Source organism: Biomphalaria glabrata, chromosome 3 (assembly GCF_947242115.1).
Source record: "Biomphalaria glabrata chromosome 3, xgBioGlab47.1, whole genome shotgun sequence".
Lineage (NCBI taxonomy): Eukaryota > Metazoa > Mollusca > Gastropoda > Planorbidae > Biomphalaria > Biomphalaria glabrata.
Window position 1 is genome coordinate 23,153,614 of NC_074713.1, and position 133,923 is coordinate 23,287,536.

At 35.7% G+C, this 133,923-nt stretch overlaps 6 protein-coding genes across 18 annotated transcripts; 2 read left to right on the forward strand and 4 right to left on the reverse strand.

The window, feature by feature from the left end:
- Nucleotides 1-1,532: 1,532 nt before the first annotated feature.
- LOC106062561 (complex I intermediate-associated protein 30, mitochondrial-like) lies at nucleotides 1,533-9,739 on the reverse strand. Of its 6 annotated transcripts, none has more exons than XM_056024075.1 (5): nucleotides 9,602-9,739; nucleotides 6,099-6,443; nucleotides 3,686-3,881; nucleotides 2,302-2,487; nucleotides 1,533-1,880 (listed from the first exon to the last, which is right to left on the reverse strand). In XM_056024075.1, the coding sequence occupies exons 2-5, from the start codon at nucleotides 6,386-6,388 to the stop codon at nucleotides 1,656-1,658; spliced, it is 897 nt and encodes a 298-aa protein (XP_055880050.1). In that variant the 5' UTR covers nucleotides 6,389-6,443; nucleotides 9,602-9,739; the 3' UTR covers nucleotides 1,533-1,655. The 6 variants fall into 6 exon arrangements, with proteins under 6 accessions (XP_055880050.1, XP_055880047.1, XP_055880048.1 ...); XM_056024072.1 differs by lacking the exon at nucleotides 9,602-9,739 and adding an exon at nucleotides 9,407-9,541; XM_056024073.1 differs by lacking the exon at nucleotides 9,602-9,739 and adding an exon at nucleotides 9,359-9,457.
- LOC106062558 (calcineurin B homologous protein 1-like) lies at nucleotides 9,725-24,894 on the forward strand. The gene is made up of 7 exons (XM_013220848.2): nucleotides 9,725-9,936; nucleotides 16,909-16,981; nucleotides 18,650-18,730; nucleotides 18,882-18,994; nucleotides 20,254-20,357; nucleotides 20,651-20,731; nucleotides 22,464-24,894. The coding sequence occupies exons 1-7, from the start codon at nucleotides 9,873-9,875 to the stop codon at nucleotides 22,515-22,517; spliced, it is 570 nt and encodes a 189-aa protein (XP_013076302.2). The 5' UTR covers nucleotides 9,725-9,872; the 3' UTR covers nucleotides 22,518-24,894.
- Nucleotides 24,895-25,559: 665 nt separating this feature from the next.
- On the reverse strand, nucleotides 25,560-42,009 carry LOC106062563 (protein transport protein Sec23A-like). 5 transcript variants are annotated; one of them, XM_056024067.1, is made up of 21 exons: nucleotides 41,892-42,009; nucleotides 40,907-41,134; nucleotides 39,973-40,030; nucleotides 39,754-39,840; nucleotides 39,328-39,408; nucleotides 38,979-39,137; nucleotides 38,399-38,499; nucleotides 35,467-35,611; nucleotides 35,160-35,318; nucleotides 34,821-34,936; nucleotides 34,523-34,646; nucleotides 34,014-34,184; nucleotides 33,379-33,485; nucleotides 32,309-32,462; nucleotides 31,437-31,588; nucleotides 30,882-30,969; nucleotides 30,535-30,621; nucleotides 30,258-30,413; nucleotides 29,745-29,813; nucleotides 29,341-29,376; nucleotides 25,560-26,712 (listed from the first exon to the last, which is right to left on the reverse strand). In XM_056024067.1, the coding sequence occupies exons 2-21, from the start codon at nucleotides 41,125-41,127 to the stop codon at nucleotides 26,620-26,622; spliced, it is 2,364 nt and encodes a 787-aa protein (XP_055880042.1). In that variant the 5' UTR covers nucleotides 41,128-41,134; nucleotides 41,892-42,009; the 3' UTR covers nucleotides 25,560-26,619. The 5 variants fall into 5 exon arrangements, with proteins under 5 accessions (XP_055880042.1, XP_055880043.1, XP_055880041.1 ...); XM_056024068.1 differs by having other exon boundaries at nucleotides 25,560-26,709; nucleotides 41,825-41,984; XM_056024066.1 differs by having other exon boundaries at nucleotides 41,825-41,984.
- An 8-nt stretch (nucleotides 42,010-42,017) lies between these two features.
- Nucleotides 42,018-83,841, forward strand: LOC106062560 (protein mab-21-like). Its single transcript, XM_056024071.1, has 2 exons — nucleotides 42,018-42,612; nucleotides 79,966-83,841. The coding sequence occupies exons 1-2, from the start codon at nucleotides 42,108-42,110 to the stop codon at nucleotides 80,610-80,612; spliced, it is 1,152 nt and encodes a 383-aa protein (XP_055880046.1). The 5' UTR covers nucleotides 42,018-42,107; the 3' UTR covers nucleotides 80,613-83,841.
- Nucleotides 83,842-85,871: 2,030 nt separating this feature from the next.
- LOC106075135 (proton-coupled folate transporter-like) lies at nucleotides 85,872-105,141 on the reverse strand. 2 transcript variants are annotated; one of them, XM_056024079.1, is made up of 10 exons: nucleotides 104,940-105,141; nucleotides 101,801-101,917; nucleotides 101,162-101,690; nucleotides 98,846-99,128; nucleotides 97,654-97,853; nucleotides 96,963-97,170; nucleotides 90,717-90,942; nucleotides 89,723-89,806; nucleotides 89,191-89,344; nucleotides 85,872-86,283 (listed from the first exon to the last, which is right to left on the reverse strand). In XM_056024079.1, exons 3-10 carry the CDS (start codon nucleotides 101,524-101,526, stop codon nucleotides 86,196-86,198), a joined length of 1,608 nt encoding a protein of 535 aa, XP_055880054.1. In that variant the 5' UTR covers nucleotides 101,527-101,690; nucleotides 101,801-101,917; nucleotides 104,940-105,141; the 3' UTR covers nucleotides 85,872-86,195. The 2 variants fall into 2 exon arrangements, with proteins under 2 accessions (XP_055880054.1, XP_055880055.1); XM_056024080.1 differs by lacking the exon at nucleotides 101,801-101,917.
- Nucleotides 105,142-111,170: 6,029 nt separating this feature from the next.
- Nucleotides 111,171-133,064, reverse strand: LOC106075136 (proton-coupled folate transporter-like). Of its 3 annotated transcripts, none has more exons than XM_056024478.1 (9): nucleotides 132,382-133,064; nucleotides 131,483-131,991; nucleotides 128,722-129,025; nucleotides 126,959-127,158; nucleotides 124,786-124,984; nucleotides 118,395-118,620; nucleotides 117,376-117,459; nucleotides 116,668-116,824; nucleotides 111,171-111,519 (listed from the first exon to the last, which is right to left on the reverse strand). In XM_056024478.1, the coding sequence occupies exons 2-9, from the start codon at nucleotides 131,956-131,958 to the stop codon at nucleotides 111,372-111,374; spliced, it is 1,794 nt and encodes a 597-aa protein (XP_055880453.1). In that variant the 5' UTR covers nucleotides 131,959-131,991; nucleotides 132,382-133,064; the 3' UTR covers nucleotides 111,171-111,371. The 3 variants fall into 3 exon arrangements, with proteins under 3 accessions (XP_055880453.1, XP_055880451.1, XP_055880450.1); XM_056024476.1 differs by having other exon boundaries at nucleotides 131,483-132,106; XM_056024475.1 differs by lacking the exon at nucleotides 132,382-133,064 and having other exon boundaries at nucleotides 131,483-132,348.
- Between the last annotated feature and the right edge of the window lie 859 nt (nucleotides 133,065-133,923).

The following is a 133,923-nucleotide window of genomic DNA, read 5'->3' on the forward strand; positions in this document are numbered from 1 at the left end:
AAAAAATTATATTTTTATAGTTACTTATAATCTTTCACATAGGCTTTCATTCATACCATTCATAAAATTTATATTTTTATAGTTACTTATAATCTTTCACCTAGGCTTTCATTCATACCATTCATAAAATTTATATTTTTATAGTTACTTATAATCTTTCACCTAGGCTTTCATTCATACCAGTGGGATGGGTAGCTGAGGGGCAAAAAACACTTGGCTACCTATCAAGGGGGCTAGAGTTTGAATCCTGACATGAGAACAGGTTTCTTTGCTGAGCACCTAATGGCAGCACGGAAGTCTTCTCACAGATATCCACTCTCACTCTGGTCCACAAAAGCAGGGCCGGTCTTAGGCCACTCCAACCTATGCGGCCGTAGTGGGCCCTGTGCGATGCTAATTCTAGGTGTAAATTATTATATTAAACCATTTTAACTAATTATTTAAGAGTTCCTGGAATTCTCCTGAAATTATAAAATATAAGAAAATGTCATGAAAATCTCCTGAAATTATTAAAATCTTCTGAAAACTGATGCAAATCTCCTTAAAACAGACAAAATTGTCATTTTGGGGTGTTATTCAATATGGAAAATGCCAATCCTACTCGCGATTAAAAAAATAAAACGGCATTGTCAGCTTCCATTTACTAAAAAGTTAATAATATAATAAGGCGAATTTTAACAAAACAAGAAGTTCTAATACTTAATGTACTTTAATAGTCACTGGCATACAAATATAGATCTAAATCTATCTCAACCTCCTAGAAAAAAAAGTGATGTTTTGCTAGTCAATAGTAAATCTAAAAGGCAGATCTGAATGTTTATCAGCTTTTTGTTGGAAAACTACTATCTAATGTAGATGGCTTATAAAGTTAATTTTTGACAGTGATTTTGTACTTAGTAAACTATAAATAAAATGCAAAGACGAATATATTTTCTAATACAAAGTCTTAATTGTCACTTATTATCCTTATCAATACCCAAAATTAGGCCCAGGGCAATCCGTTTCGCATAAGGCCCCGCAACCTCTAGGACCGGCCCTGCACAAAAGAGATTGGACCATGGCACTTAGAGCAGGTTGTAAGCTTGAAAGATGCACTGTAAATCTTGTCTTGCACCAAATGTGATTTACTTTTATTTTAGCAGGTTTTCTTTCAATGTTTATGGCAGACTTGGTAAGCTGGTCATGATCATAAAAAAAGGGTAATATTTTATGCAATTTTGCAAGCTTCTTCCTCATTGTATGAAGATGGGCAAAGAGTTGCACAGTTGTGTGGCATCAACTCTCTTCCTTTGGTAACTTATCAGAAGAGTCCAGTTAATGACAGGAGTAGGTTTTGGTGCAGTGGATGACTATGTACATACATTTGCTCAATGAAGCCTGATTACTTATGTCATCCACAATTGATACAGCTAATAACCAGCTAAGCTAGAAAATATATTGATAATTACATGAACTTACTGCATTCAAACACTCACATCATGTTTTAATTTTTTTGCATAAAAATATAAAACTAACATCAATTAAAACATTCATAAGTGTCAATCATTATTTTTTATTTTGTACAATAATTTAAATCAAATACTGTATATGTACACTGATAAGAACATTAATTTAAAAAATTGCTGTCATTAAAAAAAATAATTTTTTAAAAATTTTCAGCAGTTTCCTTGAAAATTTCTGTCTTCAAACAATTCATAAGCATGCTTTTCAGTAAGGTTAACATCATACATCAGGGCTATACTTTCAATTTCTAATGAGAAGGGACCCTCTGCAGAGTCCATAACAGTTATTCCTAAGCTGTTCACTAGAGAAAGACATGGGTATTCTTGAATGTCTTGGATTCTTCCATGGTGACTCAAATAAAACCTTGAAAATGGTAACTGAAAACATATCATTTGTAAGAGGAATCAAAGTCATATATGTAATATATTTTTGTGAGATAATTATTAGTGAAATTTATCATATATATATATATATATATATTATAGTCATTTATGTTAATGTTGTGACAATTTTTTTGTTTTCTAGCAACCCATTTCATGTTTGGATGTTTACAACTTTTTAAGCTCTGATGAAAATAAACTTTTCTAGAGCAATAGTTTACATTCTTTAAAACAGCTCATCTCATCTGTCCTTAGATTTTCATCACCAGGCTGTGACAGTTCACTTAACCAAATCCCCCTACTCTTTCCTGGCAACAGCTGTCCTTAGCAAAATATTAAGAGAAAGGCTGGTCAATTCTTTCATATTGGATGACCCTTTTCTTCAAGCTAAGTTAATGAAATTAAACAAATGACATACCTTTGAAATCTGCCAGTAAGGTCCACCTCTTGTATATAATGGAAAAGTCCATCGGTTTAGCCAATTGACATCATAATAAAAATTACAGCCCAACACAATGTTATAAGGTCTGCCATCTCCTCGTACTTTAAAGACAATACAGTTAAACAGGGACCAGTCCCAATTGGTTTCTCGAAAGAATGATTTCTGTAATAAACATTGTAACATTAAATCAAAAATGTATTGAGCTGGCATAATTTGATTCTTCAAAGAGGATATTGCCAGGAATGGTTGCATACTTTACTTAAAAAAATAAAGCAAAAAAAAAAATATTGCACAGACTTTATTTGTTTCAAGAGTATAAAATATTTATTACATATTTCTACTCTTTCAACTTAAGTTATTATTCAAAATGTTTTATGATATATTTAGTTTTCTACTTTTTTTTTTTGGTCAGTCTTATTTTCAGTGGTAATGGGCATATTAAAAAATGAATTGTCACATAATTTTTTTTCTTAAGTTATGATGGTAGACATTTGATACAAGAGGCAACTCAAAAAAAAAAAAAAAAAAAAAATATATATATATATATATATATATATACCTCATAAATTTACATAAAACAACTTCATAAATATTTAGGTTGAAGTATTGAAAAAGATAGATACACACAAGAACGTGGTCTAGTGCTCAAATACGTGGGCATGAAGCAAGATTTTAAAGCTTTTTTTTTGTAAATTTCAAGTGTAAGAGATTTTTGATGGATAAATAAATCCTGCCCAAGGCTTAGCCAGAAAGCTGGTATACTTGAATTAATATAGTTTAAAAAATGTTTTTTTTCAACGCTCGTTAATCATTTGTATTGTACATACCGGTAATGTACTGCTTTATCCAACTTTTATCAGAGTTAAAAATTAAATTATAATTCTTTATTAGAAGATAATGTCAACTAAATTAAACTTATTTACATTTAACAACCCTGATTGACTTTGTATTTGGAGAAAGCATTTATGCTGTTGGAAATGTATAAGAAAAAACAACAGTATTAAAATAACTGGGTAACAGCAAAGAACTTTCAAAGAGCATGATGTGAGAAGGTAAAGGCATGACTTCCAAATCTTTAACTTGATTCTTACTGAATGCTGAGATTTTTAATCAAAGAAGCTGCCATCAACCTGATTTAACCCAGTTTTAAGAGAACCGGTACCTGACATTATTATTTTTGGAAAGCTAGGACAATTGGTCATTGTTTTGACTGCATCATCCTGATGAAATATTGGCAAGAGAAACACATCATCTGCTCCATAAACTGCTTTGGTCTCAGATGGAAATTAAATATTGATGGTAGCTTATGAAAATATCACCAAACAAGATAAACCACAGAAATATTTTAAAGATGGTCTACCTTAGGAGTTTTTGTTGTGATATTAGCCCAGCCAGCATACTTGGTTAATCCATCTTTAGGAACTTCTTTGCAAATATTGCCATGAAACCAGCCAGTTTTGTTCTTTGAAAATGTGAACTCAGCTGTGCTTTTACCTCCCTTATTGTCACTGTCAGTGCTAACAATCCATTTGTCCACTTCTGACTGTTTATTAAATCTATATATTGAACAAAAGAAAATTCAATGGAAGCTCTCAATTATTTTAATGTTAAGTTTAAAGTAATGATATGGAGCATTCTTTTTATAACAAGAGAAGGTATCATATTATCTTGGCAGTACAAGTAAAATGTGGAATTTAATAGAATTTCCAGGCCAGTTAAAAACAGTATCTTATGCATGCTATCTGTTTTATTAGGTTGTGGTGATCTGGGATGTGTTAATTTTAAAGTAGAGTGAAGAAAAATAAAATGTATACACATCAACCAAATAAAATTTATGGCTAGTGAATGGGGCAAGAGCTCTCAAAATATTTTTTTTTATCAAAAAAGTCTCATGGGATAAAACAGATTTACAAATAATCATTGTCGAAGTGTAGCACTGTAGCCACCAAAAAAATGATGTTTATTCTCATGGATAATTATATCTTGATGAACAGTTTTTAAATCTGGACCTGGATTAGGAGACTTAAAAATAAAAAAAAACAACACTTTAGCAAAGAAACAAAATTTTAAGAAAAATGAAAATATTTATATATGTACCATTGAATGCAACTCTAAATTTAACAAAAAGCAAAGATAATAAGTTATAATCACATATAATAAAAAATGTGAAATTCTGAAATAGATATATAAATTAGAAACGATAACATTAATACTGTTTGACTGTATTAAGACCAGGCCATTTTAATTTAATATTGCTCCCATTCTGTCTGCTATTTCCATATTTTTTGTGTGGACTCTATATTTATTCCTATCATTAATAGTTTTCCCCTTTTAACCTGTATATCTTAGTGTTTAGTTAGACCATGTTTCACTTGTTTTAGTGTTAATTAGCCCCCTAATATTATATATCCTTATGTTTAGTTAGCCCCATTTTACTTTGTATATCCTTAGGGTTTAGCAAGCCTTACTAAATTTGTTATGTCTTGGAATTCTAGCTAGATGCCATTTAAGTTTTCACATCTTTCTGTTTTGTTGGCCCTCATTTCTATTATTGCAATTAGCTTGTTTCCATTTAATTTTATATCCTTGTGTTTGGTTACAGCCTTCTCTTTTAATATCCTATTATTGTGTTAGCTAGACAATAAGTAGTGTACCCCTTGCATTAAATGGTGGGGCAGATGATATAAAGGTAATCTGTTTCTGTGGCCCATGGTTAACAAGGGTGTCATGTGGCCAGTGACCAACCACCTTTGGTTTTCCCCAACTAATGTCAAGTACCCATTAGAGTAGGGTGGACTCAGGATAGGAACCCAAGACACCTCAGTTCAGAAACTAAGTGCTTTATCATTCATGTCATCATGCCCCTTTTATTAGCTATCCCCCATTTAATTTTGTATCTCAGTATGTTTGGTTAGTCATATCTAATTTATATTAGAGATGGGAAATGAACCCAACTTTTAAAGTTCGGGTTTGGTTCTGTTAAATTTGGATTGGGGTTCGGTTCGACGACGAGTATAGTTCTTGTTTGGTTCGGTCAGGTCAAAAGTTCGGGTTTGGTTACATGTCAGAAATTAGGTAATCAAAAAAATAGGTTTATGTAACAATGTTTAATTCAATTATTAATTAGATAAAACAGCCACATGAAACCTTATTCGACCGGTGGGCCATTTTAATTTCCAAATCTCGTACCCCCGACTCATTTTCTTGTCCCTTCTTGGTAAATATTCTCGTCCATCCTCTAATCTCTGGGCGTTTCTTAGCAATTTTTTTCTTGGAGGCTCAAACTAGGGATACCGCCATATTTTTATTTATGGTTTTGATTTCATAATGCTGTTTAAAGTTACATTCGAGGTGAATCAAAAGAAGACGACCCAAATTGATCCAGATGAATTTTCAAAAAATAAAAATAACTGTCAAATACTTCTCACTGAAACTGATTTTTTTTTCTAACTCAAAGAATATTGCAAAATCTTTGATTCAGTTCGGTCAAGGTAAGGACAGTTCCTTCGCTTTGTACTGATCAGTTTTAAAGTTTGGGTTCGGATCGGTTCAGTCTGTTCGGTTCGAGTTCAGTTTTGTTTCCCATCTCTAATTTATATATCCTCTTTTTCAATAAGCTAATTTAATGAGAAGTAATCATATATTGGCTAATGCATTTAACTCCATCTAACTTAAGTTGGAGAACAAAAAAAAAACTTTAACAAAGTAAAATACTGTCTACTTTTATGTATAGAATATAAATATATCCCATAGTTAATGCCTTGAAAACTTACCTGCAAAGAACTTCATAGTTTCCATGTTCACATTCTATCATAGGACTCCTGGTCCAAATATCTTTCTGTTCAGTTATAAATTTTTTTGTTTCCGGAATTATTGATTTAAAAGCTGCTGATGCTGCTTTCCTAAGTGGTGGTTTTTCTGGTTCTTCATCTCTTCCACTTTTGGTCTTCTGATAGACTATAACAGTGCTTCTTCTTGTCGAGCTTCGTTTGAAAATGGATATTTGGTTGAAATTTTCAGCAACATTTTTCAGTAAACTCCTTGGACTTGTAAGAGCAGACATTTCTAGTGACTCTGGGTTTATTTTGCAAGATCATAGAAACCAAGATCCATAGTGACTGACAATGATCACAATAAACATTATTATTATACAAATAACTAGAATCCTATAAAAAACTAGACTAAAATAGTAACTATAAAATTTTATAATGGCTTGTAGTGACAGTTATAATGTTTAAATAGTTTACAGTCTAATGCAATTTAGTTAATATAAATTTTTATTAACTTATTATAAAAAATGCCTAACTTCTAACTCTATTGATTCTTTTTTAAATACTGGTACTACATAAAAATGTATATTAATTTTTTTTATTGTAGTTGTTAAGATCAATACCCCCGCTTCCCAACAATGGCAAAGTTGAGAGAATTGTGATTTTATTTCATGATGAAAAGAAATATTTTGTTAGTTAAACATTTTCATTAAGGCTGAATAACAAGTTAGCAGGAATAATGACTGAGTGGTAAAGCACTTGGCTTCTCAACTGAGGGGCTCGGATTTGAATGTCAGTGAAGACTGGAAATTTGAGTCTGGATTTTTAAGACGCCCCTGAGTCCAACCAACTCTAAGGAGTCAATGACATTACTTGGGGAAAGTAAAGGCGGTTGGGTCATTGTGCTGTCCACATGACAACATCATTTTCCATTGGCCAGAGAAACAGATAAGCTTATAAATATCATCTGCCCCATAGATGGCAAGTTCTGAAATCTGTTGTATTTGTCATTGCTAGTTTATATGAAGTTAAATGTGAGTTTGTGGATGCCCTTGAGCATAAACAAGCCATAACAAGCTCATTTGTTTCATAAAAAAACACAAAAGAAAAGGGGTATCTGGGTGAATGTTACTGTAATCACTTTTTAAGATAAACAAAAAAATACTTTAAAAAACAACAACAAAGCTTATATTAAGCCTACTTAAATCAATTAGTTTGGATCAGTCATGTAATTAAATTTTTAATAGATCTAGATTAACAATAAAGAAGCATTTATAAAAATTTAAAGAAAAGGGGGAACGACCTGAATTCGAATTCATGGCTACAGGCTTCTCAAGCCAACTTGGTTACCACTCTGTAAGTGGAGAGTCTATGAACATGGAAGATTGTATAGTTATCTTTGTTTCTATAGTCTCATTCTATTTTTCATATTGTGTTCACTAAAGCTCAGATGATGATGTATAAAGGGACTAATTCAGCTTATACCACCACTTTAGTCAAGTACTATTTCTTTCCCTTGTTTGAGATACCAAACAAAATAATTAATTTTAACTAATTGTTTATTTATTTATTTTTATTCTTATGTTGTCAGGTAAAAGAAATAATTGTTCAAAATTTCAGGTTGATCCGAGATTGGGTGTGGAAGAAATAATGTGTACAAACTTTTGACCAGACAGACAGAGTGAGTTGATATAATTAAGCTTTGTAAATAAAATAAATTATTCACTTGTCAAGGGAAACATACCACCACATCTGTCAAGTATGATTTCTTTCATTTGCTCGATACCAAACAAAAAAAATAAGTTACCAATACCGGTTGTTAATTAACAATTTTTTAAAATTGCTTCTAGTTTTTTTCAGATACATGAAATATTTGTGCCAAATTTCAACTTGATCCAAGATTGAGTATGGGAGAAATAACATGTAGTACAAACTTTTTACCAGACAGTGTGAGTTGATTACAGCTTTGTAAAAAGAATCTGTATCAGTCTCCTATTATACACTGCACAGTAATCATAGAACCAGAGATACTCATTGATGGACAGAAACTAGCAAATAAACAATAAATAAGTTAACCTAGATGGTAAGGTAGACTACTATGTATTATATGATAGTGCCAACTTTGACAGGCTTACAGAACAAGTATGATCAAGGAGAGAACTCAGCATATCAATAGAGTCTACAGTGAAAATTATATTTTTAAAAATTGGGTGAAATTTTAAAAGACTTCTGGCGAATTTTAGGACCTCTACAAATCCGACAGTGGTATAGTCCTTTTTCCATCATTTTAATTTTTAAAATCCTGGACCTTATAATTATAGTCCTTTCATATCAAACAGCTCTTTCCACCTTTGCTAAGAAAAATATGCCAGATGAATTGGTTTGATCATGTATCAGACTTTGTTCTATAAACATAGGACAAATATGTCATAGTAGATCTATATATCTAGTAAAAGGGTCACAATTACAATGAAACAATGGACTGTACAGGTACTCCAGGTCTGATAATCAACACTCTTAAGGCAAGATAAGGCTAAGGCTAAGGCACTTAAGCCTTAAATGACTTTTCCATGAGAGCTGTGCATTGGAAAGTCCTTCTCAGGAGATTCTTAGAGATTCTACACAAAACTACAAAGATTAAGATACTCTCATCGAATGTGACATTGTGGAATCATCATGACTTGAAAAATCTAGCCCAAGATGGCTAAGATTGCTCATTATTAAATCTATATCATAAATATTAATCATAATATTAATAGTTTTAATTAATAAATTCATATGATATGATTAATGATATCATAATGTTATGATTATATGATGAATGACCATTTTTAATATCATGAATCATGTCCATGATGATGATGATGATGGTGCAGAACCATGGCATAGAGTAGATCTATAATTCTATATTCTACTATATAAAAGATCTATTCTAAGTCATGATAAGTGATAATGAAAATGAATGATAATAATCATAATCTCATGATAATCATGATAATGACAATAATGTCATTATCATATCATTATGATTAATCATTAATTTAATGAGATCGAGTGAGTCTCAGTGAGTTGAGTCTGAGTGGGTGATACTGATACTACTGATAGTGATGAGTTCAGATGAGTATTGCGTTGGTGTTTCAAGCTACGCAGAAAAGAGGATAGATCTAGATTATTCTAGAACTGCATCCGATAGCCGACAGCAAAGGAAAAAGATAAGTCCGAAAATTTAGACTGTAAATTTATTTTATTTTTTGAACCGGTACCTAAATCTAGATCTAAATATTAATATATCTAGATAATCTACACTCAACTGTCTGAACACAATTTTTCGACCTTGTTTCGTAGCTTATGTATACTTTCTTATTACAATAGTGCAATAGAGTGGTGCCCCTTGTTGCTTTCTTTTTTTCGTTTTGTTTCTTAAAATTACAAACGGCATTTAGAATCAAGCATCTGTTCTTTCATCTTGATTTTACAATCATTCAAAGCTTTAAAAAAATATAGACCTAGATCCGTGCCTAAGAATATATAGATCTAGACGTCTATAATAAGTTCAATTCATAATCTTTATTATCGTTTGCGTATATAAACGAAAACAGTCGCATCAAATGAAATTAACGTCGATTCACATTTTTAATTTTGTTGCTCACAAAGTTCAAGGATTTTCCGTAATCTCCGATGACCCTTAGTCCACTTCCTCTTTAGGCTTAGATCTATATTGGTTGTATCAAGGGACTCGGCTTTGGGCCAAATTGTTGAAGAAAAACAACTGAAAACATGGGAGCTAGATCATCAATGCTACAAGAAGATGAAATAACAGCCATACAGAAAGAAACAGGCTGTAAGAAATTTGTTAGCTCTTTAAAATCAACTTATAATTTATATTTTATGTTTACCATAGGCAGTGGCGTAGCTACCAATGGCAATGTGCGGGTGGTGCGGGCCACACAGGGCACCAAAATTCCCCCAGTGTGTATTAATTTCCTATTTCCCTGAGCGTTTCAGTAAAAACGACTAATTGTATGGACACGAAAAAACATAAACTACTGTATTTTAAACATGAACTAACGATTTATAAACTAGTCATGTCGCTATTTTGTTTCATCTCCTTGGCCTTGACTATTTCTTCAATACAATGTAAGCTATAGAACAGTTTAAATCTAATTTACTAGATTTATTTCGGACACACGGTACATGTTGTTACTACACTGATCAATGCTCTGTAATATAAAAAAGAAGAATAAGATAGGCCAACCTTTTTTTACTTTATTGTTTAGTCCATTAGTTTAATCTAGATATAGAGTCTAGAGGGTGAAAATCTGTTACATATTGCGCATGCTGTTATTGTGTATGAAATAACTGAACAATTAAAATCAACAAAGAAATATGAGACGGTTATCATTGAATCCAGAAAAAAATGATGAGACCGACATCCTGAATGATAAAAAAGAATACCGCAGGTTCTAGAGACTAAAGGACAGCACACAAGCGTGTCTTTAGTAAACTCCTCAAAAATTCATACTGAAGAAGCTGAACCATCAGACAGTGTAAACAATACAGAAAGCAGGACAATAAACTCTTGACTGAACAACATTGGAGATTGGCCTGATGTCATCAAAGATAATATTCGCATACACCTTGCCACTCAAGGATCTGAAACAGTTCAGTGTATGGACAGTCAATTCAGAGAGGTGTATAGACATCAAGAATCAGCAAAAGGAAAGGCTAGAAAGCTTCCAAAGGCTTGTTTTTTCTGGCAAATGTCAAACGGCGAGAAAGTTCTTATAAAGTGGATGTGTTATTCGCCAAAAAAAGAATCCTAATTTTGCTTCCCCTGCATACTCTTCTCAACAAGATCAAGTACCAAATCTTCAAGATGGATTCAATGATTGGTGGAGGTTATCCCCGAAAATAGAAAAACATGAGACCAGCAGAGTTCACATTCAGTCATAGCTTGCTTGGGGTGGAGCTTGAAGTTCGCCTGAGAGTAGGGAACAGTATTGACAACAAGGCCCAAGATTTGATTATACAAGAGACGAAAATCTGGAGAGACTACCTGAAGAGAATCTTGGACATCATTCGTTTTCTCTCAAAGCAAAATCTGGCACTTCGTGGGCATCGCGAGCGAGCAGAAGAAGTGTTGGAAGGGCGAAATCAAGGCAATTTCTTGGAGTTAGTAAAATTACTATCAAAGTACGATCCACTCTTGAGGGAGCATGTGCTTCGAACTAAGCTTTGTTCCAGACCGAATACATATATGTCTCCACAAATACAAAATGAATTTATTACAATATTGGAGAATCACGTTAAAAACAAATCATACAGCAAGTAAAACAAGCCAAATATTTCTTTATTATTTTTGACAGTACACCTGATATCTCAAAGCTGGATCAAACTTCCGAAATAAATTTTACGGTACGTTGTCATGGGTGCAAGTTCGTGAGTCTTTTATTGACTTCATCGACACAAAGGACAAGCATGCTGCTGAAATCGCTGAGATGATTCTAGAGAAACTGCGTTCGGGTGGCTTAGACATAATGGACTGCAGGGGTCAAGGCTATGATAATGAAAGGTCAAAACTACGGTGTCCAAAAACGTATTCTAGAAGTCAATCCCAAAGCACTATTCATTGCCTGCTCAAACCATTCTCTTAATTTAGCAGGTATTCGAGCTGCTGAAGCTGAAGTCAATTCGGTAACATTTTTTGATATCCTCATCAAAATAACCGGAACTAGCCTTAAACGTTTAGTTGAGACCCGCTGGAGCGCCAGAGGAGAAGCCGTCTCGATGATTAGGGATACATTTTCTAAAATTATAGAAACTCTGGAGACATTAACTAGCAGAGATGAAAATTCATCGGCTAGATCTGAAGCAGGTAGATTTTTAGTTGCTATTCAGTCTTTTAATTTTCTCACCTATCTTGGATTTTGGGCTCCTGTATTAACTGAAATTAATGATACGCAAGTCTACCTTCAAAAACAAGGATTGTCTATTTGAGACTGCTCACTCAAACTAAAAAGAATTAGAGACATTTTAAAGTAGTAATCGAGAGGCCATCGCTGAAGCCAGCATTACCTTTGCCAAAAGCGTGTGCTCAGAACTGAGAATCAGTACAGAACCTCAAAAACCTATTTGCCATAAGAAAAAGATGCCTGGTGAGAAAAGTGACGACTCTACTTACACACAAAGAAGAGCTACGAAGGGAAATTTATTCTACCTTGGACAGGATTGTTCAAGAAATAATCACTCGATTCGAGCAACTTCATGATGTAGCAGATAGATATGAATTTTTGTCGCTTTCCCAGCAATTAAATCCTCAGGTCGAAATCAATCTCGATAGTACTACTAGCGACATTGATAAAAACGAATTTCTGCTGGAGCAAAAGAGGCTTCAACGGTTTGTCACAGTTTCATCAGAAGCCTCCGCACTTCCAAAACAAGGACCTGTTGAGATCTTGAATTTTATAAAAAATATCAGCTAGATGATTCAGTCCCGAATATCGTCATCATTATTCGCATATTTTTTTACTATTGCGGTAAACGTCGCTACATGCGAGAGAAGTTTTTCCAAACTTAAACTGATGAAAAATTACTTGCGATCAACGATGACAAATTTACGACTCACTAATTTGGCCATTTTGTCCATTGAACAAGAGCTGGTGGAAAAATTGATTTCGATAAAATTATTGATACTTTTGCCAGCAAGAAAGCGCGTAAAACTCACTTGTAGTATGTTTAAGTCAAAATGATGTTTTGAATTAACAATATTTGATTAATGAATACATATTATTTTGAACAAAAAAGTAAAGTTTTGCATGTTATTATTTAGTTATCTTTTTTTTTGGGGGGGGGGGGGGCATCAAGATGAGGTACCGCACCAGGCATCATATACTCTAGCTACGCCACTGACTATAGGTGTAGCGGGAGGGAGGGCTCAGGGGGTTCACACCCCCCCCCCCCCAGGGGGATTTCATTTTTGCTTTAATTTTGTTTGTTTTAGATGATATTTTAATGTTAAACCCTCACTAGTCCCAGCACAACCTAGGCTAGGGGGGTGGTTTGATGTTAAAATATAATAAAATCCCCCCTCTTGTATAAAATTAAAATTAATCAAATTAATGCAATAATCATAATGACAGTCACCAAATTCCATGAGCGTAGCCATTAAGGGCCAAGGGGGATTTTGATTTTAAAACCCTCTCCAAAATATTTTTTTTAATGATAAAATCCCCTCTTCAATATAAGACTTTTAAAAGCATAAAAGTCACCAGATTCTATGAGCGTATTAGCCAAGAGAGGTTTTGAGTTTAAAACCCCCTCTTCAATGTTATTCTTAAGCATAGCTAAGTGAGTTTTGAGTTTGTTTAAAAAAAAACCTCCATAGAATTTTTAGTTTAAACCCCCTCCCCAAAAGATGGTTTTGATGATAAAACTTCTCTTTTCCATATATAAAATCTAAAGCAAACTACAGTAACCAAATTCCATGAATGTAGCCAGGAGGGGTTACAAAGTTCTACCAGTCGCTAGGCTCCATTATTACCTGATGCTGAAATAGTGCTTGGGGGTGTCTACAGTCTTTCCACTATGTCCAGGAAGAATCTATTCTAGGGCACAATAAACATCTTCTGAAAGAATGAAGGGTTGGAATGTAATAAAGATTAATTACGTGCAAAACACACACACTCATATAGATATATATGGAGGGAGAAAAATTCCCCCCCCCCCCCTTCCAATTCCTTGAGTGTCTCTTGTCTATATAATTCTTAATATACTTTTATAGATTTAGATATAGTTATAAAGACTCTAGATCTACATCTATCTAGACCTAGTAACAAAGTTTAAAGTCATAGAATCTAAGAAATGATAGATCTATCTTATTTAGATTTTAAGTTATTATCATAATCATTTCATATAAAAAATCATAATGTTAATCTTGAGACTTGAATCCTGCTTTCTTAGTCCTAGAAAAAACAATGTCATCTGTTTTCTGGATCTAGTTCTATCTATTCTAGTAATACCAGAATCTTGAGGTTCTTAACTCTCAAGCCATCGAGATCATCATTATCATAGCCATCCAGTTGGCACTAACTTTAAGTTTTATAGAAGATTAACTTCTAAATTGTCTAAATCATCAAGCAATCTTATTTATGGTCTGCCTTTTGGCTTGGTTTTTGCTAGCACACTATTTTCATCCCTTTATTTTGTGACATTTTTTTCAAAAGGACCTCCCTACCATAATTTTTAGGCTTAATTTTCTCATAAATGATGTCTCCTGATTACTATGTTCTTCATCCAGTTAAATCTTATATTTCTCCCTATAATTTTTACTATTTTCTGTTGTTTTTGTTAGTGTTTAGGTCTCACATGCAATCTTTTATTTTTTTAAATTGTATTGAACTTCTAGATATTTGAATGTTTATACTTTTAAAATAAAAGTGGTCATTAATTGTAGAGGTTGGTAGACAGGATCTTATCTTATCTTATTTAATACAGACGTTACTTCAAAAAAGAAGATGATTACGTCCTACGCATCATGCATATTAACCAATGACTTAAATTCTGCCAAGTCCTGGTTTTCCTGGCTAGCTCAGGCAACCCATTCCATGCTCTAATAGCACTAGGGAAGAAGGAGTATTTGTACAAATTTGTCCTAGCATATGGGACGAGGAATGTGCCTTTATCTTTGTGTCTTTCAGAGTATTTTATTAAATTTTGTTTTTGTATTTGAAGATTATGGTTCAGTGTTTTATGTATAATTGCTACTTTACTTTTGAGTCTTCTGTCCTGAAGGCTTTCTAAATTTAGTGATTTTACTAAAGGTGTTACTCTAGTCAAATGTGAATATTCGTTTGTTATGAATGTCACTGCTCTATTTTGTGTCTGTTCCAGTTTTTTAATGTTTTCTTGAGTTGAGGGGTCCCAAACGGAGGATGCATATTCTATTATTGGCCTAACCAATGTTACAATAACATTTTAGTTTTGTGTTCTTATTTGATTTATAGAAATTTCTTTTAATAAACCCTAATGCTTTGTTGGATTTTTTTATAGTTTCATCAATATGTGGATTCCATGACAGTTTTTCATTTATTATAACACCTAGGTATTTTGCGTTTTTAGTCTGTGTTACTGGTTTGCCATGAATAAGATAAGTGGAATTAATTTGTTTTAGTTTTTAGTTTTTTGTTACTCTTAACAACTGACATTTTTCTGGGTGGAAAGACATGCTCCAATTTGATTCCCATTTCTGTAATTCATCTAATTCTCTTTGTAAAATATCTGTGTCTTGTGTTGTTTTTATTGTTCTATATATTATGCAATCGTCTGCAAATAATCTGACTTTTGTTCCTGAACTAATGCAATTTGGTAAATCATTTATGTAAATTAAAAATAGTAGTGAACCCAAGACTGTTCCTTGAGGTACACCTGAGTTTACTGTTATCGGTGTTGATTTAGAGCCATTTATTATTACATTTTGTTCTCTCCCTATCAGAAAATCTTTAATCCACTGATGCAGTGGACCATTAATGCCGAAATATTTTAATTTTTTAAGCAAACTATGGTGGTGAACTTTGTCAAAAGCCTTGGAAAAGTCTAGTAAGATAGCATCTATTTGTTCCACTATTATCTAAACCTTTTGAAAAATCATCAATTAGTCCTATTAGTTGTGTTTCACATGATCTAAATTTCCTAAAGCCATGTTGGTATGGGGTGAGGACATTATGTTTGTCTAAGTGGTTTATGATGTTGCTACATATTATGTGTTCTAGGATTTTACATGTGATGCATGTAATCTATAAAGTAGTTAATTGTAATTGCTCCCTTTATGTTGTGTGTCAAATTGAAAAGGAACCCATGTGTGATCATCTTTCTGTCTTAAGCCTCATTTAATTGCAAATTCATGTGATTTTTTTCTCCCTGACTGATTTTTTTTTTTTAGAGGTCATCTATTTTAGTCATCAGTTTGTTGAGTATTTCAAATTCATACAGGTATTTCTTGTTGATATAGTTGACACAAATTTGGTGGATTAATATACCATATTAATAATATTTAATAGCCCCAAGTCCACCCAACTTTAAAGTGGTTGGCTGTTGAGCTAGGAACATGACACATTGTTAAACATCAGCCATAGAAAAAGATGACCTTCACATCATCTGCTCCATAGATTGCAATGTCTGAAAGGGGTATTTAGATGTGTAATGGAGCCATGAGTACTGTTTACCATTCGTTTTGAATTACTTCATCCCGAATTCTTGATATTAGATTACATATCTTTGAGCATGATAATCCTTTCCTCCATAAATAGTTAGCGTTGGTCCTTCCTGTTGCATTGTGGTCCCTCATGGTCCTAGTTATTTCTAAGTGTTTGTGGGTTTACTAAAGGATCTTGATCTCGATGGGGCAGTTCATATTCCTCATTGCCTTCTTCTTAAGTTGCATTTAGTGGTGCTTCAAAGTATTAAGCCCATCTTTCAAGTACCTGCTTACTTATTAACTTCCCTCTGTTATCAAACAGGCCCTCTACAATAAGTTAACTTAGTAGATTTCACCATGCTCAAGCCCATTATAGACACATGCTTGTCTTATCACTTTCAGTATCTACCTTCTCTTTTTTTTTTTCATTTCTGAATCTAAAAATGTAGGACATTGTCTACTGTTTTACTTGGACCTTGGGGAGCTCTTACAATGTTCCCAAATCCTTGTCTATTGTAAGGCATGGATGTACATGTTGTTTTTTTTTTTTGTATAAAAAAATTATAAATATTTAAATTTTAAGACTTTCACAAAGAGCTTAATAACATTTTTTTATTTCAGTTTCAAGTAATCAAATTGTACGCTTATACAGTCGGTTTACTAACCTGGATAAAAATAATCAAGGCTATTTAAGGTAAACGTTGAACCCTAAGTCATCATACTTTTCTTCAACTGCCATGTTGTTGAAAGACCATCACTTTACGAGAGTGCAAAACTACTTGCTTTATTAATTACTTACTTACAGCCTGTCACCTGTATTGGAGTATGGGGCCGCCAACACTAGATCTTCATAGTTCACTTTCGTGGGCCATCCTTCCCATCTCATTCCAGGTGTAACTAAACTTTACACGGTCCTCACATTCCATGTTCCTATAATGTTTCCTGGTCTCTAGAAGGATATTCGGCTTAACTGTTTTCTATTTGGGTTTAACGACCATGATTCTTCAGGTGGAAGAGCCTTCAGAGCTCTCAGGACAAAGTTTTCAGTTATTTTTGGTTAGCTTTCTGTAGCTATTTAATCTCCACTTCTAGCAGTGATTGATTATAACCAATTGAAGGTTATCTAGTTATGTGATATGCTTTTCAAATTAAAGTCACTAAGGTCCCAAATTTCAACCCTGTCAACTACTTTTCAGGCTGTACTGCAGGAGATATAAATGATAATCTTTTTTAAATGAACATCTCAAAGTTATTAAAAGAAAACAATTGATGATTTTCAGAACAGCAAGCAATTATGTGTGGACAATCTTAACTTCCTGCCCTGCAAAGAGCAATCTACAATCTTCCAACTAAGAACAGGACACAAACCTCTTTTAAATTACCATCTTAACTAAATAAATTCCACACATTTCCCCCTTTGTAGACACTGCGCCCACCCTTATGAAACACTAAACCATATCCTTTTTGAATGCCCATTCCTAATCCACCTTAGGCAGACCCTACTACCACTACAGCCCAACATAACCAACACCCTGTATGGCAGTGCTGAACAACTGAAGAAAACAGCACACTATTTTTCCTTGCCACAGTTTGCAAAAGAGCTCACAGCTCAGCAGCAAAAAGCTGACTATAAGAATGTATGAAATAAAAACATTATTTTATAAAACTCACCAACATGGCTTTATAAAATGTCAATAATGTGAGACTCCAGTGCAGGAGGATACATGATTTTTTAGAAAGAGGCTTAGTGTAGATTTCTCTGAAATGTTTCATAGATAAAAATAAAAGCAATATCTGTTCATGATCAGTCTCTGATGAACTAGAAAATAAAAAAAAACAACTAAGAGTAACAGTAATAAAATCTTTGTGGTGAAAGAAATGATATTCAAACAAATTGTAGTTGTATCCAAATTGAATAAGAACATGAAACAAAATTATTTCATTCTAGTTTAGGGGTGTGGTGGCTGAGTGGTAGAGCACTTGTTTTCTGACTGAGGGCTCTTAGGATTGAATCTCTTTGGTTTCTGAAGACTTGGATTTTGAATATGAGGATTTTTAGGATGCCCCTCAGTTCGCCCAACTCTATTGGGTGCCTGACATTTGGGAAAGTAAAGGTGGTTGGTCATCTTGCTAGCCACATGACAAACTCCATAACTGTCGACCGTCGAAACAGATGTCCTTTACATCATCTGCCCATTAGATTGCCAGGTCTGAAAGGTGTGCCAAACTACTTTCATTCTAGTTTGATTAATACGAGAAAATACACCCCTCTAATGAAGAAAACATTAAACTATTTAAACCATGTATATACTGATACTCATTGCAAAATATTTGTAAAAAAATTTTTTTCCATTTACTTTAGCCGAGCAGACTTTCTACGCATCCCTGAATTAGCAATAAATCCCTTAGGTGATAGAATTGTACATGCATTTTTTAAGGAAAGGTAAGATTTAAATCATAGCAAATTTTTATCTTTTATTATTAAACTTTTTTATTTTGTTTGTGTAACTTCTTTACCAATTATTTATTACTAGTGTTCCTCTAATTTTGTACATATTTACATTTTTAATGAAATAATTACATTTACTTTACAGTAATTCTGTCACTGTGAACTTTCGTGATTTTATGAGAGTTTTGGCCAGATTTAGACCAGTGAAGAAAAATAACACCAAAAATAAGCTAAATGACAGAGAAGAAAAGTTAAGATGTAAGTCTGCTATAAATTATATAACTTAGTAATGATGATTTTACTTGTTAATAATTTACTTGTTTTGATAGGTGTTTGTATTGTTTAAAGTATAAAAAGATATTTTAGTAAAAATCTACTGTCTGGTGATGACTTTAAAACGGATACTAGCAATAGAGTTAGTAATTATATATTAATTTATCTATTTTACTTTCAGACCTCATTAACCAAAATATTTATTAAATCTTTTTTTCCTTTCATTCTTTATTAAATAGACCTCCTATAGGGTTATCTTAAAGTTGTATTAAATTGAAACAGGTTACTTTGCATTATCTTATTAATGCATAGACTCATTCATGACTTATTTATGCATAGTTCAGTGTTGAATAATTGGTCTATATATATGGCTATAAGAAACTAGATGTATTAATCTAAACTATCTAATAAAGAATAACAAGGACTGAAAAAAATATTTTAAGATAAATCTTAGAGGTCGCTTGAGGACAATAGGAAAGACTTCTTGTAAGTCAACACAACTTAGTTTAAGATTGTTTTCTTGAGACAGTAAGTCAAGACTGAACTTAGTTTTAAGATTGTTTTCTTGAGATAGTAATTCAAGACTGAACTTAGATTAAGATTGTTTTCTTGAGATAGTAATTCAAGACTGAACTTAGATTAAGATTGTTTTCTTGAGATAGTAATTTAAGACTGAACTTAGATTAAGATTTTCTTGAGATAGTAATTCAAGACTGTACTTTGTTTAAAGATTGTTTTCTTGAGATAGTAATTCAAGACTGTACTTTGTTTAAAGATTGTTTTCTTGAGATAGTAAGTCAAGACTGAACTTAGTTTTAAGATTGTTTTCTTGAGATAGTAATTCAATACTGTACTTAGTTTAAAGATTGTTTTCTTGAGATAGTAAGTCAAGACTGGACTTAGTTTTAAGATTGTTTTCTTGATATAGTAATTCAATACTGAACTTAGATTAAGATTGTTTTCTTGAGATAGTAATTCAAGACTGTACTTTGTTTAAAGATTGTTTTCTTGAGATAGTAATTCAAGACTGAACTTAGATTAAGATTGTTTTCTTGAGATAGTAATTCAAGACTGATCTTAGTTTAAAGATTGTTTTCTTGAGACAGTAAGTTAAGACTGTACTTAGTTTAAAGATTGTTTTCTTGAGACAATAAGTCAATACTGTACTTAGTTTAAAGATTGTTTTCTTGAGACAGTATCTAGCAGTATAAAAACTGTTGTTGTTTTTTTCCTTTGCTTTTCAGTTGCATTTAAAATGTATGACCTTGATGGGGATGACATGATATCTCGAGACGAACTGTTAAATGTTCTTCATATGATGGTTGGTGCAAATATATCTGATGAACAGGTAAAATAGACTCATACTTAATATATTTCAATGTTGTTATCTTATCACTGTTAGATATATAATGCAAATTGTTCAATGTTTGTAATATAACACAATAGAAGTAATAACTTTTCTTTGTTCAATTTGCAAATTAATTCATTGACCTATGTAATAGAAAAGAAATATATAGGCTAGACCTAATGCTAGAAATGATTTATTTTTTCTCTACTCACCTCCACTGGAAGCACTGCAAATGCATTGAATACATAGATGTATAGTATTTTCATTTAATAGCCATATTTTAATATTTTCAGCTTGGTAGCATAGCCGACAGAACAATTTCGGAAGTTGATCTAGACAATGATCAGAATATTTCATTTGAAGAATTTGTCAAGGTAATCTTTCAATTTAAAAAAAAAATTTTTTTGTCTGTTATGTATGGTAAATCTGTCATGTTTAGATCTAAAAAACTAAAACTTTCTATTTGAAAATTAAATTTCCGCACCCCCCTTGCTTGGCATAGATTCAATGGCTAATTTTGGTCTTTTGAAAACCAACCCTTTTGTTTTTTAAATCAAGTATGCTTTTTTATTCTTTTTAAATGAGGTTGTCTTATAACTTTTATTTTTTTTTCTAAAAAATTAAATATGCATATTTTGTGGAAATACATATATAAATTATATAAAAAAAAAAAAAGATTAAAAAGACATTTTTTGTTGTACACTTAATCTAATATAGATATCATAATGTGGTGAATACAATTTTCTAGTCTTCATTATGCAGACCTGCCTACCGTTACGCAAAATGCGTATTCGTTACGCAAAATCTCCCAAAAATGACCGTCAGTACGCAAATACGCATATAACCCGCCGCGTTACGCATTTCGTATTCTTTTTTTCCCCCTCTCTTGACTAGCGCTTATGAGCGGTCACGGAGATCACGCTAAGCCGTCCTGTTGCACTGTTGGGGGGGGGGGGGGGGGGGACAGAAAAGGTGGGGGAACACATTGTGTCCATATCTATATGTTGATTGGTTCTTAAAAGCAATTAGATTTAGTCTAGAAATGAAGAACGCGAGAGTGAGGGAGTGGCGGGTTGGTACGTGACCTCCATGTCAAAGGCGCTGGTTGGTACCGTCAATTAGCTGATACACCAACGTGACTTTTTTTTTTTTGTAAGTTCATTAGTAGAAATTAATTATGAATCCCTGATTCCCGTATTCATTTGTATAGAAAAAAATATCGAAGTGCTATCCATTCAAAACACATTTAGTGACATTGTAGATCTGGACTCTATATCTAGAATCTAGATAACTTTTTATACACTAATACAGGAATAGATCTAGCTAGTCATTACGTTATGTCATGATTCTCTACATTACTCTACAATCTAGATCCAATTTAGTTGTAGATTTATAGATTTAGTATGATTTAGATTGACTAGATCTAGATCGATAACATCTACTACCATCTAGATCTAGACTAGATTCTTAGTAGTCTTAGTATAGAACAGATCAAGGATGAAGGTAGGCCTACGAAAGTTTGGAGTAGACCTACGTTTTCGGCAACACTCTTAAGCCCAGATCTAGAATAAATTATATTCATTATGTAGACATAGATCCAGATCTAGGCTAGATATCATCTCTATTGTCGTATTGATCTAGATTTAGATTGAAGATCTAATCATGACATCTAGATCTAATATTATATATATATATATGTATGACAAAATAGTGGATCATGTAGAATGTAGATCTAAGTGTTACCCATTCTGGTGCCAAAATACACATTTTGACCATCAGCCTTACGCATTGGGACTTTTTTGGTAGGCAGGTCTGATTATGTTTAAACAAAAATGCATTAGCCACTTCTGGTCTCTCAAAGTATATCCTTTTTTTTTTATTTCTCAATTGAGTTTACATATTGTGTTCACATTTTAAGAACAAATTTATAAAGGCATTTTTGAGTTAATCTTTCGTTAGCTAAATAGGATCTAGATTATTTATTATTGTAAATGTGATTTTGAAAGTTTGTTTGTAACACAAAATCTCTTTGTTTCTACATTCATTCATCATATTGTCTTTTGTTTAAATAACCATTTCTTATTCTGTGATTGTCTGTTCTTTCAGGCTATGGAGAGAGTTGATGTTGAACAGAAAATGAGCATTAGGTTTTTAAACTAATCTACAACCACAGAAGAGGACACAGAAAATAGTTATTATTGTATTATTAACTATTTCAAGACTAGTAGACAATACAATAAAACATCCATTGTTTTTTAAATTATTCAGTTAAAGTCAGGTCAGTGTGGTCAGAAGCCATTGCTACCAAACTACAGAAACACAATGGTGTAATTTTTATTTCTTTATCAAAACATTCCTTATTTAAAAAAAATATTTTTAAATGCACATAAAAAAGAGCACAAAATTATGAACTTTCAATCCAGCTCACATTTGTAATATTGTCACTTCACCTTTGACCTTCTTTTTTAAATTTTTGAGCCAATAAATTTGTTGGATATAATCTTTCTGGCACTAAAATAATTGCTAGTCATCTCTTCTGTAACCCCCTTTTGGAAATGGTATTTATATGCGACCAAGTTGCATTGTTGATAATTTATGAACACCCTCCAATCTAGATTGAGTAGTCAAAGCTTATGTTAAAAAGTTGAAAAGCCTGTAGAAACATTGTGTTCACTGGCCTCATGTAATGTTTGTTTCTCTTTCTAAAATTAAACTCTACAGCAAAGCTAATTACAATATTTGTAATAGTTTATAGTTCGGGCTGACAAAAACAGTATTTTTTTTCTGGTGTTTTTAAACAGGCTACTTTGACTGCAATAGTCTCTACAAACTTGGATACATTTATTAGGGTAAAAATGGAAAGGTGGATCAGTCCTGGATCTCATCATTCAGCATTTCAAAAGTTTATAACACATTTCCCTCCCTCCCTTTTTTTTTTTAATTTTCTGTTTGTATCACTTTGCCATCATGACACACAAACGTGTCTTCATACTTAGCTCTCGTAGGCTGTGATTGGTGTACATTTCAATCCGAAATAACTTTTATTTGTGTATGTGCGGAGTGTAACACGCAAAACCAATTGTAATGTGCATGCTTTAGGAAATATGACATTTTTTATTATTATTTGGATTTATGACGTTGCTATGAAAAATGTGTATCGGGTATACAGTGTGTTATATTGTGCTTGGAAGAATAGTACATTGAAGTAATTACTTTTCCAATGAGCATATTTGATTTATTTATTGTTTGGTTGAAAGATTTAAAGAAATTTTAAACTGGTGAACTATGCATTTTAGGTTTACACAGAACATATACAAGTATCTGTTGAATCTATTTTTAGTTAAGATAATTTTGTGTTTGGTTTTATAACCTAAAATTTACTTTGACTGATGACATCCTTAGAGTGGTCAGGATGTTGAATTTTCTACACTGTGCTACTGTAATGCTATAGATTTCAATTCTATGTCTTTATAGATGCAATATAATGACCTGTTACTAAACAACTTGATGGTTAAGGGTCAATCCTGATAATTTAATTATGTGAATTTTACAATAATTAACGGAAATCTAATAAATAAGTACCATGTGGTTTTGAACAAAGTTGTAACATCTTGCAAAATTGAATGCCAACATATTTTATTCTATTTGTATTGAGTCATTTGTACATTGATTAGTTAATTTGGGTAATTTTCATTTATGCTCCTTCTATTTTATCCTAATTACCTGTTAAGTGTTGAAACTCAAGACACCATGTCTTCTTTCACCTCACTGTTATCAACTGGTTGTTACACCCAAAGCATTCAGCTAGTTTGTAGATACATTTGAGAAGTCTGTAAAATACTTAGGTTGGTAATTTTTTCTTCTTACCAACTCATATATCCTTGAAGTGTAAGTATTAATAATCATGATGTTTTATTTTAAAGTTGGTATCAATGTTGTTTTTTACACTAGACAGTGACAGGTGTTGATAGATCTGCTTCATGTTTTCATTTCCTAGTTTAGGGACATTTACATAGGACAAGAATGTTTCACTCATTATGTTGTCCCCACTAAACTGCATCTGTAGACTAAAAATAACTCCTCTGAGCTACTGATGGGTTTCATCATTTGGATATTATATAGTTTGGGAAGAGCATTTAAAAATGTTACAAACATTTTTTCTGTATTTAAGCATGCTTATACTGCGATAAACCTGAATATCCATGTGTGCTGATTCAAACCAAATCTTTAATTTGACTGAAGAATCTTGTACTCTGTTTTAAACATGTTTTGGCTACTTGATACCACTCAGTATATTTCCTTATTCCAGACATAAGTTTTGAATATGTTCTTCATTTTGTTTTTTTGTCACAATGTAACTTTTTTTTTTAACTCTGTTATTTATAAAATAATTTTATTTTCAAAATTATATCAGCTGAAAATATATTTGATAGATAAAGGGTAAACTTTTTATATTTTCTTTTTGAGCAGATAAAATCACAAAATATTGTTAATGTTTTTAATGACAAAAATAAAGGAAAAAAAATGTATATATTGATCTACTCTTGATTTCATTTTGTTACTATTCTAGATAATTTAATTTAAAAAATTGAATACTAAAGGTAGGAATGGCAAAAAAGAGTTTACCCAGCTCTTCAATTAGTTGTGTCCCTTAGCCAGCTGGAGAATGAGATGTAGGTTTGAAAAGTATGGTCCAAGAGGGTTTAAAGAATGTAATAAAAAAAAAAAGGAAACAATTTTTCGGTTGTAAAAAAAACAGTTTTAGATCATTATGCATGGGACATTTGAGGTAATAGTACTGACATAGCAACTAGATCTGTAATACATGTGATTGTCCTATGTTCATCTTCTTCGTATTAAGTTAGACATCTTGTGGCAGACATTTGACATAACGATGTGCATCAGAAGAATTTCACCCATTCTGACAAAAAGAAACTTGCAAAGAATCATGCTAGTAGAGATGTTATTGACATTTCTTGTAAGAGTCAATATTGTTGCAGATAGCTCTCACGAAAATGTATACATTTTAATAATAGGTCCTTTTTTTGAAGATGAAAGTGAATTTATTTTTAAGTCATTTGACTTGGTTAACATTCATTTATGTATTGATAATAAAAAAAAATAGTCCCTTGAAAAAATAAATTTGCAGGCTTCACCCCCCATAAATTTATTTATCTGTTGAATAAATGAACAGAAAACATGTTTAGCAGGCATAATAATAACATACAATTTATTGAATAGTGTGTAAATTGTGTAGAATGTCATTCTAAATGTTTCATTTACAAAATGGCGCCAGACAGATGGCTCATGACTAGGTTCTAAAACTAATGTTACAGTGAGAGGGGAGATCACTCAGGTTTTCTTGCCTGGACATGTCAGTGTTATTACAAAATGTTTTTAATGTATGAATAAATTATTGATAACAAACCAGATGATGTTTACATAGCACTAAGGGCGAGAAACTTTTTTTGCATGCAAAGAAACTAATGAACGTCTACTATAAGTTTAATCTAGACTAGCTTAGCCCCCCCTCCTATACAATGATAAAGTTTGAAGTTCCATTGCAATCCAACCACTAAGATTGAAGGAGCGGGCTAAGAAAGGCTAGACAGTATGGTATACAAACTAGGATCCCTCTAACTCCCATCGCTGTCTCAAGAAAACATTTAAAGATGTCAGATGAAAGATTTTTATGATGCAAAATCATTCCTTCAAAATCAAATCCTGATTCAACTTAATATTATACTCAACAACAAAAAATATTTGACAAACTAAATCTCAGCCTAGAACATATACAAAATGAGAATTGTTAACAAAAGTCAAATGGATGTTAGTCAATAATTAATACAAAATGATCAATGCACAAGTTTGATCATCAATAAACCCAGCCATCCCGTCATGTATCACATTTCTTCTAAAAACATTCCATTAACAAACTTTAGTTTGATATCACACACAAAAAATAAATTTCCATCCAAATTTTACCCAACAGAAACAAAATAAATAAATAAAGATGTATACAAGGAAAAAAATAATTAAAAAGACTTTAATGGCCAGTTGGTTCATAAACTTTTTTTGTGTCCTTTTTTTTTTAAAATTTTAAAACCCATTTTAAAAATAATGTTTGAATTGAACAAAAAAACAACTTAAAGCCCTAATTTTATATCAGAGTTACTGCACGGGCTCTTAGTTCTATTTCATGCTTGACTGGTGCCAAAACTGGTGCAGGAAGGTTATGGGCAACTAGAGGGATCGACTCATTTCAGGAAGAACTGGATACAGCCAGTTTCTTAAGGTGGTCCATGAAAACTTGGAGGCTGACATCATCCGTCAAAACTGGAACAGAGCCTTCCTGCTTGACAAAAAAAAATAAAATAAAATTTTATGGCTGATTAAATTAAACAATTACATTTATTCACAAAAATATAAACCTTGGCTTGTATCATAACTATCATAATAAAAGTTGAGTTTTAATACACAGTAATAACTTTTAAATCAAAGTATTTTTCTTTTATAAAAAAAATGGAAAGTAAAAGTTTATGGGCATGTGACACAGAAGTCAACTTGCTTTATAAGTCTATTAGGTTATCATGTGACCATAAAAAATAACCCCATTCTTACTACTCCAACTCAGAGCCTTTAAATCTGCAGCAAATGTGCTCTATCGCTTAGACCACCATATAAAGTATATCAGTTAAGGACTACTTGTTATACTTTTAGCTTCTCAGATACAGTTGCGTCATCATAGGAATGTTTCCTGACCAGATATAACATAATTTTTTAGAATTACTGTTTTGTACTGTTTAAAAAAAAAACCAACACAACTATTATTTAAAATATATATAAATAAACTGTCCTAGATAAGACATATCTGCAAAATGAATAAAATAAAAACAGAACATAGAGAGTTACTAAGACCAAAGCACTGAAACATCTGCTAATTGTATGACTCTGTTGAAAATAGCTTGGAGGTCCTAAGATACAGAGAGAAACTACAGTCTACTTGTACAAAATTGTGTAAGAAAAAGTTGGATACTTTCTTGGTGTTAAAATTAACCTTTACCAGAATGTGTACATTGTTTATCTACTAAGTCTGCTAAGCTAAAGAGTCAATTCATTTGAAATAGGTTTCTAATAACAATAAAAGAAATAGATGTTCCTAAATCAATTAGCCACTTACAATGGCAGCACAAAATATTGAGAGTATACACTTAGTAATTATAAACATATCTTAAATGTCTACTTTTCATTAACTGAATCTGACTTGTTTAACCATCACCAACCATTCAACATTAATAAGAAGTATTATATTCAAACAAAGTATAGAATGCACTTTCCACCATCAACCTTATAAAATTTAATTTAATATGGGCACACTGCCAACTTCAAAATTTTATCCTAGGAAATGTTCGGATATTGCATAATGACTAATGTGGAGGGATATATAAATTTGTTATGATTTGTTACAAGAAGGATATAAAAAAAATTCAAATAAAATCACAGGTACAGTGGTCCCTTGGCTTTCGTGGAAAGGCTAAGCCATGGGTTTTCAAATAATATAATTTTGATATTTGATATTTTGGGTTTTTGGCACATCTGCACAATTAAGGCCATGCGTGCCCAAATATTAATGTTAAAAATACCAATCATCATAGGTTTTCTGGCAGACACCCTATGTATATATAAAGTATTGAGAAAAAATGAATAAATAAGTCTTGTGAAACTCAACTTTTCTTATGCTACTCTACAGGGGTGTGGGAGTGGGTGTGTAATGAATTTTGTTATTTTTTTTTACAAAGAAGGGAGGGGTTTAAAACATTGTGATTTTTGGTGTTATATGTAATATCCGAACGTTTCCTGATATATTTCTTCACCATCACACAAAAAAAATATGGGGCACAATAATTTATTTACTACATTTTGTCTAATACTTGTAATGTATTAGGAAGAGGCGGTACAATTTATGTTTGTAATTAAATTTTGTATGAAAGAAAACCCATTAATAAAATATTTGTCTCTTCTTTTAAGCCATTTAGATTTTATTTTAACATCATTTTTGAACTCAGTAAGATTTGTATCAGCCTGAATCTTAAAAACTTGAAACTTGCTTTTATACAAACAAAGATTTGGCATTTGTTTTGAAGTTTTAGTATCAAGTTATTTAATACAAATATGTTAAAGTTGACATCAATGAGTAGAGATCAATTTAAATAGTTATAAGAGTGATATAATCTCAATATAGAATCAACCAATAACTGAACCCCTAAATAGAGCATAATGCAGTAAGTTGTTTTGTTTGTTTTTAAAAAAAAAAAACCTCCACAAAGTTATTTTATATTATAAAAAAAAAAACATTTGTAAAAAACATATTACAGATTTTAATGTTTTTTATCTAAATAATTGTGTGACTCAAAGCTTTGATTCCAATTTGAAGTAAGGAAAAAAATAGAGTAAGGACAGATGATACCACAACCATATCATTACCATCAAAGTTAAACCAAGGAAACAAAGTGCAGTCTTATACCTTACATCAATCATTGACACAAACTTTAAAAAATGTTATAATTTTCTACAATGTAACTTTCGTTTAACAGTTTGACAGAGCTAGAGGTATGAGAGACTGACATTTGTTTGACAGAGCTAGAGGTATGAGAGACTGACATTTGTTTGACAGAGCTAGAGGCATGAGAGACTGACATTTGTTTGACAGAGCTAGAGGTATGAGAGACTGACATTTGTTTGACAGAGCTAGAGGTATGAGAGACTGACATTTGTTTGACAGAGCTAGAGGCATGAGAGACTGACATTTGTTTGACAGAGCTAGAGGTATGAGAGACTGACATTTGTTTGACAGAGCTAGAGGTATGAGAGACTGACATTTGTTTGACAGAGCTAGAGGTATGAGAGACTGCACTTTGACTTCCTCCACAGACAACATTAGGAGTTGAACAAAAACAAAAGGAATAGAAAGTTTGATAATTACTCCAGTCTCATGTCCAGGGCCACCACTCATGATTAGCTGGTGCACATTGGTGGCAGAAAGTAGAGAAATAATTATTTATTTTTTTCTTTATTAAGTTCATAAATTAAAAAGAAAAATGTATTACAGTTTTTCTTCAAAACTGAACTCAAACTTACATTTTTTTAAATTTATAGTTTTCTTTTTATTTTTGTATTGTTAGGTTAAGCATTTATTTAATAAACACGAGACAGCATTATTTTACTTTTAATGTTTCTCTACATTCATAACTTTTCATTTCTTAATCTTTATATCAAAATGCTAAATAAACAAAATATAAGCTTGTAGAAAGAAACTCTCATTTCTAAGACAACCAGACAAAACTGTGCTGGACTATGTAATGATACTACACTTAAACTTATTCTCACCTGTCCACCGAAGCCATACATGTTGTTATGTGTTTGTGATGGATTCACTTTAGATAGAAGGAATCTAGCCTGAGGACAATTCACACAAAGAAATACTTAAAATATAAGAACATAAACAGATCTTACAAAAGAAAGAGAAAAATAAACACTTATAGTTGTTTTTTTTAAAACTGTCCAATGATTGTTTAATACAAGATATTTATGAGTAATAAAGTAATAAATAAAGATGTATGATATCAAGTTATGGTAAAAACAGAAAATTGGCAATCAAAACCTTCTCAATTAGCTACACTAACATAGTCCCAAAAATAACAGCAATACTTAAGTGCATTTGACTAACATTTACTATTATAGACAACCTCCTTATCAGAAAGGCTTTACAAAGTCTCTCACAAATTTCCTCCCTACTCATCAGTTCCATATTTTATAAAATAAAACAAATGAACTACTTATTAACTCAAAATCTTACAAAGACTTGGGACTAATAAAAGATCACTTTTTGTTTCAGCTCACCTGTGAAGCCCCAGCCTCTGTGACTATATATCTGGGCATTGGGAACCTAGTCTGTAATATCTCCTGGGCATCATCTAAAGGAGCCTGCAGCAGCTGTTTCAGGTTCTCATACTCTGGCATCTCATGGTACCCTTGAGATTTCCACTGAGCTATAGTCTAGAATGAGATATCAAAAGAAAACAATTGCTAAAACAAAAATGATTTGGTGTTTAGAATTTAAAATTGAGTTTTCTCAACTCCTCCGAACATATTAATGCATCCCAAGACAACAACTGACCTCTCCATGATAAATTAAAATATGGAAAAATGTATCCATAAGTAAAATTTTATCTGCTTGAAGACTGCTGCTGTCCAGTAAGACTGGCTAGAGGAAATAAAAAAACAAACAAATTCAATATTAATTTTTTACTTTATTCTCAACAGTACATCAATAATATCAACATTACATTACAATGTCTCAACAGAAGATGACTATTTTTAGTCAAAACAAATGAAATAAAACTTGGTGAAATGTTACTCAAACACTAAAAACTTGTATCATTTATTGAAAATTTCACTATCTCAGCGTAATATTTTTTTAAGTTACTTTCACATCAATTTTTATCACTAAATGACTATACTTACTTCTGGTGGTCCATGAAACGAATAAGAATAAAGTATTGGCTGTATCATGATTAATGATTGTGTCAGATCTTCAACATTCAACATATGCCTGGAGAGATAAAACAAGGGAGTCATTATATGACAATCATTTCTTTTTTTCCTAATTATTTAATCCATTTTTTGTTTGTTAAGTTAATAGTGACAATGTATTTGTACATTATATATGGAACCCACAGGACAAATAAAGATTTTAAAGTCTATAGAGATCATGAAGAAGACACTTTGAATCAAGAAAATGAGTGATAGTTAGAAATATTCCATCAGGCTTCAAGTCTAATTGCAAGGAAGAGATAGGTAATAGGAGGTAAGCATTTCTGTTGCCAAATAATGGAAATAATCAGGCAATTGATCATAACAATGAAACATTTCATTCACACAACATAGTAGCAGGAATCACACAAACTGACAAATAATGGCTCATTGCACATGATAAACAACGCAAAAGATTTTTTAAAAAAGTAAATACTTAATGAGATGAAATTAAATAAAGGATTGATATCAGTTCTGAGGCCTCACCTATAATATGATGTTTCATCAGGGCTGTTATTAAACACTTGCAAAAACTGTGATCTTCTAAGATGAAACATAAATTGCGGGTACAATGAAAAGTTCTCAGTGAACCTGAAAGAGTTCGGGTCATCTTTATTGTAGTCTCCAAACTTCTGGCACTGAAATGGGAAACAATGATTACATTCACAAAATAATTTAACAAATTTAAGTCAATTGGAACATTTGTTTTTTTTGAACCCCCTCCCCTTATTTGTTTGTTCTCTTAAGTTTCAGCAGCCAAATTAAAAGTAACAAGGTTACAAAGATGGTTTGTGTAGAAACACAAACTCAGAATTGGCCCCTGAAGTGGTCTGGCTCAGCCATGTCAAAAGGCAGGCTTCAATATTTTCAACAAGAATATCAGAAGCTATGAAGCTATGAAGTACAAACTATCAACCACTACAACCCTATCTCTGTCCATACAAAAAGAAGAGTGCTTGTCAAAAATGTTGTTGATTTTGTATAGTTAGACAGACTAACAACATGATACCACAGGCTACAGAGATATATTAATGTAATTATTGTTATCACAATGTAAACAGTTAGCTTTCAGAAAATAAAATGTAGCGACCGCATCAGAACTTTAAGATCTAAAATATCACGATATCGGATATTCAATATCTTTTCTAATTTTTGAGATATAAAGGAGAGTTAAAAGAAAGAACTGCTGATTGGGAAAGGTGGAGGAATTTGATTACCCCAATGTTACAGCACCCTTACGACGAAAGTCAAGGACAGATGAGATGAAAGGGGACAGACAGACAGATTACACAAAAATAATAGGGACTTTTCCCCTTTTGGGGCCCTTAAAAATTTTACTTCAATTCTAAAACTAGTACCAATCGAATGAGCATTCTATCAAGCCATCTAAGGACATCTGGACCATCATCTGTTTCTGCTCTATACACAGCTATCCTTGCCATCATCACTGCAGCAGCTTCCTGGTCAAACCCAGCAGAAATGTGTTGAATGTTTGCACTGGCATCAGCCCAGCTGGAGGAAGAAATATTTACATTCAAATGAACAAAGATATTTCAAATGAGTTCATAAAGTCATTAAGTATGAAACATTGGAAGCACATAATTATATAAGATCAATTTTTGTTCTCTAATCTTCAAATCTGCACCACACTTTTGAGCTAAAACTCTTCCAGTAACTGATCAAATAAACTCTTGAAGCTCATAAACCAAACTGTAAAACCAAATTCTATGTTTAAGTAAATATATAGTGTAGGTACTTTGCTGTATTCTTATTCTGTGTGATTGACGTCTGATTAAGAATACACCTAATATACATTCAACAAGGTCTTCCATTAAACATAAGAACATATGTGGTAGGCACTCAACGTAAAGGCAGGCAACACAACACAGTGTAACAGGAAATAAAGACAGGTGTTTATTCACTAGGACAAACACATAGCATCCTTCAGCTTCCTCAGAGTCTTTCTACTAATTTACCAGTCCTTTAGACAGCAACCCGAATGTGGTCCAACGACAGCCTTCCCCGCTTCGCTCCAGGTCCCTTCTACAACCTTCAGGCAGCACCAAAAGCTGGCTTCTTAGTTTCCAAACATTCAGACTCTTCACAATCCCTGATGCACTGTTCTTCTCTCCATTCTAGTCTCCTCCTGTTTACGTTCACTAGTGCGCACCTCAAGCACTGGTGCAAGGAAGGGTTACAACAATATCCTGTCTTTTTGTCTAGTATTCATGTTGATAACCCCTTCTACATGTCACAGCAAGGAAACGTGATGTGCAGCATTATATTGGTGTTTATGTATCATCATTCTAATTATTATTAAACTTAACAAAATTAAATTTTGAAACAAGTAACACTTTGAAAGAATAACAAGCAAAAAAAAAATATTGTAAAATGCAATGTTGAAACACACAAAGCAAACTGAACCCACCTCCTAGCAACTGTTGATACACGAACTCTTCTCTCTCCACTTGAGTGCTGATATTGTGTAATAAACTGAATGTAACCCCGACCTCCCTGAGGTATGGGTGCATTGTGCTGTATAAAGGAACAGACATTAATTAGAAATGTGAGACTTACACATATTTGATATATATATAATTACATTGACTTACACATTTTTGATATATATAATTATATTGATTAGAAATGTGAGACTTACACATATTTGATATATATAATTACATTGAATAGAAATGTGAGACTTACACATATTTGATATATATATAATTACATTGAATAGAAATGTGAGACTTACACATTTGATACATAATTACATTGATTAGAAATGTGAGACTTACACATATTTGATATATATAATTACATTGAATAGAAATGTGAGACTTACACATATTTGATATATATAATTACATTGAATAGAAATGTGAGACTTACACATATTTGATATATATATAATTACATTGAATAGAAATGTGAGACTTACACATTTGATACATAATTACATTGATTAGAAATGTAAGACTTACACATATTTGATATATAATTACTATCTATAGACTGGTGGTGCTAGGATGTAGAACAACAACTGCTAAAGAGATTACCAACCTGATTGACAACTTCAAAGCAAACAGCTAAAGATGTGTTAGGATAGAGCCCACAAAGCTTCCATTGACAAGTTCCTCCAAGACCTATCTCTGTATCAGAAACTGATGGACCTTTTACTGCTAGAGACACACAAGGGCCTATAGCTCCTGAAACTTTTAATTCTCTGGAAGTCTGAAATAAAAGACACAATATATATAAACAAATAATTAAATATTTGCGATGATGGCTAGACAAAAAATAGAGGATTCAAGCAATCTGATAATGTAAAATGTAAATAGTATATTAAGTTTCCCCACAAAAGCAAGAAGTTGAGGGGGGGGGGGTGTAAGTTTCTATTTGCAATTATCACGGGTGTTGTGTCCAGCACAAGAGCAACTGCCTTTACTTTCTCCTGCTTAAGCCAAGTATTTATTTAGAGCTGTGACCTCAGGTACTAATGAATAATGTTAAGTAAAATAACAAATCCTTAAATACTTAAACCTATTTTACAGTGCTATTAATAATCTTACTTTGATCTCTAATGTAGCACCAAATGCCATCTTGAACTCTGACTTCTGGTCCTTGGCAAACACTCTCTGGAATGTCTGCTTGAACAAGGAAGTGTTAAAAGAGTCTCCCATCACCATGTGGCCACTGGTAAACAGACAAACAGCCAACAAAATAAATAATCTACTCCATTATTACATTTCTTGACCAAAAAATAAAATACTAACAGCCAAATTTTTTTTTTTCACTTTAATTATTAAATAAATAAAAAATACCAAGAAACAAAAAAAAAGCACCAATGTTATTCCCTTGTGTACTAACCCAGTATATGTCGGACAGAACTTCATTTCATGAAGACCCGTTTGATCAAGGGCGCAGGCATAAATGTCTATAACATGACCATTGGCTGCAGCTCTGTTAGCTAGTGATTCATAATGCTGAAAAGACACAACATTCAATTTTATTTTACATATAAATTATTTATAAGGCATTTATAATAAAGCAATTCAATATATTTTCATAACAGACCAAACATGGTTATAAAATATAAAAATATTATTTTGTAAAGTTCTTTTTTAAAACTGGATGGACATTGTAAAAAGAAAAAGTAACAAATGGATGTCAGAAACTATAAATAGAGATTACAACAGAGAGATCTACCTTCATTGCCTTCTTCATGTATTTACAATTATCTTTTTCAATATCATGATGGGATCTGATTGGGTGCTTGAGCTCATCGTCTACGACCATGCCAGGACCCTGGGTACATGGTCCTCCCATAAACAGCATAATACGAGCACCAGTATTTGGAAAAGTACACTAGAAAAAAAAGAAAACAAAGCACTCTCATTTTCAAGTGAACAATTATATTTATAAATAATTTTATTTTTCACAGGTACACTTTACAATTGACCTAAATAAATTTAAAGGGAATAATAAATAACAATAAAAACATTCCAATGCTTACCTCTAGCAATCCAACAGCAATGGAGAGGGCAGCCCCAACAGAACGTAATGGCCTTTTGCCCTGGGCAACTGGCCAAGGGTCACGCTGGAGCTCACCAAGTAGATCTGTCAGGCTCATGTCACACTTATGGACAGGCTGCAAGAATCTGATGGACAAACAAATAATAAAAAAACTTGACCATCACTTAATGCTGATGTATAATATATAGCTTGATTGCTATAGAAAAAAAACGTGTTTGCATCACATCACAAAATGTAAGCACCAAGCATTAAACAACATTGTCAAGTAAAATTTGTTTTATTGCCAATTACAAATAGTTTAAAGTCTAGTCTACTTTTAATATATTAGTTACACATTAAAAACAAGGTTACAAAAGACAGTTTGTGTGGAAACACAAAATCAAAATCGGCCCCCGATGTGGTCCACCCAGGCGGGGACACGACAATTCGTTCACTGACATTTTGTTCACGACTTTTCATTCACGCGACATATCGCTCACGGACTATTTGCTCACAGACAGTTGGTTCACGACAAATCGTTCACTAACAATTCATTCACAGACAAATCGTTCACTGGATATTTCAAAAAAAAAATTGCTAGATCGGGCCTAATCCGAAATTCTTTATTAATTTTTGTTTGTTTGTTGTTGATATTTTATTAATGAGGACAGTATGTGATAAAAACTATACTTAAAAGAAAAAAGAGATCTTACAAGCAAACATTTAAATGGGCCCTCACTTTACTATAGGTAACATTTTTACTTTCAACATGTAGGACTTCTTTTACACTCATGTCTGTCATGTAGTCTTGTTCGACCTACCCATATTTGCTTATCTTCTTAATAGCGGTCCAGATGTTTAATTAACATACCCATTTTATTGATATCTTATTAACAAAAACAAATATACGCACAGACACACTAGTATTTTTCCCACAATCCTGTCAGTGTTTTTACGAGAGATAATTTAGATTTTTAACAATGGTACTAGATTGGGTACAATATATGGTTTCACTGTTCAACTCTGAACGTCACATACTAGATACAGATCTAAGGTTAATACTTATCAATTAAGAAATCTAAGAAAAAAAAAACTAATTACATATACAACACTAGGAAATATTTTGGTTCCCTATAAAAAAAATTATAAATTTATCGCAATAAAACAAAACAAAATTGTTTCAATAAATTTGTTATTGAAGTCCAAGCAATCAAATTAGTCTACCAATGGGTGGTCACATATAGAAACAAGTTAACTAAAATAAAAATAGAATAGAACACCTTTTAAACTTGATGGAAAGTACTATACTAGTGTCTAGTAGATATTTTCAATGTTAACAGATTGAATATGTGTATAGGCAATGTCCAATAAAGTTTTATTACTTCCAGAGGATCCATTCTGTCTAGCACTCAACTAAGTGTTAACTAGAGTATCCAAATGAATGGGTAGATTCCCGGTAGATGGAAAAGAAAGAGAGGGGTGTAAAGGTATATTAAAGGTGAAAGTAAAAATGTTACCCATAGTAAAGTGAGTCGAGGGCCCGTTTATATTTTTCAGCTAGCTTGTAAGATCTCTTTTTTTTTCTTTTAAGTATAATTTTTATCACATAGCCTACTGTCCTCATTAACAAAATATTAACAACAACAACAACAACGAAATTAAAGAAACTCGGATCAGACCTGATCTCTAGAATTTTTTTGTTTTTGGAAATAATAGCTACAGAAGTTTTAATGTAAATAAATTAAACATGCGACGAGAATATATAATATTAACAATATGTTACTATCCAGTGAACGATTTTTCGCGTGAAGATTTGTCATGAACCAACTGTCGGTTGTCTGTGAGCGATATGTCGCATGAATGAATAGTCGCGTGAACGAATAGTCGTGAGCGATTTGTCGTGGAACCAACCCAGGCAGGCTTCAATATTTTCAGAAAGAACATCCAAATGAAATTATATCAAAGACAAATGAGAGATAAGAATGGAGAAAGAAAGTTAACAGATCTTGTGTAGTGCCCCAACGGTCCAGCAGATCAAAGGATAGGTGAAAGTGAATGTAATGTTAGATGTGAACCTGGCCTAACTAGTTCCCCGTATAGACCTTGTGGTCTATAGGGCAGATGATGTAAAGTTCATCTGTTTTTGTGGCCTACGGTTAACGAAGGTGTCATGTAGCCAGCACAACGACCAACCGCCTTTACTTTTCCCCAAATAATGTCAGGTACCCATTGGAGCTGAGTGGACTCAGAGGCGCCGAAAGATTCCAAAGTTGAAAATACCAGTCTTAACCAGGATTCGAACCCGCAATAAAAAAAAATTAGGAAAATGATGTTTACAAGATTACTATTCGTTTTAAATTAGGTCTAACTTATAATGCATACTAATTAGCCTTTTCTCTTTAAAAAAACTGCTTGCATAACTGATTTTAAAAATTAGATTTTTCGCTTTCAGAAAAAAAAAAGTAGCCGTTGCATCAGAACTTTGAATGGTCTAAAATATTGTGATGTCGGATTTTCAATATCTTTTCTAGTTTACGAGATCTAAACGGGACGGACGGACAGACATTTCACACAAAACTAATAGCGTCTTTTCCCCTTTCTGGGGCCGCTAAAAAAGGGGGACTATTTTAAGAAAGATATGCCCGAACAATCTTCATGCACAAGAAATGCTTCAACCTTAAGATAATTATTTGCACTCCTTAACAAGCTTTGGTAGAAGTCCTTGACAAAATTGTACACTTCTAAGCAGTTCCATATCATATAAACACATATTGTTTAAAACTTATAGATTAAAAAAAAACGTATTTAGTGGCTTCACCAAAAGGAAACAATCAAAGAGAACTTTTGTACAATGCAACTTATTAAGTCATATACACAGACCAGGAGCTCCTAGCACTTGAGTCTTAACTACTAATAATCATGACAAGAGCTACCTGTTTGATGGAAGCTGCGGATGCTGCTGGTTCCCCGGTGCTCCACCTCTCTGCTGCTGCTGGGGTTGAGCCTGGGCACCACGGCCAATACCAAGCATCTCCTAGAGTTGAAATAAGAACAAGTAAAAAGAGATATTAAATCTAACAATGGTAGACTATTTTCATGCATAAAGTTCTTTTTTAATCGAAATACATCAAAAGTGTCAAATGAGATAATAATCTCTAATTATAGTTTGTGGGAAACAACCCAGCAAACACTAATAGGTCAAGAAATCAAAAGATGCAAAATGGGGCTGGATTGGACATTTAATGCAAAAAGAACAGTGGATAATTTTGTTAAGGCCTACAGGGGACGAGAGAGGCTGGGAGACCAAAGCAAATATGGAGATCAATAAAGCAAGAAGCAAAGAATAAGATGGACATGGAACCAACTGGAGGAATAACAAGGAATAAAAGAATTTAATGAGGAAGAACAGTTGCAGCCTTATGCTCCACAGAGTCAAAGGGATTACTCAAGCCTAAAATTAAAATAGCTTAAAAAAAAAAAAAAAAAAAAAAAAAAGAGATATGAAAAATGCACCTGAATTTGTTTAGCTGTCAGCTCCTTAGTGCCCCTGAAGACATATGATTTGGAAACTCCTTCACTTCCAAGCTCGTGAACTTGTACCATTTTGCCATAAGTGATGAGACCAATCAGGGCATTCGGGGGCAGTAAACTTAGAGACATTTGAAGTGATTCCTGTCCATTAGCATATGAACAGGTTAAACAATTAAACAAAAGTTTCAAATATATTTTGTCTTGTCAAGTTTGTAATAGTGTGTTGTTTTTTTTGTTAGATAAAATTGAAATGTGCATATTCTAAATCATAAAAATGTAGAAAAAGAATTGGTTAGTAGAACAAGTTTAAGAAAAAATTGGAGTTGCTCACCTTCAGTCCTTGCAAATCTTCATCTTCTGGAAAGCAAGTATCAACAACCAGTAGAAATATTGGAGGGTGGCAAGTAGCTCTCTGAGAGACAAGAACAATACATAAATATATGAAAATAGTCCAGCTCATATCAGACACAATGGATCACACCTGAGAGTTCTCTCTCCCTAAATCCTTAGATAAAGGGATCATGGGTTGCGAAAAGACAACATTCTCTATCTCAAATTTGGAAAGAAGTCTGAAGTTGGTAGTCCTAAGACTTAACAATTTTATTTTAAATATAAAGTACTTTAAACTAAAATAAATTATTTTCAGTGCATTTACAAAAGTATATATATATAATATTTCACATTAACAATCTCAAAGTCTTTAAATTCAACTGTTACCGAAATATTCTATATTTATATGCTAAAGTTGTTTACTTACAGTAATGGTATATTCTAAAGTTGAAAACTGTGGTATGATTTCAGCTGGTTGATGCTGCTCTGAAATAGCTGTGTACTGGGGTGGAAACTAGAATGATAGAAAAAATAATAATTTCTTCATCTTTTTATCAACAGGAATTACAAATTATAATATCATTATTAAAAAAAAAACACCAACTATTATAATATAAACTATTATTGGAGGTGAAAATGATCTTACAGGGTTTCTTTGGTAGCAGAAGTTACAGGTCCACATCTTAGCTCTGTAATCAATTTGACTGGATCAACAACAAAAAGAAAAGGCATCAACAAAATTTTTTCAAGAATTGTTTTTGAGCATAAATTATCAGTAAAAATAACAAAGTGAGTAAGTAAATATAAACTATGCTGATAGCCAATAGAATGAGCCAAGGTCTAACAATATGACAAACAGATAAAGTAAAGATGAAATAACCTTTAAACTTTGTGTTATATCCTTGTTTTAAGAAATAAAAACTTTATCAGAATGTGTTCTCATATTCCACAATAATGATACTTCTAGTGAGTTCTGGACCTCACACGTCAAACAAATGAAGCACAAAAATAACCAACAGGTAAAATTTGTTTAAAATAATAAAGTTGACAATTTCAATATAATTTGTTATCATTATTACACAATTGACTTGTTGTTATTAATGTTTAGGTTAATAAATATTTTTACGTTGCATATTTGCCATTTTACGTTTGGCTCGCTTTTCTTCCAGAGCTGAGGCCAATGATTTTTTGCTGACCATAGATTTATAAGCTGTTAGCTATTCTACACATAAACAATTTAATGTAAATTCCTTTTCATATAATTTCATGTGAAGCTAGAAATCCGCTCTGCTTACTTGCTAATTTATCTGTGAGCTTTTATCCCAACCCCTCCCCCACCTGCCAAACTAACAGTGGAAATTTCAAAACTTTAAGGGAAAAAAAGCATAACAACAGCTTTGAGAAATTAGAATTTTATATTATGAGAGTTAGTATTTATAACTTAAATTAAAAAGTCAGCTTACACCTTACATTCAACACAATAGAGACTAAAATGTACATGTGTGACCCAAGGATCACATCATATCAAATAAATCCATGCAAGACAGCTGATTAATTTTAATCTCTTTTCACTAACTTACCAAAATGGATTTAGAATAGCGCGACAAGTTGTTCGAGTACAGAGAACTGGGTCATATTGGATGGGCGGTAGATCAGCTCTTTCTTTCAGGGGTGTAAAAATAGCCCCAAGGGGCACAACCATCCTAGTTGCCTCCAGACGGCTTGAAGGCCAAACATTCCAACTGAAGCGAATGCCATCTCTGTCTTCATTCTGCTGAATGAATTCTTGATATGTAGCCATAGTGTTGCTAAAAGAGAAACACAATAAAAACCCATTAATGCTATAATAAGTCATAAGTAATCCAAATATTTAGGGATTTATATATACTATTATATAGAATATAGACAAAGTCACAAATGCTTGTATTTATAATTATACTTACTTATATTTGGCTTTTAGAGACATACTAATAATAATACTTTCTAAAATTGTAGTCTACCAGCTATAAGATCTAGATCCAGTAGGTTTAAATCATATTATATGTCAATATGTCTAAAATAGTAGATGCATACAACTACAATAACAAGTACAGCCCAACAGACTCCTGATAATAATAATTATGGCATTTATGCTCTCTCTACTCTTATGTCTTCTACGTATTATTATTATATTATTAAACTATATATAATATATAATAATATATATATAGTATATATATACTATAATTATAATAGTATATTAAGTATAAGTATAACTATAATTAATAATACACTAGATTTGACTAGATCTACTACCTAGGTCTTTGGAATCTAAATCTTATTTAACGTTTAAGTCTAAGCTATTAAGTTGATTAATACAATTAAGTTTATTAAGTCATTTATTTTAATTTTTAAGACATCACTATGATCACAATTGAATTAGTCTATCACACTCATGACTAAATAAAACACAATAGACTAGATTTAGATTAAAAAATAAAATGAAGGCGTATGTTTACCTTACACTACGTAATCCTGGCTTTTATATTTCTAGACTCTATAGTAATTTAAGGTTTCTATAATTACCCAAATCGTTAAAAATTTATGAAGCAACTTCTTCCAGCTATACTAATAACACATAGGCGGAAGTTAGGCTTGACACGTCATTTTGCAAGGGGACTTTACTCTGAGAATTTTATGAAATTCGATGAACAGATAACTCTAGCTTTGTTTATGGTCTCGTTGATACCGACGCCGAGGCCTTGACGAGGAGATAAACAACTCCTCCGACCGGACGGGTAAATGGTAGATTATCGATGCGTCGAGGACAACATGGAAGAGCTGAACTTGGCTTTGCACAGGTTCCACCAAAACATAGTGGAACCTTCCGTACATCTATGCAGGGACACTATCGCTTTCTGTATGACTCAGGTCATTTTGCCACTCATGGAGAAAGTGGGCGAGCTGGACGCCCGATTCAAATGCGCATTCCCTATGCCCAACGAGGCCTACTTCGAGGGCATGAAGACAACGAGCGTTGACGAGTTTGAATTGACTGTGATCCTAACGAACCTCCTGCCCATGAAAGTATTCGAGGATGTGGGATACCAGAACAGCAACTTCCAGTGCTATGGGCACGTGATAGCCCACCCGGCGCCCCACCACTTGGGAGATGTGGTGCTGGAGTCGGGCACCTCCCAGGGATTAGTCTCTGCTCACAGAATCAGGGAGATGTTTGCTCAGCTAGTCATTCAGGCAGCCTCCGTCCTACCAGTTCTGGGGATTAAGATTGATGTCGTCTACAGAGGTAATGGAAATCTTTACTTTTATCATAAAAACAAACCTTTAACTTAAGAAACAAAAAGAAAAATCATAAATCTAGTTAACATAGCCTATGTAGTGGGTTAACATCTAGATCTATGCATCATTGCTCTTATGTGGTTGTTTAATGTCATTTTTAGGACTGAAACTCAACAAGTTCACTGCAGGCAGTTCCATATCTAGACTTGAAAAGGGCTTAATATAAAAGCTATTTGAGATCTATGGGACTCTTTATATATATAAGTCCTAATATTATAAATGTCAATGCAAAATATTTCTTCTAGAGCTTGTATAAGCACATCGGACCAGCATTTAGGCCCTAATGTAGTTATTATTTTTATATGTACGTATGTTATTCAACATTGTGCTGTCTGTCTCTGTTCTCTGACAGAACCGGCTTTAGGCATAGGCTAACTAGGCAGCTGTCTAGAGCCTCTGATTGGTGGGGGCCTCAGGACTCAAAACAATTTTTGTAGACAAGAAATAGTGAAACTTGTCCTCAATGTTGTACTTTCCTCAACTAAAGTCAGGTATCCATTAGAGTTGGGTGGACTCAGGGGCGCACTAAAAATCCCGGAATTCAAAATCAGACTTCACCGAGATTTGAACCCAGGACCCCAGGTTCAATAAGCACTTAGCCACTGCACCCCCATTATTGGAGTAGACTAGGTTTTTAATAGCTCGGTCCCCATGCAGAATGGTATGGGATGGCAGTGGGCTAGGTTTGAACTTGGGACTATCGTGATGACATCCAGTTCATGTTTCATGTATGAAATGTTATGGTTATTTTGGAGAAACATGCTATTTTAGTGGCCCGGAGCCATCCCCAGTGATCAGCTGTAAGAGTCTATGCTTGACGACTGTTACAGGATAACTATCATAACCAACAAGCATGAAATCGATAAGCTTTGTTTTGAAATGTTTGGTGAATGTTTTTTCTTGATTAGTTCATCCTGAAATCGAAATTCATCCTTGAATTTAGAAAGAAAGACATTGCAAGCATTGGTAAAGTGTCTTTTGTGTTGTAACTGTTATGTTTTGTTTTTCATTAAGTGTTTTTAGCTTTGTATGTCTATTGACATGTCAATCGGTGCTGGCTAAAAGTTTCATTCACAACTCACAAACTAACTTTGTGGTCAGTGATATTATCTGTTTCTTTTTATATACTGGTACATTGTCTAATTTAAAAAAAAATCAGTTTAAATACTTGGACATAATTAACAATTCCATCCATCTTTCAAATTTAAACACATTTTTTTTTTGGTGTGTGATTTTAAAGTAATATTTTAAATAGAAGTGGATGGAAATGTTGATATAGAAAATTAAATTTGATGTTCATCTTTCAGTGTAATAACTTGATGTTTCAACAGAATGGGATTAGTAACTCTATATAGAAGGTCAGGACTGGACAAAGAAATACAATTTAATATATATATTTATGATAGAAGAATATTCATTAAGTGTTCAGATTCTTCTATTGAAACATAATATAAGTTCACAATTCATATTCAGTTACATTAATTTTTATATAACCATTAATAGATCAAAAACAATTTAATATATATTTATGATAAAAGAATATTCATTAAGTGATCAGATTCTTCTATTGAAACATAATATAAGTTCACAATTCATATTCAGTTACATTAATTTTTATATAACCATTAATAGATCAACCTACTACCCTTACTGATACAATGATGACTACCCTTACTCTCTACCTATTTTTTGTTTTGTTTTGACAATTGTATTCAAATATTCAATAGCTGCTATAAAACAATTATTATGGTAGGCCTATATAATTATTGATTTTCTCTAATAATGTATTATAGTAATTTATAACATATACAATACAGACAGTTACAGAATGTTATGTTTTAGTTGCTCTGGTCACATAACAAGTTCATATAACCTCACATACATAATATGTGGAGAGAGAAAGATAATTTATTTCTTTTTTAACACAAACATTTGTGTACCTTTTCTCAAAGATAAGATGCTTCTGTTTAATTTTATATGTATACATTTTTTTTTCTGAAATACATTTGTGTGTGCGTAATATAAAGTGATAAGAGTCATTGCATAGTGACCCTTGTAATAAATGATGTGATAAGGGTCAGAATAAAGACTTAAGGGTCATGTCTAAGAAAGATTGGGCTATTAAAAAATCTGGTTTAAAAAAAAAAGGACTGGTAGTGAAAGAGTTAAAGTTGTTTGAGAGAGAACAGTTAAATAAGATTAGGAAAGGTCTAGAAACAGTTATTAATCTCTTGGATTTATGGTTAAATTTATACATCTTAATTTATAAGTTTACAATAATTTTTTTTAATGAAGGTCATTTTATTTCTATAATATTTATCTATAGTAGACATTCAATAGTGTGAGGACACCTGAATCTATAATATTTATCTATAGTAGACATTCAATAGTGTGAGGACACCTGACTCTATAATATTTATCTATAGTAGACATTCAATAGTGTGACTGTGAGGACACCTAGACTTACATACATAAAAATACTTTAATTGGTTTGTTTTATTTAACGTTACGGGTGTTCCGTCAGATTTGAAGATTAGCCAAAACTTCCGTTGGTCATCGGGGACGGCAGCGGGACTATCGAGACGGCAGTCTAGGACGCATACCACACTAGCAGTTTTTTTTTTTTTGTCTACTCTTATGTATGTTCCTGGCTATTTCCAGTGGTCACTACCAGTTTACCAAACAAGTTACAGGTAGCCTACGTAGCTTGAAACTCTACTTGTGACCCAAACCTCCCCCCACCCTTCTTCATTTGTTCCAGATGTTAGGCCTACATAAAGCCACCAAACAAACATCTTTATTTCAATGTTTTAAACGTGATATCGTCTACATGACTCAGCCAATGACTCGCACGGAAATGATTTCAATTGAGAGAAGTTCCCCATTAAGTTATTTTTAGCTTTAGATAACTTCAGCTTCACCTATCTCTTAGTCTGTTGAACCATTGGGGGCGCACACATGATCTGTCGACCACCTTTCTCCTTTTTGAAAACTAAACGCATGTAATTTATTCTACGACCACTAACAAATGTGGGCAACTCAAACTCTTGAATAATCAATTTAGCAAATAATCTCCCCTTTTTTTCCGTCTTGCTTCTGGTGAGTAGGCATGGCATAATCTCCTAGACAGTGGGAAATGGAGAGGGACATCCTAGAGATGTTCAGAGGCGTATTGTTCCCTGGAGGAACATGCAATAAAGTATGTACAGCTGTCGATGTTGGGCCCTGGCCTCTTATTTAGGTCATTGTTCTGCTCTATTTCTGGATCTTTCTATACCAACGCATGACAACAAAATAGTAGCGTATTTAGATAGTCACACGTTCAATTTAGTTGTGTGTATACAGTGTGTGTGTTTGTGAGATTATATGCATTAAGCTTCTGGACAGCTCAATAGTATATATATATATATATATATATATATATATATATATATATATATATATAATATACACTCACAGGTATATTTAACATGTGCGTGTTGTTTATGTCTGCCTATATATCCCCTGCTGACTGTGTTGGGAATTTCATAAAGGATGTGCAGGGGAAAGAAACGGCGGAAGACCTTAACTTGTTTGGTACATTTTTTTGTAAACAAGCGTCTTAACTAATATAAATACCTTTTTTTTTTTTTTAAAGTATCGTGACCTACTTAAGAGCAGGATATTTACGATGGAGGTGGGTGGAGCAGAAAGAGAAAAAAAAAAAATCTGGGCCTGCGGATTGATAAGCTGTAGTGAGCCTGGCTGACCTGATCTCGTGCCTACCAGCACGCAAGTTGAAAAAACAAAATATTAGACACACACAATAAAAGCTGTTCCAAAATAATACTAAGATCAGATGAAGAGGGAGGCCAAGGGGGGATAACTCTACGTGAAGCGTATGTGATAAAAAAAACTCCTGTGTCCAAGCTTACATAAACCTAGGGAGTGGGCGGGACAATAAAGAAATAACGGAAGGAGTTTCTTGCAATCATTTTGTTTTATTAATATTGAAACGTTATTGTACCTAAAAATAGCAAGTCTAAATTGTGCAAGTCGTGTGGTATAATTATCTCCCCTACAGTAGTTTTTTTTTCTTAAAAAGCGAATAACTAACACCACTTAGTGCGACCTTAAGAAGTAAGTGGTTATGGTGGTGTTGTGTGTTCGTGTGTTCTAGATAGGTGTCCATGAGTGCTGATCAAAGAACAAGATATCATAGATACACGTGGAAGCTATGAATTCTGTCATTCGTTCAAATCTTCTGCGTGTTTCCCTAGAAGCCTTTGTAACTAAATCTACTCATTATTTTTTATTACTTAATTGTATCATGCCTTTTAACTATTGGATCATAGTTTTTAAATATATATACTAGTCGACCCACTGCGTAGCATACGCCGATATTCTGCAGGGCCGGCCTTAGGCCACTGCAACCTATGCGACCGCAGTGGGCCCCGCACTTTCATAGGCCCCGCGCTAATCCTAGATGTAAATTATTAAATTAAACCATTTTATAACTTATAACATTTTCCGCGGCCTCCTGATTTACCAGGAGCTCCTGGAAATCTCATGAAATTGCAAAATATAAGAAAAAGTCCTGGAAAAATCATAAAAATGTCCTGAAATTGTCCACTCTTGCGTGTAATTCAATATGGAAAACGCCAATCCTACGGCGATAAAAACACGAAAAAAAAAACCACGACATTCTACTGTAGCTGTTAATGTGGAATCTTGCAGAAATAAAAGAGTGATCTTTCCATGACTTGTTGGTGGTGTCAGGAATGGATGAGCCATGAAGAGAATTATATAAAAACAAAGATTATCAAAAGGAAAAGCTCCGGACTTAAACTATATCTCTCAAAATAATGTAAACTTTATATCCCTAATTTGATTTCAAACAAAATCATTAATTACCAACAATTAATTGAATAATTGGTTAATTTTTAAATTGATTCCTGTTTTGTCCGGTACAATAAAACATTTTTAACTTGATTCGAGAATGGATGTAGGAGAACTAATGTGTACAATTAACTTGATTCGAGAATGGATGTAGGAGAACTAATGTGTACAATTAACTTGATTCGAGAATGGATGTAGGAGAACTAATGTGTGCAATTAACTTGATTCGAGAATGGATGTAGGAGAACTAATGTGTACAATTAACTTGATTCGAGAATGGATGTAGGAGAACTAATGTGTACAATTAACTTGATTCGAGAATGGATGTAGGAGAACTAATGTGTACAATTAACTTGATTCGAGAATGGATGTAGGAGAACTAATGTGTACAATTAACTTGATTCGAGAATGGATGTAGGAGAACTAATGTGTACAATTAACTTGATTCGAGAATGGATGTAGGAGAACTAATGTGTACAATTAACTTGATTGGAGAATGGATGTAGGAGAACTAATGTGTACAATGAACTTGATTCGAGAATGGATGTAGGAGAACTAATGTGTACAATTAACTTGATTGGAGAATGGATGTAGGAGAACTAATGTGTACAATGAACTTGATTCGAGAATGGATGTAGGAGAACTAATGTGTACAATGAACTTGATTCGAGAATGGATGTAGGAGAACTAATGTGTACAATTCACTTGATTGGAGAATGGATGTAGGAGAACTAATGTGTACAATTCACTTGATTGGAGAATGGATGTAGGAGAACTAATGTGTCCAATGAACTTGATTCGAGAATGGATGTAGGAGAACTAATGTGTCCAATGAACTAAGGGGACTACATCCTACATATTAAGCCATAGCTGAGCAGCTGACGGTGTCCAAATCATGTGTTTGGTACCCGGTGTGAACCAAATATTTTTAAATTATTTAAAAAAAAATATATTATAATATTTTAAGTTTTATAATGGAAGTATTGTCTTAAAAATGTATTTTAAATTTTTTTCTTCTTGCTCTGTTACGTTGGAGGTCCCCTGGCACACAGTTCATGTTCTTAAATCCGGGCCTCTTAGAATCTACCTCTTTAAATTTAGACTCTTTTCTTAGCAAAAAACAATATATCTATTCAACCAAAATTAAATGATACTAATCCAGTCTCAAAATGAAAATATAATTCTTTGCATATTCCTAAGATACAGAGTGTTTATAGATATAGATACTTTTTTGTTCTAGTATTATAGTTACAGACGACTTTTGGTTCTGATGTTATTTTTACACAGCTAGATCTATGTCTGGCTATTGTCGTGCGGTATGCGCACTGGACTGTCAATCGGTCCCCCGTCGTCCTGCAGGAGGTTCGGACTAGCTAGTAGATTATTTGAAACTTTGAATGATCATCGTAAACATGTAAAACATTGACAACCAACAAACATTTGTACAAAACATGTCATATCGTTTGTGGTGTTTCTGTCTTCGAGAGTGATGCAAGGGAGTTAAGTCGTTACACTTCAATGTATGTTTGAAGCGACAGACTGTGTCGTCTGCTAGCCTTACTTCTGCCGAGAAGTGGAATTTTTTTTTTATTTCAGTAGGGCTCAATCTTTTTCGTCTCTAGGGCTCAGATACATTTCTGACATGCATGTGGACGAACCGAATAACGGCAAAAGACAAATTGTCGAGTCCTCTGGAACTGGGCCTGTTTGGCTTCATAATGCACTGTGGACGTACATTTCCAGGGGGCGGACAGCACGGGTCAGATATGCCCCTACCACAGGCGTGGTTTGAGTATCACTGTTTATCTCAACCTAGATCTAATTGTAAGCATGAAAAAAAAAAATCAATGTCTTCAGAAGGATTGAGAAAGGCTGAAAGAATATAAAACGTAGCCAGACATAATGTGTTGGCGTGTTTGTTATCGGGTAATCAAAACAAAAAAAATGTGCTGAGTAAACATTATTTCCTTACGAAACAAACTTGCCTTTTGGTTATTAATTTGTTCATGCCGTTATCACTGGGGGTGAGGTATTCGGTAAGGAAGGAGGGCAAATTTATAGAATAATAATAATTACATGTAATGCCACAAACCTCCCCCCCCCCACAACACACACACACACACACACACTTTTCCCACGGATCACATTTATGCACAGATCTACGGATAATATGAGCAATGTAACTGAGGATGAATGATGATGAATGATGATTTGATGTGATTAAGCTCTTACTTCTGTTAGTGAGCTTATATCAACTCATTCTGTCTCTCTGTCTGTCTAGTAAAAGTGTGTACACGTTATTTCTTCCACACCCATTCTCGGATCAAGTTGAAACTTCGCACAACTATTCATTGGCATAGACAAGGCATGAATCAATAAAAAAAATAGTAACCAATTAGTCAATTAATTACTGGCCATTAATATTTTTTTTTAGCAACAGTGAAACTAATCTTTCAGTATTCACAGATATGACTAAATTTGTTGGGTTTAGTCTCCTTATTTATTATATCTAACTAAACATAAATTAATTTTTAAAAAAATTAACTATTTTGTTTTAGATCGAATAAGGGAAATAACATCATTGATATAGTTTTAAGGGAAGGGCGAAGTTCTTCCCCTTTAGATGAGCCTTTTTTCCTTTTTCTTTTTTTAAAAGGATTTTTTTTTTTTTTTACATTTTGCTTGTTAATTATAGCATCCCTGCTGCCTGTACCAGCGTACGTTTTCACGATGGAATTAGATGATTTACATGTCTCAGTATCTCTAATGTTCATATGTACAGATGACAACTTGTCTAATTCCTGTATATATTTATCTATTTAGTTGAAGAACTAATGGACACCCTCTTTAAGAAATAAAACAATTTCATTTTCCAGGTAGAAATCATGAAACTATTGAACGCAAAAGATTGAACACACACTATTAACATACAGTATAAGTGTATTTCAATCATAGATTCACGAAAGTATTTAATATGTAGCTTGAAACTTATTAACTGAAGGACCGCGGTCTAAATTTGCCTCCCCTTTTTTGCAGGCTTTGAAATCGAAACATCTCGAACATGAAATGAAGTAAGAAAAACTTTTTATTTCTAATTAGCTCCCTTTCATTCTCCAATCTTCTGTTTGAAAACCTGAATGTTAGCGAAGCCAATGTAAACTTTCTGTTTACACTTCTCTCGGGACTTGACGCGTATATCACGTGACAATCTGTTCTCCACCAAAATACTCCCTTTTTTTTTTCTATATATCGGTCGTTGCTCCCAAACCCTAAGCCTAAGGACACGAAATGAAAGCTTTTATTAAACGTATTTCTATTAGTATTTCTGAGCGTTATCATAGGCGGCTACTTTGTAAACCACAGATAATATTAAAAGGTCTTCCCCAGGTTTGTTGAGTATATATCTATTTTACACATTTATAGATACAATGGTTTATTTAGAATGCATTTGACACACCAGTTACATCCGTTCATTTGTCCCTAGGCTATATATTGTTTATTTAGGTCGGGACACCCCTTCCTTTTTATTATAATAATATAACTTTTTTTTTTCTTCAGTCTTAAAATCAATCTCAAAATCTCTTACTGACTTGAATTGAAATAGGCACCCTACTAAATACATTTTAGGCATGGGCGTAGCGGTTGGAGGGGTCATAGGGTGTCAACATTTCCATTGTCAAGAAGTTCCACGTAGAACTAAAGTTTTAAGTTTCCAGGAAATACATCGGCTACATTTTGTTGTGCAAGAAAGTGCAGGACGTCTTTTGATTAAATGTTAGGAAATGGTGGACCTTCCCTGTCTGTTGAGATAATGATTTACTGAGGGGAAAAAACACGCACATGCGCACATACACATACACACGCTCGTGCTTTGTGGTCACGTGCACACAGCTGACATCAGCGGGAGAATAACTTTACGCTTTCTATTTTAGTTTTCAGGAAAACAAGAACCATTTCTGTTGTTCGACTACTTTGTTCATCTCAAATAAAAGTACACACTATTGGTAAAGTTTTTTAAAAAAAATGTCTAGCGATGATGATCGTTTATTACGTTCTATTCGAGCAGAAATGTTGAAATGATCCAAGCAACTATGTAGTTCAGAGTTAAAATCATCAGTTGAGGTCTGGATCAGGGTTAACAGACGCCCAGCAAAAGAAGAATATCTTCTCCCTTTTTTTAGTTCATTCCTCAGTGGCGTAGCTAGGGTGTGGGGAGGAGGGGTGAGAATCGAAAATCCCCCCGGACCCCTACTTGAGGGGGAGCCCAGATGAGTGTTTTTTTACATTAAATATTATGCAGGGGCCCCCAAGAGGTCAAGCCTCAAATGATGGACAATTCCTAGCTACGCCCCTGCCATTCCTCCGTACGGCTAGCGTTGACCTAAAGTGGTCAAATGTCCGGCTTTCACTCTTTTGTTTACTGCAATCGCAGCAGTTGCATTTTGTCCATTCATCAAATTGACTTCTTCACATCTTCTGGCTAAGGTTCCCACAAACTTTCTAATAAATAGCGGAAAGATAACAAGTTTTTTTGACAACCTCGTTATGATCAGGTCTTGGGTATTTCTCTAGTCAAGGCAGTTGGACAATACAAAGTTATTCAGAGCTCGTCTAGCTTTGTAACTTTTGGCATTCCGCCAGAATATTAAGAAAACTTTGTTGTTGTTGTTGTTTAATATCTCTGCCAAGCTCTTAAAAACTAAGATCTCCATGGGCTCAGCGAGAAGCAGAATGTAAGGCCTACAATGTGATGAAAACGTGGATGGAACTGCAGGTGTATCAGTTCTTCTGAGAAACATGATACTTACTAGAGCATTTGGGGATTTACTGCTTGTTTATTAGCGTGGTCGAGAGGCTAGGTACGCCTGAACTTGGCTTGGCTACCTATGAAGGAGGCTCGAGGTTCGACACCCGACTCGAGCAGAGTTGTGTTTACTAAAGGCAGCACGGAAAACCTTCTCCCAGATATCCCCCTCCCACTGGTCCACAAATGAGGTTGGACCATAGCGCTCTGAGCATGCTGTAAGCATGAAAGTAGCGTTGTTTGTAAAGTTTTTTTTTATTGTCCCCCTTTGTAAGGTTTTGTCCTCCCTTTTTGCCCTTCTCGTGATAAATGTGTTGAACAATGGTGTCTGTAAGGTGTCTGTATTTGTTTTGTTTTTTTAAATGTATGTATCAGAACACAGTTGACTGATCTCCTTTAAACTTGGCATTCTAGTATATTAGGATAAGTAGACCCCACACACACACACTACCCATTACTCTTAATTTAAAAAATTACCTCAGGTGTATTGCTTTTTTTTTTTTTTAACCTTTTCAAATAAACGCTGCCAACGCCGGGTATTTTTGCTAGTAATTATATAGACTAATTTTTATGTTTAACGAAGCACGTATTTGTGTGTGTGTGTTTGTTTGTTTCACCAAATATGTAGACCCGAGTCCATGATGTCACTATCCGCTTCATCCCTCTGTAGACAAATAGAGCAATCGTGTCCTTTTGTGAGACGTCACATGTTTACGTTCCACGCGGGGAACAGGGGGGATCTAGATACATCAATACTTCCATTAGCAAAGTGTCCTTGAAGCAAGAGACATAACACAAACTAGGTCAGCGTGACAATAACATTAGCCGCTCATCTTCCCATTCCCTTCGTGTGAATTGAACCACCCATGTAATCATTGTGCCCATTTGGGGGATGTCTGCATTCATGGATACTCTGAGCAGAAGTGTATAGCGTTAAGGAGAGGGGAGATAATGAAGTACTAATGATGTATTAATGATGATACAGTTTAAGGTGAAAAGGAGTCTGTATGATATTATATGTCTTGCGTCATTGTTGTTGTTTATGGAACGTTGGCAGGACGTGACGTCATAAAAGGAGAGACGTAAAAAAAACAACAACAACATCAAGTTGTCTTTTTTATTGAATTGGAGATGTTTATAAAATAGAAGCTAATCCATAAATAGCAAGCTTTTCGGTGTATCCGATGTACAGACTACGGAAGTAATTATAAACTTTTAAAAACATAACAAAAAAAATTGTGTTCCCTTTTTTAGTACTGTGGAACTAAATAATAGGAAAACATTTTTTTAAACACTAAAAAAAAAAGACAGTACCTCTGTTATACAACTTACACATTGTTTAGCTTTTACTAACTAATGAATGTTAGATTAAAAAAAAAATATTGTGTACCCCGCCCACTCCCTCCCCCGAGACAAAATCCTGGTTAAGCGAATGTATAAATCTACTAGACTTTCTAATATGATAATGATGGATAGGCGTTTAGATCTTGACCTAGAAGAAGATATTTAAAATGTTCCTGAATATCAATGTATTAAACACTGGAATACTAGAGCGTGTACATGCGGCGTTCAAGAGGTCTAGCTAGCAAACATTTCTTTTTATACTTTAAAAAAACTATGAAGGTCAAACTCAAGTTTTACCAGTGTGGCCAACGAGCTATTCAGTCTTTTTCCAATGATATATTATTATAAATGAACTCTCTAATTCCTATAGAAATCACTAGAGCCCTTTTCGAGAATCGTGTCCAGGTTCCACCCAGAAGGTTTTAGATTCCACGAAGGTACGAGTTGAATAGAAGTATTGTAAAAATATAAAATCAATTGTGTAAACAAAGAGTAGATAACTGTACCTAACTATTAGTGTGACAATCTCCAAAACTGTTCATTCATCGAATTGTATTTCTCCGTAGACACTAAACAGTCTGCGTTTTCTGTTCCATCTTTTGGTCTGCAGTGATTGAGTTATGTAGTTCATATTTGATCTTTAGTCGAATTTGTATTAAGATTGAAACTAGTTTACTACTCACTCATAGAGGTTAACAATTTGTAGAGTATTTTCTACTTGGCTTCGAAGACCATGCTGTGACCTATATATTTTGCCTCATTTAACGCAAATGAAGTCGTTGTCTGCTGGGCTTTAGATTTCGTCGTATGTGCATACTTGGCCTTTTTTTTTTGTCTCAGATTGCCACGGTCTTTGTAAGCTTTCTTATGGAAGCCAGTTTCTGACAGGTGCCAGTAATACACAGTAATACTCGTGTAGATTTATTATTTATATAGATCTAGTTTTATTAGTGCCTGATAGAGAGAGGGAGAAAGAGAGAGAGAGGCAGACAGACAGAGAATGCATTCTGCTTACAACTGATAGTAGATAGCATTTTTGTGCTTCATCCTATTACTGTGTTAGTTCTATAAATAGCCTGTTATTGTTACATGTTTTTTTTTTGTTTGGTATCGCTCGAGTCTCCCTCTCTTCCCATCTAGGCTCCACTCCCTTCAAGTACACCATGGGCACACTCCCCCACCCCTCTCCACCTATCACTTTATAAGTAAACCTCGTTTGAGATGGTATCCTGCAACCTCTCTCTCTCTCTCTCTCTCTCTCTCTCTGTCTCTCTGTCATTCTCTCCATAGATCAAGCAGACGACCAATAGAACATGCCGAACTGTCAAATCTTTTCTCCCCTCTTCCTTTGATCTACCCGCCTCTCTGTCTCTCACTTCAGCTTCCTGACCTCGCGTGTGCACTGAGCTTTGCAGAAAATCCTTGAACAGTTCGCCCAGACACACTCACCAGTTGACTGAAAGTTTCAAGGGGCGCTCACAATGTTCACGTGAGACAAAGAGGTGTCTTGCTGAAAATGGGAATAAAATGTTCACGTGACACAAAGAGGTGTCTTGCCGAAAGGAGAATGTAATGTTCACGTGAGGCAAAGAGGTGTCTTGCCGAAAGGAGAATGCAATGTTCACGTGAGACAAAGAGGTGTATTGCTGAAAAGAGAATGCAATGTTCACGTGAGGCAAAGAGGTGTCTTGCCGAAAGGAGAATAAAATGTTCACGTGAGACAAAGAGGTGTCTTGTTGAAAGGAGAATGCAATGTTCACGTGAGACAAAGAGGTGTATTGCTGAAAGGAGAATAAAATGTTCACGTGAGACAAAGAGGTGTCTTGCCGAAAGGAGAATAAAATGTTCACGTGAGACAAAGAGGTGTCTTGTTGAAAGGAGAATAAAATGTTCACGTGAGACAAAGAGGTGTCTTGCTGAAAGGAGAATGCAATGTTCACGTGAGACAAAGAGGTGTCTTGCTGAATTTATATGTGATTCACAAATTGACATAATTTTGTAAATGTATTATTTTTTATTATTTATGGTAACTGATATAGGAAGCTTCTTGCTATGGGGTCAACTCTAAGTAGATAGATTTTCTTTTTTTTATTTTATCCCGTGTACAGAATATTGGAAGTATCCCGATAATCCAAACTTCGGTAATCCGAAAGTTTTCTTAATCTGAAACTGAAATAAGAATATAGGAATATAGAAAAAAGAAAGAACAGTATATAAATGTACAAGGTACTAAAAATAACAATACATTTCCAAGATGCACATTGTAATAAACATAACAGAACAATAGTATATGTGAATCTAAACTATCTCGTTATAAACTAAATACCGTCGGCCAACTTGAATACTGTTTTAATAAATTATAAATGCTTGGAATGTAGTGAAATGTTTAGACTATTTGGTGAAGTGCAATACATTGTATGGCTGCTCCAGTACGATACTGGCATTTTAAAACCGGACGCTGTAATCTAGAACACAACTTTGGCACTCTTGACACGTACTTCCTACACAGAAGAGGTTAGAAGTGGTTACTGGTTAGTGGTTAGAAGTGGTTAGTGGTTAGAAGTGGTTACTGGTTAGAAGTGGTTAGATATATATATATATATATATATATATATATATATTGTTATAAACTTGGTGGTGGCACAGAGATGGGTAGTGGTGTGTGTGTAGTCAGCCGACGCAAATCGCCCCAGGCCAGCGCTAGACGAGCGGTCAACCGTGACGAGTTATGACTGTCAGCCGAGTCGAGTGTCAACAGGACAGTTCGGGAAGGATCACCGTCGTGAACGGAGCTCAGGAGCGTCACGAGAGTTGTAGTCATCTGACCACCTAGAAACGTCGAGCGGCGTTCTGTCCGGTTCGAGAAGGCCAGTAGGGACCCTATATAAGAGCGGAGGTGTCGCAGTCAAGACGGTCCACGGCAGGGGTTCAGAGCCCGGTTCACTACAGTCCGGTTGACTACAGCACAGTTCAGCGGTGTGGTTCTGTACGGAGCATTACGACGGTTCAGTGCGGAGTACTATCAAGTACAGTTGAGGCGAACGGCGTCTTGATCTTGGTCTGTGATCGAGTCCGACACAACGAGCCTAGTGTGTGAAGTCAGTCCTGAACTGTTGAACCCAGTGCAAGCCTGGAACGAGACGGAGAGGCCAGTGCAAGAGTTGATACGGCGGAACGGTGTTATCGGAGAGATATTTGTACAGTGTACGTGTTGCCAATTGTACAGTATTGGCTGTTATTTATTCAACTATTAAAGTGTTACGTTACTTTGGAGCCCTGAGTTGTCAAGTTCTTTAAGTTGGTGGTGTATGGTGCAGTTTGCAGAGAGCCTGGATAGTGAGATTCGTAACAATATATATATATATATATATATATATCAGGTGCACGTTTATGTAATGACAAGTTGTATTTCATAATTATGTTTATGACAAAGCTTCTATCAGCTCTGTCTGTCTAGTAACAAAGTTTGAACACGTTCTTTTTTCCCCACACCCATTCTCGGATCAAGTTGAAACTTTGCATTATTATTAATTGGCGATGACAATACATGAATCAGTAAAAACATATACCCAATTAGTCAATTAATTCCTGGTAATTACTGGTAGAATGACTTTTACATTATTGAGAAATATAGTTGTCTAGTGTGCAGTTCTTTCCCTTAGATAAGCTTTGTTGTTTTTTCAAGTATTTTTACATTTTGCGTGTTTCTAATTAGTTGGCAACAATGATCTTTCAATTGAGCGTCCTTCACATTGTTTAGTTTCTCAATTTATTTTAAAATCTCTACCAATTTTCTTCTATTTTTACAAAGCTTCTATCAACTCTGTCTGTCTGTCTGTCTGTCTGTCTGGTACAAAGCTTCTATCAACTCTGTCTGTCCGTCTGTCTGGTACAAAGCTTCTATCAACTCTGTCTGTCTGGCTGGTACAAAGCTTCTATCAACTCTGTCTGTCTGGCTGGTACAAAGCTTCTATCAACTCTGTCTGTCTGGTACAAAGCAGCTTCTATCAACTCACTCTGTCTGTCTGTCTGTCTGGTACAAAGCTTCTATCAACTCACTCTGTCTGTCTGTTACAAAGCTTCTATCAACTCACTCTGTCTGTCTGGTACAAAGCTTCTATCAACTCACTCTGTCTGTCTGGTACAAAGCTTCTATCAACTCACTCTGTCTGTCTGGTACCAAGCTTCTATCAACTCACTCTGTCTGTCTGTCTGTCTGTCTGTTACAAAGCTTCTATCAACTCACTCTGTCTGTCTGGTACAAAGCTTCTATCAACTCACTCTCTCTGTCTGTCTGTCTGGTACCAAGCTTCTATCAACTCACTCTGTCTGTCTGTCTGTTACAAAGCTTCTATCAACTCACTCTGTCTGTCTGTCTGTTACAAAGCTTCTATCAACTCACTCTGTCTGTCTGTTACAAAGCTTCTATCAACTCACTCTGTCTGTCTGGTACAAAGCTTCTATCAACTCACTCTGTCTGTCTGTTACAAAGCTTCTATCAACTCACTCTGTCTGTCTGGTACAAAGCTTCTATCAACTCACTCTGTCTGTCTGTCTGTCTGGTACAAAGCTTCTATCAACTCACTCTGTCTGTCTGTCTGTCGGGTACCAAGCTTCTATCAACTCTATCTGTTTGTCTGTCTGTCTGGTACAAAGCTTCTATCAACTCACTCTGTCTGTCTGTCTGTCTGTCTGGTACAAAGCTTCTATCAACTCACTCTGTCTGTCTGTCTGTCTGGTACAAAGCTTCTATCAACTCACTCTGTCTGTCTGTCTGTCTGTCGGGTACCAAGCTTCTATCAACTCTATCTGTTTGTCTGTCTGTCTGGTACAAAGCTTCTATCAACTCACTCTGTCTGTCTGTCTGTCTGGTACAAAGCTTCTATCAACTCACTCTGTCTGTCTGTCTGTCTGGTACAAAGCTTATATCAACTCACTCTGTCTGTCTGTCTGTCTGGTACAAAGCTTCTATCAACTCACTCTGTCTGTCTGTCTGGTACAAAGCTTATATCAACTCACTCTGTCTGTCTGTCTGTCTGGTACAAAGCTTCTATCAACTTACTCTGTTTTGTCTGTCTGTCTGGTACAAAGCTTCTATCAACTCACTCTGTCTGTCTGTCTGGTACAAAGCTTCTATCAACTCACTCTGTCTGTCTGGTACAAAGCTTCTATCAACTTACTCTGTCTGTCTGTATGTCTGGTACAAAGCTTCTATCAACTCACTCTGTCTGTCTGTCTGCCTGGTACAAAGCTTCTATCAACTCACTCTGTCTGTCTGGTAAAAAGTGTGTACACGTTATTTCTCCCACACCCATTATCAGATCCTATAGAAACTTCTCACAATTATTCATTGGCTTAGACAAAACATGAATCAATATTACAAAAGTAACCAATTAGACAAGTAATTACTGGTAATTAATTATTTTGTTTAATAGAATTTAAAAGTAATTCTTAAGTATTCACATATATTGCTAAATTTGTCGGGTTTAGTCCCCTTAAATAATTGTTATAGCTATTTCTCCCTTAAACTCATAAACCACTTAGACAAACATAATGTCCTCACACCATACCAACATGGCTTTAGGAAATATAGATCATGTGAAACACAACTAATAGGACTAATTGATGATTTTTCAAAAGGTTTAGATAATAGTGAACAAATAGATGCTATCTTACTAGATTTTTCTAAGGCTTTTGACAAAGTTCACCACCATAGTTTGCTTAAAATATTTAAATATTTCGGCATTAATGGTCCACTGCATCAGTGGATTAAAGATTTTCTGATAGGGAGAGAACAAACTGTAATAATAAATGGCTCTAAATCAACACCGATAACAGTAAACTCAGGTGTACCTCAAGGAACAGTCTTGGGTCCACTACTATTTTTAATTTACATAAATGATTTACCAAATTGCATTACTTCAGGAACAAAAGTAAGATTATTTGCAGATGATTGCATAATATATAGAACAATAAAAACAACACAAGACACAGACATTTTACAAAGAGAATTAGATGAATTACAGAAATGGGAATCAAATTGGAGCATGTCTTTCCACCCAGAAAAATGTCAGTTGTTAAGAGTAACAAAAAACTAAAAACTAAAACAAATTAATTCCACTTATCTTATTCATGGCAAACCAGTAACACAGACTAAAAACGCAAAATACCTAGATGTTATAATAAATGAAAAACTGTCATGGAATCCACATATTGATGAAACTACAAAAAAATCAAACAAAGCATTAGGATTTATTAAAAGAAATTTCTATAAATCAAATAAGAACATAAAACTAAAATGTTATTTAATCTTGGTTAGGCCAATAATAGAATATGCATCCTCCGTTTGGGACCCCTCAACTCAAGAAAACATTAAGAAACTGGAACATACACAAAATAGAGCAGTGAGATTCATAACAAACGAATATTCACATTTGACTAGAGTAACACCTTTAGTAAAATCACTAAATTTAGAAAGCCTTCAGGACAGAAGGCTCAAAAGTAAAGTAGCAATGATACATAAAACACTGAACCATAATCTTCAAATACAAAAACAAAATTTAATAAAATACTCTGAAAGACACAAAGATAAAGGCACATTCCTCGTCCCATATGCTAGGACAAATTTGTGCAAATACTCCTTCTTCCCTAGTGCTATTAGAGCATGGAATGGGTTGCCTGAGCTAGCCAGGAAAACCAGTGACTTGGCAGAATTTAAGTCATTGGTTAATATGCATGACTAAATGCATGACGCGTAGGACGTAATCATCTTCTTTTTTGAAGTAACGTCTGTATTATATAAGATAAGATTACGTATTCTCCGATCAAGTTGATACTTTTTTATTATACCTAACTTAACACGAATCAGTAAACAAACAAATACTCAATTAGTCAATTATTTTGTTTGATATCGAATAAGAGAAATAGCTTGCACATTATTGATAGATGTAGTTGTAAGGGCGGAGTTCTTCCCCTTTAGATAAGCTTTGTTTTTTTTTAAACGGAATTATTTTTATATTTTTCTTTTCCTTACGTTTCTCTTTAAGCTTAGTTATGTCACCACATTTCTCCATATCGAATTCCCTTTGTTTACTGTTACTGAATTTTGTTTCTTATAGAATGTTAACCGGATCTTTACAAATAAAATGTGAACAAATAGGAGATTATTGTGCTTAAAGTATATCGTAGAAATCTCCAATACTTAAAATATTCAAATAACCAGAACCTCATTTATTTAATAAAGAGTTGTCGGCGATATTTGAAACGTTGAAGAATCAACAAGAATACTCTCGTTAGAGTTAAATATTTATATAATCGTAATTGAAAGCATAAAATAAATAAGAAAAAAGTAAAGTAAAGTTTGCCCTTGCGATCCATGGGGCAGATAATGTTAAGGTCATCTGTTGCTGTGGCCAACGCTTAATAAGCAGGGTGTCACGTGGCCAGCACAACGACCAACTGCCTTTACTTTCCCCAACTTAAGTCAGGTACTCATAAGAATTGGGTGGACTCAGGGGCGCCCTAAAAATCCCAAAATTCAAATTCCCAGTCTTTACCGAGATTCGAACCCTGGACCCCGGATTCGGAAGCCGAGCGCTTAACCAGTCAGCCACCGCGCGCCACAAGATAAATAAACACACACATTATTTTTAGCTAGAATGTACAATATAATTCAATTTTGATAATAAATACACAGAATTAGGTTAACAAATCAAGCTTCAAACTTTAGGACGTCCCTTATGTATACACCTTTTTTTCTAAGTCAGAACTAGAAAGTCGCCGAGAACGCCAGAAACGGAGGTCAAATTAAATGTTGTTTTTTTAATACCTCCCATGATACATTTAAACTTCTTTGTAGACACTCGAAGCATCCAGAAAAAAAAAATATTTTGTTTACGTTCTGTGGTAACCTTGACACGTTTTTGACGTGATAGTCACATACCGGTTGAGACTTGGTATTTAAAACGTACGCATGTTTTAGAAAGCCTTCAGACATAAGGTTATATTTCAACATAACTAAACTAAGTTCCTCAAAAGTAGTAGGCAACTTACAGTTGTAAGAGTTATGGTCACTTGGTCATAAAGCAGTTATACTTACGGTCACTTGGTCATAAAGCAGTTATATTTACTTGGTCGCAAGGCATTTATAAGCAAAGTAAACAATATATAGCCTGGGAATAAATCAACGGGCGTAGCCGATGGGTTACGCTAATATAATACGTATATAATAAGAAAGATAGAGATTAGTACATCTTTTTTTTATCAAATGCGTAATATTTATGGTTGCATTCATTTCAATGATTATTCATTACATATTCCTTACCAAGTCCAAGACAATGAATTGATAATTTTTCTTAAGCTAGTAGAAAGATCTTTAATACGTCAAGGAACCGGAAGTCTACCGTAGGATGCACTCAATAAATAAATAAACAACTTCTTGTACATTATTCCTGGTTTTAAACTAAAAAAAAATCGCCTATACATTAGCCAACGTCTTCGCCCGTTGATTTATTCCCAGGCTATATATAGTTTAGTTTGGGTACCCCGTCAAAATCGCGCCGACAAAATAGCGCCGACAAAATAGCGCGAACAAAATAGCGCCGACAAAATAGCGCCGACAAAATAGCGCCGACAAAATAGCGCGAACAAAATAGCGTAGAATAAAATATATTTTAGTCATTTTGAAAGAAATACTTAAGATATGGTAAAATATTTAAAGTTAACATAATTTTGCAGGAAACACTTTAGATATCTTAAAACACAAATAAGCAAAAATCATAATAAAGTAAAATGAATAAGTTCGAAATATAGCATTTATTTACGTTATAAAAGTGTACTTAGAAAACATGCAAAGATACTTGTCAAATTTACACACACGCACACACAAACTTTCACAAAGTTAAATTGTAGAAAATGTCACGTCCATCACTGGCTTGTTTCCGTTCCTTGGCAATATAGCTTCAAGTCGTCTGTTAAGTTGGAGATATTTGTCTTGCTTGCAGCTTTACTTAGTTCTCCAGCATTGTACCTCAGAATCTTGTTCTCAGTATTCTCCTGTTCTCTCAGGAAGTGAGAGATTAACTTGTACACATTAGGGTGATGACCGTCAATAGACAGTTGAAATGCATGGTGCCATCCCTCCACTCAATTGTTTGTTCGTGGTAGACCGTCCTGCACACGATCTCTAACATTCCATAATGCTATCGGAAATCTTGGAGTCACTCTGCGGTTTCGTCTCTGGCGATCAATATAGTTGTCCTCCCAAAAGTCATATGAATTCCTTACGCCCTGTTTTGATCAAAGAAAGATGCCGCAGATTTCTGATTATAGTATAACACACTCTCCTATCCTATTTTGTCGGGTCACCACATTTCAAAATCCTATTTTTAGCACGTTATACTTTTTAATCAAAGGTGAAAAAGGGGAATGATATAAAATTTAAAGTACTCTCGTTCTCTGCAAAAATGGCATAATTTCAGATCTATTAATATTGAAAAGATAGAGATCAACAAAAATGATGCCCAGGACATTAAATTACTAATAATCTGTTACTTTTATACACATCATATATAAATCCGCGCTATTTTGTCGGCGCTATTTTGTCGGCGCTATTTTGTCGGGAAATTTCGCGCTATTTTGTCTTGCGCTATTTTGTCGGCGCTATTTTGACCGCGCTATTTTGTCCGCGCTATTTGGACGGGTCACCTTAGTTTGTCATAATCCTCTCCTTTTTTTATATACTTAAAACATTATAAAGGACCCCTCCTCCCCACCCCTTTTTTTTTACTTATAACAATATAATGCTATAAAGTTCAACCCTCACCCATACATTCCATTGGCCAGCTAAATCTAGCATCTATTACCTTGAATTGAATAGTTTGGGTCTGGGCCCTTTTCTCTTTGTATATCCAGCAAATGCTCACAAAATACTTTTACCATACACCTACCCTTATTCTTTTTTTTTCACTTTCTATAAAACTGCCCGCATTTCAACAACCCCCTTTTCAGCCAGAGTATTCTAGTCTACGTTACGTGTAATTGGACCTCGCCCTCCCAAACCCAATCACGTCTGGCCAGTTAACTCGATATCAATGTTCTCCCCTCTCCCTTTTTCTCGCACCCCTCCCCCCACCCCTCAAAACACTTGAATGTTAGTATCTGTTGCATCTAATTGGCCCTGCCCGCTTTATAAAGCTACATCGCCCAAACACATTTTATTAGTCAGTGAATTCGATCACCAATATCACTTATACCACAACCCTCACTCTACGCCTTAGAAAAAAACCCACAAAAAACCTACAATATATATATGTTTGTGTGTGTGTGTGTGTGTGTGTGTGTGTGTGTACAAATGAATATTCTTCTATTTTCCAGCTTTTTATCGAAATATTTGAATAGCTCTCTAATGCGTTCAGACACCATATATGTTTTATATATCGATCCTTGAGATTAGAAATTACGTTTCAACATTTATATAGATCAAAATAATTAAAATTAAATTGTGCAAAAAAAAAAAAACAAAAAAAAACAAAACGCTATCATAAAAATTAATTTAAAAAATAAAAGTTTTTACTCATTAGGGAATTAAACCCCTGACCCTCAGATCTCGAGTATTGTTCTGCCGATTGAGCTATCCGAGTGTTATTTATATTAGAGGAAATTGTGCACAAAAAGTGTTGGGTCAAAATTGCAAATAAAGAATCGTATACGGTAAATTTAACCGCTGCGTTTTCGCAAGGGATGACAGCAAGGGATTTCAGCAGGGAATGACTGCGGTCAGGGTTCGAACTCGGCACAGTCCGGACGACAGTCTGAAGCGCATACCAGACGACCAGGCCAGGCATGTGCTTACAAGCTATTTCAACGTTATTACATTGTGCAGACGACGATCATCTTGTTACCAATTCCAACAAGAATCGATTTTCAGAATTGTAAGCTCGTAATCGATTTCCGTGCTACATGTGAAAGTTGCAAGTATAGACTTGTGTAGGCCTACATCTAGACAAGGCCGGATTTACGACAACACAAGACTGTGAAGCCGCACAGGGCCTTACCCTATAAGGGGTTTCCACATTTCAAATTGGTTATAACAAAATGTTCATATTAAAAATAAGAAAATAAGGAAAATTATATTAATTTACAAGTGGGCCGTCTTTTTTTTTCTTAAATTTACAAAGCAGCCAGATGTTCAAAAAAAAATAAAGGCCAAGAATCTGAAATGAAAAACGTTAATAGCAAAGACAAGCAAGAAAAATATTTTTTAAAAAATACTTTAAAAAAAAAGACAATTACTTTCTATACACATCGTTTATAGAACGATTATGTTGCTCTTAATAACTAATGAATGTTAGATTATACTATAGCACAGATTGGAAAATTACGGCCCGCGGGCCACATGCGGCCCGCCGAGGTGTTTTATGCGGCCCGCCGACACCTACAGAAATCAGGTGTGCCCACAGTATATAGATATAAAAGTGGAAATATTAAAAAAAAATATCTATATAAATTATTGAAACTGTCTCATTATAAAACGTTTTAAATAAACGAAGATTATGCTTATTGGCTATACATCAATACACTCAATTCAAGACACATTGTCTGAGTGTTGGGTAGGCTTGGAAGAAGATGGCAAGTGTAACAACTGATGGAGCTCGATCTATGACTGCGAACCATAAACTTGAAACAGCAAAGTTTGCATAAAGTTGTATATAATTTAATCATTAATGTATATAAACTTGTAAAGTAGTGAAACTTTCTAGAGCTAGGGAAGTTAACCACGGGTAGTTCTGATTTATGAATAAATAATCCAATATATCCGCTAGCTTAGCATGGGCAAGGCAAAGGAGAAGAATATAAAATCTCAAGGATGAAACAGTTATGTTACTTGAAAAACATTGACTGTGACCTTGTTACCAATATTTCTAATGAAGAGTGGAAGACAAAATTTCATTCTCTACATCATCACTATTGCAATTAATTGTTTACATATGAAATGCAAATGCCTGTAAAATCTTTTCAAACAAGGCTTTCCCGTGCTACAGGCAAGAAAACAAAAATAGCTTTTGTCATTTTCCTTTGCTGAAAGGTGAAACTATTTTTAGTGAAATGATTAAAAGTACAACACTTGTTAAGAGAATTCGATTCAGCTCCAGAGGACATAACTCAAAGCAAATAGATGCTCCAGTCAGCACTACCATGGGAGATTTATAGGTGCCAGAAGCTGTATTTCCACACTTTAAAAAACTTTGCTGCTGTTCACACTATTTGGGTGCACATACATCAGTTCTTCTTTTTCGTTCTCATTTTACATGTTGAAGGGTTCAGATCAGTAATCCTATATTGGAGATGAGCCGCGTAGTGGTTTCCAGATCAGGCAGTTCTCCAAATAGTCCTTTGATAGTCTTGTTCGGGTCTCCTGATTTAGTATGCACCATTAAAGGACATGGTCAGCATTCTCTGTAATTTGACAGCAGTCACACACAGGGGTAACAACTAGTAAGATAGTTTCACAGTTCCGGAACATTATGCACGAGTGTAAGAAGTCAAATACTGCACATTAAGTACAACTGTATATTTGTGGGGATGTTGGGATATAAAAAGACAATAGCAATTTTAAAAAAATCGTAATACAGTGTATATATGAATTAAAAGACATTCTACACAGCAAGCTTATCTTTCTAAGATATATATATATATATATATATATATATATATATATATATATATGCGGCCCGCCATTCCCAAACTTTTATTAATGCGGCCCTCGATACAAAAATGTTGCCCACCCCTGTGTAACTAGAGGAACCAAAACTTTACCCCGCCCCATTTCTACCCTCCGTCGAGAAAAAATCCTGGTAAAGCAAATGTGTAAGTCTACTAGACTTTATAATATTCCAATGATAGGCCTTTAAATGTAGACACATTTAGAAAACAGTATTCAAATTAAAACCTTGTATAAATAGTGCCTAGATGTGGAAGTACCCGAGGACGTATTGATACATATGTTCTAGTCCTGATGCCCAATTTAATTTTTTTTTTTTTACTTTGAAAAATTATAACGGTCAAACTAGAGTTTTTCCCAGTGTGGCCAATGAGCTACTAATGATTTTCCCAACGATATGGCTATATACATCAACTGTCAAATCTCCAAGAAAATCGTTAGAGCCGTTTTTGAGAACAGTGTCCACCCCACTCATTCCGAATGTGCAACTTCATTGAGGGTATTATTGAAAAAGAAGTGAATGGAGATTAAGATTTAAAAGAAAAACAATGTGTACAAATAATGATTGCTATCATAAAATCACGTTGATATGTAGACGTCATTTGAGAAAAGTCTGGCAACATGAGCTTCTGACAGCATTAATTTCTTTGACTATCGGGATTTCTCCTGTTCTAAAAATAGCCATGTTTGTTGTTGTTTTGCTCTTATCTTTATTTTTAGCTCTTGCACAGCTGTGAACATGAGGTTACCTCCCTTTCTTTCTCCTGAATATTTCGTGTGTTCGCGTGTTTCGAAAAATTGAGGGGAAAAAGTGAAAAGGGGGGGGGGGGGGTGGCGGATACAAGAATTGGGCTAGAGGGAGAGCATGGGCATCGATTATTTTGTTGTTTTAAGAGCAGCCCAAGGTCAAGGGTGTTGAAGAAAAAAAAAAGAAAAAAAAGGCGGGTGGGGGGGGGGTAGTAATCACGAGGATGAGTGCTGGTCGAATACTCTCAGGAGAGTGAGCGTGGATAGAAACATTTTTTTGAACCTGGAATCTCGGGGAAACAAATTCTAAGAACTTTCTGTCGAAATCGATTTGAATCTTCCGTACAACAATTGGAAAAAAAGGGGGGTGGGAAGGGTTTGAGAGGAGCATTGCAAACATCTGAAACTTAGAATTCAATAGAAACCATAGTATGACAGAGGCTGCACATTAATGAGGCAATATTGGCTGGCGTGTGTCTCACCGGGCCAGCATGTCTAGCTCACGAGCTTGTTGGGATATGCCTGGACTTGAGTCTTGAAATAAGGGGAAAAGGTGGGTGTGTGTGTGGGGGGGGGGATTGGTAAAGCACTTGGCTTCCGAATCGAGAAGTCTCGAGTTTGAATCCCGTTGAAGAATGTGATTTTGAATTTGGCCCCCCGAGTCCACCCAACTCTAATGGGTACCTGACGTACGTTGTGGAAGTAAAGGCGGTTGTTCGTTGTGCTGACCACGTGACATCATCGTTAACCGTTGGCCATAGAAACTGAAGAGCTTGACATCACCTGCCCTCACAAGGTCGGAAAAGGTTTTAACTTTTTCATCTGAAAACTAGAGAAATGAAACGGACGTCTACCAATCACCTTAAGATGATGCCATTTTTAGCGGCCTGGGAAAAGACGCTATTAGTTTTGTGTGAAATGTCTGTCCGTCCGTCCCGTTTAGATCTTGTAAACTAGAAAAGATATTGAAAATCCGACATCACATCATCTACCCAGAAGGTCTATAAGGGGAACTAGTTAGGCCAGGTTCACATCTAACTTTACATTCACTTTCATCTATCCTTTGATCTGCTGGACCGTTGGGGCACTACACTGATCTGTTAACCTCCCTTCTCCATTCTTATCTCTCATTTGTCTTTGATATAATTTCATTTGGATGTTCTTTCTGAAAATATTGAAGCCTGCCTGGGTGGACCACTTCGGGGTCCGATTTTGAGTTTGTGTTTCCACACAAACTATCTTTTGTAACCTTGTTTTGTTTCAATTTGTTACAATCTAGAAATCTAGAACTTGACTACATTTTAAAGACACTTAAGAAATGGGCGCATTAAAAAAAATAAAATTAAAATGTCCAAAGCTCCCAGGTTGTAGAGGTGGCCTTAGTATGTTCTGATGGTTACCTGGTGCTGTTGGTGGACTTAACAGGTTCTGATGGTTACCTGGTGCTGTTGGTGGACTTAACAGGTTCTGATGGTTACCTGGTGCTGTTGGTGGACCTAACAGGTTCTGATGGTTACCTGGTGCTGTTGGTGGACCTAACAGGTTCTGATGGTTACCTGGTGCTGTTGGTGGACATAACAGGTTCTGATGGTTACCTGGTGCTGTTGGTGGACCTAACAGGTTCTGATGGTTACCTGGTGCTGTTGGTGGACATAACAGGTTCTGATGGTTACCTGGTGCTGTTGGTGGACATAACAGGTTCTGATGGTTACCTGGTGCTGTTGGTGGACATAACAGTTTCTGATGGTTACCTGGTGCTGTTGGTGGACATAACAGGTTCTGATGGTTACCTGGTGCTGTTGGTGGACATAACAGGTTCTGATGGTTACCTGGTGCTGTTGGTGGACATAACAGGTTCTGATGGTTACCTGGTGCTGTTGGTGGACATAACAGGTTCTGATGGTTACCTGGTGCTGTTGGTGGACATAACAGGTTCTGATGGTTACCTGGTGCTGTTGGTGGACATAACAGGTTCTGATGATTACCTGGTGCTGTTGGTGGACTTAACAGGTTCTGATGGTTACCTGGTGCTGTTGGTGGACATAACAGGTTCTGATGGTTACCTGGTGCTGTTGGTGGACTTAACAGGTTCTGATGGTTACCTGGTGCTGTTGGTTGACCTAACAGGTTCTGATGGTTACCTGGTGCTGTTGGTTGACTTAACAGGTTCTGATGGTTACCTGGTGCTGTTGGTTGACCTAACAGGTTCTGATGGTTACCTGGTGCTGTTGGTGGACATAACAGGTTCTGATGGTTACCTGGTGCTGTTGGTGGACATAACAGGTTCTGATGGTTACCTGGTGCTGTTGGTGGACATAACAGGTTCTGATGGTTACCTGGTGCTGTTGGTGGACATAACAGGTTCTGATGGTTACCTGGTGCTGTTGGTGGACATAACAGGTTCTGATGGTTACCTGGTGCTGTTGGTGGACATAACAGGTTCTGATGGTTACCTGGTGCTGTTGGTGGACATAACAGGTTCTGATGGTTACCTGGTGCTGTTGGTGGACATAACAGGTTCTGATGGTTACCTGGTGCTGTTGGTGGACATAACAGGTTCTGATGGTTACCTGGTGCTGTTGGTGGACATAACAGGTTCTGATGGTTACCTGGTGCTGTTGGTGGACATAACAGGTTCTGATGATTACCTGGTGCTGTTGGTGGACTTAACAGGTTCTGATGGTTACCTGGTGCTGTTGGTGGACATAACAGGTTCTGATGGTTACCTGGTGCTGTTGGTGGACTTAACAGGTTCTGATGGTTACCTGGTGCTGTTGGTTGACCTAACAGGTTCTGATGGTTACCTGGTGCTGTTGGTTGACTTAACAGGTTCTGATGGTTACCTGGTGCTGTTGGTTGACCTAACAGGTTCTGATGGTTACCTGGTGCTGTTGGTTGACTTAACAGGTTCTGATGGTTACCTGGTGCTGTTGGTGGACTTAACAGGTTCTGATGGTTACCTGGTGCTGTTGGTGGACCTAACAGGTTCTGATGATTACCTGGTGCTGTTGGTGGACCTAACAGGTTCTGATGATTACCTGGTGCTGTTGGTGGACCTAACAGGTTCTGATGATTACCTGGTGCTGTTGGTGGACCTAACAGGTTCTGATGATTACCTGGTGCTGTTGGTGGACTTAACAGGTTCTGATGGTTACCTGGTGCTGTTGGTAGACCTAACAGGTTCTGATGGTTACCTGGTGCTGTTGGTGGACTTAACAGGTTCTGATGGTTACCTGGTGCTGTTGGTGGACCTAACAGGTTCTGATGATTACCTGGTGCTGTTGGTGGACTTAACAGGTTCTGATGATTACCTGGTGCTGTTGGTGGACTTAACAGGTTCTGATGATTACCTGGTGCTGTTGGTGGACCTAACAGGTTCTGATGATTACCTGGTGCTGTTGGTGGACTTGCCAGATGCCGACTCCCTACTTCATCGAAGATTCTTACCATGTGGTAGTGGTGATCCGATAAATACATTGTGAAAGGGAAGTATTTAGCAACTTTTGATGGTTATTTGATTTTAGTGGTGGACAAAACGGTCTAATGGCTACCAGATGCTAGTGGTGGACTTCTCATCTTCGATAAGGTACAGTTGTGTCTGCAGCTGAGGCTTCAATTTCTGAAAACTTTGCAAATGTCCAACTTACTGCCTGATTCCGACTCTGATACCTGATACAACTTTCCCTCTGCCAGATACCTTCTACTGGATACATGCTGCTTGCTATATGACTGCCTGATAGCTGCAATAGAAGGCATTTACAGTCAACATCATCATATAGAGATGTGGCATCAGGCTGTCAGAACATGAAACGAGTGTCTATTATTTTGCTTATGTTATGTCTAGTTTATATTCTTTTCATTGACTTTCGCAGCTTTTCTAACCTGTTATTTATCTCCTGCACTTTGTAACTTGTGTTACTTAATCTTTGATTTAAATTGAGTTCCGGCTGCCCAGCTTTCGTTCTCCGTTTTTCTAAACCCGCATCAAGCCTGTTCCTTTCCGAGATTTCGCCTTTCTCTTCATGTATTTATTTACTTACTTACCAGGGGTGATGCCGACTTGGACACTTACATACACACACAACACACACACACACGTATACACACACGTATACACACACGTATACACACACGTATACACACACAAACGCAGACACGCGCTATGTAAGAAAATTGGATTGCGAAAAAAAAGGGGCACACAAAAATACAACAATAATTTGACGTGCCGTGCAAATTGGATCCAGGGGCGTATCCATGTTTTTATTTCCTAGGTAGATGGCGTATAAACTATTTTGTTTAGTTCTACCCTTTTTTATGTGCCTCCATTTCTCTCTTTGCAGTCCCCTGGATCACCCAATTAGTTATGTCCCTTGTGTGGTCAGACGTAGAAGAGAACAGCGGAAGATTATAAATGAGCAATTTATGCAAATTGATTGAAGGTCACAGGGAAAATGTCAAAGACAAACTTCTTATTAAATCTAATGTCTTTTGAAACATTAGCAGTTGCATGTTTCCGCCAGGTTGTCTTAAATGTCAAATCTTATCTTATATGATACAGACGTTACATAAAAAAAGATGATTACGTCATACGCGTCATGCATTTAGTCATGCATATTAGCCAATGACCTAAATTCTGCCAAGTCACTGGCTTTCCTGGCTAGCTCGGGCAACCAATTCCATGCTCTAATAGCGCTAGGGAAGAAAGAGCATTTGCACAAATTTGTCCTAGCATATGGGACGAGGAATGTGCCTTTATCTTCGTGTCTGAGTATTTTATTAAATTTTGTATTTGAAGATTATGGTTCAGTGTTTTATGTATAATTGCTACTTTACTTTTAAGTCTTCTATCTTGAAGGCTTTCTAAATTTAGTGATTTTACTACAGGTGTTACTCTAGTCAAATGTGAATATTTGTTTGTTATGAATCTCACTGCTCTATTTTGTGTCTGTTCCAGTTTCTTAATGTTTTCTTGAGTTGAGGGGTCCCGAATAGAGGACGCATATTCTATTATTGGTCTAACTAAGGTTAAATAACATTTTAGTTTTATGTTCTTACTTGATTTATAGAAATTTCTTTTAATAAACCCAAATGCTTTGTTGGATTTTTTGATAGTTTCATCAATATGTGGATTCCTTGACAGTTTTTCATTTATTATAACACCTAGGTATTTTGCGTTTTTATTCTGCGTTACTGGTTTACCATGAATAAGATAAGTGGAATTAATTTGTTTTAGTTTTTTTGTTACTCTTAACAACTGACATTTTTCTGGGTGGAAAGACATGCTCCAATTAGATTCCCATTTCTGTAATTCATTTAATTCTCTTTGTAAAACTAATTCTCTTCTCATTGTTTTTACTCTTTATGGAAAAGTTTTATTAGGAAATCTTGGATCTAACTAATTTTATTTTCAATCTTGAACTTATCACTGTTATTTTCATGTCTTATTTGTCTATTTTTGTTTTATATTCGCCACGAAGTGAAAAAAATGGAGTTTGTGGGTAACAAAAACTCGACTGCGGCCCCTTTGGGTCGATCGTTCTTATATATTAGATTACAAAAGAATACCTATCCTTTTCGACACTTTACTGCGAAGGCAAAGTTTATTTTTAACTTTCTTTAAGCTTTTATGAGCTATTTTAGCTGTTTATTACGCTTTCAGTGTGGCATGGAAACAAGGAAAACATTAACAAATAATGTGTTGTTTTTTAAAAAACAAATCTTATATAAAGCGCAGTTGTATGAATTAGTTTGGATCCGTCATGTAATTAAATTTGTAATATATCTAGACTATTCTAACTAACAATAATAAATATGTGCGATTAGAAATATTTTTACCAATCGTTTTTGTTCTGCTTTCTTAATACGCTATGATCTTATCACTTGTCTGGAACAATTGGAAAGGGGTGGAGGAGAAAGAATGGGATATTTGGGTTATCGCTTTTTCAATGCATTTATAAAAATAGAATATAAAAAAGTGAATGACCTCAGTCACCTGAATTCGAAATCGAGAGCTAAAGCCTCCCCAAGCCAATACAGTAAGCAATCTGCCAGCGAATCGCTTATGAAAATAGAAGGTTTCATAGTTATTTATTGTTAGCTTCAAACCTTAAAGCGGCGACCTACAAAGTATAATGGGATTTAATTCAACATATACCACCACACCAGTCAAGTATAATTTATTTCCTTTGTTCGCGATAACAAAGAAAATAATTAAATTGTCAATATTTAATTAACAAATTGGTTAAATTTATTGATTCTTCTTTTGTCAGGTAAAAGAAATTTTTGTGCAAAATTTTAGCTTCATCCAAGTTTGGGTGTGGGAGAAATAACGTGTACAAAATATTGAACAAAAAAACTTTTGTTGTTATTGGCAACGTTAACACGTTTAATCACTTGACACAACTTACAAACGCTTCATGTGCCTCCAATAGCTCTCCCATTTCAGCATCGGCATTTCTTTGCCACATCCTGATTTAACCGTACTCTTTTTATTATGATAAAAATGTTCTGCACTCCCCTCTAGAATTCATTTCTGCTGCTCTTAATACAGGAAATTTATTGACACATGGGCTCCGCCCCGCACCGTGTTGGGGGAGCTTACAACCTCCCCTAATCCCCCTAGCTGATTGGAGGGGGGACGCGGACGTAATACTTTTTGGTGGGGAGAAGGGGGATTCCCAAATAAAAGGATGAAAAAGTTGATCTATATTTAAGAAGAGGATTGAAAGACAACCAAAAAGACAAAAAACTTGGAGGAGACCAAAAAGAAAACAAAAAAACATCCACACATCTAGAACAGAGACATTGTGTTGTTTATTGAATTGATTTGAAAGAGCTATACAAAAAATCAAATGAGAAATGGAAAACTGAAACAATAGTTTGCCGAAATTTATCAAGACAATAACTTACAAATAACCGTCCGTCTTTCTCTCTCTTTTTCTCCACTTATCTGTTAACTTCATTCATTTTTCTCTTTTGACAGTATTTTGTTTTACTGTCCTTTGTTTTTCACCCATTCTCCATCTCTCTCTCTTCTCTCCCACCGCCCCCAAGTGCTCTCATTCATTTATCCCCCCGGCTCTCTTTATCATCTCTCTGACCCCCTTCCCACCCCTTCACTCCGTCTACATCTTTGTCCCTACTCCTGTCTCTTATCTCACTCTCTCTCCCCTCTCTTTCCCTCCTCTCTCTCCTCGCTCTCTCTCTCTCTCTCTCATATATAATTCAAAGTTTCTCTCACTTTCACCTCATTTCATGTTGAGATGGAAAACAGATCGAAGTTTTACACACACACACACACACACGCAGACTAAACGCCCACACACTCAACAAACACAAACTCACACAGCTGAGCCACAAAGCAACAACTTGATGATGTCACGAAATTTAAATTATTTTCTTGTCTCGCTCGACCAAGAAATAAAGACCAAAATATAAATAAAATAATTGAAAACAAAATTATTTCAAAATACGAAGAAGACAAACAAACAATGTCGGCCTTGACCTTTGTGTACTGACTAATCAAAAGGATTCAGTCACCTAAAGCTAAAGGACATCAACTTCCAGCGAGCTCAAACATCCAAACGTTCTTTAGCGGCTCCTGGAAGAGGAAAAATCACTGTTTGATTTGTAAAGTTTGTCTGTCCGTCTGTCCGTCCGTCCCTCTGTCTAATATGTTTAGATCTCAAAAACATTCAAAAACAAAAATATGCCGGTATTAAAAATCTAATTTCAACTTTTGTAGCTTCCTAAATTTAGGTGCAGCCGATACTTTTTGTATTCTGAAAGCTAATTCTTTTTTTTTGTTTTGTTTTAAATTAAATATGAATAAAGTTGTCGTAATAGTGGTGGCAAAACCAAACATAATTTTAGTAGAAACATTTATTTATAAGGTTGTTGTTTTTTTATTCCACAAAATGAATCATTTTTAAGGATGATAAACAATTATACATTTATTACGTAATTATGAGTTTTGTGGTATATTAGCTACTAATAGATTACCGCCAACCAGGGGCGGACTGGGTGTTAAAATCGACCCGAGCATTTCTATACAATCCGGCCCACAAACTGTATATCATATGATGTACATCCATTTCTAGGTCTAGCTGTCCTCAACAATCCCTCTCTTAATTTTGATAATGTAGGCTACCGATAACTGAAAGCATGCATACAATGACCTCTGTATCTTTGTAAGAAATAGCGTGAGCGCTAAAAGGATGAAGCTTACTAGTAGCACTGTTTACGGATGTAGACTATTACATTATTTCGGAAAATGTGTTAGATTAAATTAGCATTACACTGTAGAGTCTGTAAAATATTTTTTTTTAAACACGACGCTCAGAGGGCCCCTTTTACAAGAGCATATTATAAAAACTTTAACAATTTAATACGTTCTATAGTGGCATTCATGTGGCCCTTTAGGTGGCCCTATAGGCCCATTTGGGTACAGGTCCACCGGGCATTAGCCCGAATGCCCAAATATAGATCTAAATCTATGTCGATCTCTTAAAAAAATCAAAAGCGATATTTTGCTAGTCGATAGTAAATCTAAAAGGCAGATCTGAATGTTTATCGGCTTTTTGTTGGACAAATATTTTATTTGGAAAACTATTTTATATTGTAGATGACAAGTAAAGTTACTCTGACCGTGATTTTATACTTAGTAAAGTATAACTCAAATATAAAGACGTAGGCCTATTTATTTTCAAACAAAAAATCTTAATTTTAACTTATTTTCGTATCCCTATTCAGACTAGGCCCCGCGCAATCTGTAGGACTGGCCCTGCCCATATAGCCAGTCCGCCCCTGGGCCCTGCCCATATAGCCAGTCCGCCCCTGCCGCCAACGTTTATTTTTGTAAAAGAAAATATAAATAAATTAAGAATGCACATTATTACACATTCTAATTGTTTATTTATAGACAGTTCTTAACACAGGTGTCACTAGGCAGTGGTTAATGTCATTTAATAGTGGTACAGTCTGACATTGGTTGGGGAAAATAAAGGCGGTTGGTCGTTGTGCTGGCCACGTGACACCCTCTTTAACCGTCTGTAATAAAAACATCACTTTTGAGTATCCCTAACCCTAATCCTATCAACAATTGCGGAAGGCCCACAACTGATACTAATTCCTCCTTTGACTGAGTGTATGACTAACATTCTCATTGATACTAACAGAAAATGTTGTTGTAAACTCCAAGCCCTGGTCTTTGTGTGGCACAAACATCTCATCAACAAAATTAAAAAAAAATAGACGAAGTAGAATCGAATCCAAAGAAACACATTAATAGTTAGGTTAAACTAAGGTTAAACTAGGTTAAACTCCAACTTCTTTGTTATAGAGTACTGACGACTTGACCTTAATAGTGCTAATATGCTAGAAATACCTAAATAGTGCTGATATGCTAGAAATACCTAAATAGTGCTGATATGCTAAAATGACCAAAATAGTGCTGATATGCTAAAATGACATAAATAGTGCTAATATGCTAAAATGACCTAAATAGTGCTGATATGCTAAAATGACTACATAGTGCTGATATACTAAAATATAGTGCTGATATGCTAAAATGTACTAAATTGTGCTGATATGCTAAAATGACCTAAATTGTGCTGATATGCTAAAAGGACCTAAATAGTGCTGATATGCTAAAAGGACCTAAATTGTGCTGATATGCTAAAATGACCTATATAGTGCTGATATGCTAAAAGGACCTAAATTGTGCTGATATGCTAAAAGGACCTAAATAGTGCTGATATGCTAAAATGACTTAAATAGTGCTGATATGCTAAAATGACTTAAATAGTACTGATATGCTAAAATGACCTATATAGTGCTGATATGCTAAAATGACCTATATAGTGCTGATATGCTAGTAAGATCTAATTAATAGTACTGATATTCTAGATAGAAGCCTAGCTATATTGGTGGCTCCCTGGTCGTGTGGTATCCGCTTTGAACGGTCGTCATGATGGTCCCAAGCAGAACCCTGCTGACCGCTAGCATCCCTTCTCGTCCAGTTAGAGGTTTGTTCTCGGACGTGATAATCTGTATCGAAGGAGGATCGTCCGAAACCTCAAAAACAGACCAAGAAAAAAGAATGTTGATACTGGTATCCTCAATAGCGCTGATTCACTAGAAATGATAACTGCAAACTAGAGCGGCTTAAATGTGTTATTCTGTTGGCTACTCATATGTAAGGTTGACACCGTTAGGCAGATAAGTACAGCCTATGTCTCTCTAATGTACTTGCATGCCCTTCATTAACCTTCACCTGCTAGGCGGATTAGACTTTGTGTTAAAAACACGGTGAAGACTTGCGTGAATAATTAATCGTTTCTTTGTCCTTGTCTTTATTCACACATTTTTTTTAATTCACTGCTTTTTTTTTTTTTTTTTTGTATGTATGACTCAGAGACTTTATCTAGACTGGAAACAGGACCGAATTTCGTATCAGATCGTTATGTATGTGCAGTGGCTGCGCAAGCCCTAATTTTTTGTGGGCGAAGTGTATTTTGCGATCCCCCTTATGTTGAAAACGGTAATCGACATTAAAGTTTTAACATAACTTAGATCTATGTTATGGATATTGTTATATAGTTTATGTTTGAAAAAAAACACATCAACACTTGACTTCTTGTAACTACTTTATAACGCCCCCACCCCCTGTTTCAGGACATTGTTGTGTATGTTAAATCAAGATTTGTTAGTCCAGAGTTGAACATCATTTACGTTTTCTTGAGTACTTAAGGACGTATGGTTTAACGTGTGTCGGAGGGCTGGCTGATCTTAGCATTGCCACTGTCATTATATCACCACTGTCATTATATCACCACTGTCATTATATCACCACTGTCATTATATCACCACTGTCATTATATCATCACTGTCATTATATCACCACTGTCATAAAATCATCAATGTCATTATATCACCACTGTCATTAAATCATCAATGTCATTATATCATCACTGTCATTAAATCATCAATGTCATTATATCACCACTGTCATTATATCACCACTGTCATTATATCACCACTGTCTTTATATCACCACTGTCATTATATCACCACTGTCATTATATCACCACTGTCATTATATCATCAATGTCATTATATCACCACTGTCATTAAATCATCAATGTCATTATATCATCACTGTCATTAAATCATCAATGTCATTATATCACCACTGTCATTATATCATCACTAACATTATATCACCACTGTAATTAAATCCCCACTGTGGTTCCAACACAAGTGATGTTTCAATGGAGAGGGGGCCCTAGATATTGTTTATTTTGTCCATTCACTTGAAAACCTCTTCCACTCCTTACGTTTTTCTTTAAGTTTCCTTACAATGACCCACATTTCTCCTCATCTCTTTCTCTTCTATCTCTACGTTATTGTATTTTATTTCACAAAGTACGTAAACAGGATCTTACAAATCAAAATATAAAGAAAAAGAAAATTACTGCGTTTCTCATTTAGAATGCAAATCTCTAAAGATGTACAAAAGATTCCAAGTTGAAACTACTAAGGTTCTCTTGTTTTACTTCATTATTTGTGAGGAATTGGGTTTAGTTGAAATCTAATATTAATACCAGCAATCTTAACAGAAACAAGCGCTTATCAAGGATTGATTTAGATGATATTTTGTTGAGTTTTATCTTCACAAGAAGCTGTCAAACATTATAGAGACTTAGAATCTAGTAAATGGGAAATATCATGATTGGATTAATGGTTTCAATGTACAAAAAATCGATAAGTCAAATTATTTTTTTTTTATATTTGATTGATCAACATTTATTTTCATCCCTAATCATTAAAATTAAAAAAAAGGAAAGGCTCTTAAAGCTGGACTACCAAATAGCTTGTAGTTCTAAATGATGTCTCCAATGAACTCCGAGTCAGTTCAAACATTTTAACGAAATCAAAGTCCATTTCTTATCAAAGGCCATTTCTTATCAAAGTCCATTTCTTATCAAAGTCCATTTCTTAGCAATTCTTTTCCTAGAAATCTGACAGTATATGTTCAGTATATGTATCTTTTCTATTCAATAAAGAGTTGAATCAATAGATAGACGTAAATGGACATTTTGCGCATCGTCTTGTGTAGAAATGAACTAGACTGGGTTAGAAGAACTGGACTGGGTTAGAAGAACTGGACTGGGTTAGAAGAACTGGACTGGGTTAGAAGAACTTGACTGTGCAAGATCACTGGAAGGACTTCTTGTAGAAATGAGCTTGACTGGGTTAGAAGAACTTGACTGTGCAAGATCACTGGAAGGACTTCTTGTAGAAATGAGCTTGACTGGGTTAGAAGAACTTGACTGTGCAAGATCACTGGAAGGACTTCTTGTAGAAATGAGCTTGACTGGGTTAGAAGAACTGGACTGTGCAAGATCACCGGAAGGACTTCTTGTAGAAATGAGCTTGACTGGGTTAGAAGAACTGGACTGGGTTAGAAGAACTGGACTGTGCAAGATCACTGGAAGGACTTCTTGTAGAAATGAGCTTGACTGGGTTAGAAGAACTGGACTGTGCAAGATCACTGGAAGGGCTTCTTGCTACGTTGAAACAATACAAGAAACAAATAGAATAAGAAACTATAGAGCACCATCAGCTTCATAATGGAGGAATGAATTTAAAAAAAATAATTTTTTCATTGTTACTTGTATAGTTAACTCACGTTAAGTCATTGATAGGCAGTTTTAGACATTTTAGAAATGGAGTGCCAATTATTAGTCTTATGTAAATCAGTTTTGTTGGATTCTAATTTTTTTAAATTGTATTTTTGTTTTCAGAACCCTACACAGTTGTAAAAATTTTGAGAAGTCCGGATCTTTTCTTTTTCGAACTAGTCCCAGCATTTCTCTTTGAGCAGCAGTGGCCCAGCAGCGCAGCCTCATGGCCCGAGGCCACAAACGAATGGTTGACGGACCTGGACGCCAGCTTCGTAAAAGAAATGGGCTTCTACGCACTTGCCGCCCCTTGCCCAGCCAACCCCGCGGACCCATCCCTCTTTAGAATATCCTTCAGCAGAGCCGAGAAGTACCTGCTTCGAAAAGTCCCTCAGCCTAATCCCGATCTCCCGCCCGTGTCCAGGAAGGACAGCGAAAAGATACTTCGCATCATCCGGGAGGCTGACAAGGACGATTTCGGGCTGGTCAGCTCGTACCACATAAAGACTGTTCTGCTGCACCAGTGCATGAGGTGGCCGGACCCGATGGAGTGGCTGCCTGAAAAACTGACGGAGAGATTTCTGGAGCTCTTTCGTGACCTCATCCTGTCGCTGGACAGGAAGGAACTTCCACACTTCTTCATACGCAACTGCAACCTTTTGAGGCTCTACCCTCCAGAGCAGCTCAACACCGCCGCAGCCAAACTGAAAGCAATTTACGAAGAGATCATTTTAGCCCCATCTAAAAGTATTCGTTTGAGCGTAGACTAAACAAAAGCCGCATCTTCTGAATGAGACACGTACTATTTAAAAAAAAGACACGTGTCCATTAGGGCCAAGCATCGCCTGATCTGGTTGTGCTGTAATATTTAATCAATATGTGATCTATGCTGTGCCATATATAACAGCTCTTCCGACACCATTGGTCCTGATCAGTGATTTTGTAACTTATGTATGGTTTTAAAGAAACAGATTTCAAAGAAAAATCTCAATATTGAATGTAATTTGAACTTTGAACTATATCTAGATTAAATATCTATAATGCTTTTCTTTTGAAGAACTCTAAATTCTAGTGTCGAAAGTAGAGTAGCCTACAGGTAAATCTATATACTAGTGACCACGTTAATTTGTCTATTTATTTTTTGGACATGTCTCCAGCTTAGTAAAAAAAAAATAAGGAAGGGATTTTTTATAATATAGAATTCTTGAAAATTTGATACAAATTGAAATTTGACAGATTCGCGAATCTCGCGTAAAATTGTCGACGTGTTAGGACACGAAACAGATCCCCGTTATTAACCAAAAGTGTCACATTGGCGACACACACATTGCATAGGACTCTTGACTTGAAGATCTATTTCATCAATAATAATATTTCCATAGGGCAAATGATTCTTTAAAAGCAATTTAAAAACAAAACAAAAACAAAACGATACATTTCTCTTTCCTACCTTTATGTAAAGCGTCTGTTGACCCTTTATAGCACTTATACATATTTACTGGGTTTTTTTTTAGGTATGTTTCATTAGAATAACACACTTTTGTTGAGGCTAGTAAGTAAAGTTCACCTTTAATACCTTTTGATCTATAGGGCATAAAGGTCATTTGTTTTTGTGGCCTTTACTTTTCCCAAACTAATGCATGGTACCCACTAAAGCTGGGTGGACTCAGAAATGCTCCTAAAAGACCCCATAATTAAAAATCCCAGTCTTCACCAGGATTCGAACCAAGGACCCCCGGTTCGGAAGCCATGCGCTTTACCACTCTGCCCTCGTGTTTGTCCTGGCTACTTAACTTGATTCATTCGTCTCAAATGTGTGCGTGAATTGAAAAACAAAATATGTAAGTACCAAGAATTTCCACTTGCCTATATTTGCAAAGTAAAGTTCAATCAACTTGTCCATCTCTTTCCACTTGCCTATATTGGCAAAGTAAAGTTCAATCAACTTGTCCATCTCATGTGAGCGTTGAAATAGAAATGAATCTACATATTGAAAAAAACAAACATGATACCTCATCATCTTAATCTGAACATGTCTTTCCATTTCTCATGAACATTGATGATCGATTCAACCTGTGAACCATTGTTATATCATTTATCTACATTACACATCACTACCTAAGTGTAGTTTGGTGGAAATGCACACATGTAATCTCCCTATCAATATTGAGGATAGTGCAGATATGTGCTATCCATATATACAAGGTATATGTCAATGAAGGATTGTACCGTTTTAAGACTCAGAAAAAATGCTATTGTTTCTGCTATTTTCAATTACTTCCCTTGGATTTTAAAACTCATTCTTTCTATAGGATTTTTTTTTAAATTTGTAACTTGATCTTTGCTCCGCATCAGGAACTAAATAAACATTCAGGAGGGAAATAAAAACAAACTTTGTGTTTCTGTAGCTTGACGTGAAAGTCAGATCTCAGCCAAACCCGAACAGATCTTTCAAACATGAGGTACTTAAAGATGGCAATTCAACCTAGTTTATGTCATCTCCTAAAGATTATTTACACTTTGTGACATTGTCGTTAAGGACGACATATTGGGAACATTGGAAGTTCCAGAGAGATATTTTATTTGTTTACTTGGCTGTGCACTTTGTTGAATTTGTTTTCTTTGTTTTACGCTGTCTACTTTTTAAATGACGTTGACATAAAAACATCTTTGAGTCTGCTGCATAGACATGTGAAATTATTTGATCTTTTGGAGTACACAAAATATTTTTAAATTAAAGAGATTTTAAGGTGCCATTGAGAATTGGAAAAAGGGGGGGGGGGGCGGGGGTAGGAAAAAGCAAGAGAGAGAGAGAGAGAGAAGTTTTTATCTTAAGATATGGGATAATAATGTTTAGATATTAATATAAATGTATAAAATATCCTACCTTCTGTTATTATCATTTTTCTTTAGATTTAATAAAATCTTGTTTTTTTTGCAATCTGTATTATAATCTAGTAAGTTTTCATTGCCTGTGCCATATATTTGTTTTTAAACAATCCAGTTTGTAGATATCTAGTGGAATGGTACTACACTTCCTAAAATATGATTGGTATCAGTTTCTGTCTTGGTTTACATACTCTCGCCTACACCATGTTTGTTTGTCAAATAGAATCACAATTCAAGGGACACAATCAATGTTTCCCAATAATAAAAATCTGTGAATGTTATTGTTTCCCCTTCAATATTTAGATATTTCATGAGCAATTTAGTCTTTAAGGTTAACTAAAAATTAAACTTTGAATTACAGAATTAACTAAAAATGAAAGACATGTATTTTTCTACTTTCATGATAATTGAGAAATCTCATTTTATGCCGCTCCTACACTATCGCCAGGAGTGCAATGATCAATTGTACCATCAAAACATACTAGTGTTTGTACATAGTATAAAGTTCTGGCGGGAATATTTGAATTCAATGCATAGTTGAAGGCGAAGTTCTTCTTGTTACTACTGACTTCTGCTTTGAAATATGACCCTTGTTGGGTGCTGCGCTCCCCTTCTGATTGATTGGTCAACTCTTTTTCATAACTCATTTATACCATTATCATGAAACCAGCTGTCCATTGTTTTAGAAATACAAACTTCTACTTGCATTGGTAATTTCTAATTTGTTTTTGTTGACTGTTATGACAAAATTCAATAAATTAATCTCTGTCCTTATCATCATGAATTATTTGTGAAGACTAGTTGTTTTTTTATTGAAATGAATTAAAACCAAAAACATATTTTTGTGATTTTTTAAAATTTTCTGTTGATGATGTTATTTACATTAAAAAAAAAAGACAGACTTTGAATAGGTAGACATTGACAAACGCAGCCATTTATGTAGACATTTCGTGTCGAGCAGAGTTAGCAATGTTGTCAAGGTTTACTTTGTTCGTTTGTTTCATGTAGTCTGGTTAGTATGTAAGTACCGGTAGGTCACGTCTGCTACTAATGGTTCACAAATCGGACTAGACAATGTCATTGGTATTTAAAAATACATTGTTTACTAAGCACGTTTTGTTGGCTTATTTCTCAATCTATTTTTTATAATGTCTACTTTTTTAAATTTGCTTTTTTTTTTCGATATTTTCTTCTTAAAGTCTGATTTATTCAATGGTCGGGATGTGTGACCGAGTGACCCTAAACCAATTGGATACGTGTACCTTTCAAGTTCGAATCCCGACACGAGCTTTGTTGTATCTGCTGAGCGCGTAAAGACAGCACTGGAAACTCTCACAGATACGCCTCCCCCCCCCCCCCCCCCCCAAAAGAGATTGGGTCATAGTGCACTAAGCAGGGCCGGTTCTACAGATTGCGAAACGGATTGCGCGGGGCCCAGTCTGGGTAGGGATAAGGATAATAAGTGAAAATTAAGATTTTGTATTTGACAAAAAATCGTCTCTGCATTTTATTCATACTTTTAGTAAGTACAAAATCACTTTCAAATTACCAACCAACTACAGTAGGTAGTAGTTTTCTAACAAAAAAAAAACCCATAAACATTCAGATCTGCCTTTTAGATTTACTATCGAAAGCAAAATATCGCTTTTTTTTTTTTAAGAGGTCGCGATAGATTTAGATCTATATTTGTATGCCAGTGACTATTTAAGTATTAGAAGTTCTTGTTTTGGTTAAAATTCGCTTAATTTATTATTATATACTAGTCGACCGGCGGCGTAGCATACGCCGCTATTTTGCAGGGCCGGCCTTAGGCGCCTGCAGCCTATGTAACCGCAGTGGACCCCGCACTTTCATAGGGCTCGCTCTAATTCAAGGTGTAGAAATTATTAAATTAAACCATTTTATAACTTAAAAGAGATATCCCGCGACCTCCTGTCGATTTACCAGGAGCACTTTCATAGGACCCGCACTTTCATAGGACCCGCGCTTTCATAAGACCCGCACTTTCATAGGGCCCGCGCTAATTCAAGGTGCATAAAATTAATTAATTAAACCATTTTATAACTTAAAACAGATTTCCCGTCATTCAATATGGAAAACGACAATCTTACGGTGGCATTATGCATCAGCCGTAATTGTGTAATCTGGTGAAAGAAGCTTTCTCGCGCCTCAAACTAATGAAGAATTACTTGAGGTCAACAATTCTCAAAGATAGATTGAAACATTTGGTAATTCTTGCTATTGAGCGTGATCTATGTAGGAAACAGAATTCTTATGATATACTGTATGACTTTGCTACACGCAAGGCTAGTAAAGTAATTCTGTACGTAGTAAAGAATGAATAAAATGCATAGACGAATTTATTTTCTAAATCAAACTCTTAAATTTCACTTATTATCCTCTTCCCTACCCAAACTTGGCCCCGCGAAATCCGTTTTGCATAGGGCCCCAAAATGGTTAAGTCCGGCCCTGCTATTTACACACACACACACACACACACACACACACACATATATATATATATATATATATATATATATAGCAGATTACTTAGATTAGTTCCTAGTCCAAACCTCCCGCTGGACAAAGGGGGTTGGGAGCGGGCAAGGATTGATAAATTTAAACGACAGTCAAGCGCGCAGCCAGTCATCCGTAGTGTGAATATTACTTTTGTGTTTTCTCGTGGACTATCCGTGGAGTGATTCGCCGTTTTTATTGAATGAAAGCTAACAATGCTGTTTCTTTTTAATCGCGAGTAGGATTGGCGTTTTCCATATTGAATGACACCCCGAAATGACAATTTTGTCTGTTTGTAAGGAGATTTGCATGAGTTTCAGAAGATTTTAATAATTGCAGGACATTTCCATTACTTTTTCGTATATTTTGCAATTTCAGGAGAATTCCAGGACTCCTTTAATAATAAGTAAAAATTGTACAGTTTAATAATTTACACTTAGAATTCGCGCGAGGCCTAGGAAAGTGCGGGGCCCACTGTGGCCGCATAGGTTGGAGTGGCCTAAGACCGGTCCTGGCACTAAGCATGTCATATACCACGAAAGATGCGGTATACAAAGTTATTTAAAAAAATAATAATTTGAATCGCTATATTTGGAAATTTCAAGACTAATGTGCCAGTCAAATATTTGGAATTTTGTATTCACATGTCTTTATTTTATCACAACTATTTGCTTACATAATTGAAACATTCTCATTTGTACATACATACAAATACACAAACATTGTCTTGCAAGGAAAATAGGTTACATCCCGGAGACTGTGGTGGTTGTCATAACATCCGTTCCATGTGCCGAGAGAACGTCGTCATACGTGAACATCGTCTGCTCTTGGAAGTTGAGCGCAACACGGGAATGACACAGAATCACAGAATTTGAAAATCAACCATTGTCTGATTTAAAAAAAAGGGGAGTTAACTTTTTAGTGTGTTGTTCAGACGGTAAAGTTTTTTAAGAGTTGATACTTCCGTACTTTTCAACCAGCAGCTCCTTTGATTGCACCTCTCGCGTGTAGCGAACCCAGAGAGATTGATAAATGCTGAAATAACAAGTTTGAAATGAATGAAGATTCCAGACATGTCAAAGTAAAGGAAATACAAACAGAACTTCCGGGTCAAGTTCATCGGAAATAAGAAGAACAAAGGGGGAGGGGGCATCTGGTATCTAATCTAAAGGTTCTCTCTGTTTTACTCTAGCGGTTTTAATGTAACTCCTCTAATATAACTCTTTTAATCTAACATCTTACTCTTCTATTCTAACTCTTCTAATCTAACATCTTACTCATCCATTCTAACTCTTCCAATCTAACATCTTACTCTTCTATTCTAACTCTTCTAATCTAACATCTTACTCTTCTAATCTAACTCTTCCAATCTAACATCTTACTCTTCTAATCTAACTCTTCTAATCTAACATCTTACTCTTCTATTCTAACTCTTCTAATCTAACATCTTACTCTTCTATTCTAACTCTTCCAATCTAACATCTTACTCTTCTAATCTAACTCTTCTAATCTAACTAACTCTTCTAATCTAACTAACTCTTCTAATCTAACTAACTCTTCTAATCTAACTCTTCTAATCTAACTCTTCTAATCTAACTAACTCTTCTAATCTAACTAACTCTTCTAATCTAACTAACTCTTCTAATCTAACTAACTCTTCTAATCTAACTCTTCTAATCTAACTCTTCTAATCTAACTAACTCTTCTAATCTAACTAACTCTTCTAATCTAACTAACTCTTCTAATCTAACTCTTCTAATCTAACTCTTCTAATCTAACTAACTCTTCTAATCTAACTCTTCTAATCTAACTCTTCTAATCTAACTAACTCTTCTAATCTAACTCTTCTAATCTAACTAACTCTTCTAATCTAACTCTTCTAATCTAACTAACTCTTCTAATCTAACTCTTCTAATCTAACTAACTCTTCTAATCTAACTCTTCTAATCTAACTCTTCTAATCTAACTAACTCTTCTAATCTAACTCTTCTAATCTAACTATTCTAATCTAACTCTACTAATCTAACTAACTCTTCTAATCTAATTCTTCTAATCTAACTCTTCTAATCTAACTAACTCTTCTAATCTAACTCTTCTAATCTAACTAACTCTTCTAATCTAACTCTTCTAATCTAACGATTCGTTATTTTTTTTCAAGTAGGTAGTAGGCCTAAACATGTTTTTTTGCATGGAACCTTTTGTATCTCGAAACGAGAGCAGGTTAGAAGCACGTGACTAGAAAGTCATTGGCCAAGTCTGCTCCATTGTATCGAACCCAACACTTCATGTCGACAAAAGAGACAATTATTTACACCACCTCCCTACAAACCACAGTCACTAGGAATGCCAGCTCCATGTGCACTAGTCAACCCACAGGGCTCCGGTCCACCACTTACCACAACAGAACTAACTAGGAATGCCAGCTCCATGTGCGCTAGTCAACCCACAGGGCTCCGGTCCACTACTTACCACCACAGAACTAACTAGGAATGGCAGCTCCATGTGCACTAGTCAACCAGGGCTCCGGTCCACTACTTACCACCACAGAACTAACTAGGAATGCCAGCTCCATGTGCGCTAGTCAACCAGGACTCCGGTCCACTACTTACCACAACAGAACTAACTAGGAATGTCAGTTCCATGTGCGCTAGTCAACCAGGGCTCCGGTCCAGTACTTACCACAACAGAACTAACTAGGAATGTCAGCTCCATGTGCGCTAGTCAACCAGGGCTCCGGTCCACTACTTACCACAACAGAACTAACTAGGAATGTCAGCTCCATGTGCGCTAGTCAACCAGGGCTCCGGTCCAGTACTTACCACCACAGAACTAACTAGGAATGCCAGCTCCATGTGCACTGGTCAACCAGGGCTCCGGTCCAGTACTTACCACAACAGAACTAACTAGGAATGCCAGCTCCATGTGCACTGGTCAACCAGGGCTCCGGTCCAGTACTTACCACAACAGAACTAACTAGGAATGCCAGCTCCATGTGCACTGGTCAACCAGGGCTCCGGTCCAGTACTTACCACAACAGAACTAACTAGGAATGCCAGCTCCATGTGCACTGGTCAACCAGGGCTCCGGTCCAGTACTTACCACAACAGAACTAACTAGGAATGCCAGCTCCATGTGCACTGGTCAACCAGGACTCCGGTCCAGTACTTACCACAACAGAACTAACTAGGAATGCCAGCTCCATGTGCACTGGTCAACCAGGGCTCCGGTCCAGTACTTACCACAACAGAACTAACTAGGAATGCCAGCTCCATGTGCACTGGTCAACCAGGGCTCCGGTCCAGTACTTACCACAACAGAACTAACTAGGAATGCCAGCTCCATGTGCGCTGGTCAACCCACAGGGCTCCGGTCCAGTACTTACCACAACAGAACTAACTAGGAATGCCAGCTCCATGTGCACTGGTCAACCAGGGCTCCGGTCCACTACTTACCACAACAGAACTAACTAGGAATGCCAGCTCAATGTGCACTGGTCAACCAGGGCTCCGGTCCACTACTTACCACAACAGAACTAACTAGGAATGCCAGCTCAATGTGCACTGGTCAACCAGGGCTCCGGTCCACTACTTAACACATCAGAACTAACTAGGAATGCCAGCTCAATGTGCACTGGTCAACCAGGGCTCCAGTCCAGTACTTACCACAACAGAACTAACTAGGAATGCCAGCTCCATGTGCACTGGTCAACCAGGGCTCCGGTCCACTACTTACCACAACAGAACTAACTAGGAATGCCAGCTCCATGTGCACTGGTCAACCAGGGCTCCGGTCCAGTACTTACCACAACAGAACTAACTAGGAATGCCAGCTCAATGTGCACTGGTCAACCAGGGCTCCGGTCCACTACTTACCACAACAGAACTAACTAGGAATGCCAGCTCCATGTGCACTGGTCAACCAGGACTCCGGTCCAGTACTTACCACAACAGAACTAAGGCGACTATCAGCAGCGCATCCATCAGGAAGAACGAGAAACCGCTGTACCATCCGACAGTGGCGCTATACAGTAACAGGGCAGGTGTCCCGCACAGGAAGCTCAGGGACTCAAACATGGCCACGGTGGCGAATAATGAACCTGAAAGATAAAAGGCAGAAAATGTATTGTTACACACACATTTATTTACACAAACAGCCATAAACTGGATACACAACACATACACATATACTCATAGATGGTATATACACATATTCTTATAGATGACTCGCACACACACACACACACTCATAGATAGGACACACAACACACATACTCGTAGATGGGGACACACAAAGCAGGCACTCTCATAGACAGGACACAACACACACACACACACTCATAGATGGGACGCACATGCACACACTCGTAGACATAGACCCACTCACTCTCCTATAGACTGCTACGTTTTCTTATCTACGTATCTAAGATGCTAATTAGTCATTGAGAATAGCTCGAGCAACTCAGACCGGATGTTACCTTGTGACTCTCCGTCCAGCAGACGTGACGTCTCCCCTCGTATCAAACCAAAGGCAACATTATTTGCAATGGACAATCCAATAACTAGACATCAGATTGGAAAAGAACAACAAATTAAAGTAAGTACAATGTGCACAAATAGTTTTAAAAATTCAAAGCTTATATGAAGTGTAATTGTATCAATTAGTTAATTAATATCATACAGGTAATTAATGTGTACTAGCTAGAATAATCATAATAAATTTGCGCGGTTGGAAATATTTTTACCAATTGTTTAGCGCAATTTCATGCTTTTAGCTTTCTCCTATCATTTGTATGCACAAGTTTTTTTTTTTTTTTTTTTTTTGGGGGGGGGGGGAGGAGTGGGTATCTGGGAAAATGTTTTCGTGGCTTCTCAAAACAATTTGTAAAAAGTTGCTCGACTTGAATTCCAATTCCAGGGCTCAAACCTCCTTGATGGATGGCAGACACTCTAGCCACTGAGCTATTCCTATTAGTGCTTATGAAAATACAGTGGTGTCCTAATATTCCCAACTTCGGTAATAAGAAAGTTCGCTTAATCCGAAACCGAAATTATGTATAAATATTTTTTAAAAGACCATACCTTTATTAATAAGGAATCAAGATGTAATCCATATTGGATTTACGTAAAAATATAAGGAACGCTTATAAACCTCAATAAATGGAAACAAGTTAAAATCTACTCCGTTATCGCATAATTACGGAAATACAGCCAACTACGCCATGTTGGCTCTAGACCTAGATTTAGTCTCTAAACGTACGTGTATTTACTTTTTACTTTGAAAAAAATTATATATAATACTTATTAATACTTAGTAATACTTAGTAATAATTATTATAAGACTTGTCTTCAAGTCCGAAGTCCAGTATTTCACGTGGCTACGCAGCCCCAGCTGCGATTTACATCTAATAATTCTCGTAACATATAAGACCTGTAATAGTCACGTGTAGATATCTAGAAAGACTGCCTTACTCAGGTAGATCTCCAAGCTTGTGTCAGCAAGGGCGTACATTGTCGTCCCCGCCATGCACGAGACAAGTCCGACGATGGCCAGTCCCATGCCTGGCAGACATGTGTAAAACAGAGGCACAGCCAGCATGGTGAACAGGTTATAGGCGATGTCTTGAGCAGACAGGAACCAGCCGATTGTGACGGCATCCCAGCAGAAGGGAAAGTTCATGAGATACAGGTTTCTTATCTATTGGAGGCACATCACGTATTGAAAACAAAAGAAAAAGAATTGGTTAAAACAAAATTAAAACTTGTATAATGGGTCTAGGCCAGGGGTGGGCAACTTTTTTTGTATCAAGGGCCGCAATAAAAAAAGTTTGTGAATGGCGGGCCGCATATATGTATATATCTTATAAAGATACGCTAGCTAACTGTGTAGAATGTCTTTTAATTCCTATTTACACTGTATTATAGACACGTTTCTTTCTTTCTTTTTTTCACACTCCGCGTTGAGAAATTACAAGAGTTAGCAATGTTTGAAACCAATTTTACGATTTTTAAAAATTGCTGTTGTCTTTTTATATCACAATATCCCCACAAATATACATTTGTACTTAATGTGCAGTATTTTATGTTTACACTCGTGCAAAATGTTCAAACTGTGAAACTATATTACTAGTTGTCCCCTGTGACTGCTGTCAAATTACAGTCAGTCAACATTGACCTGTGATTATACTTGTTTAGTTTCCACAAAAAAATGTTTGCTCACTGAATGAGACAATAATATAAGTTTCGGAAGTTAAATGTCGGGATGGTCGAAACCTGCCCTTAAGGAGCATCACCAGAGAATGTTGACCATGTCCTTCAATGGTGCATACTAAATCAAGAGACCCGAACAAGATTCTCCCAAGACTATTCGGAGAACTGCCTGATCCGGAAACCACTGCGCGATTCATCCCAGATATAAGATTACTGATCGGAACCCTCCAACATGTAAAATGAGAACGAAGCGGAAGAAGAAGAACAGATGTATGTGTACCCAAATAGTGTGAACAGCAGCAAGGTTTTTTTAAGTGTTGAAATACAGCTTCTGGCACCCGTGGGACTCCGGTGGTAGTACTGACTCTAGCTTCTCTTTGCTTGGAGTTATGTCCTCTGAAGCTGAATCAGCATTTGCGATAAATCATGGTATTGAAAACTGGTTCTTGACGTCTTAAAATTTGCTTTTATAAATTGCACAATAAAAGAATCTTAATAAGTGTTGTACTTTTAATCATTTAACCGTTCAGCAAAGAAAAATGACAAAAACTATTTTCTTTTGCTTGCCTGTAGAAATGGGAAAGCCTTGTTTGAAAATATTTAACATGCATTTGTATTTCATATGTAAACAACCCATTGCAATAGCAGTTATAAAAGACATGAAATCTGTCTTTCACTCTTCATTAGAAATATTGGTATCAAAGTCAGGGTCCTTCAAGTAACATAACAATTTCTTCCTTAAGATTTTATATCTCATTTGCCTTGCCCATGCTAAGATAGCGGATACATTGAATTATTTTGTTCATTTTACCCGTGGTTATCACACCTAGCTCTAATAGATTTAATTTTTATGTACTTTTGGCTATTGTAATGACGAAATTTTATGCAGCTTTGTGCAAACTTTCCTGTTTTGAGTTTATGGTTGGGATATTTTTTATTTAAAAAAAAAATGTTTTTCTCAGTCAAAGATCGAGCTCCATCAGTTGTTACACTTGCCATCTTCTTCCAAACCACCCAACACTCAGAGATTAGCGTAATCTTCGTTTATTTAAAATTTTTATAATGAGACAGTTTCAATAATTTCTAAACGTGTTATTTTTCATATTTGCATTTTTATATGTATATACTGTGGGTACACCTGATTTCTATAGATGTCGGCGCGCCGAATAAAACACTTCGGTGGGCCGAATGTGGCCCGCGGGTCGTAATTTTCCCACACCTGATCTAGGCCTACTGAGTAAGACGAAAAACAAGGGATAATTTTTTTTTTAAAGACAATACCTCCTATATACCACTTATAGAACGATTATTTGGCTCTTAATAACTCATGAATGTAAAATTTTGTTCATGCATAAGCAGAGTTAGTATCTTGCAGTTACGGAATTGAAATCGTCCCGGTCATTACCATATATAGTAGCCCACAACCCCTCCCGCAATATGTTTATTTGCAGTGCATTATTTGACGGTACGCAACGGCACCTTTTTCAATGTGGGGAAAAAATGATTACTTGTATTTTAACGTTTATTATTAATTTATTAGTAGTTAAAAGTTAGGCAATCCATCACTGAGTACCGGCACCTATTTTTTTTTTACAAAACAAAAGCACTGTGTATATATATATATATATATATATATATATATATATATATATATCACTGGCGGATACAGGGGGTGGGCGGTAGGGGCCAGACAAAAGGGGGGGGGCGGACGAATTTTAGTAAAGAAATCACACAATTTGTATACGAATTTGTCAGTTATGTTAATAATATAAACTAATTATTTATATTTCAACCTATTTTTAGATTATTTCGCCGATTTGGTGGGATGGAGAGGTGGCGATGGCATTAATCGCTTCCCCCCCCCCCCCACCATAAACTTTCGAGTGGGAGGCGGTCCAATTTATTTGTAGAAATCACAACTTGCTAACAGAATCAATTAAATATCTATAAAATTAAAACCTATTATTTATATTTTAACCAATCTTTATATTATGTCGTCTCCCTGTGAGCCGAATGGGGGGGGGGGGGGGGGCAAATACATCTACTGCCCTTCCCACCTAAACCCTTTGAGTGGGGGGGGGCGGTCCTACTTTTATTTAGAAATCATTGTTTGTGAACAAAATTAGTTGAATTATTATATAATTTGTATATTATGTCTCTACACTTCTGGTATCTTAGCCGATTTGGTGTAGTGGAAAGGGAGGGGGGGTGATTGCTTCTACTGTCCTCCCCACTCTAGCCCTCCTCCGAGTGGGAGGTGGGTGGTCCTATTTTTATGGAGAAATCAGAATCTGAACAAAATTAGTTGAATATAATATGCGGTATATATTGATGTCTATTGATGTATATTATGTCACACAGACTCAGATCTCAAAGTTTATCATTAGTAAATATAAAATGAAAAAGGGTTGTACCAGGTGGGAGGGGTGATACATGCAATTGCCTTCCGACCATCAGACAAACCAATATTTTTTTCTTTTTGTATTTTAGTTAAGAATTTTTACAAAATTAAAAAAAACAGAATTTACTAATATAATTAATATATGATATAAATTAAATTCTTATATAGAGTCGCCCCACGTCCTTTAATATCAAATGCAATCATTAGCAGACATTATAAAAAGGAGCGAGGATTAACGTTTTCACTCTACCGCCCTCTCCCCTTTCCAGACGAAAACTATGTTTTAAAACAGAATAGTCAAATATGGCGATAGAGTTTATGAAATTGCACACGAATTTATCATAATTAGGCCTATTTTAGAAAGACTTTGTTTTGGAAAATTTAAAATTCATACTAAATTTTTCATTATAAGAGTAACAATTGAGATGAGTTCTAAACCCAAATATTATTTTCCTAGTCACCTTTTTCCAACCTTTAATCATACTGATATTTTTCTTTTGTATAAAAACTTTTGAGACTATAACCTACAATATATACTTGAATCCTAGAAATGCAAAAAAATTAGAGTACAATCTAATTGGGCCACTTTTCCTCCCACTTCCGTAATTTTTTATTTAGAGCTTTGAATTATAGTTCTGTAACAAAACAAAGTTACAAACATGCCTATTGAACAAAATGTATCACTTACAAATGAGCTTTTTTCTTAAAAATATTATTTTTCGAATTTTTTTTTCGGCGTCGATCCTTGAAGTCTTATCTTAATCTAAATCTGTGGGGTATCTTATCTTTTCATTCTTTTCAAGGAACAAATCGTTTGTTTTTGCAATGTAGTGAGGGCCTGTAAATTCATTATAGAATATTTTTCAAGTAAAACATTTTTCAAAAGTTTCTTTTTTAAAAGGATGAATAATGAGCTGTAGTTGTCAGGAGAAAGCGTTTCTGCTGTGAAGAATGCAAGAAAATGCTTTTGCCACGGACTTCACTGGGTGAGCTTACTGCGCTCCCCCAGACCCCCTACCTGTCAAGAGAAAAGCCTCAACATAGCCGTTTTTTTTTTTATCCAAATTTTGAGAAACACTGCTTTTTTTTAAAAAAAGTATAATATATATGGGCTATATACATGCTGAACGCGCGTTACGCTTAGGGTTAGGGTTTACTGGTCGTTAGGGTTAGGATTTACTGGTCGTTAGGGTTAGGATTTACTGGTCGTTAGGGTTAGGGTTTACTGGTCGTTAGGGTTAGGATTTACTGGTCGTTAGGGTTAGGGTTTACTGGTCGTTAGGGTTAGGATTTACTGGTCGTTAGGGTTAGGATTTACTGGTCGTTAGGGTTAGGATTTACTGGTCGTTAGGGTTAGGGTTTACTGGTCGTTAGGGTTAGGATTTACTGGTCGTTAGGGTTAGGGTTTACTGGTCGTTAGGGTTAGGGTTAGGGTTAGGGTTAGGGTTAGGGTTTACTGGTCGTTAGGGTTAGGGTTTACTGGTCGTTAGGGTTAGGATTTACTGGTCGTAAGGGTTAGGGTTAGGGTTAGGGTTAGGGTTAGGGTTTACTGGTCGTTAGGGTTAGGGTTTACTGGTCGTTAGGGTTAGGGTTTACTGGTCGTAAGGGTTAGGGTTAGGGTTAGGGCTAGGGTTTACTGGTCGTTAGGGTTAGGATTTACTGGTCGTTAGGGTTAGGATTTACTGGTCGTAAGGGTTAGGGTTTACTGGTCGTAAGGGTTAGGGTTAGGGTTTACTGGTCGTTAGGGTTAGGATTTACTGGTCGTTAGGGTTAGGATTTACTGGTCGTTAGGGTTAGGGTTTACTGGTCGTTAGGGTTAGGATTTACTGGTCGTTAGGGTTAGGATTTACTGGTCGTTAGGGTTAGGGTTTACTGGTCGTTAGGGTTAGGATTTACTGGTCGTTAGGGTTAGGATTTACTGGTCGTTAGGGTTAGGGTTTACTGGTCGTTAGGGTTAGGATTTACTGGTCGTTAGGGTTAGGGTTTACTGGTCGTTAGGGTTAGGATTTACTGGTCGTTAGGGTTAGGATTTACTGGTCGTTAGGGTTAGGGTTTACTGGTCGTTAGGGTTAGGATTTACTGGTCGTTAGGGTTAGGATTTACTGGTCGTTAGGGTTAGGGTTTGGAAAAAAATCGCCCCCCCCCACTCCACTCCAAAGTTCTGGATCCGCCAGTGATGTCTATAAGAGTGTGTTTGTATGTAATTAACCTTCATTACATACTTTACATACTGACCTTTCACTCTTTCGGACATTTTTTTCTACCCTAGCAAAGGCTCTTCCTTTAGTTAGTGGACAGACATTAACACACCGACCTTGACAGCTAAGGAATCTGGGGGAGCGCTGTTTCCGGTATTTAAGCTTTAAAAAAATGCATGTTCTGAGGTATCTACATTGCATTATCCTGCTACTCTTTCGGTAAAAAAAAAAGTTCAAGAACCAAATCTGCTATTCACTGCACTTAATTAATGGCTTCCAGTGACTGGTAGAAAGTGGTAACTATAGTCTTATTTTGTATTGGAGGGGGGGGGGCTACGCTCATGAAACTTGTGACTGTAGTTTACCTTTTTTTTTTAATCACAAAATCTCCAGAAGGAGGGAATTTTAAGCTTAACCCTCCCCCTTTGGTTGCACTGGGGCAGTAAGTAAAGTTTCCCTTTCAGACCATGAGGTCTGGGGCAAGTGATGATTTGACCCCCCCCCCTACCCCCCGCGGCTACACCCATGTGTCATATTTTCAATTTCTTTTTTTTTTTAATTATAGCCAGAGCATGGTGAAAACTCACAGCCAAACTCTTTAACACTTAGCCAACTCCCCTCCGAAACAGAGTGTATTGATATAAGCTATGAAAAATTTACCAGTTAGTTAATCATTTAGTACTAAATAATTTATTGTGTTTTACAGAAAGGGAGCTAAACCATGTAATTTTCAGATAAATGGCAGTAATTAGTGGTTATTTTCCCTCATATAAGCTTTGGTTTTCAAAGTATTCATTTTCTTTTTTTCTATTGATTGCTATTTCATAAATTAAATATTGTAAACAAAAGTATACTGTATTAGCTAAGTGAAATAAATATGTATCATAACTATTAGTCTAATAGGCCTACCTTTGACTGTCCAAAAAGTGAACAAAGTAAAATAAGGAAGGCGACCAGAGCTAAAATGACCATCTTCTTGACCATAGGATGTTGAGTTTTACCAAATGGAAGAGTTAGTCTCTTATAGCAAGCTCCCAATGACCAGTCAGCCGTTTCTTTTCGGACATGGCTGACTTGTTTGGATTTCCTTTCTGGCAACAGAAGTATCAGGCACACGCTAAAAGTAAAGTAGGCACACATTAGAAGAAACTTTAGCTCTCGCTAAAAGTTAATTAGATACACGCTATTAATAAATTAGGCACTTGCTAAAATTTATTAGGCACACGCTAACACTGTATTAGGCACACGCTAAAAATAAGGGCTTCTACCATATATGGCTGAAGTAAATAGGCATACGTTACAACTGAATTAAAAACTAAAAATAGAGCACGCTCTTAAAAAAGCATACTTGGAATAAAGATATGAAAAAAAAAAAGGAAACTCGATTCTAAATGAATTTAAACTTAAAATGTAGGCCTACGTAAGTTTTCATTATGGTCTAAACTTCTAAACCTTGTGGTATTCAGTATTTTATATATATATATATATATATATATATATATATATATATATATATATATATATATATATATATATATATATATTATATATATTAAAACCGTTGGGTCTGACATCCACCTATTTTTTCTGTCTCACTGACCTAAGTAACATGCACCCAGCAGCCATCAGAGTGGGTACTATAAACCCTGTGCTTTCGATGAGCTGGCCAGTGCCGTAGTACAAGATTCCAGAGATGAAACCTTTGAGACCTTCCATAAATGTCATGACAAATGTTCGCTTCCTTCCCCTGGACGTAATGTCAGACATGTACAGAAATATACCAAGCAGTATTCCAGACGTCTGCAATAGTCAACACATTTATTAACATCAAGAAATTATTCAAATTTTCTTTCCAAATGCTAAAACATCACTTTCTACACTTCCAAGCGAAACGATTGAAAACTACAACAGCATAAAAGAACAGTTTATTACAATCCCTCTATTCACCTTGCGAATTCTTCGTAGGACGAGGAAACAAAAACCTGCCTGTACACCGTTCTCGAAAACGGCTCTAACTATTTTTTTGCTAGAAATTTTGCTAGTCTATGTATATCTTTGGTAAAAGAATTATAAGCTGATTGGCCGCACAGGGAAAACTCTGGTTTGACCGTTATACTTTTTTAAAGTATAATAATCTAATAATTAAATTCGCTCTGGAGGTCTAGATAATCTTTATCTTTAACCTACGTCAGCGGGTATTCCCGCATGTCCTCACTAAAGACAATGAAGAGTGAAATCTAGAAATGAACATTCAGTAATGTTTTGCGCACCATCTTCCAAGTCTGGATCTAGAGGTCAATCATTTGAATTGGATATGCTCTGAGTTATACATTTTGCTTAGTAGGATTTTTGTCGGGGCAAGAAGATTGGGGCGGGTAAAAATGTTCAAACTTTACTTATCACTCTTACAAAAGTTGGTCAGCTGTATAAAGGAGGAATTGTTTAAAAGCCCACCTTTGTGAGAATTTCAGTGTCCTTAGAATAATTTAAGATTTATGTTCATATCAAGAAGCAGTACAGTGAAAGCCCTCCTCTTTTTGTCTAATTGGAATACATGACAAGTTCTTAGGAAAATAAGGTTCCTCTCTCTATATATACTAGAATGAAAAGATTCCAAGAAAGTGAATAATAGATTACAAGAAGGTACGGAATAATGAACACAAATAAAAGTACAAATGATTAGATGACAAGACAGTACAGTGATAAGATTATAAGAAGGTACACAATGATACGATTACAAGTAGGAACACAATGATAAGATCATAAGGAGGTATTCTCTCAAGAGTACCTACACCTCCACCCAAGCCTTCCACTGTGTAGCCCAGGTACAGCCATTGAACGTCTAGATTCCAGTACACCACGGCAGCAATGTCCAGAGATTTAATCGCTGTGGCCAGTGTTGGAATCAGCAGAAGCGTCTTCCTTCTGATCAGGGCGGAATAAGCCCCAAGCAGGAGGCAGGGCACCACCGACAGGGCGTAGTCGCTGATGGAGATGTACAAGCTGAACTGTGACGTCATGTCCTGGATCTGGAGAGTGCTGTCCGACTGGTTGGTCTCGTTCACACACGGTTTCCTTGACAAAGACAGATGGACAAAGTTTGTTGTAAGAAAAACTTTCAAAATTGAAGTAAAACAAAAAAAACGGATGTGGTAGAGCGCTTGGCTAGATGACTCTCGGCTTCTTTAGTTGTAAGACGCCTCTCAACCAACTCTCTCGGGTTCTTTAGTTGTAAGACGCCTCTCAACCAACTCTCTCGGCTTCTTTAGTTGTAAGACGCCTCTCAACCAACTCTCTCGGCTTCTTTAGTTGTAAGACGCCTCTCAACCAACTCTCTCGGCTTCTTTAGTTGTAAGACGCCTCTCAACCAACTCTCTCGGCTTCTTTAGTTGTAAGACGCCTATGAGCTCAACCAACTCTCTCGTCTTCTTTAGTTGTAAGACGCCTCTCAACCAACTCTCTCGGCTTCTTTAGTTGTAAGACGCCTCTCAACCAACTCTCTTGGGTACCTGACAGACGCTGGAGAGGTAAAGGCGGTTGGTCGTTTTTCTGGACTTGTGACACCCTCGTTAACCGTTGGTAATAGAAAACAGGAGATTTACATCATCTGCCCCCCCCCCCCAGATCGCAGGTCTGAAACGGATTCTTGACTTTTACTTAAGTAAAAAAAAAACAAAAAAAAAAACGAGTCAAACTTAATATCGTGTTTTGTTCCCAACCCAGGTCCAAGGTCAGGCAAACTTAATATCTTGTTTTGTTCAAGGCCCAGGTCCAAGGTCAGTCCAACTTAATGTCTTGTTTTGTTCCCGGCCCAGGTCCAAGGTCAGGTTTGAACCTCACGAAAATAAAGAAGTTTTGGCTTTTAAAGATGGGGGAGGGCATAGAAGTTCAGAGAGGTATTGGGATCGAAACACCGGAACATATACAGAAGGTAAAATTGGGTGATTAATATTATAATATTACTCGTCACAATACTAATCATTTAACTAAGTTATTTCCATACCTTCATAATCAAATATCAAGTAGGCGTAATCCTATTTCCCGAAAAACATGTCTTGGAGACATTTTGGCGCCCCTAAGTAAATGACGCCCGGTACCTCGCTACTCTATTGCACTTGATCCCTTTGCTAGCAAGGTGTTCGAACTAGATCTACTTGTGAACGAGACGATTGAGTCAGACCAAGAACTTGAAATGCTGATTGATCAGTTGGAACATTGATATACGACGACAATCGTCTCAATTATCTAGTAACCAACTCGCTCAATAACTAACTAGCTAAATAATTAACTAGCTAAATAACTAATTGGCTAAATAACTAACTAGCTAAATAACTAATTGGCTAAATAACTAACTAGCTAAATAACTAATTTGCTAAATAACTAACTAGCTAAATAACTAATTTGCTAAATAACTAACTAGCTAAATAACTAATTTGCTAAATAACTAACTCGATAAATAACTAATTGGCTAAATAACTAACTAGCTAAATAACTAATTGGCTAAATAACTAACTAGCTAAATAACTAATTGGCTAAATAACTAACTAGCTAAATAACTAATTGGCTAAATAACTAACTAGCTAAATAACTAATTGGCTAAATAACTAACTAGCTAAATAACTAATTTGCTAAATAACTAACTCGCTAAATAACTAATTTGCTAAATAACTAACTCGATAAATAACTAATTTGCTAAATAAGTAATTGGACAAATAACCAAATCACTAAATAACTAACTCGCTAAAAAAATAATTTGCTAAATAACTAACTCGCTAAATAACTAATTTGCTAAATAACTAGGCCTAATTATCTAAATAACAAACTCGCTAAATAACTAATACGCTAATTAACTAATTCGCTAAATAACTACTTAGCTAAAAAAAACAAAACAACAACGAACTAACTAGCTAAATAACGACCAAATTATCAAAATAATTAAATACTTAGCTAAAGAACTAATTAGTTTTAAGAAACTAACAAACAAGTTAACTAATTAACTTTATAATATACTTAATAACTAATTAATAATCAACTATGTAATAACCTAAGTAATTAGCTAAATAACTACATATGAAAAACTCATTAAAAATAAATTGAATTTCACATACTTGGCTGTGTTCTCAGAATAATTTCCCAAAATATCGTTGGCAAATCTCTGGTACAAATATTGGTCTATAAGACTGGTGTAGATCCTAGAGGCGCCGCTGTTTAGAGTCAACACGATGTTTAACAACAGAAATGGATACTTCTCCAGGGTGTCCCCGTGGACTGTCTCCCCCTCCGATCTGTTGGGGACATCACCCGACCTGTTCTCGTGCGAGTTGTTACCCACAAGGTGTTTACGCTCATGTTCACCCACACTGCCACCTCTGCTTAATGAAGATTGCGCGTGAGCGTCTCTTGTATAATGAGATTCGATTGGTTGACCATTTTCTGAATCTTCCATCGGATTGGTTGATATGATTTCATTCATAAATTTCTTAGTCCCAAAAAAATAAATATCACAAGAGAGCTTGCCAACTTCTTGTTACATTGGCATACACAAAGGTGTGAAGATACATCGCGTGAATCAGTTTCATTGGATGCATTTCTTCTTTCTTCTGACAGTTTATTGACAGTTCTTCTGACAGTTTAAAACTGAAAAAAAAACAACAACATAGATAAGTAAACAAAATTAATCCTTTACTTGAGCTACTTCAGATTTAGAAACTCCCTAAATTTAATAGTTGATGCAATAGTTTTCTTACTGAGTTTCCTAGAGTCAGACTTGTGAAATCAAGAGTCATTCGCCCTGAGCGCTATTAGTTTCTTAATGCTTCACTTTGTATTAAGTCACCAAATCAAATTCGTTTTGACACCTTCACCTAGAATGAAAAGGAAGTTTATTCTAAATTTTTGGACTCTGAGAAAAAAACACAAATAAACTCCCTCTCGCACTCTCTCTCTCTCACACACACACATGCAAGCGCACACTCACACACGCGCACACGCCACGCACCATGGGCGTAGCCAGGGGGGGGGTTTGGGGTTCAACCCCCCCCCCCCCCGAAATGAAATCCCCCCCTCAGGGGGGGGGGAACGGAATTAAGTGACTGATTTTTTATTCATTTTGTTTATTTTAGGTGAGATTTTAATACTAAATCATCACTTACCACAGCACAGCCGAGGGGGGTTTGAGTTTAAAACCCCCTACCAGGGGGTTTTGAGATTTTAAAAAAAAACCATCAGGTGGTTTTGAGATACAAATCCCTCTACCAGGGGGTTTTGAGTTTAAAACCCCCTACCAGGGGCTTTGAGTTTAAAACCCCCTACAGGGGGTTTTGACTTTTAAACCCCCTACCAGAGGTTTTGCAGTTAAATCCCCCTCTTCTATAAAACAAAACAAAAAAATGCAAACAACAATCTCCAAATTCAATCAGCACAGTTAAGGAAGATTTTGATTTAAAAACCCCTCCAAAATTTACGATAAACCCCCTCTCCAATACAAAAAAAGGCAAATTACACACTCAAAATTCTATGAGCGTAGCCAAAGGGGTTTTGAGTTTAACCCCCCCCCCTCCAGTTGGGGTTTCAAGCTAAAAAGTACCTATTCAATATAAAAAAAAAACAAATTACACATTATAAAGTCTATGAGCGTAGCCAAAGGGGTTTTGAGTTTAAAACCCCCTGCCAGCGGGGTTTGAAGCTGAAAACTACCTCTTCAATATTAAAAAAAAGCAAATTACGCACTCAAAATGCTATGAGGTTTTGGGTTTAAATCCCCCTCCTCCAGATGGCTTTTTCTTTAAAGTTTAAAACCCCTCCAGATGGTTTTGATTAAAATTCCCCTACAGAGCGTTTAGAGTTGAAAACCTCTCTCTTCATTATTATTTTAAAGCAAAGTCACCAAATTCTATGATCGTAGCTAAATGGGGTTTTGAATTAAAAAACAACAAAACTGCAGAGATTTTTTAGTTTAAAACCCCTCAACAGATGATTTTGACGAAAAAACTTTCCTTTTCGATATAAAATCTAAAGCGAAATACAGGCATGTAATTCCAAGAGCGTAGTCAAGAAAGGTTACAAATTTCTACCAGTGGCTTGGGCTCCATTAATAAAGTGTGAATAGTCTTCTGACAAAATTGAAAAACACTAAATGTGGCTCAACAAAGATGGCTAAGACAGATTTTAGGAGTCAATTATAGAGATCGGGTCTAAATCAAAGAAATCATATGCCGAACTGTGAGTCGAACCCTTAGTAAGGTTGTGACAGAGCGTCGAATGAGGTTTTGCGGGACATGTTCTCTGAAAAAATGAATTACGCAAAATAAGAGTTGCGGAAACAGCTTGTCGGAAAATGCGCCGAGAGGCGAGAGAGGGTCTAAGTCAGTAAGAATAGCACATTAGGTTTTTGAAATAAAACATTTTAATAGCAAGATAATGCACTGTAGATACCTCAGAATATGCATTTTGTTGGCTTTCAATTCCAGAAATAGTGTTCGGCGGCGGGGAGAGGGTTTGATCCAGATTGGAGGAGTGATCTTTAAAAAATTGGGTAGGCGAGTAAAAGGCTTAAATTGATTAAAATAAAAACATTGATGACAACTTATTATAATAGTTTACATTATCTAATGCCTTCAAAATGTACATGTAGGCTTTAATGACATGATTTATGCTATAAGAATGATCACCAGCAAATGTTACAATAAATTGAAAACATAACTTTTGGTTACAATAATTATAACCATAGTGCCATATCAAACATATCCAATCTTAATGCAAGCAATGTATTGCTTTAGACACTACATACATTCCTTTATACCATCAGATTCAGAGGAAAAAAACAACATTGTCCGAAGACCTGAATGGAAGGCCACATTCCCGTTCCCCTTTCCACGTATGTTAATATCTAATACATTGGAAAGACTTGCTTTATAATGCGGCCCGACACATACACGCTCTAATATTTTGGGCCCGTTAAGTTGAGTAGTACTTTTGCTTATTCGCTTCTTCTTCCTTTCCCGCCAACAACAAAAAGTGAGTCCTTCGTACACATTCCCGTTCCCATTTCAACATTTCTCTTGGTCTTTTGTTCTATAAATAAAGAGCAATATCAATTCGGTTTTATTAATTGTAATCGTTTATTTGACCCCATTTGAATGTAGCGGAATGACAATAGATCTAGAATTCTCTTTTCAATGCTATTAGAATTAGATGGTTTTTTTTTTGGTCGTTTTTATTTTGACAGTGTTACAAAGTACCATTACTTCTCTCTCTCTCTCTCTCTCTCTCTCTCTCTCTCTCTGTCTCTTTCCCTCTCTCTGTCAAAAAAGGAAAAAAAAAAGACTCTATATCTCTAGATCTATCTTTTTAATGTTATTAGGATTGGCTTTGTTTTCTTATTTCAACCGCGTCTAAAAGGACGTGGAAATCACATATTTTAAAAAGGCATATTTAAAAAAATTTAGACTTAGGGAAAAGAGAAAAATTGCCTTAAAAATTCGGAATTCGTTTTATTTTGAAAATTCTTTCTAATTAGACTGTAGCTTTTGGGGAAATAAAATAGAACAAATACAAAGGTTTGATAGAGCTTGCGAGTTTTCGCGAATTGCGGCAATCAGGTTGCGCATAGTGAACACTTGGAAAGTAAGAGAAACTAGTGTACAAAATGTGATACCCAGAATGTAATTTAATCCATTAAAAAAAAAATTGTTGAAAAAGTCACAGAAGATAATTTAATGTTGTTTTAATTACTTTCGTTTAAATTCTTTAATAAGTCCCTGCTTTGGAGCTAATAGGTTATAAATAAGCTAGAAAACCAAGAACGAAAAGTAGATTTGCATAAAAATGAAACACAAACACAATTTTACAACCTTTATGAAACAACTTGAAGAGTTTAATACTTACCATATAACAAATTTTTTCTAGCGATATAATGAGACCATGTCACAGGATCTACTAATCTATTTCACGCTAGTTAGCTATTTTGATAACTTAAGTTACACGCTTCACGTCTGGTGTGATGCACAGCCTCACAGGTCGGTGAGAGTAGATGAATAATTATGTGTGTTTATTTTGAAATGTGTATCTCTATCGAGAGTGTATGCCCGTGTGTGTGTGTGCGCGCAACAGTTGATTGCACACAGGACTTAGCCAATGAACATTGTTTTCAAAAGTAGGACAAAGAACTTAATTAATGCTAATGAATATGAACTATTATAGAACCTTTCGTTCCCTTTCTATTTAAATATAGATTTCGTTTAGACTTGCCTCTATTCTATGACCTTTCAACTCTGCTACTAAGACAAAGAAAGCTTTCGTTGCGTTTTTTTTTCAAACATCATAGCTAAATGAAAAAAAAAAAAAAAGAAAAATAACAGACAGGTAAACAGACACTAATCCTAGATCCAGTGGCGTAGCTAGGGTGGGGGGGGGGGGGGGAGGGCGTGGGAGAATTTGTTCGAAATTTATTTTTACATTAAATATTAAATATTACTCAAAATGCTGGGCCCCAAAGAGGTCAAACCCCTCGGGCCCCCGAATGATGGAAATTTCCTAGCTACGCGACCGTCTAGATCTCAACGGAAAAATAAGGGGGGGGGGGAGGGGCGTCACGTTTTAATGCATCTTTTATACGTATTTTAATGTTTTCGTAGATGGACTTTGAAAGCTTTTAGTGCTGACACATTACCTGAGATGTCACATAAATAGCAGCACTAAGGTACCAATATGTTCGGGAGAAAGGAAAGAAAGTATAAAGGTCAACTCAAGACAAGACCCGAGTAGAACGCGAATGTTCTAGGCATGGGGAGGCAGTGTACCCATATGCTTGGGAGCTATTTTTTTGTCTTTCGACGGGCCTGAAACTAGTTTAGTAATCAAAATAGTTGGAATGAAAAAAATAGTTTAAATAATATTTGTCACGTTAAAAAAATGAGGAAACTTCTAGATCTGAACCATTGCTTCCCAAACATGTTTTGTCTCGTAGACCCCACGCCATTTTTAACGGTTTTTGGAATATCCTATGCTATTATAAATTCATCCACTTTAAACATGTTTCTTTACTAATTTCCTCTAGTGTCATTTGTTAAACTTTTCGCAAAGAGCAATATCACATGGATTTCTTGATCCATAATAAAGCGAAATTACACCAATGGTAATTACTAGGAAAAACTCGTCCATCTGTAATGAGAAATGTAGTAACCTAGAGACAATATTAAGCTGTTTAAATAAACTATAAACAAGTTTTTTTTTCTATTCTAATAACAGGAATGAAATAGAAAGACGTACCCAGGCTACATAGTCCATACATGTGTAGGTCTAGAAGACAAGTAGCCTACATCACCAACTTCGTTTACCTCTAATTCATTTTTCACTTACATGGATCCCCCTGGAAGTTGTCGTAGACCCCTAGGGGTTTATATAGACCACTGTGGGAACCACTGATCTAGAAGTTTGATCTTTTTTTTTACTTGGGCGTGACATTGTTTGTTTTTTTAAGCTGCCCCCCCCACACACACACTCTCTCTCTCTCTTTCTCTCTCTCTCTCTCTCAAGATTCGTCATAATGGTTTTGAATTCAACTACCAATTATCTGGTTGCAGTGTAGCAGTAGCTTGACTGACAAGAGTCCTTGAAACTAGGATGATGATTTTCCCCAGAAACCAATGTTGGAAAAAGGGGGGGGGGGCGGTTTAAGCTTTTTAGTCAAATCTTGGCCAGGGTGGATAACTGAGTAGCAAGAAGAAATCAAATGAGTTTCTCAATGTCGATGTAAATCCCATGGTTCACTTCAACAAAAATAAATGAATAAGCCTTCAGGCCAAATGTATAGCTATAAGCTAAAAGACTGCACTGGTGACAGTTGATAATCTTATTTTTGAATACGTATGGCCTCATTCCAGTCACGAAACGACTCTGGATTATCATGAGGGGAATGCCTGGGCGTTATTTTATGGCCGGAACGATGTCGCCCACACAACAGCTCCCCTCTCTCCACGAATCCAAAGTAAGCGCGAGTACCGATACAATTTGGAATCAGCGACTCTGCCATGGTTTAGCACTGTGTACTACAAGCTGCCTAATGTTTGCCTAATTTTTCTTCAGGGTTGACTCCCGAAGTCTTCCATTTTTGGTATAGCCACAAGGCAGCAGGGCTTTGAATTCAGAGTTGTCCTCCTCCAGTGTTCATTCTCCTTTTAATGATAACAGCTCCGCCACAGGATCCAATATCTAAGCCACACGTGACGGCCAGGAGTTGGACTGGTTGTCAGAGGCATGCCATTGGAAACGTTTTTTTTTGTTTTTAGTAGTCTTGCTAGGGAAAGTCCGCTATTTTTACAAAGCTTATATCACCTCACTGTGTCTGTCTGTTTGCAGAAAAAGTTTGTACACGTTATTTCTCCCACACCCAATCTTGGATCAAGTTGAAATTTTGTACAATTATTTATTGTACCCGACAACACAAGAATCAGCAAAAAAAAAATAAAAATAAACTAAAATAACCAATTATTTTATTAACTATTGGTAATTAATTAATTTGGTATGGTATCATGAACAACGAAAACAAATCGTACTTGACAGACGTGGTGGTATAAGTTGAATTAGTCCCCTTGGGGACTCTTGAACCTGACTGATCCAAACTAATTGATACAATTACACCTAATATAAGCTGTGTTTTTTAAGTATTTTTAAATATTAATTTCTTGTTACAAAGACACTCACTCTATCTATCTGTCTGTCTGCGTGTCGGGTACATATTTCGAACCACTTCCCATTCTGGGATCAAGTAGAAACTTTGCACAATATACATATTTAAAAAAAAAGTAATTAGTTAATTGAATAGTGTTAATAAATTCATTTTGCTTTATATAAAAAAGAGAAATAAATCTGACAGTATTAAGATATATGGCTGTAAATGTGGATTTCTTCCGTTTAGATAAGCTTTTTTTTTAAAAAATATTTTGCTTGTTTATTCTGTGATGTCTGTCTGTCACGTTAAGCACTACTGAAAATCCGATAGAGCGGAACGTCCATCGACAACTTTTGATTGTCTAAAACAAACCCTTTTCGTTTTTTTTTAAATAAAATATGTATGTACAATTTTTATTTCCATAAAGAAGTTTTATTTGTCTTTTATAGACCTTTAACTTGCGATTGATAAAGTTTAGGTAATGCGTTCAATGGACTCTTACATGTGATTTTTTCTCGAGAAACAATCCTAAAAACAAATTTTGGCTTTCGTATTTTAAGTTTTTGGTGTTGCCCCCCCCCCCCCAAAAAAAAAGGTTATTAAAAATATCTGACCTATTTGTTTTGTAGATGCAACTACTACTTTCATTATCTCTAGAAAGTGTGTACCCATAGACATAAATAAATATAGACTGGAAAAAGGAAATACCTTCATGTAACTTAAAAACATGTATATCTATTGTTGTCGGATTTCCGAATTCTGAAAAGTTGCATGATCTTCAGTCTTAGAGATTAAACAAAACTACACTGCTGTATAATAAAGTACACAAAATGGCAAGTCACAAATTTTCGTTTCATAAAACTCTTTTATCGGCCAGTCTATATCTATTTATGTCTATGCGTGTACCATAGTGTACTTTTGTTAGTAACAAAAGAAAAAAAAAGAAATTCCTATTGTGTCCACATCCACAAATGTAAACAATATTTAATAGGACTCTTCCATTAATCCGCATTTGTTTGAAGTGCATTGTGTGTAACGCAAAGTTTGAAAAATCAACAACAACTGACCCACAGGGCCACCCACAAGTTCGTCTGTACCTAGCTTAGTACAAACTCTTTATCATCTATTTATAAATTTTACATTAAATACTATCTGGCGAGGGTCTGATGGCTATTGTTTGAAACACGGGTCAAGTCTTAGTTATCTGTCATTGATTACATGTATTATTTGAACGAGTTAAAGACTCAAGAAATGGATTTAAAAACTTTTGTCATGTGACAAATCATGTGACACACATCGGTGGATAAGTTTGTCAGTATCTACAGAGAAAGATGTAATACAAACATAAACAATGCGGTAACTGGGGCGAGTCTGTTCAGCAATAAAACAACTGTGACATGTTTATATTGTTTCAACTTGTGGAACGTGACATTTAGATTGGAAACAAGGTCACACTTGATAAGACGCTTGCTGTGCGACGATGCTTCTCAAAATGGAGATAACGACCTAGGAAATTCTTTAAAGCTGTTGGGGGGTGGTCAGTATTCTCCCCACTTTAAACTTTGACCCATTGATGATGCTAAACCTGCTGGTATGGTAATACTTCACTGGCACAAAGACAGAGACTAAATAGACCAATCAAAAAAGCATCGTATATCATTCAAACACAGTTACCATCTCTTGAAGGGATTTTCTCATGAAAGAAGCCTTTCCAAAACATACGATTCTTAAAGACAACCTGCACCCATTAAACCACTGTTACATAAGATCTGAACGAAGTGGTCGTCTCATTTCTATTAAGACTAAAACAGAAAGATTTAAACACTCTTTTATCTCACTTTCGGTCAGAGTGTTACAAGGTCATCTGTCGTCATCGAGAAGGACAAAGCAGTCAAACTCATAAAGTGCTGGTTGTGAGTGTGTATGTGTTAAATGTGTTTCGTGTGTGTGAATGTTGTTCGTATTTGCATCTATATTGTTATTGTTACAGTAGTCACGCTGAGGTTGTCAATTGTAGTCAAACTGAAGTTCCATTTGTTTCCATCAATAAAATTATCTTATCTTATCTTATCTAATCTTAATCAACTTGAAAGTGTGTGGAGGAAAAAAAAAAGGAAACTAAACACAGAAAGAGGAAAGTGAACAGACCTAAACAAACTTGGAAAGGATCAGTGGAGATGATGAAACTGGAATGACATGGGAGCAGATGAAGAAAGTTGCTCAGAATCGAGTTCGGTGGAGAGGTGTGGTAGTGACTCTATGCTTTCATATATATAGGTCTGTGGCCTACTGGTTCAATAATTTAATGTTTAAGTTTAAGCATGATTTAAGCTTGGATTATTTAAGCGAGAAAGAGAGAGGTGCCATGCGCATGTTGAAGAAGTTCTTCATTCTGTTTTTTCCCATGGCGCACTTTGGGCACATTTATTTGTGGTCTTTTTGTTGTTCCCCATTATTGGGTAATTTTAATTATTTTTTTTAAACTTTCATCTCTATGACGTTGCTGTATATTGGTTCATCATTAGAGTTCTGTGGAGTAGTGATAATAAAGAATGGACCTCATTCACCAATCGTAAACAAACAACATTGAGCCACATGCTTCTCTTTCTCTTCTATACAAATTACAATCTAATTTTAATCAACAATGGTTATCACGTGACAATTTTCCCCCGTTGTTTTATCAATATTATTTTGGTGAATAAGGTCCATTCATGTGCGTTTCGTTTTAGGGACTCAGGCTCTGGAATCTGCAGGAGTCAAGCTTGATCGGGGTGTAGTCCCGTGGATAGAGTTGCTCTGTAGACTGTATATGGCCCGTACTTGGTGGTGGGCAGTGTAAGCCTAGAGTGTATCTCTAGCAGTATGACCAAGGTGTGACTTTATGTTACCGTACCCCAATAGATCTACTTGGTCATTAATGTGTGTACACTTGAAGGAATACTAAACATATACTATCGGTTTGCTCTCGTGATTTGCTATTCATCAACCATTACTCGCATCGTATTAGGCATACATAGTTTATGAAGCAACATTTGTTGTTCAGTACTGTACGTTACGTTATTTCTGTTGCTTGTTGACAATTAATAGACTGTCAGAGTTACCCGGGTAGACGAGCCAAGGCTTAACAATCACCCACGAGAAGCTGGACAAACCAGGGACGGACAAAAAGATAAAAATGTTAAAATGATGAAAGGTCAAGAAAGAGATGCGAAAGACTGAAAGAAAATAAACAGAGAAAGAGAGAGAGAGAGAGAGAGAGAGAAGAGAAAGAGAGAGAGAGAAAGAGAGAAAGAAAGAGAATGGATAAAAGTTGTGTGGTAACTGGAAGAGAAATATACAACAAAAAATGTTTAGTGCCAGAGGGATTTAGTTAGGAGGAACAGGGTACAAAGATAACAGCACAGTACAAAGATGACAACACAGTACAAAGATAACAACACAGTACAAAGGTGTCTCCATTCATTTATTCATATAATGAAACTATCACAATACCCGTATAACTGACTGATTATATTCCGACATAACAATAACCAACATAAAACATTGCTACCAGGAGAGAGTAGTTCATACCTCCAACCAATTCCAACGCCATCAGACCAACGTAGCCTAGACATGCTGGCTTTGCTCTGTTCAATAAAATGATGTGTTTACAATGAAGTTTTCACTAAATGATGTGTCAGCTTTGTTTTCTCGTTAAAATCATCTTTGTTGTCGTGTTCGTCTTCTTCTTTCACTATCTCGAGAGTGTTATACATCACATCACGCATGTGCCGAATCCAAAGAACTTGATAAATTCTGAAACGCAAGGGAAGTAATACATTATTTGTTTCTTTACAGACAATTAAAGATAACAATGGGGAAGTAATTTCTATATAGCGTGATATGAAATAAATAAGGGAAATAGATTGCTGTCTTTACTTTTGAATTTAATTCTAATTAAGGTTTGAATTTAATCTCTTTTTTTTTATCTTACCATGATTCATGATTAGTTGCACAGACTGCTGTAAAGGCAGTTATTAATAGCCTTGTTGTGATTAGCCTTGTAGTGATTAGTCTTTAGCCCTAAATTTCAATGGCCAAAGGGTTTATACTTTTGCTATTTATGCTTCTCTGTACAATATAATGGTAAAAGTTCATCTTTCAGACCATGAAATCTATAGGGCAGATGATGTTAAGGTCATCTGTTTTTTTGGCCAACGGTTAACGAGCAGGGTGTCATGTGGTCAGCACAACAACCAACTGCCTTTAGTTTCCTCAACTAAAGTCAGGTAACCATTAAAGTTAGGTGGATTCAGGGGCGCCCTAAAAATCCCAAAGCTCAAAATCCCAGTCTTCACTCTTCACCGAGATTCGAACCCAGGAACACGTTTTAAAGTTAAGGGCTTAAACACTCAGCCACCGCGCCCCCTCTCTGTGAGATATACAAAGAGTTAACAGGCAAACTCGGTAGCCACAGTGAAGCACTAGCGGATCCAGAACTTCGGAGTGAGGGGGGGGGGGGGGCGATTTTTTTCCAAACCCTAACCCTTACGCCGAGTAAACCCTAACCCTAAGCATAAAGGTGCGTACATATATATATGAGAATAAAATAGAGCAGTGTTTCTTAACCTTCAGCGAAAAAATAAAAAAGTCATGTTGAGGCCTTTCTCTTGCAAGCTTGGGGGTCTTGGGGAGCGCTGTAAGATTCCCCCAATGGGGTTCGGGGCGAAGCCCCGTCGCAAAAAGCGTTTTCTTGCTTTTTTTTTACGGCAGAAATGCATCCTTCTGACATCTACAGCTCATTATTTATCAGTGGGGTTCGGGGCGAAACACCGACGCCAAAAGAAACGCATTCTCCTGACATTTATAGCTCATTATTTATCAGTGGTGTTCGGGGCTAAGCACCGACGCAAAAGCGTTTTCTTGCATTTTTCACTGCAGAAACGCATCCTTCTGACATCTATAGCTCATTATTTATTAGTGGGGTTCAGGGCAAAGCCCTGACGCAAAAAGCGTTTTCTTGCATTCTTCACTGCAGAAACGCATTCTCTTAACATTTATAGCTCATTATTCATCAGTGGGGTTCGGGTCGAAGCCCAATCACGAAAAGCGTTTTCTTGCATTCTTCACTGAAGAAACGCATTCTCCTGGCATTTATAGCTCATTATTCATCCTATTATAACGGACCTTTTGAATAATGTTGAAAAATATTATAATATAAATTTTTACGCCCTTAATACAATGCAAATAAAACCGATTCATTCCTTGAAAAGATAAGATACCCCACATCTTTAGATTAAGGCTTTGAGGATCGCCGCCGAAAAAAAAAAAATTCGATAAATAATATTCAATAAAATACAAGCATATATGGTGAGTTATAGTCCAAAACTTATTTAACTAGAAAAATATCAGATTGAGTAAAGGTTGGAAAAAGGCGACTAGGAAAAAATTTATTTGGGTTTAGAACTCATCTAAATCGTGACTCTTATACTGAAAAAATTCGTATGAATTAAAACTTTTCCAAAGCAAAGTCTTTCTTAAAATAATTAAGATAAATTCATGTGAAATTCAATAAACTCAGTCTGGAAAGGGGAGTGAAAATGATTAATCTTCACTCTTTTGTATAATTTCTGCTAATGATTACATTTGGCATTAAAGAATAGGGTTGGGGCAACTCGATATAAGAATTTAATTTTATAGCATGTATAAATTATATTAGTGACAGATTTTTTTTTATTTTGTAATTCCTTAACTATAATACAAAAAGAAAAAGTATTGGTTTGTCCCATGGAGGGAAGGTGATTGCATGTATCGCCCCTCCCACCTGGTACAACTTTTTTTCATTTTATATTTATTAATGATAAAATTTGAGATTAGAGTGTGGTGCGACATAATATACAATGGGTTTACGTAGTTTATATTATATACATATTCAACTAATTTTGTTCACATACAATGATTTCTCCATAAAATAGGACCGCCCCCCCCCCCACTCAGAGGGCTAGAGTGGGGAGGGCTGTACATGCAATCGCCCCCCCCCCCCCCCACCGAATCGGCAAAAATACCTGAAGGAGAGCGACATAACATAAAATTTATATATTAATTCAACTAATTTTGTTCACAAACTATGATTTCTCCGAAAAATAGGACCGCCCCCCCCCCCCCCACTCAAAGGTTTTAGGTGGGAAGGGCAGTAGAGGTATTTGATCCCCACCCCATCGGCCAAGAGGGGAACGACATAATATAAAGATCGGTTAAAATACCAATAACAAGTTTTAATCTTATAGATATTCAATTGATTCTGTTAGCAAGCTGTGATTTCTACATATAAATTGGACCGCCCCCCCCACTCGAAAGTTTATGGGGGGGGGGGGGACGGAATTGATGCCATCGCCCCTCCCGACCCCACCATGTCAACCAACATAGAGGGGGGGCGAAATAATCTAAAAATAGGTTTAAATATAAATAATTAGTATATATTATTAAAATAAGTAATAAATTCGTATACAAACTGTGTGAATTTTATACTAAAATTCGTCCGCCCCTAACGCCCCCCCCCCCTGGATCCGCCAGTGCAGTGAAGACAAAATCTAGAGGCCAATAGCACAAACAAAAACTCATTGGCCATAGACATCGCTGACCCTCAACATTGTCACATACACAGTCACAGCTCCACTAAAAACACTCCTATGGAGTGACACCAATGATAACCACACTACTTGTCAAGTCGTATGTGTCATCAGTAGCCCAGTTTGGACTTTGTTTACTTATCAAATCAAAACTGTGTCCTACAAAGAGACACAACCCAGGCAGTTTTGTGGTGTACTCTTAATTTATTCTGTCAATGCTTGAAGCGAAGAATGACTCGGCACTTCTTGTCACGTGGTCAACTCCAAATCAAAGCGGGTTAACACGAAACGGGACTCAAGTGACGTCATGAGGTGATATATTAAAAATATTTTTTATATTTGCTCAAGAAATAACAATACAATTAAAAAAAAAGATTTTGTGCAGTCTGTCTGTCCGTCTGGCTGTTACTTTTATATCTGAAAGATATATAAATAAAATCGCTAATTAAAGATCCGATTCCACTCTCGCCTGTTTGTGTTCAAAAAGATGCAAAAACTTTGGTTTTCTTAAAGCAAATCCCTATAAAAAATATTTAAATACGCAGACATTTTATTCATAACAAACAAACCATTTTGAAAAACAATGTTTTCAACTCAGTATATTATAGTTACAGTGATCAAAAACGTAAACAGAAAAATAAGGGAATTAATATTTAAACACAATATTGCATACATCAATAAAGTTTTGTTTTACTCGAAAAAAAAAAGACAAAGATACTCGGCAATAAAACGAGAATTCAATCATCTCAGAAATCCTTAAATACTGACACCATGATGAGGCGTATAAAGAGAAACTAACTCTCCTTAAATACTGACACCATGATGAGGCGTATAAAGAGAAACTAACTCTCCTTAAATACTGACACCATGATGAGGCGTATAAAGAGAAACTAACTCTCCTTAAATACTGACACCATGGTGAGGCGTATAAAGAGAAACTAACTCTCCTTAAATACTGACACCATGATGAGGCGTATAAAGAGAAACTAACTCTCCTTAAATACTGACACCATGGTGAGGCGTATAAAGAGAAACTAACTCTCCTTAAATACTGACACCATGGTGAGGCGTATAAAGAGAAACTAACTCTCCTTAAATACTGACACCATGGTGAGGCGTATAAAGAGAAACTAACTCTCCTTAAATACTGACACCATGGTGAGGAGTATAAAGAGAAACTAGCTCTTCTCAGCCCAATGTAAATTAGAGAACTTGTTCTAAATACATCCGTTCAATGCTATACAAATTCAAGTCATTGGAAACTCGGTACTCGTGTTATAAAGAGATACAAAAAATAAAAACTCTTGTAATTTCATTGCAGTTATATTTAGATCCATTTTCAAATATTCAAAAAGTAAAAACAAACAAACATTGTACAAATGTTACTAATGAATATACAATATATATAAATATAAAAAAAGAGAGATTCCAAATAGGAACTTCTAGACCGTATTCGTGAGAGACGTTTATAGCATGAGCGACTGAAAACAATCTCTTGCAGAAGACAAGGTAATGAGGCTCCCGCCAACAAGACGCTCTACCCAGGCCTACTCTTAGAACGATGACTGGATTACAGCGTGCCTGCATTCAACGACGTCTTACATGACTGGATTACAGCGTGCCTGCATTCAACGACGTCTTACATGACTGGATTACAGCGGGCCATCATTCAACGACGTCTTGTGGATAATCAAGAAAGACCCGATACAAGACGACTTGACGAGTATCGATCCCGTAACAGATGTATCTGCGCAACTAGTCATTCGAATGTTTGTCATCATTTAGAATCGAACCTTTCTCTTTCCTTTATTTGATGATCCCAAAGCTTCTATCAAGTCACTCTGTCTGGTACAAACTTTGAACACGTAATGTCTCCCACAACCATTCTTGGATTAAATTGAAACTTTACACAATTATTAAATGTACCTAACAAAACAAATTTAAAAATTAGTAAATTATTATTGGTAATTAATTATTTTGTTTGGTAAAAAGGGAAACAAACTCTACATTATTGAAATATAGTTTTTGAATATGGAGTTCTTTTCCCTTAGATATGCCCTTTTTTTTTTTTTTTTTTTTTTTACAAGCAGTCTTGTAACTAATTTAAGGCTGTCGCTCTAGACGCATGGAGAAGTCATTTATGTGGCTCAAACTGCAAGAAACAGCTTGGTTGCCGAGCTCCTCCAGGCTAATGGGTGGTGTGGGGCTCGCAAGTAACAGCTTGAGAAACACATCATCTAGACAAGTTTTGTCACAAAGAACAAAAATCACTAAATACTGACACCACGGAGACGTGGGTACGTTAAAGAGAAAATAACTCTTCCTAAATACTTACACCATCAAGACGACAACAACAACCAGCAGTGCCGCGCAGCCAACAAAAACGGATCCAGTGAAAGTTTCCAGTGTGGCCGTGTAGATGGGAATAAAGACTGGCGGACTGAGGGCCAGACTGATGCTGTCCACCACTGACAGACTGGCAAACCATGGACCTGACAGGACAGTCGATTTTAGAGCAAGACTAAGTTGGAAAATTGCATGGAGAAAGAGAGAGGGAAGAGAGAGAGAGAGAGAGAGAGAGAGAGAGAGAGAGAGAGAGGGGGGAGATAGATAGAGAGAGATAGAGAGAGATAATAGGAGTGTTTGAGAAAAGAGATAAAAAGAAGACAAAAAACACATCAGAAAATGTTTCTAAAATAGAGGGAGAGAGCTTTTCGGAGAAAAAGACAGTCTGATAGAGAGAAAATGTGTGAAACAGAAATAGAAAGAAAATATGTGTGAGAGAGAGAATATGTGTGTAAGAGAAAATATGTGTGTGAGAGAGAATGTGTGTGAGAGAGAATGTGTGTGAGAGAGAAGGTGTTGGAGAGACTAGATGTGTGGGAGAGACAAGATGTGTGTGAGAAAATGTGGAAGAGATGTGTGTGGGAGAAACAGTGTGTGGGGAGAGAGCGTGTGCGGGAGAGAATGTGTTTCGGAGAGAGAGAGAAAAAAAAGAAAAAAGATACAATTCTGAGAGAAGATTTAATTAAGATCTATTCACCTTGATATTCTGGTCCCAATAACCTTGAACCTTCCCCTCTAATCATCGTGAACGACAGATTTTCTGCCAAGCCCAAGACAGGTGCTAGAAGTGTAGGTCAAAGAAACCAATGTTAACCAATTGAAAGAATAATATTCCTATCAACACTCATGAAATAAAAGTAGAGGACGGACTCACGCCAGCGCACGCGCACACACACAATGTTACTTTACACCTTTGTCTGGCTCCCCAAGTCTCATATCAAAGAATCTTTGTCACCCACAGCTCATGGTCTAAGGCCCGCCTAAAAAGATTCCCATCTACAGTTTACAATAATATTCTCATGACATGGGTTGTTGCTTTGTTGATTGGTCTATGGTACGACATGGCCTAAATTGTGCCGATGTACCAAAAACTCAAAACTCAAACCAGTCGTTCGATGGTCCGGGGTTTGAACCCTTCCCGCCACCATTCCCCGCCGTCCTGGTGGAGGTTCGGGATAGGATGTACTAATCTTGAAGGAACATCCAAAACATGACACCAACCAGAACCTGTACGAATTATGACATTTGACAAGTTTAGGTGTTTTAAGGGTATCCAGTATCAATGTCAAATGGCATTAAACATATTAATTGTATCTAACAAAACATGAATTAATTAAAAAATGAACCAATCATTCAATTAATAATGGGTTATTAATTATTTTGTTTGATATATAAGGGAAACAAATTCTACATTATTGAGAGAAATAGAGGTAAATGTGGAGTTCTACCCCGAATATAACTCAGTGCTACACTCTGGCAGAGCCTACAACGCCACTGACCCCAAACTGTATCGGTAATTTGGATACATCAGCTGCGTGGAGAGGGGGTAACTGATGAGTGGGCGACATCGTTCCGACTACAGGCATTCATCTCATTTTTCTGATATGACCCATAGCTGCGAAGGCCATAACTGTCTGTAGAGCACTTACCTAAATATATATGCGTTCTGTAGAGCACTTACCTAAATATATGTGCGTTTGTCTATAGAGCACTTACCTAAATATATTTGCCAGTCCGTCTGTGCAAAGGCGTACATTAGGAAAGCCGCCATGTTTGAGACGACGCCGAGGATGGCCAGTCCAAACCCAGGAAGCCAGCGATAGGCCAGGGCCACGGCGATCACCGTGGCGGCGTACTGTCCAACCTCCCTGGCAAACAAGAACCATCCGATGGTGATGGCGCCGAAACAGAATGGCATGTTCATTAGATAGAGGTTGCGAATCTGTGAATTGTATAACAGAAAAACAAAAGTCTCGCTACGTAACGTCAGTTTGGTACATAATGTCTATATATATATCTAAGTTCCATCTGACTGTGGACATTTGTCAATTGTACACAAATAATTGGACCACATTTCTCCGTTAACAAATTAATTTTTTTTTAAAGTGCAAGCGAGTTTTATCCACGTTTCTTAAACATGACATTTAGTTTCTTAATCTTATTCTCAGGAGAGTTAATCATAAGGTACATGCACTCATTTGGAAGTAAAGTTTACATGTTTCTGTGGCAACATCTTTACGAGGTTTACGGATGGTCAACACATCTACCAACATTTTTTACGAGGATCGCGGGTGACCAACACATCTACCAACAATCTTTACGAGGATCGCGGGTGACCAACACATCTACCAACAATCTTTACGAGGATCGCGGGTGACCAACACATCTACCAACAATCTTTACGAGGATCGCGGGTGACCAACACATCTACCAACAATCTTTACGAGGATCGCGGGTGACCAACACATCTACCAACAATCTTTACGAGGATCGCGGGTGACCAACACATCTACCAACAATCTTTACGAGGATTGCGGGTTGCCACAAATATTTACAATCTTTACGAGGATTGCGGGTTGCCACAAATATTTACAATCTTTACGAGCACTGCGGGTTGCCAGCACAAATATTTACAATCTTTACGAGGATTGCGGGTTGCCAGCAAAAATATTTACAATCTTTACGAGCACTGCGGGTTGCCAGCACAAATATTTACAATCTTTACGAGGATTGCGGGTTGCCAGCACAAATATTTACAATCTTTACGAGCACTGCGGGTTGCCAGCACAAATATTTACAATCTTTACGAGGATTGCGGGTTGCCAGCACAAATATTTACAATCTTTACGAGCACTGCGGGTGGCCAGCACAAATATTTACAATCTTTACGAGCACTGCGGGTTGCCAGCACAAATATTTACAATCTTTACGAGCACTGCGGGTGGCCAGCACAACACCCAAAATATTTTACGATAATTACGCTCCGCTGCGGATGGCCAGCACAATGACCGACAATCTTTACTTTCCCTAACTAAAATCAGGTACCTTTAGGACAGGCTTTAAATCTAGGGACGCTTAGAAAATCATACATTTAAAATAAATAGTGCATACAATAAAACAGGGGCGGACTGGGTATCAAAATTGGCCCGGGCATTACCATATAAACCGGCCCACAAATGGCATGTCATATATTTTCGGTGGGGAGGGGGATTTTTACCCCACTCCGCAATATATATATATATATATATATATATATATATATATATATATATATTAGTCTTCATATATTAATCTTCATTACATTCTGATCTTTCATTCTTTCAAACGTTTTTTCTACCCTAGAACACTCTCTTCCTATAATTAGTGGAAAGACGGTACACACCGCCAAGGGCAGCTAGGGAGTCCGGGGGAACGCTGTGAGCTCTCTCCATTGGGTTCCGGGGCGAAGCCCCGGAACAAACATTATTTTCGTTATTTTAAGCTTTAAAAATGCATATTCTGAGGTATCTACAATGGAATTAGCCAGCTACTCTTTCGCTAAAAAAAAATCAAAAACCAAATCTGCTATTCAATGGAGTCCAGCGACTGGTAGAAAATGGTAACTATAGTTTTGCTTTAGTTTTTGTATTGGAGGGGGAAGGGAAACCACAAAACCCCTTTTGGCTACGCACATGAAATTTGTTGACTGTAGTTTGCTTAAGGTGGCTGCACTGGGGCCACTGGCGGATCCAGAACTTTGGAGTGGGGGGGGCGATTTTTTTCTAAACCCTAACCCTAACGCCCAGTAAACCCTAACCCTATGCATAAACGTGCGTACAGCATTCGATATATATATATATATATATATATATATATATATATATATATATATATATATATATATATATATATTCGATATATGAGAATAAAATAAGACTGTTTCTCAATCTTCGGCGAAAAAAAAAACAGGAAAAAAAACAGTCATGTTGAGGCCTTTCTCTTACACGCTTGGGGGTCTGGGAAAGCGCTGTAAGTTTCCTCAGTGGGGTTCGGGGCGAATCCCCGACAATCAAAAGCGCTTTCTTGCATTTTTCACTGCAGAAACGCTTTCTCCTGACATCTACAGCTCATTATTTATCAGTGGGGTTCGGGGCGAAGCCCCGACGCAAAAAGCGTTTTCTTGCATTTTTCCCTGCAGAAACGCATTCTCCTGACATCATAGCTTATTGTTTATCAGTGGGGTTCGGGGCGAAGCCCCGACGTTTTCTTGCATTTTTCACTGCAGAAACGCATTCTCCTGCCATCTACAGCTCATTGTTTATCAGTGGGGTTCGGGGCGAAGCCCCGACGCCAAAATCGTTTCCTTGCATTTTTCACTGTAGAAACGCATTCTCCTGACATCTACAGCTTATTATTCATCAGTGAGGTTCGGGGCGAAACCTCAACGCTAAAAGCGTTTTTTTGGCATTCTTCACTGCAGTAACGCATTCTCCTGACCTACAGCTCATTATTCATTCTATTATAAAGGGCCTTTTGAATAATATGGGAAAATATTCTAATATTCTAATATGAATTTATAGTCCCTTAATACATTGCAAATACAACCGATTTGTTCTTTGAAAAGATAAGATACCCCACATATTTAGATTAAGGCTTTGAGGATCGCCGCCGAAAAAAAAAATTCGATTAATAATATTCAATAAAATGTAAGCATAAATTGTGAGTTATAGTCCTAAATTTATTTAACTAGAAAAATATGAGATAGAGTAAAGGTTGGAAAAAGTCGACTAGGAAAAGATTATCTGGCTTTTGAACTCATCTCAACCGTGACTGATATATTGAAAAATTTCGTTTGAATTATAACTTTTTCAAAGCAAAGTCTTTCTTAAAATAGTTATGATAAACTCATGTGAAATTACACAAACTCTGTCTGGAAAGGGGAAGGGCGGTAAAATGAAAACGATCAATCCTCCCTCCTTTTTATAATTTCTGCTAATGATTGCATTTCGCATTAAAGAATAGGGGTTGGGCGACTCGATATAAGAATTTACTTTATAGCATATATAAATTATATTAGTGACAGATTTTTTTTTTATTTTGTAATTTCTTACTATAATACAAAAAGAAAAAGTATTGGTTTGTCCGATGGGGGGAAGGGGATTGAATGTATCGCACTTCCACCTATTTATATTATATAGATATTCGACTAATTTTGTTCACATACTATGATTTCTCCATAAAAGTAGGACCGCCCCCCCCACTCAAAGGGTTTAGATGGAAAGGGCAGTAGAGGTATTCGCTCCTCCCCTTCCAATCGGCCAAAGATGAACGACATAATATAAAGACCTGTTAAAATACCAATAAAAAGTTTTAATCATATAGATATTTAATTGATTCTGTTAGCAAGTTGTGATTTCTACAAATAAATAGGACCGCCCCCCCCCCACTCGAAAGTTTATGGTGGGGGTGGGTGGGTGGGGGTGGGTGGGGGGGCGGATTGATGCCATCGCCCCCTCCCGACCCTACCAAATCGGCCAAATTACTAGAAGGGGGGGGGGGCGAAATAATCCAAAAATAGGTTGAAATATAAATAATTAGTATATATTATTAACATAAGTAATAAATTCGTATACAAATTGTGTGAATTCTATACTAAAATTCGTCCGCCCCCCCCTTCGGGGGGGGGGGGGTCGGCCGAGTGGGGGGGGGGGCGATCGCCCCTACCGCCCCCCCCCCCTGGATCCGCCAGTGACTGGGGCAGTAAGTAAAGTTTCTCTTTCAGACAATGAGGTCTGAGGCAAGTGATGGTTTGAAGACCCTCCCCTCCCGGCTACGCCCATGTGTTATATTATAGGTGTAAGCCTAATTCTCTACAAAATATATAAAGTTTGATAACGCATCGAAAACTGGATGCATGCATTCGAAGGATTACATAGTGTATTCTATTTATACATGTATGTAATCTGAAAACTATAAACAATACAATAGCTGCCTAATGAGTTTGAAGCTTTTTGGTATTACTTATAGATTACAGACGTTTCTTCAAAAATAAGATTGTTACGTCTTACGCATTTCATGTGTCAATCTAGTCATGCATGTTGATCTGTGACTTAAAATATGCTAAATCATTGGTTTTCCTGGCTGACTCAGGCAACCCATTCCATTAAAAGATAAGAGAAAGCAGAACGGTTAGAGAGGCACTTACTTAATGTGAAAAGCTCTTGCTTCCTCCTATTACATTTTCAAAAACGCGATTTGTATATGAATATACCATGACCCATTATTTAAAATATAAATCTCCTTTCATTAAATATCAGATGTGACAGCGCTATATAAATTATTGTAATTATTGTGAGAATTTTCATCATTAATGACTTCATACTAAGCATAAGTTTGCTATTAGTTACTATATTATAAAGTAGAATGTGAGGTGTATGTATGTATGTATGTATGTATGCATGTTACTTATAGACATCAAAACCGCTTGACCAATCTTGATAAAACTAGGCAGGAATGTTCCTTGGGTACTAACTTAGACCGTAGTGTATGTATTGTAGCCCTAAAACAAACTTAAGACCCTCAAAAAAAAAAAAAAGTTGTCCGACTCTATTAAATCTATAGTATTTATGGATCTAGGCCATGGTTAACAATGTTGACATGAGAAAAGATCGAAAGGATTTAGACCTAGATCTAATTTTAAGAAATACACTTTGCGCAGTTTTTTACTTTGACACATGAAAATACAAAAGAAGATCCATTGATTTCATTATATAATAAAATTAACATTCAATTTTGTGTTTCAAAAGCATTTTTTACATAAATTAGTTCCTTATATCTGTGACTACAGATTTCCTGGCGAACATTCTTTCATTAGACATTACCAATTGGTTAAACATTAACACATCTCTCTACTGAGTCTATTCCTAGGTCTAGGTCTAAAATTCTTATTGAACTCTAAGATGATAAAACTTCTTTTCGCAAAGATAGTTTTGTGCTTTAACACATAAACATACTAATTATTGTCCATTCATTTGATATTTTAATCAATTTAACATTCAAATTTGTTTTTCTAAAGCATTTTTAATACATTCGTTCGCTGTTCGCTAAAGTTGCGTAGCCGTGTTGAGATAGGCCTATATTCAATCATGAAAAAAGTTCACGCATGCGCAACACAGAATGAACTCTATAAAAGCCAATTTTTAACTCTAGATTAGTGTAGATTTAGATCTATGTCTACCTCAAGATCTACTTTATACTTTAACACATGAACATACAAAATTAAGTCTATTCATCTCAAATTTTAATCAAATATATGTAGGCCTACAAGCAAATGTTTTAATTTGAAAAAATGGATTTAAGCCTATTAGCTATTTTTATTTGATAGCTTCATTCACACTATTTTTACATTGACACATTCGCTTTACTTATTACATTATTAATTCGTTTAAATGTGACTATATCGACAGTAATGCGCAAATAAAGACCCGCGGGTCGCGGGTAACATATGTCTAGTAATAGTATAAAAATTAATTTAGATCTAGATTTATTTGTAATTAAATAATTTTTTTTTGTAAGCCTTAAGTGTAGTATTTTTAGATCTATGTTATTAAAAATAAACAAAAAGAAACTTACTTTTTCTTTTCAAATCGCAGAAAGTAGAACTTTATACCCATATTGAGCTGTGAATAAGTTGAGTGGTTTGCAATTTCGCGGCTGTGTGTATGTGTTAAAGTTAATTTCTATTAAATATAATGTTTTCTAACTTAACCTCTCTCATTCCTCTTTTTGGTTAAATTTCATTGGAACCATTAAAAGACTTAGGAGGGAAGGAGGAAGACAAAATATGGCAGTGCCATCAAAAACCCATGCCGACTAGCAAAATGATTAGGCCAAACACAACCTCGAAGATATCAAAGCAGTCCATGCCGCTCGTGTATAGCAGAAAGTACGGTCTAACGTATTGCAAATGATAATACGTACAGTGTATTTTTTAGTCTGTATTGAATTTTTTTTTTCTTTGGTCTCGACCAGACCGGCTCATTCGGTACCGGCCCACCGGGCATTTGCCCGTTTGCCCATATAGCCAGTCCGCCCCTGCAATAAAATATTAATTTAAAAAAATGTTTACCTTGTCGACCCCTGAGCGAGCTAGCATTAAAACAAGAAAAGAAATGGCCGCCAAGGTAGACAATTTCCTCAGCCGAATGCTTTCAGGCAGAATGAAAGGGGAGAGAATTTCCTCCAGAGCACCTTTGAGTGTCCAGGTTTTTTTCTTGTTCTCTAGATCTTTTGGTTTACGATTAGGTAGAATCAACACCAGCACAATTCTGCATACAAAAGTTTACAGTTTAGAAAAAGAAAATACAATGTATTGGCATTTTTACAAAGCTCAAATGAACTCACTCTGTCTGGCAAAAAGTTTGTACACGTTGTTGGTCCCACACCCAAACTCGGTTCAAGCTGACATTTTGCACTATTATTTCTTTTACCTAACAACACAAGAATCAATTTAAGAAAAACAACAACAATTAGTTAATTGATTATTGGTAATTAATTATTTTGTTTGGAATCTCGAACAAGTGAAAGAAATTATACTTGACTGAAGTGGTGGTATAAGCTGAATTAGTCCTCTTTCTAGGTCGTAGTCTAAGGCTTGCTAAACACAAACATAAAATAGGATGAGTATATAGAAAAAAAACATCATCATCAAACTCCATTTGAGTGGGGGTTTGAGAGGCTTAAATACTCTCTTGCAGAAACCCTGGACAGAAACCCTGCTGTCTTGCGTAGTGCATACACGTCACCATACAGGTCGAGATTTTCTGGTTTCCCAGACCTGTCGAGGCGGAGATCGGCAAGTCTGGGGCAGTCAAACAGAATATGAGGCACTGTGCTATAATAGCTTGCTCAGGCCTGGACAGCCTCCTCCACGGGGAAGTGTGATGATATGATGACAGTGTCGATATTGGGGGGCCATGGTCCATCAGCTTTGCGAGTTTTATCAATGGCTTCATGCGCCTCATGCGCTCCCAGACTCCACGAGCTTTTTGGGACTTGTCCCAGCACTCAAACCACTTTTCCACTTCAGTTTTTTTTTTTTAATTATAGTCAGGGCTTGATGAAAGCTTACACCCTGTTCAGTGGGTAGAATTTGCCCTCCCTGGTGGGCCAAGGATTCTGCAATAGATATCCCGTTCTTATTTGCGTATTGAGAAAGTTAAAAGCATGAAATTGCCTTAAACAAAAGCCATTGGTAAAAATATTTCTAATCGCACAGATTTATTGTTTTAAGTCTAGATCTGTCACAGGTCTGTATGATGTGGCAATGGGCTATTGGTCTAAACTGCCCACAGATGTTGTAGGTCAGTGTTCAGACCTTCTGTCACGAATAGTCTCGCATAAATGGGTAGAAAAATAATTTGTCTAGAGATTGCAAACATTAAGAAAATAAAGTTAATGAAGTCATGTGTGCTAACAATGCTATGGTGTTAATTGCTAACTATTAACAGCTAGTTGACGGAGTAACTTGTGCTAAGAAAGCCACTTGAACTATGATACTATGTTTATCACATAACATTAACAAGAAAAATATTAAATACTTTAAAAAATAAAGAAATAAAGAAATAAAAAAGTTTTTTTCTATTGGAAAAACTCCACATTTACATCTATATTTCAATAATGAAGAAGTGATTTCCCTTTTTCGATATTAAACAAAATAATTAATTACCCAATTTTTTAAAAAAATATTTTGATTCGTGTTTTGTCAGGTACACTAAATAATTGCTTCAAGTTTCAATTTGATCCGAGAATAGGCGTGGGAGAACTAACGAGTACAATTATCTAAGGGGGACAAAATACTACATATTTAGCATACTGAAGGGTTAATTGCGCTTGTCGGTCTCAATACACAATTATTAATTATCAGTAATTAATTGACTAATTGGTAATTAGTTTTATATTGATATTGATTTGTGTCTTGTCTTCGACAATAAATAATGGTGCAACGTTTCAACCTGATCCAAGAATGGGTGTAGGGGAGAACATGTTCGAACTTTTTACCAGACAGAGTTGATATAATTATAGTTTTTTTTATTTGTATAAAGCACGTTATATTGGCTGTATTGTACTAACTTCACGCATCGTATGCGCTTACTTCTAGACTATATGTTCTACGATTACTTTTCAAATACCGTATAATCATTGTTTATTGTTATTTTTTGCAATGTATGAATAACAGTCAATAACTAGACTATGACCTTATTGACCTATATTAAAAAGTAAGTAAACATAGATCTTCTTACGCTATGAGTTGTAGACCACAGGCCACCAGCGATGGGACAATGTAACCAGAGCGCTCAATGAGCTGACCAGCAGCCACGTAGACTCCTCCGCTAATGATCCCCTTAGCAGCCTCCACGATGGCGACACCCAGCGTTCTTTTCTTGTCGCGCGAAGTAATATCAGCAGTGTATAGAAATGAACCCATCAGTATACCAATCACCTGATCATTCAAGGAAATGGTAACTTTAATTTACAGGCCATGTTGGTTGGATTTAAAACAACATCTTCTTTAGAGCTACTTGTCTTCATTTCATAATTTTTGAAACAATATATTCTATTTGGCACGACATAAACTGGCTTTCAGAGAACAATAACTGTGGGAATAAAGTAATTCTGTTCTTTAGAAGAGGAAATATTCAAACAATATATGAGGTACTTCCTTTGATTTAGAGAAGCTTCGCATTTATGTATTTTAAAACTAAACTTCAATAAATAAAAACAGGCTTTACTCTCCTATGTCCTGTACGTTTTAGAAATGAGTGCGAGCTGTTTATTTATATTTTTAAACAAGCAAAATATAAAAAAATCATTTAAAAAAAAAAGCTTATCTAAAGGGAAATAATTCCGCTTTTAAAATTATATCTATTAATAATGTACAGTTTATTTTCCTTATGCGATATCGAACAAGATAATTAATTACTAATACTTAATTAACTAATTTGGGATTAAAAATTTGCTTCGTGTTTGTTTAGGTACAATAAATAATTCTTCAAAGTATCAACTTGATCGGACAATGCACGAGGAAGATATAGCGTTAACAATTACTTAAAGGGACTAAACCCAACAAATTTAGTCATATCTGTGAATACTGAAGAATTAGTTCCCCTTGTTGATATCAAACAAAATAATTAATTACCGGTAATTAATTGACTAATTGGTTACTTAAAAAAAAAGATCCATGGCAAGATCTATGGCAATAAATAATCGTGTGACGTTTCAACTTGATCCGAGAATGGGTGGGGAAACAAAAACGTGTACAGACTTTTGACCAGACAGACACAGACAGACTGAGTTGATATAAGGTTTGTAGCTATGGCGGATGTTTACCACTGAGTCAACGAACTTCCTTCCTCGAATGGGCAGACAACTAGGACAAGGTGAATATAATTATTAACAAACAGAAGTTGATTGGGGAAGGAGCAATGGAGCCGATACTCAGAGTCAATAATATCTAATGGCGGCAAATATGTTAGAGTTTGATATATAATTTCGTTTGTAATGTTTTTAAAACACTGTCCACTTTACTAATGTAATTGAAGAAAGTTGGCACACAGTCCATTGCTTCAAAGAATGCCTCAAACAACAACAAAGCGTATGTAAGAGAAACAACTTTATATAAATACAACATAAACAAATAAATATAAATACAATAAGATTTATTATCCTTTAATCAATATCTAATTAAATTAACTACTCACTAATAATTACTTGACTAATTGGTTAATTTTTTAAATGATTCTCGTAACCTAGGGACTACTACATCAAAAAATCATGTGAAAAAAAAACATTTTTTAAACATTTGGTATGTTGGATACGTAGCTATTAATAATATGGCTATAAATCTGTTCTACTCACATTCCTATATCAAAGGCGGAATTTAAGAGAAGCGAGAGAAAGCGGACAAGGCAGACAAGGAGATTGGATGTTTCAAGTAGAGTGATGACGGAGAGTTCCTATCAATGAACTTATAACACGAAATTATTCCTCCTATTAAACCTCTTACATTGCCGCACAGTCCATCCACAGCGTAGGACAGGTACAACCACTGGAGGCCCAGCTCCCAGTAGACCACGACGCTTAGCATGGCGCATTTCAGAAAGAAGCCCAGGGTGGGAATGACCAGCAGCAGCTTCCGGCTGATAAGGGCGGCCACCGTCCCCAGCGCCATGTTGGACAGCATTCCCAGGCTGTAGGAGATGACGTCTAGGTAGAGGTGCATGTTGGATGTCCTGTCCTGGACCTCGGTGACCAGGGCTTTGTCTGAGCTGGCATTGGGATTGCTGTCTGACGTGTTTAGACATGGCTCACTAAAGAGATCAATCACCAACAAAATAAAATATATAAAAAAAAACAAAAAAAAACTAAACTTTTCACTTGCATAGTAAAATGTGGATAAACGTTCGCAGTTTAGATATTACCCATTGAGTCCATGGACATTTAATCAGATCTATGATTTCGTACATTAATATCTTTCTACCTATAACAAACTGTAAATAGTTTGGCATTGCAAAAGTTTGTTTAAAAGAATTAAGACAACAATTGTTACCGTTTCAGAAATAACTTGTCAAGCAGAGAGTTGGGGTAATCGGTGTACAGAATAGAGTATGTCTAAGATGGCTATGTAATTTGTAAAGCACAATTATATGATATTTCTGAGCACCTTATAGGCTATAGCTCTGTAGAATCACAAAGTATTTGTTGTTCTTTAGTTCGATACAGTTATTTTTCAATGTAGCGTCCTTGACCTTTTTAAATTAATTTATTTTACAATCTCTCCCGATCTTCCTTGCTTTTTTTCCTCCTCAAGTTTTTCTTTAGCTTACTATCTCCCCGTGGCCCCGCATTTATCCATATTGCTTTCCTTTATTTCTATGATACTATATTTAGTGTTCAAATATTGGAAAACCGGGATCCTTAAAAATGCAAAAACTGAACAAAGGGAGATAAATGTCTTGTTATCGTGGAAATTCCTAAATGCAGTAAAAGTTTTTCACCTTGCCAAATTAGTATTCCGTCTTTACCTAGACCAGTGGTTCTCAAACTGTGATACGCGGAGCCCCAGGGGTCCCCAAACGACCGTAGTAGGTCCGCAGAAAGATGAAAATAACTTTTCAAATAACTTAATCCGATCGGATAATTTTAATGATAATCGACTCGTCGCTCACATTTGTGTTATAGGTTTATTACGTACTATTGGACCTTAACCAAACATTTCAAGACATTCCTCACTTGGATATGTCCCATTGAGTATTGAACTTTTTAGCGCATGGTCAAACTCAGGTCCCAATCACAGATGAATCCATATTAATACAGGGGCAGCTTATTGAAATATACACAAAAAAAAAAAAAAATTAACAACGGGGAACATAGAGTTGACCAATGTTTGAACAAGGAGACCACAAATTCCGGTTACAGAAACAGATTCCAAATGTATACCCTTCATTATGGGTCATTGTACAGAAGTTGTTGACTGCTTTCCTGTCTTCTTGTTTGGTACAACGTGGATTCATTGCCGTTATGAACCTCATCACAGATAGAAGAAACCAACTCGAAATGTGTGCTCGTTGAGATGTGCAGTTGTTACTTACAAACATAGATCCGGAAATAAATACACTCATAAGATCTCATCCAAGTCATTAACTATTTAATTTTTAAGCAAATGTTTTAATCTCAATACAAAATCCTTCCACATTTTGAAAATTACATTTGTAATTTCTGTGCTATGCATTTATATAGCTTTTTCCATTGGGGGTCCGTGGGCAAGTTTTGACTATATAAAGAGGTACACGGGTGAAAAAGTTTCAGAACCTCTGACTTTAACTACATCTCTGACATGACTGTTCAACTCGTTCAATGTATCAGCCTACAACATTGTAGGACATGGCAAATAGCTCTTTAAAATAGTTACTGAAAACATGGATTCGATTCATCAAAAATATCACAGGAAATAAATAATCCAAGACTTAGAAATAGATTTAAACCTTTTCAGCCCTCTTGCTATTCTGATATCTCATCTGCTTCTTAAGATTTGAATAATGTTTCATACAAGTTTGGCATTACATAAACATCCACATCTTCTTAACTCAATCGTCTCCCAATAGCAACATATGCATGTGAGACATGGAAGTCATCTACCAAAATTGAGGTTTAACAAAAATGGATAAAACGAATTTTAGAAGTCAATTATACAGATCGGGTGTCAAACAAGGAAATCCTATGACGAACTGGGAGTTGACCACTTACTTAATGAGTTGACCACAGAGCGTCGCATCACGCGTTTATTATTCTGTACAATTTTAGTGTTCTGGTTCTCCAAGTTTTTTTTTTTTTTAAACTAAATATCAAAGTTGGTAATTTGACGAACTGATTGTTATTTTTAAAATCTAAACATATAAAGAGAGTAGCAGGGCCGGCCTTATATATATGGAGGCCCTAGGCAAAGTAAATTTGGTGGCCCCAAATGGAATAGAAAAATTAGAAAAACAGCGAAAAAAAAAATACGCAATTTATTAAGCCCCTAGTGTACTTCAGAATAACACTGAGTACAAGTTTCGCTATTTTTTTCTCTAAAAGAAATTATCAAATAATCTGTGGAAGGCCACTACTAATTAGAGGCTCCAAGCGGCTGCCTAGTTTGAATATGCCTAAGGCCGACCATGTAAGGAGATACAAAAGCAAATTTGTGGAAGTAAGTTTTCTCATTTACAATTAACTCAATTAAAAAAAACAACAACTTTATTATACACAAAGCGATTTTTAATTACCTGCTGGTGTCTATGATTCTATCTCCAAATATATCTTTAGCATACACACTGTACAAATACTGGTCTATCACTAGACTGTACACTCGAGAAGCACTGCTCACAAACACTGTCACCAATGTTACTAAAGTCAGCGGCCATCGGTCAATGCTGCTGTCACCGGCGAAGCTGGCGGAGTTTCTTCTGGAACCACTGGACACAAAAGAGTGCCTCCTGCTGTTGGTCAGCGAACGCCGCCTTCTGTTGGAGCCACTTCTCTTCAAAGTCGGAGAAAGTTCCCCGGAGATCTGTTTCTCGTTTACGCCCTTGACAATGTTCCCCTTGCTGCCCAGACTAGGCACGATAAGGCCCGGACCGAAGATGGGATGAGACTCTTTCCCGGATTCTGTGGTTAGAGCTGGCTGAAACTCTGCAATAGTTTGATAGCCACCTGTCTTATTCTTGGACACCAAGTTCCGAGATTCCGAAACTGGTTCCATTGTATGATTTGAATATACTGTAAGCTAGCCAGGCTTACGACATTTAGTCAAGAAGAAAACCATTTTTAAAAAATGGGGTGTATGGTTTTAATGAACTTTGTTGCATCAAGTTATAGACTTTTTCTTCTAACTCTAGAGACCAATAATACTCTCAATTTCAATTAATATTTCTTTAAATAACTTCATTAATATATTGCCCACCACAGTTGTTTTTTTCAGAAATGCCTTAATATAATAATAATAATAATAAAAACAGCAAAATCTAAATTCTAATAAAAATGTGAATATCTCATAGCCGTATTGCTATTTATAATTAATATGTTTATTATTAGTTTGATAACATATTAACATTTAATCTATATCTTTATGGTTATAGATTTCTGAATAAAATCACCTTAAATGCTATAAATGCACTGTATTTACCTACAAAACTGAATAATTTTGTTTTCCTCAAGAAAAGAGAATCGAATCTCTTCTTTCAGACTGATTATATAATGTACTGTGAACCTTCAGATTTGTGTTTCTGTCAACAAACTGAAGTGGCTGCACGTTAGATGTATGTGTGTGTGTGTGTTGGGTCATGACTGATAAGCCAAGACTTATTAAAGAGTCATGAACCTTGAAATGATCACACTATGATAAACAAATGCGCTGAAATAAAAACGCTACTAAGGGTGGAGACAGACGAAGGAGCTAAGACACTCAAATATTTGTTTATTTCTTAATTCGTGGCTGATGTTCAGCGGGTGAAAAGACCGTATGACGTCATTTAGTGGAGGAAATCGTCTGCCATTGCAAGCACGTGACTGGCAACTTTTGAAATATCTTTAGAGATAATCAGATATCATTGACTGTAAAACAGATAATAAATTCAAGACACAGCCACCAAGGGCGGAGTTTTTCTGTTCTAAAGCCCTAGTTCTATCTAACAAACTCTAAAACTTCCCAATGAAAGCTCCACCATTAAAACCGAGCAAATCAATCTTTGATAGTCCCCCTTTTTTTGACCGTCAATTACTAGAACATGAAGGATTTTGTAGCCTCTTCCGGTATGAAGTTTGTTTTCCGTTTTTATTTTACTAAGCTCAATCACTCAGTCTGTCTGTTTCAATATTTGTATACCTTATTTCTGCCACTTTCCACTCTCGGATCAAGTTGAAACTTAGCACAATTATTCATTGTTGATAACAACTTAAACAAGGTGTTAATCAAAATAAAACAAAAAACAAAGAAACAATTAGACGTCATTATTTATGTTTGTTTTATATGGGCTTTTATTGATGAAAAAGGCAGTTAAACTTAAAGAGTTTAGAGCTTCCTTAATAGTAATTTAAGTTTAAAAACAAAAGAAAACTGGCAGCTGACAAGCCCTCCAAGTGTTTAAAGTTTAAATAGGAATATTCTTTTATTTATTTTTTTAAATAAGTATTATTTATATTGAATTTGTTTATAAATCTACTTAGAACTATTTGATGGCCATTGTTCAGTATACAGACCATAATGTATGTCTGTATGGTTCATATTTCCAGAAGAAGAGTTACATTAGCTTGCTTAATTGTACCTGATATTATTGTAACGATGACTATACTTTTGTCTTTGGTAATGCACATGTCTAGAATACATCTACTGAATACTTATGCAGTTTCTAGCCTTGGTTTCAAAACGTCTGCAACATTTAGGATGTCTTCAAATCTACTTTAAACCATCTTGTTGGAAAGTGGCTGGTTCTTAACTGAGCATGGAGTTGACAATTTATTTTTTAATACTGTATGCAGACAGCCTAGATGCACTATGTCAAATACAAGTACACATCAAATATTAAAAAAAGAAAAACAAATTCAGAGAAAAAAAGACGTTTATTTAAAAAAAACCAACAACAAATCATACATACTGCATTTAGTCACTGAATAACTTTACACTCATTTAACAATGTGTTTTATCATTGAAAAAAAAGGCTCAAGTTCA

Coding starts and splice junctions, on each gene's coding strand:
- LOC106062561 (XM_056024075.1), bottom strand. CDS start 6,388: ATGTCTGCTCTTACAAGTCCAAGGAGTTTACTGAAAAATGTTGCTGAA. Junction 3,882..6,098: donor AACTATGAAGTTCTTTGCAG/GTAAGTTTTCAA, acceptor TTCAATATATAG/ATTTAATAAACAGTCAGAAG. Junction 2,488..3,685: donor TCACAACAAAAACTCCTAAG/GTAGACCATCTT, acceptor TGTTTATTACAG/AAATCATTCTTTCGAGAAAC.
- LOC106062558 (XM_013220848.2), top strand. CDS start 9,873: ATGGGAGCTAGATCATCAATGCTACAAGAAGATGAAATAACAGCCATA. Junction 16,982..18,649: donor AATAATCAAGGCTATTTAAG/GTAAACGTTGAA, acceptor CATTTACTTTAG/CCGAGCAGACTTTCTACGCA. Junction 18,731..18,881: donor CATGCATTTTTTAAGGAAAG/GTAAGATTTAAA, acceptor TTTACTTTACAG/TAATTCTGTCACTGTGAACT.
- LOC106062560 (XM_056024071.1), top strand. CDS start 42,108: ATGGTAGATTATCGATGCGTCGAGGACAACATGGAAGAGCTGAACTTG. Junction 42,613..79,965: donor GATTGATGTCGTCTACAGAG/GTAATGGAAATC, acceptor TTTTGTTTTCAG/AACCCTACACAGTTGTAAAA.
- LOC106062563 (XM_056024067.1), bottom strand. CDS start 41,127: ATGGCTACATATCAAGAATTCATTCAGCAGAATGAAGACAGAGATGGC. Junction 39,841..39,972: donor TCTGCTACCAAAGAAACCCT/GTAAGATCATTT, acceptor CTATCATTCTAG/TTTCCACCCCAGTACACAGC. Junction 39,138..39,327: donor AAGATTTGCAAGGACTGAAG/GTGAGCAACTCC, acceptor GCTAATGGACAG/GAATCACTTCAAATGTCTCT.
- LOC106075135 (XM_056024080.1), bottom strand. CDS start 101,526: ATGAATGAAATCATATCAACCAATCCGATGGAAGATTCAGAAAATGGT. Junction 97,854..98,845: donor TGGAAGGCTTGGGTGGAGGT/GTAGGTACTCTT, acceptor TGACTATTGCAG/ACGTCTGGAATACTGCTTGG. Junction 97,171..97,653: donor GCTGGGTGCATGTTACTTAG/GTCAGTGAGACA, acceptor CTTTACTTTTAG/CGTGTGCCTGATACTTCTGT.
- LOC106075136 (XM_056024478.1), bottom strand. CDS start 131,958: ATGGAACCAGTTTCGGAATCTCGGAACTTGGTGTCCAAGAATAAGACA. Junction 124,985..126,958: donor TGTGGTCTACAACTCATAGC/GTAAGAAGATCT, acceptor TTTTGTATGCAG/AATTGTGCTGGTGTTGATTC. Junction 111,520..116,667: donor GTTGTTGTCGTCTTGATGGT/GTAAGTATTTAG, acceptor CTTGCGTTTCAG/AATTTATCAAGTTCTTTGGA.